The 144179-nt window shown below is 47.8% G+C and overlaps 3 protein-coding genes across 6 annotated transcripts; 2 read left to right on the top strand and 1 right to left on the bottom strand.

Annotated features, from left to right (window-relative positions):
* Positions 1–6487: 6487 nt before the first annotated feature.
* On the top strand, positions 6488–13849 carry KCNK18 (potassium two pore domain channel subfamily K member 18). The gene is made up of 3 exons (XM_069979982.1): positions 6488–6683; positions 12576–12686; positions 12966–13849. The coding sequence occupies exons 1-3, from the start codon at positions 6488–6490 to the stop codon at positions 13847–13849; spliced, it is 1191 nt and encodes a 396-aa protein (XP_069836083.1).
* A 22420-nt stretch (positions 13850–36269) lies between these two features.
* Positions 36270–88080, top strand: SLC18A2 (solute carrier family 18 member A2). 3 transcript variants are annotated; one of them, XM_069978807.1, is made up of 16 exons: positions 36270–36328; positions 51454–51594; positions 72400–72745; positions 73928–73986; positions 74063–74146; positions 75001–75093; positions 77194–77283; positions 77412–77455; positions 77535–77595; positions 81192–81287; positions 81993–82071; positions 83554–83605; positions 83689–83752; positions 84078–84197; positions 84382–84515; positions 87361–88080. In XM_069978807.1, exons 2-16 carry the CDS (start codon positions 51474–51476, stop codon positions 87463–87465), a joined length of 1548 nt encoding a protein of 515 aa, XP_069834908.1. In that variant the 5' UTR covers positions 36270–36328; positions 51454–51473; the 3' UTR covers positions 87466–88080. The 3 variants fall into 3 exon arrangements, with proteins under 3 accessions (XP_069834908.1, XP_069834907.1, XP_069834909.1); XM_069978806.1 differs by lacking the exon at positions 36270–36328 and adding an exon at positions 36703–36782; XM_069978808.1 differs by lacking the exons at positions 36270–36328; positions 84382–84515 and adding an exon at positions 36703–36782.
* Positions 88081–93526: 5446 nt separating this feature from the next.
* PDZD8 (PDZ domain containing 8) lies at positions 93527–117470 on the bottom strand. 2 transcript variants are annotated; one of them, XM_069979680.1, is made up of 5 exons: positions 116563–117470; positions 112600–112725; positions 109691–109793; positions 101353–101485; positions 93527–100982 (listed from the first exon to the last, which is right to left on the bottom strand). In XM_069979680.1, the coding sequence occupies exons 1-5, from the start codon at positions 117303–117305 to the stop codon at positions 98851–98853; spliced, it is 3237 nt and encodes a 1078-aa protein (XP_069835781.1). In that variant the 5' UTR covers positions 117306–117470; the 3' UTR covers positions 93527–98850. The 2 variants fall into 2 exon arrangements, with proteins under 2 accessions (XP_069835781.1, XP_069835780.1); XM_069979679.1 differs by having other exon boundaries at positions 101329–101485; positions 116563–117468.
* Positions 117471–144179: the final 26709 nt, after the last annotated feature.

The following is a 144179-nucleotide window of genomic DNA, read 5'->3' as shown; positions in this document are numbered from 1 at the left end:
TAGTAGATGCCCCCCTCTGTGGAGGCATGGTGGAGACCCAATGGCTCCTTGCTCTGTCAATCAGACCGCCACATTTAACTGTATGAAGCCTGGAAACGCTGATCACATTATGAAGCCTGGTAATGCTGATCACATGATGAAGGCCGGTAATGCTGATCACATGATGAGGCCTGGTAATGCTGATCACATGATGAGGCCTGGTAATACTGATCACATGATGAAGGCCGGTAATGCTGATCACATGATGAAGCCTGGTAATGCTAATGACCGACAGATGATGTCGGTGGTAATAGAGGTCTGGCGTATTAGAAATCATCACCCAGCCCCTTTGTTTCTGTAGAGATAAGCTGCAGCCAAAGCTCTATCACTGTGGATTACCCCTTCCCTCCCATTAACACTTGGGGGGGGGGGGGGGTGCGCGTATACAGCTCTGCAGACGCATTACTGACCACTAGATGACTAGACTACACTTAGGAGGAAAGGGCAACGAGTCAGCTCTATAAGGCAGGTATCTAGGTCAGGGGGGCACATACTTTTTCCATATAATGAAGATGATATTGCCTTTGTGCCATATTGTGCCATTGTGCCATAGGGGTACACCATGTGAGAAATGAGCTATAGTATAATACTCTTATATTGTTCTCATGTGTGGGACTTGTCCGCCCTCTAGTGGTGGATAGTGGCATGACATAGCTGTATCCTACAAGGAATTGTCCAGATATACAGTAATCAACCATTAAAGGAGAAGTGTGTGAGTGGAGGAGCGGCTGCTCAGCTGGCAGAGGACGTGTCTTACCTCCACTATAGCCGGTCAGCAGAACTGGGCAGGGGGTGGGGCGTTTTCTTACCCATCCGACATGTTCTATTCTCCTAGGGGATTCATAAACTGCACCAAACTACATAATGATGTTCACCATATTTTGTCCACCAGGTGGCAGAAGTTTGTGTAGTGGACCTAGTGATCTGTGTGGTATATATCTCCCTGTATACAGCTTCGGGAAATGTTCTCACAGTATACAGAACTGACCGACATCCTGAGATAGGAAGAGAATCTGTATCACCCAGTGTCACAAGAGCGCAAGGAGCGTATCATATTAGCTTCCATATAGCAATGCCCACAGCCCCCAGTGACATCCACAGCCCCCCAATAACAGTGACATCCACAGCCCCCCAATAACAGTGACATCCACAGCCCCCCAATAACAGTGACAAACATTCACCCCCACATAACTGTGTCATCTACAGATCCTCCATAACAGTGTCATCTACACACCCCAACATAACACATCTACACATCCCCCATAACAGTGTCATCTACACATCCCCCATAACAGTGTCATCTACACATTCCCCATAATAGTATCATCTACACATACCCCATAACAGTGTCACCTACACATCCCCCATAACACATCTACACATCCCCCATAACAGTGATCCCCGGGACTGACCCCAACACTATGGTCCATAGCCGCACTGCTCATCTGTACAGAGGACTGACCCTGACACCCACCATGGTGGTCCATAGCCGCACTGCACTGTACGGGTTTTGCTGTCATGCAGAGACTTATTCTCACATTGCTGATATGTTCATTATTACATCAGGCAGCTCAGGATGAGCAGGGCCACGGGTTCCTATCACTGTGAGTTGCAGGTGCAGTGTCCCAGAACAGCCCTTCTCATGGTCACACTTGTATTATAACCAGTTCTGTTCTGGAAAGCTATGGCCCATTGCAAACTGTGTGTATTGTGTCACCCCTGCAGTATTCAGGTCTGCTATTCCATTCATTTATTGCATGTATATTCAAGTATCAGTGTCTAATGGTATTATGTCGCCCCCTAGTGTTCAAGTATTGTACTTCTCATGTATATTTCTCTGTATATGCCTAATGGTGTGATGATGCAATGGCTGGATGTCACGTGACTGTGCCCCTGCTTCCATGGTAACTCCAATGGTCATCGAGCTTTGGCTGGGGTTACCATGTGACTTCCTGTTCTACCTGAGCCTATCTCCTGTCCCAGAGGGGATAGGGTGTGTTGCTCTGCTGTTCCTGTCAGTCTAGTCTTGTCCTCCACCTTCAGGCAAGTTCTGTGTCCGTCCTCTCTCCCTGCTAGGAGAGAGGCCTGCGTGTGCTCTGCTGCTCCAGTCCGCTGGCTGTGTTCCTGTCTCAAGTCTCAAGATCCTCATCTGGGTGTCGATTCTTCAGTCATTCTTCAGTTCCTCTCATCATCATCATCTTCTCTAATCATCAACAGCAAGTATTTCATTCAAGTCTCATTCCACCCAGCATCTCAGCTTCAGTATCACTACTACTCCCATTATTCAGCACGCTAATCTCACAGCCTATTGCAGCATCACCCATTACTCTGCCTTATTCCTGGTTGCATCTGGAGAGACTGTTACTACTAGTTACCACCGTTACAATAAATACACAACTACCGTTGTTTCTGAACCTTGGCATTGGTGTGTTCATTGGTGCCCTGACTAAGGACAACGAAGAATCGCATGCCCAGTATTCCCGCATGGTCAGGAGCCCGGTATCCAGCTGTATCACCCTCGTGCCTACACCGTGACCACTATATCCTACAGCTGCCCCGGTTCCTGCACCCTCACAACATCTGTATACTGCGGAGTGGCCCCTAGGGGCCAGGGCATCGCACAGGGAACTGTGGGAGGAAGTTATAGATGAGAACACTGAAATTATAGCTTAAACCCTGTGATTTGTATCATTTCTCCCTTATTAGATCCGGCGATCCCATCAGTGTAAATTATTCATGTCTGAGCCCTCCCTGGTGATTCCCATACTGCACGGCCATGTTACACTATGTACGGCCGTGCATTAACATCAATGATTCATGTTATATTCTAAGACACTGGATGTAAGACCATGATGAAGCCCAAGAGCCCCTCCTGTGTCACTGCCGCTGCTACATCCCCTGTCACCTCCTATGTCACTGCCCCTGCTACATCCCCCGTCACGTCCTATGTCACTGTCCCTGCTACATCACCCGTCACCTCCTATGTCACTGCCCCTGCTACATCCCTGTCACCTCCTATGTCACTGTCCCTGCTACATCCCCGTCACCTCCTATGTCACTGCCCCTGCTGCATCCCCCGTCACCTCCTATGTCACTGCCCCTGCTACATCCCTGTCACGTCCTATGTCACTGCCCCTGCTACATCCCCCGTCACCTCCTATGTCACTGCCCCTGCTACATCCCTGTCACCTCCTATGTCACTGCCCCTGCTACATCCCCGTCACCTCCTATGTCACTGCCCCTGCTACATCCCTGTCACCTCCTATGTCACTGCCCCTGCTACATCCCCGTCACCTCCTGTGTCACTGCCCCTGCTACATCCCCGTCACCTCCTATGTCACTGTCCCTGCTACATCCCCCGTCACCTCCTATGTCACTGCCCCTGCTACATCCCCGTCACCTCCTATGTCACTACCCCTGCTACATCCCCCGTCACCTCCTATGTCACTGCCCCTGCTACATCCCCCGTCACCTCCTATGTCACTGCCCCTGCTACATCCCTGTCACCTCCTATGTCACTGCCCCTGCTACATCCCCGTCACCTCCTATGTCACTGCCCCTGCTACATCCCCGTCACCTCCTATGTCACTGCCCCTACTACATCCCCGTCACCTCCTATGTCACTGCCCCTGCTACATCCCTGTCACCTCCTATGTCACTGCCCCTGCTACATCCCCGTCACCTCCTATGTCACTGCCCCTGCTACATCCCCGTCACCTCCTATGTCACTGCCCCTGCTACATCCCTGTCACCTCCTATGTCACTACCCCTGCTACATCCCTGTCACCTCCTATGTCACTGCCCCTGCTACATCCCCGTCACCTCCTATGTCACTGCCCCTGCTACATCCCTGTCACCTCCTATGTCACTGCCCCTGCTACATCCCCGTCACCTCCTATGTCACTACCCCTGCTACATCCCTGTCACCTCCTATGTCACTGCCCCTGCTACATCCCCGTCACCTCCTATGTCACTGCCCCTGCTACATCCCCGTCACCTCCTATGTCACTGCCCCTGCTGCATCCCCCGTCACCTCCTATGTCACTGCCCCTGCTGCATCCCCCGTCACCTCCTATGTCACTGCCCCTGCTACATCCCCGTCACCTCCTATGTCACTGCCCCTGCTACATCCCCCGTCACCTCCTATGTCACTGTCCCTGCTACATCCCCCGTCACCTCCTATGTCACTGTCCCTGCTACATCCCCGTCACCTCCTATGTCACTGCCCCTGCTGCATCCCTGTCACCTCCTATGTCACTACCCCTGCTACATCCCCGTCACCTCCTATGTCACTGTCCCTGCTGCATCCCTGTCACCTCCTATGTCACTGCCCCTACTACATCCCCGTCACCTCCTATGTCCCTGTCCCTGCTACATCCCTGTCACCTCCTATGTCTCTGTACCTGTGTAGAGATTATTGCTTTGCTTAGTGTGACACTTGTAGTCCTGAGTCTCAGGTGAGGGCAGTAACACGCTGAGGGTTGTAGTAGTCAGAGGCCGCATCATGTGATGGGTGAGGTGAGGCGGCGAGGCCTGGATCCTGGTAACATCTTGTCTTGCTGTACTGATTTATCATTATCAGATAATGTAATATGGAGGCAGAGAGCACTCCGGAGAGAGATGGGAGCCCTCCGCCCTCCCCGCTGCTACAGTACAGCATTGATTTATTATATTCAGATTTACAGCCATTATTATTAATGAGGAGTGATCAGGCCGCCATCCCCGAGCAATACAGCCCTGGGTACACTCCTGACATCCTCTGTGCTGCTGTGGGCACCTACAGTGTATACCCTCAGACTGCAGTATTACACACAATAAAACAGCAATACTGGGACCGCAGCTTTAAATGTGCAGTATCACACAGGATAGGCTTAGATACAATAGCTCAGCAGACAGTATCACATATAATATACCAAAATACTGCTGCTAGGATTAGATATAGCAGCAGACAGTATCACACAGGCTAGGCTTAGATACAGCAGCAGACAGTATCACATATAATATACCAAAATACTGCTGCTAGGCTTAGATACAATAGCTCAGCAGACAGTATCACACAGGCTAGGCTTAGATACACCAGCTTAGCAAACAGTATCACACGGACCAGGCTCAGATACAGCAGCAGACAGTATCACACAGGCTAGGATTAGATACAGCAGCAGACAGTATTACACTGGCTAGGCTTAGATATAGCAGCAGACAGTATCACACAGACCAGGCTTAGATACAGCAGCAGACAGTATCACATGGGCTAAGATTAGATACAGAAGAAGACAGTATCACATGGGCTAAGATTAGATACAGCAGCAGACAGTATCACACAGACCAGGCTTAGATACAGCAGCAGACAGTATCACACAGACCAGGATTAGATACAGCAGCAGACAGTATCACACAGGCCAGGCTTAGGTATAGCAGCAGACAGTATCACACGGGTTAGGATTAGATACAGCAGCAGACAGTATCACACAGGCCAGGCTTAGATACAGCAGCAGACAGTATCACACAGACCAGGCTTAGATACAGCAGCAGACAGTATCACACGGGTTAGGATTAGATACAGCAGCAGACAGTATCACACAGGCCAGGCTTAGATACAGCAGCAGACAGTATCACACAAGCTAGGCTTAGATATAGCAGCAGACAGTATCACACAGACCAGGCTTAGATACAGCAGCAGACAGTATCACACAGGCCAGACTTAGATACAGCAGCAGGCAGTATAACACAGGACAGGCTTAGATACAGCAGCAGGCAGTATAACACAGACCAGGATTAGATACAGCAGCAGACAGTATCACACAGGCCAGACTTAGATACAGCAGCAGGCAGTATAACACAGAACAGGCTTAGATACAGCAGCAGACAGTATCACACAGACCAGGCTTAGATACAACAGCAGACAGTATCACACAGACCAGGCTTAGATACAGCAGCAGACAGTATGACATGGGCTAGGCTTAGATATAGCAGCAGACAGTATCACACAGACAAGGCTTAGATACAACAGCAGACAGTATCACACAGAACAGGCTTAGATACAGCAGCAGACAGTATCACACAGACCAGGCTTAGATACAGCAGCAGACAGTATCACACGGGCCAGGCTTAGTAATAGCAGCAGACAGTATCACACAGGCCAGGCTTAGATATAGCAGCAGACAGTATCACACAGACCAGGCTTAGATACAGCAGCAGACAGTATCACATGGTCTAGGCTTAGATACAGCAGAGTTGGGATGATACTGCTATCAGCACTTTGTTCCGCAGATCAATAAGCAGTTCCCGTCTGCATTAAGCTGAGTGCTGCTGTTGGCGGCGGATGCGGTGGTGTGGAGTGCTCCCTGAGCTCCTGCCCTGCACATGCTGGGGGTTGTACTCCTCCTCCTCCTCCTCCTCCCCTGTAGCCGGGCTCCAGTCCTCGCTGTCCTCTCCTCCCGGCCGCAGCATGTCCCAGGAGCGGCTGACGCGTTTCTTCTGGCTCCTCTTCCCTCACACCTGCCTGGTCCTCTCCCTGGTCCTGTACAGCGTCCTCGGGGCCATCATGTTTTACGAGCTGGAGAAGTCTGCGCACAATGAGACCGAAGCTCAGAAAAGTGTCCTGGAGGATCTGCGGAACGTGTCTATGGCCAAGCTGACATATGGTGAGTGCACAGCCGGGGTGAGGACCATCACTCCCATCATCCTGATCATCTCTGTGGACGAAATGCACCATAAGCTCCATAATGACCAGCTGAATGCAATGTATTGCAATCTCTCTCACCTTCTATCCTGGGCTCTATGTCCCATCACACCCTCTATGTCCCATCACACCCTCTATGTCCCATCACACCCTCTACCTCCGGCTCTATGTCCCATCACACCCTCTATGTCCCATCACACCCTCTATGTCCCATCACACCCTCTACCTCAGGCTCTATGTCCCATCACACCCTCTATGTCCCATCACACCCTCTACCTCAGGCTCTATGTCCCATCACACTCTCTACCCCAGGCTCTATGTCCCATCACACCCTCTATGTCCCATCGCAGCCTTTACCCTGGGCTCTATGTCCCATCACACCCTCCACCTCAGGCTCTATGTCCCATCACACCCTCCACCTCAGGCTCTATGTCCCATCACACCCTCTACCTCAGGCTCTATGTCCCATCACACCCTCTATCCCAGGCTCTATGTCCCATCACACCCTCTACCCTGGGCTCTATGTCCCATCACACTCTCCACCTCAGGCTCTATGTCCCATCAAACCCTCTATGTCCTATCACACCCTCTACCTCAGGCTCTATGTCCCATCACACTCTGTCTTAGGCTCTATGTCCCATCACACCCTCTACCCCAGGCTCTATGTCCCATCACACCCTCTACCTCAGGCTCTATGTCCCATCACACTCTCTACCTCAGGCTCTATGTCCCATCACACTCTCTACCCCAGGCTCTATGTCCCATCACACCCTCTACCTCAGGCTCTATGTCCCATCACACCCTCTACCTCAGGCTCTATGTCCCATCACACCATCTATGTCCCATCACACCCTCTACCTCAGGCTCTATCTCCCATCACACCCTCTACCTCAGGCTCTATGTCCCATCACACCCTCTACTTTGGGCTCTATGTCCCATCACACCCTCTACCCTGGGCTCTATGCCCTTTTGCACTCTTTACCTCCAGCTTTATGTCCCATCACACCCTCTACCTCAGGCTCTATGTCTCATCACACTCTCTATCTCAGGCTCTATGTCCCATCACACTCTCTATCTCGGGCTCTATGTCCCATCACACCCTTCACCTCAGGCTCTATGTCCCATCAAACCCTCTATGTCCTATCACACCCTCTACCTCAGGCTCTATGTCCCATCACACCCTCTACCTCAGGCTCTATGTCCCATCACACCATCCACCTCAGGCTCTATGTCCCATCAAACCCTCTATGTCCTATCACACCCTCTACCCCAGGCTCTATGTCCCATCACACTCTGTCTTAGGCTCTATGTCCCATCACACCCTCTACCCCAGGCTCTATGTCCCATCACACCCTCTACCTCAGGCTCTATGTCCCATCACACTCTCTACCCCAGGCTCTATGCCCCATCACACCCTCTACCTCAGGCTCTATGTCCCATCACACTCTCTACCCCAGGCTCTATGCCCCATCACACCCTCTACCTCAGGCTCTATGTCCCATCACACTCTCTACCTCAGGCTCTAAGTCCCATCACACCCTCTACCTCAGGCTCTATGTCCCATCGCACCCTCCACCTCAGGCTCTATGTTCCATCACACCCTCTATATCACGCTCTATGTCCCATCACACCCACTATGTCCCATCACACCCTCTACCTCAGGCTCTATGTCCCATCACACTCTCTACCTCAGGCTCTAAGTCCCATTACTATCGCTACCTCAGGCTCTATGTCCCATCACACCCTCTACCCCAGGCTCTATGTCCCATCACACTCTCTATCTCAGGCTCTATGTCCCATCACACCCTCTACCTCAGGCTCTATGTCCTATCACACCCTCTACCTCAGGCTCTATGTCCCATCACACCCTCTACCTCAGGCTCTATGTCCCATCGCACCCTTTACCCTGGGCTCTATGTCCCATTACACTCTCTATCTTAGGCTCTATGTCCTATCACACCCTCTATGTCCCATCACACTCTCTGTCTCAGGCTCTTTGTCCTATCACACCCTCTATGTCCCATCACACCCTCTACTTTGGGCTCTATTTCCCATCACACTCTCTATCTCAGGCTCTATGTTACATCACACCCTCTATGTCCCATCACACCCTCTACTTTGGGCTCTATTTCCCATCACACTCTCTATCTCAGGCTCTATGTTACATCACACCCTCTATGTCCCATCACACCCTCTACTTTGGGCTCTATTTCCCATCACACTCTCTATCTCAGGCTCTATGTTACATCACACCCTCTATGTCCCATCACACCCTCTACTTTGGTCTCTATTTCCCATCACACTCTCTATCTCAGGCTCTATGTTACATCACACCCTCTATGTCCCATCACACTCTCTACCTCAGGCTCTATGTCCCATCACACCCTCTATCTCAGGCTCTATGTCCCATCACTCTCTCTACCTCAGGCTCTATGTCCCATCACACCCTCTATCTCAGGCTCTATGTCCCATCACACCCTCTATGTCCCATCACACCCTCTACCTCAGGCTCTATGTCCCATCGCACCCTCCATCTCAGGCTCTATGTCCCATCACACCCTCTATGTCCCATCGCACACTCCACCTCAGGCTCTATGTCCCATCAAACCCTTTACCCTGGGCTCTATGTCCCATTGCACCCTCTACCTCAGGCTCTATGTCCCATCGCACCCTCTACCCTGGGCTCTATGTCCCATCACACCCTCTATGTCCCATCACACTCTCTGTCTCAGGTTCTATGTCAAATCACACCCTCTATGTCCCATCACACTCTCTACCTCAGGCTCTATGTCCCATCACACCCTCTACCTCAGGCTCTATGTCCCATCACACCCTCTATGTCACATTGCACCCTCTACCTCAGGCTCTATGTCCCATCGCACTCTCTACCTCAGGCTCTATGTCCCATCGCACTCTCTACCTCAGGCTCTATGTCCCATCACACCCTCTATGTCCCATCACACCCTCTACCTCAGTTTCTATGTCCCATCACACCCTCTACCTCAGGCTCTATGTCCCATCGCACCCTCTACTTTGGGCTCTATGTCCCATCACACCCTCTACTTTGGGCTCTATGTCCCATCACACCCTCCACCTCAGGCTCTATGTCCCATCGCACCCTCCACCTCAGGCTCTATGTCCCATCACACCCTCTATATCAGGCTCTATGGCCCATCACACCCTCTATGTCCCATCACACCCTCTACCTCAGGCTCTATGTCCCATCGCACCCTCTACCTCAGGCTCTATGTCCCATCAAACCCTTTACCCTGGGCTCTATGTCCCATCGCACCCTCTACTTTGGGCTCTATGTCCCATCACACCCTCTATGCCCCATCACACCCTCTATGTCCCATCACACCCTCTACCTCAGGCTCTATGTCCCATCGCACCCTCTACTTTGGGCTCTATGTCCCATCACACCCTCTACTTTGGGCTCTATGTCCCATCACACCCTCCATCTCAGGCTCTATGTCCCATCGCACCCTCCACCTCAGGCTCTATGTCCCATCACACCCTCTATATCAGGCTCTATGGCCCATCACACCCTCAATGTCCCATCACACCCTCTACCTCAGGCTCTATGTCCCATGACACCCTCTACCTCAGGCTCTATGTCCCATCGCACCCTCTACCTCAGGCTCTATGTCCCATCAAACCCTTTACCCTGGGCTCTATGTCCCATCGCACCCTCTACTTTGGGCTCTATGTCCCATCACACCCTCTATGCCCCATCACACCCTCTATGTCCCATCATACCCTCTACCTCAGGCTCTATGCCCCATCACACCCTCTATGTCCCATCACACCCTCTACCTCAGGCTCTATGCCCCATCACACCCTCTATGTCCCATCACACCCTCTACCTCAGGCTCTATGTCCCATCACACCCTCTACCTCAGGCTCTATGTCCCATGACACCCTCTACCTCAGGCTCTATGTCCCATCACACCCTCTACCTCAGGCTCTATGTCCCATCACACTCTCTATCTCAGGCTCTATGTCCCATCACACCCTCCACCTCAGGCTCTATGTCCTATCACACCCTCTATCCCAGGCTCTATGTCCCATCACACCCTCTACCCTGGGCTCTATGTCCCATCACACTCTCTATCTCAGGCTCTATGTCCCATCACACCCTCTATGTCCCATTGCACCCTCTACCTCAGGCTCTATGTCCCATCACACCCTCTACCTCAGGATCTATGTCCCATCACACCCTCTACCTCAGGATCTATGTCCCATTACACCCTCCATCTCAGGCTCTATGTCCCATCACACTCTCTACCTCAGGCTCTATGTCCCATCACACCCTCTACCTCAGGCTCTATGTCCCATCACACCCTCCATCTCAGGCTCTATGTCCCATCACACTCTCTACCTCAGGCTCTATGTCCCATCACACCATCTATGTCCCATCACACCCTCTACCTCAGGCTCTATGTCCCATCACACCCTCTATGTCCCATCACACCCTCTACCTCAGGCTCTATGTCCCATCACACCCTCTACCTCAGGCTCTATGTCCCATGACACCCTCTACCTCAGGCTCTATGTCCCATCACACCCTCTACCTCAGGCTCTATGTCCCATCGCACCCTCTACTTTGGGCTCTATGTCCCATCACACCCTCTACCTCAGGCTCTATGTCCCATCACACCCTCTACCTCAGGATCTATGTCCCATCACACCCTCTATGTCCTATCACACCCTCTACCTCAGGCTCTATGTCCCATCACACTCTCTGTCTCAGGCTCTATGTCACATCACACCCTCTATGTCCCATCACACTCTCTATCTCAGGCTCTATGTCCCATCACACCCTCTACCTCAGGCTCTATGTCCCATCACACTCTCTATCTCAGGCTCTATGTCTCATCACACCCTCTATGTCCCATCACACCCTCTACCTCAGGCTCTATGTCCCATCACACCCTCTACCTCAGGCTCTATGTCCCATCACACCCTCTACCTCAGGCTCTATGTCCCATCACACCCTCTACCTCAGGCTCTATGTCCCATCACACCCTCTACCTCAGGCTCTATGTCCCATCACACCCTCTACCTCAGGCTCTATGTCCCATCACACCCTCTACCTCAGGCTCTATGTCCCATCACACCCTCTACCTCAGGCTCTATGTCCCATCACACTCTCTATCTCAGGCTCTATGTCTCATCACACCCTCTATGTCCCATCACACCCTCTACCCCAGGCTCTATGTCCCATCACACCCTCTACCTCAGGCTCTATGTCCCATCACACTTTCTATCTCAGGCTTTATGTCTCATCACACCCTCTATGTCCCATCACACCCTCTACCTCAGGCTCTATGTCCCATCACACCCTCTACCTCAGGCTTTATGTCTCATCACACCCTCTATGTCCCATCACACCCTCTACCTCAGGCTCTATGTCCCATCACACTCTATCTCAGGCTCTATGTCTCATCACACCCTCTATGTCCCATCACACCCTCTACCTCAGGCTCTATGTCCCATCACACCCTCTACCTCAGGCTTTATGTCTCATCACACCCTCTATGTCCCATCACACCCTCTACCTCAGGCTCTATGTCCCATCACACCCTCTACCTCAGGCTCTATGTCCCATCGCACCCTCTACTTTGGGCTCTATGTCCCATCACACCCTCTACCTCAGGCTCTATGTCCCATCGCACCCTCTACTTTGGGCTCTATGTCCCATCACACCCTCTACCTCAGGCTCTATTTCCCATCACACTCTCTATCTCAGGCTTTATGTCCCATCACACTCTCTATCTCATGCCCTTTGTTGCTCTCTACACCTTGCTCCACCACATTACTCTGTGTAATAAAAATGTAATTCTTTTTCTAGAGGAATTTGAGGGTCCAGCTAAGAAGCTGATCTCCAAGTACAATAATGCTACAATTAAATGGACGTTCCTGAGCTCCTTATTCTTCTGTTTCACTGTGTTCAGTACTATCGGTAAGTAATACACTGGGGTGTCATGGGGAAGTGATCCGCGTGTAGCAGCCAGTATTGATTACAAATCATCCCATGACGAGCAACAGAAGACAAATCTCCTTCAGGCTTCAGGTCCGAGGGACACATCACAGGCTTATGGGGTCCGGGCCCCAATGGATCACAACATGAAGGGGGCAAACACAGTATTATACAGGGGGTTCAAACACATTAGTCCGAAAGACACTAGAGATATCAAAAAACTGCAGATTTTTCTATTTTTGCCTACTCTCTCTCTTTCAGGTTATGGTCGAATGGCCCCCATCACTAACGTGGGGAGAATCGCCACTATGATCTATGCGGCCATTGGCATTCCTTTAATGCTTCTCCTGCTGGCTGATCTTGGTGATATCCTGGCCGTCTTCATGTCTCGGTCATATAACTATATTCTTGACGCCTTGCACAGATGTTATGAACAGAAATCCTGCAAGCCCAATAGATCTTCTAGTCAGAAACGTCATTCGGGAAGGTCCAGTGTTGTGTCCACAATGGACAGCCAAGTATCCATTAAGCCGCTGAACCTGACTGACATCCTGAAGAACCAGGCGTCGGTGAAGAACAGCTACCTGCAGCTGAAGAACCTGAGAATTTTCGAGCTTCTGATCATGAAGGACGCTGAAAACATTTTACCCCTAAAAGGTCCCTACGTGCGCTGCTACTCCTGCCCCGAGCTGGAGATTAAGCAGACCCCCCATCCTGCCCTGTTAAACTTCGATAAACTTGGGGAGGAAATCGATCAGTTGGACGTTCCGATCGGCATCATCATATTTGTGGTGATGGCCTTCATCATGCTGGGGGCCTTAATTCTTCCTCTGTGGGAGAAGTGGGACACCTTGGAAGCTTTTTACTTCTGCTTTATAACATTGACCACCATTGGATTCGGTGACGTCTTTCCCGAGCACCCAAATTTCTTCCTGTTACTGTCGGTGTACACAATACTGGGCATGGCCATAATCTGCATGGCCTTCAAACTAATGCAGAACCGCATGGTATGCCTTTATAAAAGGTGCATTACCTGTGTGAGTGGGGGTCAGGTTCACAGGGAGCCAAGTCACAGCCATTCACAACAGGTGTCGGCACACAAATACCACATTAAAGGTGTACGACGGGTTAAGGCATTGCCGTAATGAAAAGGAATGGCTACCTAGTGGGTTTGAAATCGTCTTCCTTATGACTGTATATGAGCTGTGCATGTCGACTGTAGTGTTGACCATAGATAAAGACGTGAAGCCCCCACCCAAGACCCAACCAATACTCTGATGTTATGGCTATGACTTGACACCATCACTGCCGGTGTCCCCATATCTCCCACCATCACTATTAAGGATCAGAGTCCAGGTCATTGACAATCTCTACGGTTATGGAGGAGCCAGAAGTTCTGACTATTCTGATACCTGAAGGCTATGGTGGTCGCATGCTCCACTCCATCTATTTATGAATGTTACGTTATACAAGCAGCTTCGGGGATCTCCCTCTAATATTAGGATATTCTGTGGGCTGGGGGTCACATGACTGCATATTTGAACAACTTCTGGCGTCCTGGTGGTGTTCCTCTATGAGGAATGGTGGAACTCAGGCTCTGAAGCTGCTACAGAAGAAAAGTCCCAACCTCAGTGTTCCATATAGCGCCATGTACAGGGGACACAGCCTGGGCCCCATGTGTGAATAAAGGGGCCTGACTACCCAGAGAGCCAAAGTCCTTGATTTCTTTTCCACCGTCACAATAAAGCACAATACACATGAGATGTCTGGAGATGCTTCTTTTGTGATGTCTTTGTTTTACATGTTGCAAAATAACTGCTTTTCTAACTGGCTTAATAGTAAGCTTAAACCTAACTGCAACCCTAAATCTTAATCCTAAACCTAGTCCTAAAGGAGTATTCTCCTCTCAGAGTGGCTGGTCGGGGTGTGAGGAATGAGCATCAGCTAGCAAATGCTTACTGGCTGCAACAACTATCCTAACCATAACCTTGTCTGTAACCCTTAACCTAACCCTGACTGTAACCCTTACCCTATCTGTAACCCTGACTGTAACCCTTACCCTATCTGTAACCCTGACCCTTACCTTATCTGTAACCCTTACCCTATCTGTAACCCTGACCCTTACCATATCTGTAACCCTTACCTTATCTGTAACCCTGACTGTAACCCTTACCCTATCTGTAAACCTGACTGTAACCCTTACCCTATCTGTAACCCTGACTGTAACCCTTACCCTTACCTTATCTGTAACCCTACCCTATCTGTAACCCTTACCCTATCTGCAACCCGTGCCCTATCTGTAACCCTGACTGTAACCCTTACCCTATCTGTAACCCTCACCCTTACCTTATCTGTAACCCTTACCCTATCTGTAACCCTTACTGTAACCCTTACCCTATCTGTAACCCTGACTGTAACCCTCACCCTTACCTTATCTGTAACCCTTACCCTATCTGTAACCCTTACTGTAACCCTTACCCTATCTGTAACCCTGACTGTAACCCTCACCCTTACCTTATCTGTAACCCTTACCCTATCTGTAACCCTTACCCTATCTGTAACCCTGACCCTTACCATATCTGTAACCCTTACCTTATCTGTAACCCTGACTGTAACCCTTACCCTATCTGTAACCCTGACTGTAACCCTTACCCTATCTGTAACCCTGACTGTAACCCTTACCCTTACCTTATCTGTAACCCTACCCTGACTGTAACCCTTACCCTTACCTTATCTGTAACCCTACCCTATCTGTAACCCTTACCCTATCTGCAACCCGTGCCCTATCTGTAACCCTGACTGTAACCCTTACCCTATCTGTAACCCTCACCCTTACCTTATCTGTAACCCTTACCCTATCTGTAACCCTTACTGTAACCCTTACCCTATCTGTAACCCTGACTGTAACCCTCACCCTTACCTTATCTGTAACCCTTACCCTATCTGTAACCCTTACTGTAACCCTTACCCTATCTGTAACCCTGACTGTAACCCTCACCCTTACCTTATCTGTAACCCTTACCCTATCTGTAACCCTTACCCTATCTGTAACCCTGACCCTTACCATATCTGTAACCCTTACCTTATCTGTAACCCTGACTGTAACCCTTACCCTATCTGTAACCCTGACTGTAACCCTTACCCTATCTGTAACCCTGACTGTAACCCTTACCCTTACCTTATCTGTAACCCTACCCTGACTGTAACCCTTACCCTTACCTTATCTGTAACCCTACCCTATCTGTAACCCTTACCCTATCTGCAACCCGTTCCCTATCTGCAACCCTGACTGTAACCCTTACCCTATCTGTAACCCTCACCCTTACCTTATCTGTAACCCTTACCCTATCTGTAACCCTTACTGTAACCCTTACCCTATCTGTAACCCTGACTGTAACCCTCACCCTTACCTTATCTGTAACCCTTACCCTATCTGTAACCCTTACTGTAACCCTTACCCTATCTGTAACCCTGACTGTAACCCTCACCCTTACCTTATCTGTAACCCTTACCCTATCTGTAACCCTCACCCTTACCTTATCTGTAACCCTTACCTTATCTGTAACCCTTACCTTATCTGTAACCCTTACTGTAACTCTTACCTTATCTGTAACCCTTACCCTATCTGTAACCCTGACCCTTACCTTATCTGTAACCCTTACCTTATCTGTAACCCTGACTGTAACCCTTACCCTATCTGTAACCCTGACTGTAACCCTTACCCTTACCTTATCTGTAACCCTTACCCTATCTGTAACCCTGACCCTTACCTTATCTGTAACCCTTACCCTATCTGTAACCCTGACCCTTACCTTATCTGTAACCCTTACCTTATCTGTAACCCTGACTGTAACCCTTACCCTATCTGTAACCCTGACTGTAACACTTACCCTATCTTTAACCCTTACCCTAACCAGGAAGTGTTAGCAAACCGGGTGCAGCATGAGAGGTAAAACGATGAACATGTCGGCTGATCGTTGTAGTTGTTTGTCTTTCAACATTATTGGAGAGAGGGGTCAGCAGTCATCTCATTATCATTAGAGGGCGGGGTCAGAAGCTTCATTATTATAGTGGGCTGACTTTTATTGTTGCAATGCGCAGGGCTGAATAATCTTACATTATATATTACTGTTTTATTAATTATATATTAGTGTATTTTGCATCTCAGATTTTGTGTGTTTTAAAGCTTCAAATAATTGTGTTAAATGTTGAGTTAAAAGATCACTGGTGCTGCAGTAAATATGTGTGACCACCAGATGGCGCTGTCCTCACAGTAATGATGTGTGACCACCAGATGGCGCTGTCCTCACAGTAATGATGTGTGACCACCAGATGGCGCTGTCCTCACAGTAATGATGTGTGACCACCAGATGGCGCTGTCCTCACAGTATTGATGTGTGACCGCTGTATCCAGTGTAGACAATGCTCTGTGAGCTCCAGACTGATACATTGTACATAGCTAGTCCTGCTCTCGGCTGTATCCAGTGTAGACAATGCTCTGTGAGCTCCAGACTGATACATTGTACATAGCTAGTCCTGCTCTCTGCTGTATCCAGTGTAGACAATGCTCTGTGAGCTCCAGACTGATACATTGTACATAGCTAGTCCTGCTCTCTGCTGTATCCAGTGTAGACAATGCTCTGTGAGCTGTACAGACTTATACATTGTACATAGCTAGCCCTGCTCTCGGCTGTATCCAGTGTAGACAATGCTCTGTGAGCTCCAGGCTGATACATTGTACATAGCTAGTCCTGCTCTCTGCTGTATCCAGTGTAGACAATGCTCTGTGAGCTCAGACTGATACATTGTACATAGCTAGTCCTGCTCTCGGCTGTATCCAGTGTAGACAATGCTCTGTGAGCTCTACAGCCAGGACTTCAGACTGATCCATTAAAGCCCGCAGCAGAGAGATTCATATCATGGGGGGCTATGTTGGAGGCATTGGGGGGGGGGCTGGTGCAGTGTGACCCCCCCTTCCCTTCCCCCCATATATACATATAAACTTCACAGACGCATCCTCCGGGGAGCATTATATATGATGAGGATGATGATGATGATGATGATGGGGTTGGAGTGCCCCTTCATCCTCCACAGTCTCCGCCATTGGCCGCTCTCGGCTCCTTTCATTTTCCACAATAAACAAAATCTCAATGAGAAGATTAAAGATTCAGATACAATTGTGACTTCAAAGTCTGAAGCGGCAAGGGGGGGGGGGAGCGGCAAGGGGGGGGGGGCACTTACTTCTGCTATTATCCTCATGTGTTACCAGGAGGAAAGAGTTACACAAGCTACTTAACCCTTACATCACTGAGCAGAAATGCAGACCCGATCATATCATGTTATATGGCAGGTGTGGTCCTAATAATGCACAGTAATATGTCCAGCGGGAGTCCTGGGCCTGCACATAGTCCTCATAATGCACTCTATCCTCTCCAGACTCCTCTGCCCCCTCCCCGGACTCCTCTATCCTCTCCAGACTCCTCTATCCTCTCCAGACTCCTCTGCCCCCTCCCCGGACTCCTCTATCCTCTCCAGACTCCTCTGCCCCCTCCCCGGACTCCTCTATCCTCTCCAGACTCCTCTGCCCCCTCCCCGGACTCCTCTATCCTCTCCAGACTCCTCTGCCCCCTCCCCGGACTCCTCTATCCTCTCCAGACTCCTCTGCCCCCTCCCCGGACTCCTCTATCCTCTCCAGACTCCTCTGCCCCCCCCCCCTCCCCGGACTCCTCTATCCTCTCCAGACTCCTCTGCCCCCTCCCCGGACTCCTCTATCCTCTCCAGACTCCTCTGCCCCCCCCCTCCCCGGACTCCTCTATCCTCTCCAGACTCTTCTGCCCCCTCCCCGGACTCCTCTATCCTCTCCAGACTCCTCTGCCCCCTCCCCGGACTCCTCTATCCTCTCCAGACTCCTCTGCCCCCTCCCCAGACTCCTCTATCCTCTCCAGACTCCTCTGCCCCCTCCCCGGACTCCTCTATCCTCTCCAGACTCCTCTGCCCCCCCCCTCCCCGGACTCCTCTATCCTCTCCAGACTCCTCTGCCCCCTCCCCGGACTCCTCTATCCTCTCCAGACTCCTCTGCCCCCTCCCCGGACTCCTCTATCCTCTCCAGACTCCTCTGCCCCCTCACCGGACTCCTCTATCCTCTCCAGACTCCTCTGCCCCCTCCCCGGACTCCTCTATCTTCTCCAGACTCCTCTGCCCCCCCTCCCCGGACTCCTCTATCCTCTCCAGACTCCTCTGCCCCCTCCCCGGACTCCTCTATCCTCTCCAGACTCCTCTGCCCCCTCCCCGGACTCCTCTATCCTCTCCAGACTCCTCTGCCCCTTCACCGGACTCCTCTATCCTCTCCAGACTCCTCTGCCCCCTCCCCGGACTCCTCTATCCTCTCCAGACTCCTCTGCCCCCCCCCTCCCCGGACTTCTCTATCCTCTCCAGACTCCTCTGCCCCCTCCCCGGACTCCTCTATCCTCTCCAGACTCCTCTGCCCCCCCCCCCCGGACTCCTCTATCCTCTCCAGACTCCTCTGCCCCCCCCCCCCCCGGACTCCTCTATCCTCTCCAGACTCCTCTGCCCCCTCCCCGGACTCCTCTATCCTCTCCAGACTCCTCTGCCCCCCCCCCCAGACTCCTCTGCCCCCCCCCAGACTCCTCTGTCCTCTCCAGGCTCTCTGGTTGGGTAAGCACTATATACAAGGCAATCACAGCAGAGTTCCTCTTAAAGGGACCCCGTTAGTATAAAGATGCAGCGTCCTCCTCATACATAACAGTTACCCGTCTGCTACTTGTCTATTCATCCAATGAGCAGAAAATGTAACAATCCCCTGCAGGCTATATGGGGGGGGACTGTACGTGCGGTCATCGGTGCGGGACCGGGGCTACGTGCAGGGACAGGGGCTACGTGCAGGGACCGGGGCTACGTGCAGGGACAGGGGCTACGTGCAGGGACCGCGGCTACGTGCAGGGACAGGGGCTACGTGCAGGGACCGCGGCTACGTGCAGGGACCGGGGCTACGTGCAGGGACAGGGGCTACGTGCAGGGACCGGGGCTACGTGCAGGGACCGGGGCTACGTGCAGGGACCGGGGCTACGTGCAGGGACAGGGGCTACGTGCAGGGACCGGGGCTACGTGCAGGGACGGGGGCTACGTGCAGGGACAGGGACTACGTGCAGGGACCGGGGCTACGTGCAGGGACCGGGACTACGTGCAGGGACCGGGGCTACGTGCAGGGACCGGGGCTACGTGCAGGGACAGGGGCTACGTGCAGGGACCGGGGCTACGTGCAGGGACCGGGGCTACGTGCAGGGACCGGGGCTACGTGCAGGGACGGGGGCTACGTGCAGGGACGGGGGCTACGTGCAGGGACCGGGGCTACGTGCAGGGACCGGGGCTACGTGCAGGGACAGGGGCTACGTGCAGGGACCGGGGCTACATGCACCTATTAACACAACAAAACCGGAGATGTTCCAGCGCTGAGAAGCCTCATTGTCCCTTCAGGAGAATCAGCTGTGAAAAGAACATGTGACCCGCTGCTGAAATCCTCTGTGCTGCTGGGGACCCTGCTCCGTCCATCATCTAACAGTCTGTGACCCTTCTATAGGATCAGCACTCTCCACTCCTTAAATACTCTGTGCTGCAGTCTGTTCCAGTCAGGGCTGTAATAATTAACCCCTTCCAGTCTGCAGTGATGATGGGGGGCAGTGGCCGGCACAGTCGGGGTTAATGCCAGCAGCTGTGTTTCTGGAACATTTCCTAATGACGTGGAAGAGGTAATTACTGGTGAGGACGGATGAGCGGCTGAGAATAGATGTCACCGATCCCACCGCAAGCGGCACCCGCACTAGGATGGGAGGGTCCTGGGAGGGACATGATGAAGGTGCCCCCAGGTTAGGATTGCCCCAAAGGTGCCCCACTAAGGTGGTGCCTCCCAAGGAATGATGAAGGTATGCCAGGGATGAGAGTGCCCCCCACAGGAGTTAGGAAAATGCCCCTCAGGATGAGAGTGCCCCCCACAGGAGTTAGGAAAATACCCCTCAGGATGAGAGTGCCCCCCACAGGAGTTAGGAAAATACCCCTCAGGATGAGAGTGCCCCCCACAGGAGTTAGGAAAATACCCCTCAGGATGAGAGTGCCCCCCACAGGAGTTAGGAAAATACCCCTCAGGATGAGAGTGCCCCCCACAGGAGTTAGGAAAATACCCCTCAGGATGAGAGTGCCCCCCACAGGAGTTAGGAAAATGCCCCTCAGGATGAGAGTGCCCCCCACAGGAGTTAGGAAAATGCCCCTCAGGATGAGAGTGCCCCCCACAGGAGTTAGGAAAATACCCCTCAGGATGAGAGTGCCCCCCACAGGAGTTAGGAAAGTGACCCTCAGGATGAGAGTGCCCCCCACAGGAGTTAGGAAAGTGACCCTCAGGATGAGAGTGCCCCCCACAGGAGTTAGGAAAGTGCTCCTAGGAGAGTGCCCCCCACAGGAGTTAGGAAAGTGCTCCTAGGAGAGTGCCCCCCACAGGAGTTAGGAAAGTGACCCTCAGGATGAGAGTGCCCCCCACAGGAGTTAGGAAAATACCCCTCAGGATGAGAGTGCCCCCCACAGGAGTTAGGAAAATACCCCTCAGGATGAGAGTGCCCCCCACAGGAGTTAGGAAAATACCCCTCAGGATGAGAGTGCCCCCCACAGGAGTTAGGAAAATGCCCCTCAAGATGAGAGTGCCCCCCACAGGAGTTAGGAAAGTGACCCTCAGGATGAGAGTGCCCCCAACAGGAGTTAGGAAAGTGCTCCTAGGAGAGTGCCCCCCACAGGAGTTAGGAAAGTGACCCTCAGGATGAGAGTGCCCCCCACAGGAGTTAGGAAAGTGACCCTCAGGATGAGAGTGCCCCCCACAGGAGTTAGGAAAGTGACCCTCAGGATGAGAGTGCCCCCCACAGGAGTTAGGAAAGTGACCCTCAGGATGAGAGTGCCCCCCACAGGAGTTAGGAAAGTGACCCTCAGGATGAGAGTGCCCCCCACAGGAGTTAGGAAGATACCCAGGAGTGATAAAAAGTCCACAGGAGCTAATGAGAGTCCCCCAGGAATAATAAAGAATCCCAGGAGTAAGAGAGAGTCCCCCAGGAGCTATAGAGAGTCCCCCAGGAGTAATAAAGAATCCCAGGAGTAATAGAGAGTCCCCCAGGAGTAATAGAGAGTCCCCCAGGAGTAATAGAGAATCCCCCAGGAGTAATAGAGAGTCCCCCAGGAGTAATAGAGAGTCCCCCAGCAGTAATAGAGAATCCCCCAGGAGTAATAGAGAGTCCCCCAGGAGTAATAGAGAATCCCCAAGGAGTAATAGAGAGTCCCCCAGGAGTTATAGAGAGTCTCCCAGGAGTTATAGAGAGTCCCCCAGGAGTAATAGAGAATCCCCCAGGAGTTATAGAGAGTCCCCCAGGAGTAATAGAGAATCCCCCAGGAGTTATAGAGAGTCTCCCAGGAGTTATAGAGAGTCCCCCAGGAGTAATAGAGAATCCCCCAGGGGTTATAGAGAGTCCCCCAGGAGTAACAGAGAGTCTCCTACGAGAAATTAAAAGTCCCTAGGAGTGATGCAGAGCCCACAGGAAAGATGTAGATTCCCTAGGAGTGATGAAGAGTCCCCATGAAGGATTGTCATCCCCCAGGAGAGAGTTCCCCGTGATTGATGGAGATCCCTGGATGGATAGAGAGAGTCCCCAAAGAGAGAGGAAGAGCCCCCAGAAATTATAAAGATCCACAGAGTCCGCAGAAAAAATAGAGAGCCCCTGGGAACAATAGAGAGCCTCCAAAAGCGATAGAGATCCACCAGGAGTTATGGAAAGCCCCCAGGAATTATGGAGATCCCGCCCAGGAGAAATATAGAGCCTCCAGGAACGATGGAGAGTCCCCAGGAGTGATAGAGAGCCCCCCAGGAGCAATTAGGAACACCCAGGAGTGATGAAGACCACCCAGGAGTTATGGAGAGCCCCCAGAGTGATAAAGGGTCCTGAGAGAAATTGAGAGACCCCAGAGGTAATGGAGCATCCCCAGGGATAATGGAATGTTCCCAGGAGTAATGGAGACCCCCAGGAGTTATGGAGGCCCCCAGAGTAATAGAGAGTCATGGGATAGATGGAGATGCCCCAAGAGTGATGGAAAGTCCCCAGAGGAGAGGGATATCCACAAGGAGTGATGAACAGCCCCCATGAGTGATCAAGGCTTTCCCCAGGAGTGATGAAACAACCCCAGGAGAGATGGAGAGCCCCCCAGGTGTGATGGAAAGCCCCCCAGGAGTGATGGAGAGTCCCCCCAGGAGTGATGAAACAACCCCAGAAGAGATGGAGAGTTCCCCCCAGGAGTGAGGGAGAGCCCCCCAGGAGTGATGAAACAACCCCAAGAGTGATGGAGAGCCCCCCAGGAGTGATGAAACAACCCCAAGAGTGATGGAGAGCCCCCCAGGAGTGATGGAGAGTCCCCCCAGGAGTGATGAAACAACCCCAGGAGAGATAGAGAGTGCCCCCAGGAGTGATGGAGAGCAACGCAGGAGTGATGAAAAAAACCCAGGAGTAATGGAGAGCCCCCCAGGAGTGATGGAGAGCCCCCCAGGAGTGATGAAACAACCCCAGGAGTGATGGAGAGCCCCCCAGGAGTGATGGAGAGCCCCCCAGGAGTGATGAAACAACCCCAGGAGTGATGGAGAGCCCCCCAGGAGTGATGAAACAACCCCAGGAGTGATGGAGAGCCCCCCCAGGAGTGAGGGAGAGTCCCCCAGGAGTGATGGAGATTCCCCCCCTTAGGAGAGATGGAGAGTCCCCCCCCAGGAGAGATGGAGAGTCCCCCCCAGGAGAGATGGAGAGTCCTCCCCAGGAGAGATGGAGAGTCCCCCCCAGGAGTGATGGAGAGTCCCCCCCAGGAGTAATGGAGAGTCCCCCAGGAGTGATGGAGAGTCCCCCCAGGAGTGATGCAACAACCCCAGGAGAGATGGAGAGTCCCCCCCAGGAGTGATGGAGAGCCCCCCAGGAGTGATGGAGAGTCCCCCAGGAGTGATGGAGAGTCCCCCCAGGAGTGATTAAGAGCCCCCCAGGAGTGATGGAGAGCCCCCCAGGAGTCATGAAACAACCCCAGGAGTGATGGAGAGCCCCCCAGGAGTGATAAAGAGCCCCCCAGGAGTGATGGAGAGACCCCAGGAGTGATGGAGAGCCCCCCAGGAGTGATGGAGAGTCCCCCCAGGAGTGATGAAACAACCCCAGGAGAGATGGAGAGTCCCCCCCAGGAGTGATGGAGAGCCCCCCAGAAGTGATGGAGAGCCCCCCAGGAGTGATGAAACAACACCAGGAGTGATGGAGAGCCCCCCAGGAGTGATGGAGAGCCCCCCAGGAGTGATGGAGAGTCCCCCCAGGAGTGATGAAACAACCCCAGGAAAGATGGAGAGTCCCCCCAGGAGTGATGGAGAGCCCCCCAGGAGTGATGAAACAACCCCAGGAGTGATGAAACAACCCCAGGAGTGATGGAGAGCCCCCCAGGAGTGATGAAGAGTCCCCCAGGAGTGATGGAGATTCCCCCCTTAGGAGAGATGGAGAGTCTCCCCCAGGAGAGATGGAGAGTCCACCCCAGGAGTGATAGAGTCCCCCCAAGGAGTGATGGAGAGTCCCCCCCAGGAGTGATGGAGAGTCCCCCCCAGTAGTGATGGAGAGTCCCCCCAGGAGTGATGGAGAGCCCCCAGGAGTGATGGAGAGTCCCCCCAGGAGTGATGAAACAACCCCAGGAGAGATGGAGAGTCCCCCCCAGGAGTGATGGAGAGTCCCCCCAAGGAGAGATGGAGAGTCCCCCCCAGGAGAGATGGAGAGTCCCCCCCAGGAGTGATGGAGAGTGCCCCCAGGAGTGATGAAACAACCCCAAGAGTGATGGAGAGCCCCCCCAGGAGTGATGGAGAGTCCCCCAGGAGTGATGGAGATTCCCCCCTTAGGAGAGATGGAGAGTCCCCCCCCAGGAGAGATGGAGAGCCCCCCCCCAGGAGAGATGGAGAGTCCCCCCCCAGGAGAGATGGAGAGTCCCCCCCAGGAGTAATGAAGAGTGCCCCCAGGAGTGATGGAGAGTCCCCCCCAGGAGAGATGGAGAGTGCCCCCAGAAGTGATGGAGAGTCCCCCTAGGAGTGATGGAGAGTCCCCCAGGAGTGATGGAGAGCCCCCCAGGAGTGATGAAACAACCCCAGGAGAGATGGAGAGTCCCCCCCAGGAGTGATGGAAAGCCCCCCAGGAGTGATGAAGAGTCCCCGCAGGAGTGATGGAGAGCCCCCCAGAAGTGATGGAGAGTCCCCCCAGGAGTGATGAAACAACCCTAGGAGAGATGGAGAGTCCCCCCCAGGAGTGATGGAGAGCCCCCCAGGAGTGATGAAACAACCCCAGGAGTGATGGAGAGCCCCCCAGGAGTGATGGAGAGCCCCCCAGGAGTAATGAAACAACCCCAGGAGTGATGAAGAGGCCCCCCAGGAGTGATGAAACAACCCCAGGAGTGATGGAGAGCCCCCCAGGAGTGATGAAACAACCCCAGGAGTGATGGAGAGCCCCCCCAGGAGTGAGGGAGAGTCCCCCAGGAGTGATGGAGATTCCCCCCTTAGGAGAGATGGAGAGTCCCCCCCCAGGAGAGATGGAGAGTCCCCCCCAGGAGAGATGGAGAGTCCCCCCAGGAGTGATGAAGAGTCCCCCAGGAGTGATGGAGAGCCCCCAGGAGTGATGGAGAGTCCCCCCAGGAGTGATGAAACAACCCCAGGAGAGATGGAGAGTCCCCCCCAGGAGTGATGGGGATCCCCCCAGGAGTGATGGAGAGTCCCCCCAGGAGTGATGGAGAGTCCCCCAGGAGTGATGGAGAGTCCCCCCAGGAGTGATGGAGAGCCCCCCAGGAGTGATGGAGAGCCCCCCAGGAGTGATGAAACAACCCCAGGAGTGATGGAGAGCCCCCCAGGAGTGATGGAGAGTCCCCCCAGGAGTGATGGAGAGCCCCCCAGGAGTGATGGAGAGCCCCCCAGGAGTGATGAAACAACCCCAGGAGTGAGGAAACAACCCCCGGAGTGATGGAGAGCCCCCCAGGAGTGATGAAGAGTCCCCCAGGAGTGATGGAGATTCCCCCCTTAGGAGAGATGGAGAGTCCCCCCCAGGAGTAATGGAGAGTCCCCCAAAGGAGAGATGGAGAGTCCACCCCAGGAGTGATAGAGTCCCCCCAAGGAGTGATGGAGAGTCCCCCCCAGGAGTAATGGAGAGTCCCCCAAAGGAGAGATGGAGAGTCCACCCCAGGAGTGATGGAGAGCCCCCAGGAGTGATGGAGAGTCCCCCCAGGAGTGATGCAACAACCCCAGGAGAGATGGAGAGTCCCCCCCAGGAGTGATGGAGAGTCCCCCCAAGGAGAGATGGAGAGTCCCCCCCCAGGAGAGATGGAGAGTCCCCCTCAGGAGTGATGGAGAGTGCCCCCAGGAGTGATGAAACAACCCCAGGAGTGATGGAGAGTCCCCCAGGAGTGATGGAGATTCCCCCCTTAGGAGAGATGGAGAGTCCCCCCCCCAGGAGAGATGGAGAGTCGCCCCCCAGGAGAGATGAAGAGTCCCCCCCAGGAGAGATGGAGAGTCCCCCCAGGAGTAATGAAGAGTGCCCCCAGGAGTGATGGAGAGTCCCCCCCAGGAGAGATGGAGAGTGCCCCCAGGAGTGATGGAGAGTCCCCCTAGGAGTGATGGAGAGTCCCCCAGGAGTGATGGAGAGCCTCCCAGGAGTGATGAAACAACCCCAGGAGTGATGGAGAGTCCCCCCAGGAGTGATGAAACAACCCCAGGAGAGATGGAGAGTCCCCCCCCAGGAGTGATGGAGAGCCCCCCAGGAGTGATGAAACAACCCCAGGAGTGATGGAGAGCCCCCCAGGAGTGATGGAGAGCCCCCCAGGAGTGATGAAACAACCCCAGGAGTGATGGAGAGCCCCCCAGGAGTGATGGAGAGTCCCCCCAGGAGTGATGAAACAACCCCAGGAGAGATGGAGAGTCCCCCCCAGGAGTGATGGAGAGCCCCCCAGGAGTGATAGAGAGCCCCCCAGGAGTGATTCAACAACCCCAGGAGTGATGGAGAGCCCCCCAGGAGTGATGGGGCGTCCCCCAGGAGTGATGGAGATCCCCCCAGGAGTGATGAAACAACCCCAGGAGTGATGGCGAGCCCCCCAGGAGTGATGGCGAGCCCCCCAGGAGTGATGGAGAGCCCCCCAGGAGTGATGGAGAGTCCCCCCAGGAGTGATGAAACAACCCCAGGAAAGATGAAGAGTCCCCCCAGGAGTGATGGAGTCCCCCCCAGGAGTGATGGAGAGTCCCCCCCAGGAGTGATGGAGAGTCCCCCCCAGGAGTGATGGAGAGTCCCCCAGGAGTGATGGCGAGTCCCCCCCAGGAGTGATGGAGAGTCCCCCCCAGGAGTGATGGAGAGTCCCCCCAGGAGTGATGGAGAGTCCCCCCCCCAAGGAGTGATGGAGATTTCCCACCAGGAGTGATGGAGGGTCCCCCCAGGAGTGATAAAGAGTCCCCCCCCAGAAGTGATGGAACGTCCCCCCCAGGAGTGATGGAGAGTCCCCCCCCAGGAGTGATGGCAAGTCCCTCCAGGAGTGATGGAGAGTCCCCCAGGAATGATGAAACAACACCAGGAGTGATGGAGAGTCCCCTCAGGAGTGATGAAACAACCCAAGGAGTGATAAAACAACACAAGGAGTGATAAAGAGCCCCCCAGGAGTGATGGAGAGTCCCCCAGGAGTAATGAAACAACCCCAGGAGTGATGGAGAGTCCCCCCAGGAGTGATGGAGAGTCTCCCCCAGGAGTGATCGAGAGTCCCCCCAGGAGTGATGGAGAGTCCCCCCCAGGAGAGATAGAGAGTCCCCCCAGGAGTGATGGAGAGTCCCCCCCCAGGAGTGATAGAGAGTCCCCCCTCAGGAGTGATGGAGAGTCCCCCCAGGAGTGATGGAGAGTCCCCCCCAGGAGTGATGGAGAGTTCCCACCAGGAGTGATGAAGAGCCCCCCAGGAGTGATGGAGATTCCTTCCTTAGGAGAGATGGAGAGTCTCCCCCCAGGAGTGATGAAGAGTCCCCCCCAGGAGAGATGGAGAGTCCCCCCCAGGAGAAATGGAGAGTCCCCCCCAGGAGTGATAGAGTTCCCCCCAGGAGTGATGGAGAGTCCCCCCAGGAGTGATGGAGAGTCCCCCAGGAGTGATGGAGAGCCCCCCAGGAGTGATGAAACAACCCCAGGAGAGATGGAGAGTCCCCCCCAGGAGTGATGGAAAGCCCCCCAGGAGTGATGAAGAGTCCCCGCAGGAGTGATGGAGAGCCCCCCAGAAGTGATGGAGAGTCCCCCCAGGAGTGATGAAACAACCCTAGGAGAGATGGAGAGTCCCCCCCAGGAGTGATGGAGAGCCCCCCAGGAGTGATGAAACAACCCCAGGAGTGATGGAGAGCCCCCCAGGAGTGATGGAGAGCCCCCCAGGAGTAATGAAACAACCCCAGGAGTGATGGAGAGGCCCCCCAGGAGTGATGAAACAACCCCAGGAGTAATGGAGAGCCCCCCAGGAGTGATGAAACAACCCCAGGAGTGATGGAGAGCCCCCCCAGGAGTGAGGGAGAGTCCCCCAGGAGTGATGGAGATTCCCCCCTTAGGAGAGATGGAGAGTCCCCCCCCAGGAGAGATGGAGAGTCCCCCCCAGGAGAGATGGAGAGTCCCCCCAGGAGTGATGAAGAGTCCCCCAGGAGTGATGGAGAGCCCCCAGGAGTGATGGAGAGTCCCCCCAGGAGTGATGAAACAACCCCAGGAGAGATGGAGAGTCCCCCCCAGGAGTGATGGGGATCCCCCCAGGAGTGATGGAGAGTCCCCCCAGGAGTGATGGAGAGTCCCCCAGGAGTGATGGAGAGTCCCCCCAGGAGTGATGGAGAGCCCCCCAGGAGTGATGGAGAGCCCCCCAGGAGTGATGAAACAACCCCAGGAGTGATGGAGAGCCCCCCAGGAGTGATGGAGAGTCCCCCCAGGAGTGATGGAGAGCCCCCCAGGAGTGATGGAGAGCCCCCCAGGAGTGATGAAACAACCCCAGGAGTGATGAAACAACCCCAGGAGTGATGGAGAGCCCCCCAGGAGTGATGAAGAGTCCCCCAGGAGTGATGGAGATTCCCCCCTTAGGAGAGATGGAGAGTCCCCCCCAGGAGTAATGGAGAGTCCCCCAAAGGAGAGATGGAGAGTCCACCCCAGGAGTGATAGAGTCCCCCCAAGGAGTGATGGAGAGTCCCCCCCGGGAGTAATGGAGAGTCCCCCAAAGGAGAGATGGAGAGTCCACCCCAGGAGTGATGGAGAGCCCCCAGGAGTGATGGAGAGTCCCCCCAGGAGTGATGCAACAACCCCAGGAGAGATGGAGAGTCCCCCCCAGGAGTGATGGAGAGTCCCCCCAAGGAGAGATGGAGAGTCCCCCCCCAGGAGAGATGGAGAGTCCCCCTCAGGAGTGATGGAGAGTCTCCCCCAGGAGTGATCGAGAGTCCCCCCAGGAGTGATGGAGAGTCCCCCCCAGGAGAGATAGAGAGTCCCCCCAGGAGTGATGGAGAGTCCCCCCCCAGGAGTGATAGAGAGTCCCCCCCCAGGAGTGATGGAGAGTCCCCCCAGGAGTGATGGAGAGTCCCCCCCAGGAGTGATGGAGAGTTCCCACCAGGAGTGATGAAGAGCCCCCCAGGAGTGATGGAGATTCCTTCCTTAGGAGAGATGGAGAGTCTCCCCCCAGGAGTGATGAAGAGTCCCCCCCAGGAGAGATGGAGAGTCCCCCCCAGGAGAAATGGAGAGTCCCCCCCAGGAGTGATAGAGTTCCCCCCAGGAGTGATGGAGAGTCCCCCCAGGAGTGATGGAGAGTCCCCCCAAGAGTGATGGAGAGTCCCCCCAGGAGTGATGGAGGGCCCCCCCAAGGAGTGATGAAACAACCCCAGGAGAGATGGAGAGTACCCTGAAAGAGTGATGGAGAGCCCCCCAGGAGTGATGAAACACCCCCAGGAGTGATGGAGAGCCCCCCAGGAGTGATGCAGAGCCCCCCCAGGAGTGATGGAGAGTCCCCCCAAGATAGATGGAGAGTCCCCCCAGGAGTGATGGAGGGCCCCCCCAAGGAGTGATGAAACAACCCCAGGAGAGATGGAGAGTACCCTGAAAGAGTGATGGAGAGCCCCCCAGGAGTGATAAAACACCCCCAGGAGTGATGGAGAGCCCCCCAGGAGTGATGCAGAGCCCCCCAGGAGTGATGGAGAGCCCCCCAGGAGTGATGAAACAACCCCAGGAGTGATGAAGAGCCCCCCAGGAGTGACGGAGAGTCCCCCAGGAGTGATGGAGAGTCCCCCCCAGGAGTGATGGAGAGTCCCCCCCAGGAGTGATGGAGAGTCCCCCCAAGGAGTGATGGAGAGTCCCCCCCCAGGAGTGATGGAGAGCCCCCCCAGGAGTGAGGGAGAGTCCCCCCAGGATTGATGAAACAACCCCAGGAGAGATGGAGAGTCCCCCCCAGAAGAGATGGAGAGTCCCCCCCCAGGAGTGATGGAGAGTCCCCCCCAGGAGAGATGGAGAGTCCCCCCAGGAGAGATGGAGATTCCCCCCCAGGAGTGATAGAGAGTGCCCCCCAGGAGTGATGGAGAGTCCCCCCCAGGAGTGATGGAGAGTCTCCCCAGGAGTGATGGAGGGCCCCAGGAGTGATGGAGAGTCCCCACAGGAGTGATGAAACAACCCCAGGAGAGATGGAGAGTCCCCCCCAGGAGTGATGGAGAGTCCCCCCAGGAGTGATGAAAAAACCCCAGGAGAGATGGAGAGTCCCCCCCAGGAGTGATGGAGAGCCCCCCAGGCGTGATGAAACAACCCCAGTAGTGATGAAGGGCCCCCCAGGAGTGATGTAGAGCCCCCCAGGAGTGATGAAAGAACCCCAGGAGTGATGGAGAATCCCCCAGGAGTGATGGAGAGTCCCCCCAGGAGTGATGAAACAACCCCAGGAGAGATGGAGAGTCCCCCCCAGGAGTGATGGAGAGCCCCCCAGGAGTGATGGAGAGCCCCCTAGGAGTGATGGAGAGTCCCCCAGGAGTGATGGAGATCCCCCCAGGAGTGATGAAACAACCCCAGGAGTGATGGAGAGCCCCCCAGGAGTGATGTAGAGCCCCCCAAGACTGATAAAACAACCCCAGGAGTGATGGAGTACCCCCCAGGAATGATGGAGGGTCCCCACAGGAGTGATGAAACAACCTAAGGAGAGATGGAGAGTCCCCCCCCAGGAGGGATGGAGAGTCCCCCCCAGGAGAGATGGAGAGTCCCCCCCATGAGTGATAGAGTCCCCCCCAGGAGTGGTAGAGTCCACCCAGGAGTGATGGAGAGTCCCCCCAGGAGTGATGGAGAGTCCCCCAGGAGTGATGGAGAGTCCCCACCAGGAGTGATGGAGAGTCCCCCCAGGAGTGATGGAGAGTCCCGCAGGAGTGATGGAGAGTCCCCCCAGGAGAGATGGAAAGTCCCCTTCAGGAGTGATGGAAAGTCCCTCCAGGAGTGATGGAGAGTCCCCCAAGAGTGATGAAACAACCCCAGGAGTGATGGAGAGTCCCCCCAGGAGTGATGAAAACCCCCCAGGAGCGATGAAACAACCCCAGGAGTGATGTAGAGCCCCCCAGGAGTGATGGAGAGTCCCCCCAGGAGTGATGAAACAACCCCAGGAGTGATGGAGAGTCCCCCCCAGGAGTGATGGACAGTCCCCCCAGGAGTGATGGAGAGTCCCCCCCAGGAGTGATGGAGAGTCCCACCCAGGAGTGATGGAGAGTCCCCCCCAGGAGTGATGGAGAGTCCCCCCCAGGAGTGATGGAGAGTCCCCCCAAGAGTGATGGAGAGTCCCCCCAGGAGTGTTGGAGGGTCCCCCCAAGGAGTGATGAAACAACCCCAGGAGAAATGGAGAGTACCCCCAAGGAGTGATGGAGAGCCCCCCAGGAGTGATTAAACACCCCCAGCAGTGAAGGAGAGCCCCCCAGGAGTGATGGAGAGCCCCCCAGGAGTGATGAAACAACCCCAGGAGTGATGGACAGCCACCCAGGAGTGGAGAGCCCCCCAGGAGTGATGGAGAGCCCCCCAGGAGTGATGCAGAGACCCCCAGGAGTGATGGAGAGCCCCCAGGAGTGATGAAACAACCCCAGGAGTGATGACGAGCCCCCCAGGAGTGAGGGAGAGTCCCACAGGATTGATGGAGATTCCCCCCTTAGGAGAGATGGAGAGTCCCCCCCAGGAGAGATGGAGAGTCCCCCCCAGGAGAGATGGAAAGTCCCCCCAAGGAGTGATGGAGAGTCCCCCCCCCCCAGGAGTGATGGAGAGTCCCCCCAGGAGTGATGGAGAGCCCCCAGGAGTGATGAAACAACCCCAGGAGAGATGGAGAGTCCTCCCCAGGAGAGATGGAGAGTCCCCCCCAGGAGTGATGGAGAGTCCCCCCCAGGAGTGATGGAGTCCCCCCAGGAGAGATGGAGAGTCCCCCCAGGAGTGATGGAGATTCCTCCCAAGAGTGATGGAGAGTCTCCCCAGGAGTGATGGAGGGTCCCCACAAAGAGTGATGAAACAACCCCAGGAGAGATGGAGAGTCCCCCCCCAGGAGTGATGGAGAGCCCCCCAGGAGTGATGAAACAACCCAAGGAGTGATAAAGAGCCCCCCAGGAGTGATGGAGAGCCCCCCAGGAGTGATGGAGAGACCCCCAGGAGTGAGGGAGAGTTCCCCAGGAGTGATGGAGATTCCCCCCGTAGGAGAGATGGAGAGTCGTCCCCCCAGGAGAGATGGAAAGTCCCCCCCAGGAGAGATGGAGAGTCCCCCCCAGGAGTGATGGAGAGTCCCCCGCAGGAGTGATGGAAAGTCCCCCCAGGAGTGATGGAGAGCCCCCAGGAGTGATGGAGAGTCCCCCCAGGAGTGTTGAAACAACCCCAGGAGAGATGGAGCGTCCCCCCCAGGAGTGATGGAGAGTCCACCCCAGGAGAGATGGAGAGTCCCCCCCAGGAGAGATGGAGAGTCCCCCAAGAGTGATGGAGAGCCCCCAGGAGTGATGAAACAACCCCAGGAGTGATGGAAAATCCCCCCAGGAGTGCTAAAACAACCCTAGGAGAGATGGAGAGTCCCCCCAGGAGTGATGGAGAGCCCCCCAGGAGTGATGAAACAACCCCAGTAGTGATGGAGAGCCCCCCAGGAGTGATGGAGAGTCCACCCCAGGAGAGATGGAGAGTCCCCCCCCAGGAGAGATGGAGAGTCCCCCCACAGGAGTGATGGAGTGCCCCCAGGAGTGATGAAACAACCCCAGGAGTGATGGAGAGCCCCCCAGTAGTGATGGAGATTCCCCCCTTAGGAGAGATGGAGAGTCCCCCCCAGGAGAGATGGAGAGTCCCCCCCAGGAGAGATGGTTAGTCCCCCCCAGGAGTGATGGAGAGTGCCCCCAGGAGTGATGGAGAGTGCCCCTCAGGAGTGATGGAGAGTGCCCCCAGCAGTGATGGAGAGTCCCCCCAGTAGTGATGGAGAGTCCCCCAAGAGTGATGGAGAGCCCCCAGGAGTGATGAAACAACCCCAAGAGTGATGGAAAATCCCCCCAGGAGTGATAAAACAACCCTAGGAGAGATGGAGAGTCCCCCCAGGAGTGATGGAGAGCCCCCCAGGAGTGATGAAACAACCCCAGTAGTGATGGAGAGCCCCCCAGGAGTGATGTAGAGCCCCCAGGAGTGATGAAACAACCCCAGTAGTGATGGAGAGCCCCCCAGGAGTGATGTAGAGCCCCCAGGAGTGATGAAACAACCCCAGGAGTGATGGAGTGCCCCTCAAGAGTGATGGAGAGTCCCCCCAGGAGTGATGAAACAACCCCAGGAGAGATGGAGACTCCCTCCCAGGAGTGATGGAGGGCCCCCCAAGAGTGATGGTGAGCCCCCCAGGAGTGATGAAACAACCCCAGGAGTGATGGAGAGCCCCCCAGGAGTGATGGAGAGTCCCCCCTTAGGAGAGATGGAGAGTCCCCCCCAGGAGTGATGGAGAGTCCCCCCCAGGAGTGATAGAGTCCCCCCCAGGAGTGATAAAGAGTCCCCCCCAGGAGTGATGAAGCAACCCCAGGAGAGATGGAGACTCCCTCCCAGAAGTGATGGAGGGCCCCCCAGGAGTGATGGTGAGCCCCCAGGAGTGATGAAACAACCCCTGGAGTGATGGATAGCCCCCCAGGAGTGATGGAGAGTCCTCCAGGAGTGATGGAGATTCCCCCCTTAGGAGAGATGGAGAGTCCCCCCCAGGAGTGATGGAGAGTCCCCCCAGGAGAGATAGAGAGTCCCCCCCAGGAGTGATAGAGTCCCCCCCAGGAGTGATAAAGAGTCCCCCCCAGGAGTGATGGAGAGTCCCCCAGGAATGATGGAGAGTCCCCCCCAGGAGTGATGGAGAGTCCCCCCCAGGAGTGATGGAGAGTGCCCCCAGGAGTGATGGAGAGTCCCCCTCAGGAGTGATGGAGAGTGCCCCCAGCAGTGATGGAGAGTCCCCCCCAGTAGTGATGGAGAGTCCCCCAAGAGTGATGGAGAGCCCCCCAGGAGTGATGGAAAATCCCCCCAGGAGTGATGAAACAACCCTAGGAGAGATGGAGAGTCCCCCTCAGGAGTGATGGATAGCCCCCCAGGAGTGATGAAACAACCCCAGTAGTGATGGAGAGCCCCCCAGGAGTGATGTAGAGCCCCCAGGAGTGATGAAACAACCCCAGGAGTGATGGAGAGCCCCCCAGGAGTGATGGAGAGTCCCCCTCAGGAGTGATGGAGAGTGCCCCCAGCAGTGATGGAGAGTCCCCCCCAGTAGTGATGGAGAGTCCCCCAAGAGTGATGGAGAGCCCCCCAGGAGTGATAAAACAACCCCAGGAGTGATGGAAAATCCCCCCAGGAGTGATGAAACAACCCTAGGAGAGATGGAGAGTCCCCCCCAGGAGTGATGGATAGCCCCCCAGGAGTGATGAAACAACCCCAGTAGTGATGGAGAGCCCCCCAGGAGTGATGTAGAGCCCCCAGGAGTGATGAAACAACCCCAGGAGTGATGGAGAGCCCCCCAGGAGTGATGGAGAGTCCCCCCAGGAGTGATGAAACAATCCCAGGAGAGATGGAGAGTCCCCCCCAGGAGTGATGGAGAGCCCCCCAGGAGTGATGGAGAGCCCCCCAGGAGTGATGGAGAGTCCCCCTAGGAGTGATGGAGAGTCCCCCCAGGAGTGATGGAGAGTCCCCCCCAGGAATGATGGAGAGTCTCCCCAGGAGTGATGGAGAGTCCCCCCCAGGAGTGATGGAGAGTCCCCCCAGAAGTGATGGAGAGTCCTCCAGGAGTGATGGAGATTCCCCCCTTAGGAGAGATGGAGAATCCCCCCCAGGAGTGATGGAGAGTCCCCCAGGAGAGATGGAGAGTCCCCCCCAGGAGAGATGGAGAGTCCCCCCCAGGAGTGATAGAGTCCCCCCCAGGAGTGATAAAGAGTCCCCCCCAAGAGTGATGGAGAGTCCCCCCCAGGAGTGATGGAGAGTCCCCCAGGAGTGATGGAGAGTCCCCCCCAAGAGTGATGGAGAGTCCCCCCCAGGAGTGATGGAGAGTCCCCCCCCAGGAGTGATGGAGAGTCCCCCCAGGAGTGATGGAGAGTCCCCCAGGAGTGATGGAGAGTCCCCCCAGGAGAGATGGAGAGTCCCCCCCCCACAGGAGTGATGGAAAGTCCCTCCAGGAGTGATAGAGAGTCCCCTCAGGACTGATGAAACAACCCCAGGAGTGATGAAACAACCCCAGGAGTGATGGAGAGCCCCCCACGAGTGATGGAGAGTCCCCCAGGAGTGATGAAACAACCCCAGGAGTGATGGAGAGTCCCCCCAGGAGTGATGGAGAGTCCCCCCAGGAGTGATGGAGAGTCCCCCCCAGGAGTGATGGAGAGTCCCCCCAGGAGTGATAGAGAGTCCCCCCAGGAGTGATGGAGAGTCCCCCCCAGGAGTGATGGAGAGTCCCCCCCATGAGTGATGGAGAGTCCCCCCAGGAGTGATGGAGGGGCCCCCCAGAAGTGATGGAGAGTCCCCCCCAGAAGTGATGGAGAGTCCCCCCAGGAGTGATGGAGAGTCCCCCCCAGGAGTGATGGAGAGCCCCCCAGGAGTGATGGAGATTCCCCCCTTAGGAGAGATGGAGAGTCCCCCCCCCCCCCAGGAGTGATAGAAAGTCCCTCCAGGAGTGATGGAGAGTCCCCCCAGGAGTGATGAAACAACCCCAGGAGTGATGGAGAGTCCCCCCCAGGAGTGATGTAGAGTCCCCCCAGGAGTGATAGAGTCCCCCCAGAAGTGATGGAGAGTCCCCCCAGGAGTGATGGAGAGTCCCCCCAGGAGTGATAGAGTCCCCCCAGAAGTGATGGAGAGTCCCCCCAGGAGTGATGGAGAGTCCCCCCCAGGAGTGATGGAGAGTGCCCGCCCCCCCCCCCCCCCCCACACACACACACACACACCGCACCGAACACTCCCCGAGCCTAGATCCTGCGGTGTAATAACGGACCGTGATACACGGGGAGTGTATCACACAGAGGGGTCTAAGATACAGTATCACACCCGATATAACTAGATACACGGCTCCGGGGAGTGTATCACACAGAGGGGAATAAGGTATCCCACCCGATATGACTAGATACACGGCTTTGCATTTAGGATTAGATACAAAGTATTTCTCACACAGAGAGATTAGATACAAAGACTCGGCAGGCAGTATAACGCGTACGGGGCTTAGATACACAACTTTAGCAGTTAGTATAAGACTGATGGGTTTGGATACTGCAGGTCATCTCCCAGGATCAGACGTATAGAGATCAGCAGCACACGGTACCGCACAGTCCGGGATTAGATACACGCGGTGCCGTCCCTCTCTTCTCCGATGCTGCAGGTGCCGGTTTCTTCCCCGCACTCCGGGGGTGGAGGGGTTAAGTGCCTGAAGTGGCTGCTGACGTCACGAGGGTCTCAGTGCGGCCCCCCTCTCCGGGTCTGGCAGCTCTCAGCCTCAGAGCGGCACTCACCTCTCATCCGCAGCCACAGCCGGACAGGAGGCGACTTCCCAGGAGGCCAGGTGAGCGCCCCCAACCGGAGAGACCGGGAGCCGCTGCCCCACATCCGAGCGGAGCCCCCCAGCATCTCCGGCGCCTCCCTGCACTGTCCTATATACACTAACCTGATTCCTGCGCCCCCCAGGGAGGATGGCAGGGGGGCACCATGTACAGGGGAGGGGGGCACGGGGATACCGGGCACATACCGGGGATCATATACCGGGCACATACAGGGGGATAATATACCGGGCACATACAGGGGGATAATATACCGGGCACATACAGGATTATATACCGGGCACATACAGGAGGATTATATACCGGGCACATACAGGAGGATTATATACCAGGCACATACAGGGGGATTATATACCGGGCACATACAGGAGGATTATATACCGGGCACATACAGGGGGATTATATACAGGGCACATACAGGAGGATTATATACCGGGCACATACAGGGGGATCATATACCGGGCACATACAGGGGGATTATATACAGGGCACATACAGGAGGATTATATACCGGGCACATACAGGATTATATACCAGGCACATACAGGAGGATTATATACCGGGCACATACAGGGGGATAATATACCGGGCACATACAGGAGGATTATATACCGGGCACATACCGGGGATCATATACCGGGCACATACAGGAGGATCATATACCGGGCACATACAGGGGGATAATATACCGGGCACATACAGGAGGATTATATACCGGGCACATACAGGAGGATTATATACCGGGCACATACCGGGGATAATATACCGGGCACATACAGGGGGATTATATACCGGGCACATACAGGAGGATTATATACCGGGCACATACCGGGGATAATATACCGGGCACATACAGGAGGATTATATACCGGGCACATACAGGAGGATTATATACCGGGCACATACAGGAGGATTATATACCGGGCACATACAGGAGGATCATATACCGGGCACATACAGGAGGATTATATACCGGGCACATACCGGGGATAATATACCGGGCACATACTGGGGGATAATATACCGGGCACATAAAGGAGGATTATATACCGGGCACATACCGGGGATCATATACCGGGCACATACAGGAGGATTATATACCGGGCACATACTGGGGGATAATATACCGGGCACATACAGGAGGATTATATACCGGGCACATAAAGGAGGATTATATACCGGGCACATACCGGGGATCATATACCGGGCACATACAGGAGGATTATATACCGGGCACATACAGGAGGATTATATACCGGGCACATACAGGAGGATTATATACCGGGCACATACCGGGGATAATATACCGGGCACATACAGGGGGATTATATACCGGGCACATACAGGAGGATTATATACCGGGCACATACCGGGGATAATATACCGGGCACATACAGGAGGATTATATACCGGGCACATACAGGAGGATTATATACCGGGCACATACAGGAGGATTATATACCGGGCACATACCGGGGATAATATACAGGGCACATACAGGAGGATTATATACCGGGCACATAAAGGAGGATTATATACCGGGCACATACAGGGGGATTATATACCGGCCACATACAGGAGGATAATATACCGGGCACATACAGGAGGATTATATACCGGGCACAAACAGGAGGATCATATACCGGGCACATACAGGAGGATTATATACCGGCCACATACAGGAGGATTATATACCGGGCACATACAGGAGGATTATATACCGGGCACATACAGGAGGATTATATACCGGGCACATACAGGAGGATTATATACCGGCCACATACAGGAGGATTATATACCGGGCACATACAGGAGGATTATATACCGGGCACATACAGGAGGATTATATACCGGGCACATACAGGAGGATTATATACCGGCCACATACAGGAGGATCATATACAGGGCACATACAGGAGGATTATATACCGGGCACATACAGGAGGATTATATACCGGGCACATACAGGAGGATTATATACCGGGCACATACAGGAGGATTATATACCGGGCACATACAGGAGGATTATATACCGGGCACATACAGGAGGATTATATACCGGGCACATACAGGAGGATTATATACCGGGCACATACCGGGGGATAATATACCGGGCACATACAGGAGGATTATATACCGGCCACATACAGGAGGATTATATACCGGGCACATACAGGAGGATCATATACCGGGCACATAGAGGAGGATTATATACCGGGCACATACAGGAGGATCATATACCGGGCACATACAGGAGGATTATATACCGGGCACATACAGGAGGATTATATACCGGGCACATACAGGAGGATTATATACCGGGCACATACAGGAGGATTATATACCGGGCACATACAGGAGGATTATATACCGGGCACATACAGGAGGATTTTATACCGGGCACATACCGGGGATAATATACCGGGCACATACAAGAGGATTATATACCGGGCACATACAGGAGGATAATATACAAGGCACATACAGGAGGATTATATACCGGGCACATACAGGGGGATTATATACCGGGCACATACAGGGGGATTATATACCGGGCACATACAGGAGGATTATATACCGGCCACATACAGGGGGATTATATACCGGGCACATACAGGGGGATTATATACCGGGCACATACAGGAGGATTATATACCGGGCACATTTAGGAGGATTATATACAGGGCACATACAGGGGGATTATATACCGGGCACATACAGGAGGATTATATACCGGGTACATACAGGAGGATTATATACCGGGCACATACAGGAGGATTATATACCGGGCACATACAGGATGATTATATACCGGGCACATACAGGATGATTATATACCGGGCACATCCGGGGGATAATATACAGGGCACATACAGGAGGATTATATACCGGGCACATACAGGAGGATTATATACCGGGCACATACAGGATTATATACCGGGCACATACAGGAGGATTATATACCGGGCACATACAGGAGGATTATATACCGGGCACATACAGGAGGATTATATACCGGGCACATACAGGAGGATTATATACCGGGCACATACAGGGGGATTATATACCGTGCACATACAGGAATATATACCGGGCACATACCGGGAATCATATACCGGGCACATACAGGGGGATAATATACCGGGCACATACTGGGGGATAATATACCGGGCACATACAAGAGGATAATATACCGGGCACATACAGGGGGATTATATACCGGGCACATAGCGGGGGATAATATACAGGGCACATACAGGAGGATTATATACCGGGCACATACAGGAGGATTATATACCGGGCACATACAGGAGGATTATATACCGGGCACATACAGGAGGATTATATACTGGGCACATACAGGAGGATTATATACCAGGCACATACCGGGGGATAATATACAGGGCACATACAGGAGGATTATATACCGGGCACATACAGGAGGATTATATACCGGGCACATACAGGAGGATTATATACCGGGCACATACAGGAGGATTATATACCGGGCACATACAGGGGGATTATATACCGGGCACATACAGGAGAATTATATACCGGGCACATACAGGAGGATTATATACCGGGCACATACAGGAGGATTATATACCGGGCACATACAGGAGGATTATATACCGGGCACATACAGGAGGATTATATACCGGGCACATACAGGGGGATTATATACCGGGCACATACAGGAGAATTATATACCGGGCACATACCGGGGAATAATATACAGGGCACATACAGGAGGATTATATACCGGGCACATACAGGGGAATTATATACCGGGCACATACAGGAGGATTATATACCGGGTACATACAGGAGGATTATATACCGGGCACATACAGGAGGATTATATACCGGGCACATACAGGACGATTATATACCGGGCACATACAGGATGATTATATACCGGGCACATACAGGATGATTATATACCGGGCACATCCGGGGGATAATATACAGGGCACATACAGGGGGATTATATACCGGGCACATACAGGAGGATTATATACCGGGCACATACAGGATTATATAGCGGGCACATACAGGAGGATTATATACCGGGCACATACAGGAGGATTATATACCGGGCACATACAGGATTATATACCGGGCACATACCGGGGATAATATACCGGGCACATACCGGGGATCATATACCGGGCACATACAGGGGGATAATATACCGGGCACATACTGGGGGATAATATACCGGGCACATACAAGAGGATAATATACCGGGCACATGCAGGGGGATTATATACCGGGAACATACAGGATTATATACCGGGCACATACAGGGGGATTATATACCGGGCACATACCGGGGATAATATACCGGGCACATATCGGGGATAATATACCGGGCACATACAGGAGGATTATATACTGGGCACATACAGGAGGATTATATACCGGGCACATACAGGATTATATACCGGGCACATACAGGAGGATTATATACCGGGCACATACAGGAGGATTATATACCGGGCACATACAGGAGGATTATATACTGGGCACATACAGGAGGATTATATACCGGGCACATACAGGATTATATACCGGGCACATACAGGAGGATTATATACCGGGCACATACAGGGGGATTATATACCGGGAACATACAGGAGGATTATATACCGGGTACATACAGGAGGATTATATACCGGGAACATACAGGAGGATTATATACCGGGCACATACAGGATGATTATATACCGGGCACATACAGGACGATTATATACCGGGCACATACAGGATGATTATATACCGGGCACATAGAGGAGGATTATATACCGGGCACATACAGGAGGATTATATACCGGGCACATCCGGGGGATAATATACAGGGCACATACAGGGGGATTATATACCGGGCACATACAGGAGGATTATATACCGGGCACATACAGGGGGATTATATACCGGGCACATACAGGAGGATTATATACCAGGCACATACAGGAGGATTATATACCGGGCACATACAGGAGGATTATATACCGGGCACATACAGGGGGATTATATACCGGGCACATACAGGAGGATTATATACCGGGCACATACAGGGGGATTATATACCGGGCACATACAGGAGGATTATATACCGGGCACATACAGGAGGATTATATACCGGGCACATACAGGAGGATTATATACCGGGCACATACAGGGGGATTATATACCGGGCACATACAGGAGGATTATATACCGGGCACATACAGGAGGATTATATACCGGGCACATACAGGATTATATACCAGGCACATACAGGAGGATTATATACCGGGCACATACAGGATTATATACCGGGCACATACAGGGGGATTATATACCGGGCACATACAGGAGGATTATATACCGGGCACATACAGGGGGATCATATACCGGGCACATACAGGGGGATAATATACCGGCACATACAGGAGGATTATATACCGGCCACATACAGGGGGATTATATACCGGGAACATACAGGATTATATACCGGGCACATACAGGAGGATTATATACCGGGAACATACAGGATTATATACCGGGCACATACCGGGGATAATATACCGGGCACATACAGGATTATATACCGGGCACATACAGGGGGATTATATACCGGGAACATACAGGATTATATACCGGGCACATACCGGGGATCATATACCGGGCACATACAGGATTATATACCGGGCACATACCGGGGATCATATACCGGGCACATACAGGAGGATTATATACCGGGCACACACAGGAGGATTATATACCGGGCACATACAGGAGGATTATATACCGGGCACATACAGGGGGATTATATACCGGGCACACACAGGAGGATTATAAACCGGGCACATACAGGAGGATTATATACCGGGCACATACAGGATGATTATATACCGGGCACATACAGGGGGATAATATACCGGGCACATACAGGAGGATTATATACCGGGCACATACAGGAGGATTATATACCGGGCACATACAGGGGGATTATATACCGGGCACACACAGGAGGATTATATACCGGGCACATACTGAGGGATTATATACCGGGCACATACAGGAGGATTATATACCGGGCACATACAGGGGGATAAAATACAGGGCACATACAGGAGGATTATATACCGGGCACATACAGGAGGATTATATACCGGGCACATACAGGAGGATTATATACCGGGCACATACTGGGGGATAATATACCGGGCACATACTGGGGGATAATATACCGGGCACATACAAGAGGATAATATACCTGGCACATACAGGGGGATTATATACCGGGCACATACAGGAGGATTATATACCGGGCACATACAGGAGGATTATATACCGGGCACATACAGGAGGATTATATACCGGGCACATACAGGGGGATAATATACCGGGCACATACTGAGGGATTATATACCGGGCACATAAAGGATGATTATATACCGGCCACATACAGGAGGATTATATACCGGGCACATACAGGAGGATTATATACCGGCACATACAGGAGGATTATATACCGGGCACATACAAGAGGATAATATACCGGGCACATACAGGGGGATTATATACCGGGCACATACAAGAGGATAATATACCGGGCACATACAGGGGGATTATATACCGGGAACATACAGGATTATATACCAGGCACATACTGGGGATCATATACCGGGCACATACAGGAGGATTATATACCGGGCACATACAGGAGGATTATATACCGGGCACATACAGGGGGATTATATACCGGGCACATACAGGAGGATTATATACCGGGCACATACAGGAGGATTATATACCGGGCACATACAGGGGGATCATATACCGGGCACATACAGGGGGATAATATACCGGGCACATACAGGAGGATTATATACCGGGCACATACAGGAGGATTATATACCGGGCACATACAGGGGGATTATATACCGGGCACATACAGGAGGATTATATACCGGGCACATACAGGGGGATCATATACCGGGCACATACAGGAGGATTATATACCGGGCACATACAGGAGGATTATATACCGGGCACATACAGGAGGATTATATACCGGGCACATACAGGAGGATTATATACCGGGCACATACAGGGGGATAAAATACAGGGCACATACAGGAGGATTATATACCGGGCACATACAGGAGGATTATATACCGGGCACATACAGGAGGATTATATACCGGGCACATACAGGAGGATTATATACCGGGCACATACTGGGGGATAATATACCGGGCACATACAGGAGGATTATATACCGGGCACATACAGGGGGATTATATACCGGGCACACACAGGAGGATTATAAACCGGGCACATACAGGAGGATTATATACCGGGCACATACAGGATGATTATATACCGGGCACATACAGGGGGATAATATACCGGGCACATACAGGAGGATTATATACCGGGCACATACAGGAGGATTATATACCGGGCACATACAGGGGGATTATATACCGGGCACACACAGGAGGATTATATACCGGGCACATACTGAGGGATTATATACCGGGCACATACAGGAGGATTATATACCGGGCACATACAGGGGGATAAAATACAGGGCACATACAGGAGGATTATATACCGGGCACATACAGGAGGATTATATACCGGGCACATACAGGAGGATTATATACCGGGCACATACTGGGGGATAATATACCGGGCACATACTGGGGGATAATATACCGGGCACATACAAGAGGATAATATACCTGGCACATACAGGGGGATTATATACCGGGCACATACAGGAGGATTATATACCGGGCACATAGAGGAGGATTATATACCGGGCACATACAGGAGGATTATATACCGGGCACATACAGGGGGATAATATACCGGGCACATACTGAGGGATTATATACCGGGCACATAAAGGATGATTATATACCGGCCACATACAGGAGGATTATATACCGGGCACATACAGGAGGATTATATACCGGCACATACAGGAGGATTATATACCGGGCACATACAAGAGGATAATATACCGGGCACATACAGGGGGATTATATACCGGGCACATACAAGAGGATAATATACCGGGCACATACAGGGGGATTATATACCGGGAACATACAGGATTATATACCGGGCACATACTGGGGATCATATACCGGGCACATACAGGAGGATTATATACCGGGCACATACAGGAGGATTATATACCGGGCACATACAGGGGGATTATATACCGGGCACATACAGGAGGATTATATACCGGGCACATACAGGAGGATTATATACCGGGCACATACAGGGGGATCATATACCGGGCACATACAGGGGGATAATATACCGGGCACATACAGGAGGATTATATACCGGGCACATACAGGAGGATTATATACCGGGCACATACAGGGGGATTATATACCGGGCACATACAGGAGGATTATATACCGGGCACATACAGGGGGATCATATACCGGGCACATACAGGAGGATTATATACCGGGCACATACAGGAGGATTATATACCGGGCACATACAGGAGGATTATATACCGGGCACATACAGGAGGATTATATACCGGGCACATACAGGGGGATAAAATACAGGGCACATACAGGAGGATTATATACCGGGCACATACAGGAGGATTATATACCGGGCACATACAGGAGGATTATATACCGGGCACATACAGGAGGATTATATACCGGGCACATACTGGGGGATAATATACCGGGCACATACAGGAGGATTATATACCTGGCACATACAGGAGGATTATATACCGGGCACATACAGGAGGATTATATACCGGGCACATACAGGAGGATTATATACCGGGCACATACAGGAGGATTATATACCGGGCACATACTGGGGGATAATATACCGGGCACATACAGGAGGATTATATACCGGGCACATACAGGAGGATTATATACCGGGCACATACTGGGGGATAATATACCGGGCACATACAAGAGGATAATATACCTGGCACATACAGGGGGATTATATACCGGGCACATACAGGAGGATTATATACCGGGCACATACAGGAGGATTATATACCGGGCACACACAGGAGGATTATATACCGGGCACATACAGGGGGATAATATACCGGGCACATACTGAGGGATTATATACCGGGCACATAAAGGATGATTATATACCGGCCACATACAGGAGGATTATATACCGGGCACATACAGGAGGATTATATACCGGCACATACAGGGGGATTATATACCGGGCACATACAAGAGGATAATATACCGGGCACATACAGGGGGATTATATACCGGGAACATACAGGATTATATACCAGGCACATACTGGGGATCATATACCGGGCACATACAGGAGGATTATATACCGGGCACATACAGGAGGATTATATACCGGGCACATACAGGGGGATTATATACCGGGCACATACAGGGGGATTATATACCGGGCACATACAGGAGGATTATATACCGGGCACATACAGGGGGATTATATACCGGGCACATACAGGAGGATTATATACCGGGCACATACAGGAGGATTATATACCGGGCACATACAGGAGGATTATATACCGGGCACATACAGGAGGATTATATACCGGGCACATACAGGAGGATTATATACCGGGCACATACAGGAGGATTATATACCGGGCACATACAGGAGGATTATATACCGGGCACATACTGAGGGATTATATACCGGGCACATACAGGAGGATTATATACCGGGCACATACAGGGGGATAATATACAGGGCACATACAGGAGGATTATATACCGGGCACATACAGGAGGATTATATACCGGGCACATACAGGAGGATTATATACCGGGCACACACAGGAGGATTATATACCGGGCACATACTGAGGGATTATATACCGGGCACATACAGGAGGATTATATACCGGGCACATACAGGGGGATAATATACCGGGCACATACAGGATTATATACCGGGCACATACCGGGGATAATATACCGGGCACATACAGGGGGATTATATCCCCGGCACATATTATTATTTATTATTATTTATTTATAAAGCGCCCTTAGTTCCAGAGCGCTATACAATAGATAGGCAACAGGCAGGAACAATACAAGATCAGAAAACATTACATGAAGGCAAAAGACAGACTGGTACATGGGGGAAGAGGACCCTGCCCGCGAGGGCTCACAATCTATGGGGTATAGGGAGAGAAACAGGAGGTAACGTGCAGCCATTCAAGTGTGATGCAGAGTTATTGTAGGTTGTAGCCTTGTTTGAAGAGATGGGTTTTCAGGTTACTTTTGAAGGACTTGATGGTGGATGAGAGACGGATGTGTCGGGGTAGCGAGTTCCAGAGTATGGGGGAGGCTCGGGCAAAGTCTTGGAGGTGGTTGTGTGAGGTACGAACAAGGGGGGAGCGCAGACGGAGGTCACTGGAGGATCGAAGGTTGCGTGAGGGACGGTAGCGGGATATCAGGTCAGAGATGTATGGAGGGGACAGGTTGTGGATTGCCTTGTACGTCATGGTCAACAATTTAAAGTCAATACGTTGGGCAATGGGGAGCCAGTGGAGGGATTGGCAGAGGGGAGAGGCAGAGGCAAAGCGAGGGGAAAGGTGGATTAGTCGGGCAGCAGAGTTAAGGATAGACTGGAGGGGATCAAGGGAGTTAGCTGGAAGGCCAGAGAGGAGGATGTTACAGTTGTCCAAGCGGGAGATAATGAGAGCATGGACCAGCAGTTTGGTGGAGTCAGGGGTGAGGAAAGAGCGGATTCTGGAAATGTTTTTGAGGTGAAGGCGGCAGGAGGTGGTCAGGGCCTGAATATGTCGTTTAAAGGACAGGGCAGAGTCAAAGGTGACGCCAAGGCAGCGGACTTGGGGGACAGGGGACAGAGTACAGCCATTGATAGTGATTGACAGATTAGAAGGCGGGGTGGAGCGAGATGGGGGAAAGATGATTAGTTCTGTTTTGTCCATGTTGAGTTTTAGAAAGTGGGAAGAGAAGAAGGAGGATATGGCCGATAGACACTCTGGAATCCTGGATAGCAAAGAGGTGACATCCGGACCAGAGAGGTAGATCTCAGTGTCATCGGCATAAAGATGGTACCTGAAGCCATGGGATTCTATGATATGTCCCAGGCCAGAGGTGTAGATGGAGAAGAGAAGAGGCCCGAGTACAGAGCCTTGGGGAACACCAACAGTAAGGGGACGAGGAGAGGAGATGGTGTGGGAGTGGGAGACACTAAAAGTGCGGTTGGAGAGGTAAGAGGAGATCCAGGAGAGAGCTAGGCTAGTGACACCAAGGGATGAGAGGATTTGTAAGAGGGGAAAAAGGTCAACTGTGTCGAAGGCAGAAGATAGGTCAAGGAGAAGGAGCACAGAGTAGTGGCGCGAGGTTTTGGCAGTCAGCAGGTCATTAGCCACTTTGGTGAGGGCAGTTTCTGTGGAGTGGTGGGAGCGGGGGGATTATATACCGGGCACATACAGGAGAACCATATACTGGGCACATACAGGAGGATTATATACCGGGCACATACTGGGGATAATATACCGGGCACATACAGGAAGGAACATATATCGGGCACATACAGGAGAACCATGTACTGGGCACAGGTGGCATCTTTAGTAGCTTTTTTCATCTCTCTTCATGTAGACATTACCCTGTCTCCTTCCCTTATCTCTTGCGGCTCATGTTGCACTTACAGCGTGAGATGTGGGGATGGGCACCGGTGCCAGCAGACCTTATGGCGTTCACATACGCGTGATGCCCAGGATCCTTCTTTGTTGGAGACGCTAAGCCTGAGATTTTTTTAAACCATTGCATTTCTGCTGTGCCAACCGCTGAGGCCCCTAAGATCAGTATACAAAGGGTTATTCAGATGTGTCAAGGGTTCTATAGGTTCTCAGCAGTGGTGCAGGGTCCTGACTTCCCAGGGGGTCTTGCTGGTTGTCAGCGGTGGCGCATGTCTCTAATGGACCCTGACCATAAGTGCAGAGCAATGTGCCCAGGCAGCAGACCTTTGGTACGTTCTATACCCTCCTATACACAGAACATTCATGCTGCAAAAATGTCCAGTTAGAAACAAACAAGTTTACAAGTTTTTCAGATGTTTTTAAAAGTGATTCAAAAATCTTGGTACCTGGAGATCTCAAAGAAAGCACGAAAGCTTAATGGTTACATTCACACTGGGTGGTGTTTCCTCATTATAGACTTGTTCACTTTACTCTCAGGCTCCTCTTTTCTCTTTTCCTCTCACTCTCCTGCACTCTCTCCTCTCACTCCCCCGCACTCTCTCCTCACTCTCCTGCACTCTCTCCTCTCACTCCCCTGCACTCTCTCCTCTCACTCCCCCGCACTCTCTCCTCTCTCTCCCCTGCACTCTCTTCTCCTCACTCCCCTGCACTCTCTCCTCTCACTCCCCCGCACTCTCTCCTCTCACTCCCCTGCACTCTCTCCTCTCACTCCCCCGCACTCTCTCCTCACTCTCCTGCACTCTCTCCTCTCACTCCCCTGCACTCTCTTCTTCTCACTCCCCTGCACTCTCTTCTCCTCACTCCCCTGCACTCTCTTCTCCTCACTCCCCTGCACTCTCTTCTCCTCACTCCCCTGCACTCTCTTCTCCTCACTCTCCTGCACTCTCTTCTCCTCACTCTCCTGCACTCTCTCCTCTCACTCCCCTGCACTCTCTCCACTCACTCCCCTGCACTCTCTCCTCTCACTCCCCTGCACTCTCTCCTCTTTCTCCCCTGCACTCTCTCCTCTCACTCCCCTGCACTCTCTCCTCTCACTCCCCTGCACTCTCTCCTCTCTCTCCTCTCACTCCCCTGCACTCTCTCCTCTCTCTCCTCTCACTCCCCTGCACTCTCTCCTCTCACTCCCCTGCACTCTCTCCTCTCACTCCCCTGCACTCTCTTCTTCTCACTCCCCTGCACTCTCTCCTCTCACTCCCCTGCACTCTCTCCTCTCACTCCCCCGCACTCTCTCCTCTCACTCCCCTGCACTCTCTCCTCTTACTCCCCTGCACTCTCTCTTCTCACTCCCCTGCACTCTCTCCTCTCACTCCCCTGCACTCTCTTCTTCTCACTCCCCTGCACTCTCTCCTCTCACTCTCCTGCACTCTCTTCTTCTCACTCCCCTGCACTCTCTCCTCTCACTCTCCTGCACTCTCTTCTTCTCACTCTCCTGCACTCTCTTCTTCTCACTCCCCTGCACTCTCTCCTCTCACTCCCCTGCACTCTCTCCTCTCACTCCCCTGCACTCTCTCCTCTCTCTCCTCTGCACTCTCTCCTCTCACTCCCCTGCACTCTCTCCTCTCACTCCCCTGCACTCTTTTCTTCTCACTCCCCTGCACTCTCTCCTCTCACTCCCCTGCACTCTCTCCTCTCACTCCCCCGCACTCTCTCCTCTCACTCCCCTGCACTCTCTTCTTCTCACTCCCCTGCACTCTCTCCTCTCACTCCCCTGCACTCTCTCCTCTCACTCCCCTGCACTCTCTCCTCTCACTCTCCTGCACTCTCTTCTTCTCACTCCCCTGCACTCTCTCCTCTCACTCCCCTGCACTCTCTCCTCTCACTCCCCTGCACTCTCTCCTCTCACTCTCCTGCACTCTCTTCTTCTCACTCTCCTGCACTCTCTTCTTCTCACTCCCCTGCACTCTCTCCTCTCACTCCCCTGCACTCTCTCCTCTCACTCCCCTGCACTCTCTCCTCTCTCTCCTCTGCACTCTCTCCTCTCACTCCCCTGCACTCTCTCCTCTCACTCCCCTGCACTCTCTCTTCTCACTCCCCTGCACTCTCTCCTCTCACTCCCCTGCACTCTCTCCTCTCTCTCCTCTGCACTCTCTCCTCTCACTCCCCTGCACTCTCTCTTCTCACTCCCCTGCACTCTCTCCTCTCACTCCCCTGCACTCTCTCCTCTCACTCCCCTGCACTCTCTCCTCTCTCTCTTCTCACTCCCCTGCACTCTCTCCTCTCTCTCCCCTGCACTCTCTCCTCTCTCTCCCCTGCACTCTCTCCTCTCTCTCCCCTGCACTCTCTCCTCTCTCTCCCCTGCACTCTCTCCTCTCTCTCCCCTGCACTCTCTCCTCTCTCTCCCCTGCACTCTCTCCTCTCACTCCCCTGCACTCTCTCCTCTCTCTCTTCTCACTCCCCTGCACTCTCTCCTCTCACTCCCCTGCACTCTCTCCTCTCACTCCCCTGCACTCTCTCCTCTCACTCCCCTGCACTCTCTCCTCTCTCTCTTCTCACTCCCCTGCACTCTCTCCTCTCACTCCCCTGCACTCTCTCCTCTCACTCCCCTGCACTCTCTCCTCTCTCTCTTCTCACTCCCCTGCACTCTCTCCTCTCACTCCCCTGCACTCTCTCCTCTCACTCCCCTGCACTCTCTCCTCTCACTCCCCTGCACTCTCTCCTCTCTCTCTTCTCACTCCCCTGCACTCTCTCCTCTCACTCCCCTGCACTCTCTCCTCTCACTCCCCTGCACTCTCTCCTCTCTCTCTTCTCACTCCCCTGCACTCTCTCCTCTCTCTCCCCTGCACTCTCTCCTCTCTCTCCCCTGCACTCTCTCCTCTCACTCCCCTGCACTCTCTCCTCTCTCTCCCCTGCACTCTCTCCTCTCTCTCCCCTGCACTCTCTCCTCTCTCTCCTCTCACTCCCCTGCACTCTCTTTTCTCTCGCAGAGTGAAGCCGGGTCCTCGCCATGTCCCTCACAGATCTCGGCCTCCTGCGGTGGCTCCGGGAGGGCAGACAGTCCCGAAAGTTGATTCTGCTGATTGTGTTCATCGCCCTCCTCCTGGATAACATGCTGCTCACTGTGGTCGGTAAGTGACGGAGACCCCGATGTACTCAGGCCTTTATGTTACTATTTATCAACATTTTATTAGTGTTTTACCTTCTTATTTCCTTCATTTTATTTATTTTTTATTACCTTTGACTTTGACACTGTATTATTATCATTACTATTATTATTATTACTATTATTATTACTATTATTATTAGTATTATTATTACTATTATTATTACTATTATTATTACTATTATTATTACTATTATTATTATTATTATTATTACTATTATTATTATCATTACTATTATTATTATTACTATTATTATTACTATTATTATTACTATTATTATTACTATTATTATTATTATTATTATTACTATTATTATTATTACTACTATTGGTCTCTGTTATTTATTATTTTATGTTTTATTTTACATTTTATTATAATTAGTGGATTTTGCTCTCTTGTATCATTGTTGATGGTTTTTGTGATTACTGACGTTGTGATCCTTCATGGTTGTTGTGATTATTGACGTTGTGCTCGTTGATGGCTGCTGCGATGGTTGTTGTGATGGTTGTTGTGATGGCTGCTGTAATGGTTGTTGTGATGGCTGCTGTAATGGTTGCTGTGATGGTTGCTGCAATGGTTGTTGCGATGGCTGCTGTGATGGTTGTTGTGATGGTTGTTGTGATGGTTGTTGTGATGGCTGCTGTAATGGTTGCTGTGATGGTTGCTGTGATGGTTGCTGCGATGGTTGTTGTGATGGCTGCTGTGATGGTTGTTGTGATGGTTGTTGTGATGGTTGTTGTGATGGCTGCTGTAATGGTTGCTGTGATGGTTGTTGTGATGGCTGCTGTGATGGTTGCTGTGATGGTTGCTGCGATGGTTGTTGTGATGGTTGTTGTGATGGTTGTTGTGATGGCTGCTGTAATGGTTGCTGTAATGGTTGCTGTGATGGTTGCTGTAATGGTTGCTGTGATGGTTGTCGTGATGGTTGTTGTGAAGGTTGTTGTGATGGCTGACAGTTGTGATCGTTGATGGTTGTTGTGATCGCTGTGACACTCCGGTGATGATCTGCGCTGTCACTATGACATCCACTATAGGGAAGTAATGTCAATGTTCACCCATAGTGACAGCTTGACCCCGCCCGTTATTCTGATGACCGACATTTATTACTACTAGTCAGATACAGCAGGAAAATACTTAATAATAGAGAAGGGGCTAGGGGGCTATTATATCAAGATTGTCAGATACAGGATCACTCCCATCATCCCTGTCCGGAGGATCTCACAATGCTATCTCCCAATCTCATAAATTATATAGAGACATTACATCCTATGTGACTGATATCAGCCTCTCCTCTTATAATGCTCCAGCACTGATATAACCTCCTATTACATTATATGTGACTGATATCAGCCGCTCCTCTTATAACGCTCCAGCACTGATATAACCTCCTATTACATCATATGTGACTGATATCAGCCGCTCCTCTTATAACGCTCCAGTACTGATATAACCTCCTATTACATCATATGTGACTGATATCAGCCGCTCCTCTTATAATGCTCCAGCACTGATATAACCTCCTATTACATCCTATGTGACTGATATCAGCCGCTCCTCTTATAATGCTCCAGCACTGATATAACCTCCTATTACATCATATGTGACTGATATCAGCCGCTTCTCTTATAATGCTCCAGCACTGATATAACCTCCTATTACATCCTATGTGACTGATATCAGCCGCTCCTCTTATAACGCTCCAGTACTGATATAACCTCCAGACATTACATCATATGTGACTGATATCAGCCGCTCCTCTTATAATGCTCCAGCACTGATATAACCTCCTATTACATCCTATGTGACTGATATCAGCCTCTCCTCTTATAATGCTCCAGCACTGATATAACCTCCTATTACATCATATGTGACTGACATCAGCCGCTTCTCTTATAATGCTCCAGCACTGATATAACCTCCTATTACATCATATGTGACTGATATCAGCCACTCCTCTTATAACGCTCCAGTACTGATATAACCTCCAGACATTACATCATATGTGACTGATATCAGCCGCTCCTCTTATAACGCTCCAGTACTGATATAACCACCAGACATTGCATCATATGTGACTGATATCAGCCGCTCCTCTTATAACGCTCCAGCACTGATATAACCTCCTATTACATCATATGTGACTGATATCAGCCGCTCCTCTTATAACGCTCCAGCACTGATATAACCTCCTATTACATCATATGTGACTGATATCAGCCGCTCCTCTTATAACGCTCCAGCACTGATATAACCTCCTATTACATCATATGTGACTGATATCAGCCGCTTCTCTTATAACGCTCCAGCACTGATATAACCTCCTATTACATCATATGTGACTGATATCAGCCGCTTCTCTTATAACGCTCCAGTACTGATATAACCTCCTATTACATCATATGTGACTGATATCAGCCGCTCCTCTTATAACGCTCCAGCACTGATATATCCTCCTATTACATCATATGTGACTGATATCAGCCGCTCCTCTTATAAAGCTCCAGCACTGATATAACGCTCCTGTGCTGATGTAATTTCTGAAGTTTCTTCTTCAATCAATATGTTAATTTCTAGAATATTTAACATTATAATAATACCCCCCTCCTCGGCCAGGGTGAGCCTGGTAACCATGGGGGTGGGGGGGCTGTGTGCGCTCTTAAAGGTCTCCGATTCCTGCAGCGTCTCACAGAGCAGCTCATCGTGTCTGTCAGCAGCAGGGACAGGGTTAATGCTCCAGTGTTTGTTCACTAGAAATCCCTTGAAGTTTTCCTTTTATCTCTCATCATCTCCATATTAAACCCGGCACCAATATCCTGTGTGTGACATTGAGGAGACGCCGGTGTCACCAATGCGTATAGTGAGATACAGACGACCCTCCAGTACACAGCAGTGTAATACACAGAGGGGGCGGGGCTAATATCCCACAATAAAATAGAGAAATAGCTGATCACATTATATTAGTGATGTCATCCAAGGGGCGGGGCTGTGACAACCTCTCACTACAGATCAATAAACAACATTACACATCACTACAGATTACTACACATAGTTTCAGATCACTGCACAACAATTACTATAGATCACTCACTATACATCAATACAGGTTACTATAGATCACCAAACATCACTTTATCATTACAGATCACTACACATAACTATGTATCACTACAGATCACTACGCATCATTACAGATCACTGAACATAACTAAACATTACTATAGATCACTGCACATCACTACAAATCAGTACAGATCACTACACATTATTACAGATAAGCACAGATCACTACACATGACTATAGAACACTACACATCACTACCATCAGGGGGTGCATCAGAGGTCCCAGGGCTGAGGCGGTCTGCTAGGAGGTGCAGCGATGCTTCTCCAGCCCCCCCTGAACCAGAGGTAACAAAGGGTTGCCGCAAGGCTACAGCCGGCTGTGGAACTACAAGTGTCAGAAGTTCTGGAAGTTCTACAGCGACTGTGGAAACCAGCCATGACAGTGTGTGCAGTGACACTCCTGCTGGAGCAAGGCAGTCTGCCCATGGAGGTGTGGAGGAAGATTGGGGGGTGCCGCGGTCCCAAGAGACGGGGCAGAGCTATGGCCTCCGGATCGCTGAGAGCCTCTGTGGGTATTAGGAAGCCAGGAACCAGCTGTACAAGCTCCAGGAGGAGGTATGTGCTGTAAAAGCATTGATGGACACTGCTGCTAAGCAGCAAAAGGCTGAGCTATCAGCGAAGATGAAACATCTGAAAGCCGACATCAGGAAGATAGTGAAAAAAGGAACTTTTATTTTGGAGAACAGCGGGCCGTTTAGAGAAACTACAGAATGACAATCGTTTTGCTGAAATGGAGAGAGAAAAGCGGAGAGGGCTGAGAGGGCTCCAGCCAGAGAGCCGGGTGGAGGAGGAAGGAGACGCTGCGGAGGTATGTGATGTTGAGCCGAATTCACCCGGGGGTCCCCAACAACAGACCCCATACAGTGGGCTCCCTGCAGGGCAAGCAGCATTGTCATCTAGCCGTGGTTCGGGGGATGAAAGCAACACCAGTTACCAGGGAGGGGCGCTGATGGCCCAGATCCAGCTCCTGGAGTCACCAGGGAGCCTCCAGGACTTCGTATTCGGAGAGGAGTTACCAGAGGAGGCGCCTGGGAGAAAGACTAAGATAAAGACCACCAAGCTTCAGGAGCAGGTAAATTTTGTATATTCCCCCCTCCCTGTGCCCCCCGGACTGGCCTCAGGGTCAGCTCACTGTGTGAACCCCATATCTCAGTTCTGTTGTGCAGGAGAATGGGGAGAGTATGGAGTCTAGTATGGCGGTAAGCTCCATCTCTGTTTGCAGTAGCAGAGGTGGAGCAGGTGAGGAACCGGCCGTAAGGTTGGACAGTGATATTGGCCAAGTGGCGGGCAGTGACAGGAAAGATGGCCCAGCGGTGGGCAGTAATGTTAAAGGCATCGGTGCATTAAATCACTCCCTGACGGGAGGGGGGAGCGGCTGTGTGCCGGTGTCAGCTGCGGGAGCTCCGGTGGCTCTTGGCGCTGGCGCTGCTGTTCCTTTGGAGCAGCGGTACCGTCGTCTAGATGCTGCCAAGGCTAAGATGTCTTTGTCTCCTCCCAAAAAAGACTGGACTTAAGCCTTTGTTTTGTATTGGTGTTGCTGGACCAGATCGTGCGGAGGACTCTAGTACTGATGAGGCAGAGGGTACCAGCAGAAATAGGGCAGGGGCTGCCTCTAAACAGTCTAGGTAGGCTGTTCGGTCCCTCATAAGGGATCGGTGGCCTGTCCTGTGGAGGTGGCTCCTGTCCTGGTACCCAATGACGCTGATGGTACAAAATCTCTTTCTGTCCCAGAACACACTGGTCCACCCAGTGTGAATGGGGGAATTAATGTTAGGGGGAAGGCAGGAGTAAATGTGGGGAGGAATCTGGGGCTTTGAAGGGTGGTCGGGGCAGTGTGACATGTGGTATTGGTGTGGGTATGGACTATGTGGAGGAGGGTGGTGAAGGGGCACAGATTAGTGGTGAGAACATAGGGCCTGGTCCAGTTGCCTTCCTCGTCCTCGGGCCCTGGGGATGGTGACTTGCATCGACGTGTCCTGCAGGCCTTAAAGAGAGGGGAGAGAACAATCAATGTAGAGGGTAGGGAGGTTGATCTGTCTTTCTTGATAGAAAGGCATGGCCTTACAGCCTTCCGAGAGGAAAGGGATAGGGAAACTGTGTGGTCTCTCCCAACAGCCGGGCCGGGTGGTGTCTGAAGGAATGTGGTCCATCTGAGGTGGAGAGGCAGTGATACATGTCCCCCAAGATCTAAAGTTGTTGAGCTCCTGCTGAGGATGAGCTTCAAGGCAGCCGACATCTTTGCCTTGATACATCCCTTTGGTACCCCTGAATTCGATATCAGCTTTGTTCGGCCGGAGGGGCTTGAGCTTTTTTGGTCGAACTATGAGCTGGTAAGGGATGAGCCCGGCTGGCGAGACTTTGCCATTCAGGCGGTGTCTCGCCAAAACAACGTCAAGAGAGTGACCGTTTTAACCCGTAACAAATCACTTTCTTGTATTGACATCATGACGTGGCTAGGCCGGTATGGAGAGGTGGTGGAAGTCCCAAAAGAGAACAGGGACAAGTATGGCATCTGGTCAGGGGCTTGGACCTTTATGGTCAAACTTAGATATTCAGGAAACACCATTACCCACATACCATCTGCCACCTTCCTAGAAAGGGATCGAATCCAGGTCTTCTACCGGGGCCAGCCGAAGCTCTGTCACAGGTGACCCCACACATTTCAGTGGTAGTTGCCCGGTGAAGAAGTGCTCATTGTGTGGGGAAATAGGCCATCTCGCTGCATCCTGTGCGGAGATTAGGTGTCACCTGTGTGGTGACTTGGGTCACCCATTCAGTCGTTGCCCTCGTTCCTTTGCCAACACAGTTGTTACCCCGGTGGAAAAAGGTCATGAGGAGGAATATACTGGGGGGGGGGGCAACTGACGGGGGTGAAGGCGTAAAAGGGAAGAAAAGTAAGCATAAGACACCAGCCCAACTGAGGTGTCGGGATAAGCGCCAAAGTGAGAGGGAGATGGGGGAGTCTCAGGAGCCTCAGGCAACTGTGGTGACCTCTGACCTCATTCCTGAGGCCAATCTTACTGCTGAGGCTCTGAGGGACAGTGATCTGGAAGAGGAGATTTGGAGGATTCGGAAAGAAGAAGGTGCCATCTCTCCACTGTCCTCCCATGGTGAGAGCGCGGATGAGGATAGTGGGAGATGGGTGGAGAACAAGCGGGGTACTAAAAAGAATAAGAAAAGGAGAGATGTAAGATCTTCTCCCACCCCCCAGATGCCAAAGAAAGGTACAACCATCCTCCCTCTGATTGGTCTCTCAAACCGGTTCCAAACCCTCCAGGATATTTAATCTTCGGAGGTGCAGGAGGCACAGGGTGAGGTTCTGGTTGTTGCGGTGACGAAAGGGCCTGCAGGGGATGTCAAATCCTCTCTCCCTGGGGAACCTATGTCGTTTGGGGGGAGGATTTGCCCAGAGTCAGGGGACGAGGAAAATGTAAAGGGGACATGGATACATCCGTTTCACTAAAGAGAGGTAAACCATCGTCAGATGAGGAAGGTGGTGGGCAGGATGGAAAGGATAGTGGGAAAAAGAAAGCCGTCTAACTCAATCACCCATGATGGCGGCACCCTCTCCGTTGACACTGGCTTCCATTAATGTAGCCAGCATTAAGTCAGATACGGCTAGATTTGGGGCCTATGATTATTTTGCCCACATTGATGCTGACATTTTCTTTTTGCAGGAGACCAGGCTAACAGACATGTCATCTATATTAAAAGCCATAAGAGAATGGAGGAATGGGCCCTCCTACTGGTCTCTTGCGGCCGAGCCGTATAGCGGGGTGGCGGTCCTTTTTGCGGCACCGGTAGAATGCCGACGCGTTATTGACTTAGAAATGGGGTGGTGTCTGATTCTAGATGTCCTCATAAAGGGACAAGAACTTCGCCTTATTAACATCTATGGTCCACAGTCCAAGTGGGATTGGAAGTGTCTCTTTATGAGGATCAAGCCCTATCTTTTTACAAGTCGGCAGGTGGTCTTTGGAGGGGACTTCAATGCTGTCACGAGGCCCCAGGATAGGGGAGGTTCCAGAGACAAGCTGACTTATGATGGCGTCGCCCTGAATAGTATAGCTAGTGAGGTTTGCCTGGTGGATGTTCACATCCAGCATACACCAGGCCACGCGGGATTCACCTATCATAGGGGTAGTTGTAGGTCCAGGATAGACAGGTTTTATTTAAAGGAGGAAGCCGTCTCTTCAGCAGTTTCCGTTGTTGAGGTGGAGTTCTTCGACCATTGTTTAATTTTGTTTTCTCTGAATGTTACAGAGACCCCCCGGATGGGTAGAGGCTACTGGAAGCTCAATTCGTCTCTCTTGGAAGAAGCGGAAATAAGACAGTCCTTTGAGGATTTTCTTCAGAGCCAGGTACCATTGCTGGGCCTTTGTAGCAGTAAGTCAGAGTGGTGGGAGATGTTCAAAAAAAGGGTTGCGAAATTCTTCCGCCAGCTCTCGAGCCTCAGGAGTCTGGACAAGTATCGCCTGTACCAGGGCCTGAGGAAGAAACTTGAACGTCTTGTCTGGGCTGGAGGTAGTCGTGATGATATCTCCAGAGTGAAAGCCTTGCTAATGAAGTGCCAGTATGATAGACACGCATCTTTGGTTTTTGAGAGGGATTACGGGAAGTACCGCTCACCCGACCCTTACAGAAACTGCAAGATGTCAGTGAATAGTAAAATCGTCTCAGGACTGATTGATAGTACAGGATCCCTGAAAAGGTCCAGATCAGGGATCCTGGAGGTCGTCAGATCCTTTTACTCGCACCTCTTGGGAAGGAAGGATCTAGATCGGGATAAGGCCTCAGCTTTCTTGAATGAAACCGTCCCTGAACCAGGGGTAGACCCCTCTCTTGACGTTTTGACAGAGATGATCGAAGAAGAGGAAGTCAGGGTGGCTATTGATGGTCTTGCCCTCAAGAAGTCACCCGGTCCAGATGGCTTAACATCTGAGTTCTATAAGACCTTTAAGGACACTTTGGTACCCCTCTTGCCGAGGTCAATGAGGAGGTCAGCCTTGATCATCTTGTCAAAAGGTAAAGACCCGTCCCGCATTGAGAATTGGCATCCCATAGCCCTTCTCAATGTGGACAGAAAGATTCTAGCAAAAGTGCTGTTTAATCGGCTGGTGAAGTTTGCACCCCAGCTCCTTTCGAGGGCCCAGCATTGCTCTGTTCCAGGCCGCAGTACCATTAGTGCTGTGCTTGGTGTCCGGGAGGCTGTGGAGCAGGGTAGGGCAGGTCACTGGAAGGGGTACTTGCTGTCCTTGGATCAGGCAAAAGCGTTTGATCGGGTTAACCATGAGTACCTCTGGTCTGTCCTTCTGAGATATGGCTTGCCAGGGGTTTTTGTTGCTTGGCTTAAGACCTTGTATGCAGGGGCAGAGAGTTTCCCGCTTGTGAATGGTTGGATTGGCCGCTCTTTTGAGGTTGGGTCTGGTGTCCGTCAGGGTTGCCCTTTGAGCCTACTTTTGTATGTGTTTGCAATTGATCCATTCCTTAGAAGGATTGATTGTGGACCGTTGGCAGGGGTGAGAATGGACCCTGCGGTGCCGGATTCCACTCTGAGGGTGGTAGGGTACAGTGATGATGTCACCATATTTGTCTCCTCGCAAGAGGAGGTGCAGTGTGTGATGTCAGAGGTGGAGCGCTACTCAGAGGCATCTGGGTCCGAGATCAACCAGGATAAGTGTGAGAGTCTCTGGCTGGGAGGTGGAGATCCTGGATTTGATCTCCCGGACACCCTTCCAGAGCCCCAGGAGTCTGCAAAAGTTCTCAGCATCGAATTCGGCCAAGGGGATTACCCCAAACAAAACTGGGACAGCAGGCTTAAGATCGCCGCTCAGAAGGTGGATCAGTGGAAGGGTTGGTCTTTGACCCTCAGGGAAAGGGTTAACCTGATCAAAACTTTCCTGCTCCCTTTTCTGATATATCTGGGCAGTGTTTGCATTTTGCCAGAACCGCTCTGGACTCGGGTCTACAGTGTGTTCTTCCAGCTGTTATGGGGGAATAGACTGAACCTACTCAAGAGGGAGGTTACTTACTTACTTACCGTACGAGGAGACAAGGGGGGTTGTGTATGGTCATTACTTACCGTATGAGGAGACAAGAGGGGGTTGTGTATGGTCATTACTTACCGTACGAGGAGACAAGGGGGGTTGTGTATGGTCATTACTTACCGTACGAGGAGACAAGGGGGGTTGTGTATGGTCATTACTTACCGTATGAGGAGATAAGAGGGGGTTGTGTATGGTCATTACTTACCGTACGAGGAGACAAGGGGGGTTGTGTATGGTCATTACTTACCGTATGAGGAGACAAGGGGGGTTGTGGATGGTCATTACTTACCGTACGAGGAGACAAGGGGGGTTGTGGATGGTCATTACTTACCTACAAGGAGACAAGGGGGGTTGTGTATGGTCATTACTTACCTAGGAGGAGACAAGGGGGGTTGTGTATGGTCATTACTTACCGTACGAGGAGACAAGGGGGGTTGTGTATGGTCAACCCTGTGGTGTTTCTAGTGAATACCTTTCTTAAGACCAACACTGCAAACCTCTGGAAAGAGAGGGCTCCTCCGTGGGTATTCTCCTGTAGGGGATGGTTTCGGCCTTTCTTCCAGGAATGGGACACAGGAGGGCAAGTGAAGGATCTCCGCACATCACACGGGCATCTTCCGGCTTATGCTACCCTGCTTCTGAAGGTCATTCGTCGGTGGGGTTTGGGGATGTGGGAGATTAGGACTCTGTCGAGGAAATTCCTTGACAATAGGGTCCGGTCATCCCATTTCCAAAAACCGCTGGCGCTCAAGGTTTGCCCAAGCCGGGATCTGAAGGTTGGTTTGGGCATATTGAATTCCATCAGGATCCCCTTGAAGTTTTGGGACTTGGCTTGGCGCTGCTTCCATGGGAAACTGTATGTGAGGGACAATCTGAAGTGCAGGAGCTCTGAGGATCGGGGATGTCCCCGGGAGGAGTGTGCAGGAGCTCTGAGGATCGGGGACATCCCTGGGAGGAGTGTGGAGGCATGCTGGAAAGCATGGAACATTTTCTGCTTCATTGTCCCTTTAATACAGGGGTTTACAACAGGGTGGGCGCTTCCATCGGGTGGCCCAGGTTGGCCCGCCTCTCCTATGCGGAATGGGCCTATGGAGCATTCAGAAACCTTGGTGGCTAGGACCGGAGCACTTTATTCCTAGTCAGCATAGTGGTCAGGTACCACACATGGAGTGCACGGTGTTTAGTGTCGACGCAGCGTAAAATCCTCCCTGTGGATGAGGTGGTTAGGGGCACAGCGCCCCCTGTGGATGAGGTGATTAGGGGTACAGCGCCCCCTGTGGATGAGGTGGTTAGGGGCACAGCGCCCCCTGTGGATGAGGTGGTTAGAGGCACAGCACCCCCTGTGGATGAGGTGATTAGGGGCACAGCGCCCCCTGTGGATGAGGTGATTAGGGGTACAGCGCCCCCTGTGGATGAGGTGGTTAGGGGCACAGCGCCCCCTGTGGATGAGGTGGTTAGAGGCACAGCACCCCCTGTGGATGAGGTGGTTAGGGGCACAGCGCCCCCTGTGGATGAGGTGGTTAGGGGCACAGCGCCCCCTGTGGATGAGGTGGTTAGGAGCACAGCACCCCCTGTAGATGAGGTGGTTAGGGGCACAGCGCCCCCTGTGGATGAGGTGGTTAGGAGCACACTCGGTGACCTGGTGAAGGTGCGCTCTCGGGAGTACGAGAGGCTGGGGGCTGGTAGGGCCTCTTGTCTTTGGAGGGGCTTTGCCTATAAGGTTCCTTAGCCTGCGTCTCCTCTCCTGGTGGCGGCTGATGCTAACACCTTAGTCTTTTGTTTTGTGCTGTAGAGATACTGGAGTATAGGGCTTGCAGGCGCTGATCTTGGGCTTTAGGGTTGTGTGTGGGGCTGAGAAGTCTCATTATTGTTGGGTTTAGTATTTTATATATTTTTTCATAAGTTTGCGTATTGTGATTGGGACTTTGTTGGGACTTTTATATATAAAAGTAAAATCCTGGTCTGGCTCATGGACGTCCGTGATCATATACTGGGGGCATGGGATGCGGGACCAGCTCAGGGCCCCCAAAAAATTTAAAAATATTATATGTATTGTTTAGTTATAGGTTATTATTTTTGTATCATATCTTGTTTAGTTGTAGTTTATTTGTGTATGATGTCTTGTTTAGTTGGTGTTGGTTTGTATAGAATTGTTTCTGTGGTATTAGGTTGTGCACAATGCAACTGGGCCAGGGAGTTCACATTTAGTTATTTATATAGGTGTATAGTATATAGTGGTGTATTTAGGTTTGTATATAGTAGTGTATATAGTTTATTAATATGTTTAGCTAAAATTGTTTATATTGTGTGTGTATATATTGTATATAGGTATATGGGTTGTCTGTGTAGAAGAATGAGTGTGGGGATGGACCAGTGGCTTATGTTCTGGTTTCATTTTGTTTTAGTTAGATATGGTATGTTATTTCTGTATTTATTTATTGTTCTGTTTAAAGTTTTAATAAAAGAAATACAGATGACTACACATCACTACAGATAACTTCAGAGCACTACACATCCCTACACACCATTAGGTTGCGTTCACACTACGTATATTTCAGTCAGTATATTTCAGTCAGTGCAATACAGGAGAGAAAAGAGCGCTGCACCTCACACCTATGGCTGACACTAGTGCCTCTCGGTTGCATAAAAAACATCAGAATTTTGTGTATGAATTGATCAAGCCACACTGCCCAATGTACCACGTGCAGGTATCTGATACACATGAGTCCACACTGTGCCGGTCAGTGACCACCACCCCCGCAGGCGTGCACAGTCAGGGAAGGGAGGCCATAGAACGGCCCTGCGACCCTCATATCACAGGACCAGACCCAAAAATGCCACACCAGAACCCGGCCAGTACCGCACGGTGGTACACGGGGCAATATGGCTTGATCAATTCATATACAGACACTCTGGTGTTGATTTTTAATATAGGCCTAGCGGCATTAGTATCAGCCATAGATGGGATGTGCAGCCGTTCCATTCTGTCCAGTTCATATTTCAGTCAGTATTGTGGTCCTCATATTGCAACCAAAACCAGCAGTGGATTAAAAACACAGAAAGGATCTGTTCACACAATGTTGAAATTGAGTGGATGGCCGCCATTTAACCCCTAGACGACCCTGGACGTAGGGTTACGTCATGGAAGTCTGTCCCCAGACGACCCATGACGTAACCTTACGTCCTGGGTGTTTTTCCCGCTATGAAGCGCGCTCCGGAGCGGAGCGCGCTTCATAGCAGGTGGGGGCCGGCTGCAATCAGCAGCCGGGACCTCACCGGTAATGACACGCTGCAGCGATCGCGCTGCCGCGTGTCATTAACCCCTTAAACGGCGCGACCGCGGCGTTTAAGTGTAAGTGACAGGGGGAGTCCCCTGTCACTTACCGATCGGGACCCCCGCAGTGTGACTGCGGGGGTCCCGATCGTTGAAACGGACTGCCGGAGGTCTCTTACCTGCCTCCGTGCGGTCCTGCACAGGCAGGCTCAATGAGCAGATCGCCGATAACACTGAGCAATGCTATGCCTATGGCATAGCATTCATCAGTGTAGAAATCACACAAGTGTATGTACAAGTCCCCCAAAGGGACTTCAAAAGTGTAAAAAAAAAAAAAAGTTCAAAACACTATTACACTACCCCAAAGCCCCTCCCCCAATAAAAGTCTAAATCACCCCCCTTTCCCATTATATAAATAAAACATATAAAAATGAATAAATAGATAAACATATAATATACCGTAGCGTGCGGAATTGTCCGATCTATTAAAATATAACAAGCGTCATTGCGACCGGTAAACGGCGTACACGAAAAGAGGGGAAAAAATGCGCAGATTACCGATTTTATGTTACATTATATATTAAAAAAAATCAATAAAAAGTGATCAAAACGTCCGATCTTCACAAATATGGTATTAATAAAAACTAGAGATCATGGCGGAAAAAATGACACCCCATACAGCCCCGTAGGTGAAAAAATAAAACCGTTATAAGCGTCACAATAGGCCCATTTTATTAATATTTAATTGCCAAAAAAAAGGATTTCATAAAAAAATACATATATAACATTAGAGAATCTGTGTAACCTGCATATGGTTGTGTTCGGACTGACCTATAGAATAATTGTATCATGTCGCTGTTACCATATAGTGTATTACGTAGACACAGGAACCCCCCAAACGTTACCATATTGCATTCTTTCTTACTATTTCACCTATTTATATCTTCATAAATAATATATTTGGGATTCCATCATACATGTTATGGTAAAATGAATGACGCCATTACACAGTACAACTATTCCTGTAACAAACAAGCACTTACATGGCTTGTAGATAGAAAACTGACAGTGCTGGAGCTCTTAGAAGGGGAGGAGGGAAAAACGAAAGCACTAAGATCAAAATTTGCGCGGTACACTGGGTCATTTTGGGCCTGGTCCTCAAAGGGTTAATGGCAAATATTTGCTGTTATTTTAGAACAACGGCTGTTATATTGAAATAATGGCCGTTATTTACTGTTATATGGCGGCCATCCACTCAATTTCAACATTGTGTGAACAGATCCTTTCTGTGTTTTTAATCCACTCCTGGTTTTGGTTGCAATACTGACTGAAATATACTGACTGAAATATACGTAGTGTGAACGCAGCCTACAGATCACTACAGATCACTACAGATCACTACAGATCACAGCTTTAAAAATATGTTTTGCTGCTAAGCTTATAAACTGTCCAATAACCATAATAACAGGATATGTAACTGATAGTAGATTATTATACTGTATGGTATGAGTGACAGCTGATGTGGAGAATGCCTCCTCCCTGACAGTTATACATCACCGCCACATTGCGCTTATTTACAGCCATAGTCCTAGAGGTGGGGATTGTGTCACAGACCCCGAGACATTAATTACATGAGGAGAGCGTGCACCATGATGACTTTGTATGGATTGTAATGATAATCCACAGTTATATATATATATATATATATATATATATATATATATATATATATATATATATATATAATCCACAGTCATATATATGTGTAACCCATCCAACCTATCTAAATACTGTCCCCTATATGTCACAGTCTATATACTATCCCCTATATGTCACAGTCTATATACTATCTCCTATATGTCACATTCTATATACTATCCCCTATATGTCACTTTCTATATACTATTCTCTATATGTCACAGTGTGTATACTATTATTTATATGTCACAGTCTATATACTCTTTCCCATAGTCACAGTCTGTATACTGTCCTCTATAGTTGTAGTCTATATACTATCCTCTATATGTCCAATTCTATGTATAATCCCCTATATGTCACTTTCTATATACTATCCCCTATATGTCACTTTCTATATACTATCCCCTATATGTCACAGTCTATATATTATCCCCTATATGTCATTTTCTATATACTATCTCTATATGTCACAGTCTATATACTATCCCCTATATGTCACAGTCTATATACTATCCCCTATATGTCACAGTCTATGTACTATCCCCTATATGTCACACTCTATATATTATCCCCTATATGTCATTTTCTATATACTATCCTCTATATGTCACAGTCTATATACTATCCCCTATATGTCACAGTCTATATACTATCTCTATATGTCACAGTCTATATACTATCCCCTATATGTCACAGTCTATATACTATCCCCTATATGTCACAGTCTATATACTATCCCCTATATGTCACAGTCTATATACTATCCCCTATATGTCACAGTCTATGTACTATCCCCTATATGTCACACTCTATATATTATCCCCTATATGTCATTTTCTATATACTATCCTCTATATGTCACAGACTATATACTATCCTCCACAGTCACAGTCTAGATACTGTCCTCTATATGTCACTTTATATGTACCGTAGGGAACAGTCTCTACACTTTCCCTAGTAGGGCATAGTCTTTATACTTTCCCTAGTAGGGCACAGTCTTTATACTTTCCCTAGTAGGGCATAGTCTTTATACTTTCTCTAGTAGGGCATAGTCTTTATACTTTCTCTAGTAGGGCACAGTCTTTATACTTTCCCTAGTAGGGCATAGTCTTTATACTTTCTCTAGTAGGGCATAGTCTTTATACTTTCTCTAGTAGGGCACAGTCTTTATACTTTCCCTAGTAGGGCACAGTCTTTATATTTTCTCTAGTAGGGCATAGTCTTTATACTTTCCCTAGTAGGGCATAGTCTTTATACTTTCCCTAGTAGGGCATAGTCTTTATACTTTCCCTAGTAGGGCATAGTCTTTATACTTTCTCTAGTAGGGCACAGTCTTTATATTTTCTCTAGTAGGGCATAGTCTTTATACTTTCCCTAGTAGGGCATAGTCTTTATACGTTCCCTAGTAGGGCACAGTCTTTATACTTTCCCTAGTAGGGCATAGTCTTTATACTTTCTCTAGTAGGGCATAGTCTTTATACTTTCCCTAGTAGGGCATAGTCTTTATACTTTGTCTAGTAGGGCATAGCCTTTATGCTTTCCCTAGTAGGGCATAGTTTTTATACTTTGTCTAGTAGGGCATAGTCTTTATACTTTGTCTAGTAGGGCATAGTCTTTATACTTTCTCTAGTAGGGCATAGTCTTTATACTTTCTCTAGTAGGGCATAGTCTTTATACTTTCTCTAGTAGGGCATAGTCTTTATACTTTCTCTAGTTAGGCATAGTCTTTATACTTTCCCTAGTAGGGCACAGTCTTTATACTTTCCCTAGTAGGGCACAGTCTTTATACTTTCCCTAGTAGGGCACAGTCTTTATATTTTCTCTAGTAGGGCACAGTCTTTATACTTTCCCTAGTAGGGCATAGTCTTTATACTTTCTCTAGTAGGGCATAGTCTTTATACTTACCCTAGTAGGGCACAGTCTTTATACTTTCTCTAGTAGGGCATAGTCTTTATACTTACCCTAGTAGGGCACAGTCTTTATACTTTCTCTAGTAGGGCATAGTCTTTATACTTTCTCTAGTAGGGCATAGTCTTTATACTTTCTCTAGTAGGGCATAGTCTTTATACTTTCCCTAGTAGGGCATAGTCTTTATACTTTGTCTAGTAGGGCATAGTCTTTATACTTTCCCTAGTAGGGCACAGTCTTTTTACTTTCTCTAGTAGGGCATAGTCTTTATACTTTCCCTAGTAGGGCATAGTCTTTATACTTTCCCTAGTTAGGCATAGTCTTTATACGTTCCCTAGTAGGGCATAGTCTTTATACTTTCTCTAGTAGGGCATAGTCTTTATACTTTCTCTAGTAGGGCACAGTCTTTATACTTTCCCTAGTAGGGCACAGTCTTTATACTTTCCCTAGTAGGGCACAGTCTTTATACTTTCCCTAGTAGGGCATAGTCTTTATACTTTCCCTAGTAGGGCACAGTCTTTATACTTTCTCTAGTAGGGCATAGTCTTTATACTTTCCCTAGTAGGGCATAGTCTTTATACTTTCTCTAGTAGGGCATAGTCTTTATACTTTCTCTAGTAGGGCATAGTCTTTATACTTTCTCTAGTAGGGCATAGTCTTTATACTTTCTCTAGTAGGGCATAGTCTTTATACTTTCTCTAGTAGGGCACAGTCTTTATACTTTCTCTAGTAGGGCATAGTCTTTATACGTTCCCTAGTAGGGCACAGTCTTTATACTTTCTCTAGTAGGGCACAGTCTTTATACTTTCTCTAGTAGGGCACAGTCTTTATACTTTCCCTAGTAGGGCATAGTCTTTATACTTTCTCTAGTAGGGCACAGTCTTTATACTTTCTCTAGTAGGGCATAGTCTTTATACTTTTTCTAGTAGGGCATAGTCTTTATACTTTCTCTAGTAGGGCATAGTCTTTATACTTTCCCTAGTAGGGCATAGTCTTTATACGTTCCCTAGTAGGGCATAGTCTTTATACGTTCCCTAGTAGGGCATAGTCTTTATACTTTTTCTAGCAGGGCACAGTCTCCATAATTTTGGTTATAGGGTTTCATCTTTATTCTTTCCTTTCAGGGCACGCTCTGTATATTTTCAGTTGAGAGGCACAGTCTCTATACGTTTCCTTTTAGGAGAAGGTGGGAGATTTATTAAAATGGTGTAAAGTAGAATAGTTTTAGTTGCCCCTAGCAACCAATCAGATTCCACTTTTCATTCCTCACAGAGTCTTTGACAAATGAAAGGTGGAATCTGATTGGTTGCTAGGGGCAACTAAGACAATTATACTTTACACCAGTTTGATAAATCTCCCCCAAGGTCTCTATACTTTTTCTGGTACGGCTGGCTCTATATACTTTTATTTGTGGAACAAAGTCTCTATATTTTCCCTTGTTTGCACAATCTCTATACATACCCTTCTATAGTTGTCCTTGTAGAGCACAGTCTCTATAGTTTTTCCCTGTAGATCACAGTCTCTATAGTTGTCCTTGTGGAGCACAGTCTCTATAGTTTTCCCTGTAGAGCACAGTCTCTATAGTTTTCCTTGTGGAGCACAGTCTCTATAGTTTTCCCTGTAGAGCACAGTCTCTGTAGTTTTCCTTGTAGAGCACAGTCTCTATAGTTGTCCTTGTAGAGCACAGTCTCTGTAGTTTTCCTTGTAGAGCACAGTCTCTATAGTTTTCCCTGTAGAGCACAGTCTCTATAGTTTTCCTTGTAAAGTCTCTATAGTTTTCCCTGTAGATCACAGTCTCTAGTTGTCCTTGTGGAGCACAGTCTCTATAGTTGTCCTTGTAGAGCTCAGTCTCTATATTTTTCCCTGTACAGCACAGTCTCTATAGTTGTCCTTGTAGAGCACAGTCTCTGTAGTTTTCCTTGTAGAGCACAGTCTCTATAGTTGTCCTTGTAGAGCACAGTCTCTATAGTTTTCCTTTTTGTGCACAGTCTCTATTGTTTTCCCTGTAGAGCACAGTCTCTATAGTTGTCCTTGTAGAGCACAGTCTCTATAGTTTTCCCTGTAGAGCACAGTCTCTATAGTTGTCCTTGTAGAGCACAGTCTCTATAGTTGTCCTTGAAGAGCACAGTCTCTATAGTTGTCCTTGTAGAGCACAGTCTCTATAGTTGTCCTTGAAGAGCACAGTCTCTATAGCTGTCCTTGTAGGGCAGTCTCTATAGTTTTCCCTGTACAGCACAGTCTCTATAGTTGTCCTTGTAGAGCACAGTCTCTATAGTTGTCCTTGTGGAGCACAGTCTCTATAGTTGTCCTTGTAGAGCACAGTCTCTGTAGTTTTCCTTGTAGAGCACAGTCTCTATAGTTGTCCTTGTATAGCCCAGTCTCTATAGTTTTCATTTTTGTGCACAGTCTCTATTGTTTTCCCTGTAGAGCACAGTCTCTATAGTTGTCCTTGTAGAGCACAGTCTCTATAGTTGTCCTTGTAGAGCAAAGTCTCTATAGTTGTCCTTGTAGAGCACAGTCTCTGTAGTTTTCCTTGTAGAGCACAGTCTCTATAGTTGTCCTTGTAGAGCAGTCTCTATAGTTGTCCTTGAAGAGCACAGTCTCTATAGTTGTCCTTGTAGAGCACAGTCTCTATAGTTGTCCTTGTAGAGCACAGTCTCTATAGTTGTCCTTGAAGAGCACAGTCTCTATAGTTGTCCTTGTAGAGCACAGTCTCTATAGTTGTCCTTGAAGAGCACAGTCTCTATAGTTGTCCTTGTAGAGCACAGTCTCTATAGTTGTCCTTGTAGAGCACAGTCTCTATAGTGGTCCTTGTAGAGCACAGTCTCTATAGTTGTCCCTGTAGAGCACAGTCTCTGTAGTTTTCCTTGTAGAGCCCAGTCTCTATAGTTGTCCTTGTAGAGCACAGTCTCTATAGTTGTCCTTGTAGAGCCCAGTCTCTATAGTTGTCCTTGTAGAGCACAGTCTCTATAGTTGTCCTTGTAGAGCACAGTCTCTATAGTTGTCCTTGTAGAGCACAGTCTCTATAGTTGTCCCTGTAGAGCACAGTCTCTGTAGTTTTCCTTGTAGAGCCCAGTCTCTAGTTGTCCTTGTAGAGCACAGTCTCTATAGTTGTCCTTGTAGAGCACAGTCTCTATAGTGGTCCTTGTAGAGCACAGTCTCTATAGTTGTCCCTGTAGAGCACAGTCTCTGTAGTTTTCCTTGTAGAGCACAGTCTCTATAGTTGTCCTTGTAGAGCACAGTCTCTATAGTTGTCCCTGTAGAGCACAGTCTCTGTAGTTTTCCTTGTAGAGCCCAGTCTCTATAGTTGTCCTTGTAGAGCCCAGTCTCTATAGTTGTCCTTGTAGAGCACAGTCTCTATAGTTGTCCTTGTAGAGCACAGTCTCTATAGTGGTCCTTGTAGAGCCCAGTCTCTATAGTTGTCCTTGTAGAGCACAGTCTCTATAGTTGTCCTTGTAGAGCACAGTCTCTGTAGTTTTCCTTGTAGAGCACAGTCTCTATAGTTGTCCTTTTAGAGCACAGTCTCTATAGTTGTCCTTGTAGAGCACAGTCTCTATAGTTGTCCCTGTAGAGCACAGTCTCTGTAGTTTTCCTTGTAGAGCACAGTCTCTATAGTTGTCCTTGTAGAGCACAGTCTCTATAGTTGTCCCTGTAGAGCACAGTCTCTGTAGTTTTCCTTGTAGAGCCCAGTCTCTATAGTTGTCCTTGTAGAGCCCAGTCTCTATAGTTGTCCTTGTAGAGCACAGTCTCTATAGTTGTCCTTGAAGAGCACAGTCTCTATAGTTGTCCTTGTAGAGCACAGTCTCTATAGTTGTCCTTGTAGAGCACAGTCTCTATAGTTGTCCTTGTAGAGCACAGTCTCTATAGTTGTCCTTGTAGAGCACAGTCTCTATAGTTGTCCTTGTAGAGCCCAGTCTCTATAGTTGTCCTTGTAGAGCACAGTCTCTATAGTTGTCCTTGTAGAGCACAGTCTCTATAGTTGTCCTTGTAGAGCACAGTCTCTATAGTGGTCCTTGTAGAGCACAGTCTCTGTAGTTTTCCTTGTAGAGCACAGTCTCTATAGTTGTCCTTTTAGAGCACAGTCTCTATAGTTTTCCAGGTAGGTGGTTGTTTTCTCCTTTAGTACGGAGCTGGCGGCATTTTCCAGTGAACACACCGGCCGGGCGGCTGTGAGCGGCAGCTGCTGAATTCTCAGAAACGTATTGTGTCGTCTTGTGAACAGAACCTGAGTAAATACAGAAATCTCTGTTTCTGTGATGGAAAGAGGCAACTGATATAACAAACCTTAATCGGGGGGGGGGGGGGGACCATCTGTATGAACTGCACACAGTATATATATATATATATTTAGAGAGAGAGAGGGCATTCAGGCTATCACAGCTGCGGGCACGTTATCACATACAATGTCCGCTCAGAGAACCATGTAATATAAATATCAGACACCCCTCCCCCTTCCCCACATGTATACACTGGAGATTATAAGTCATCTAATAGATAGGGACCCTATAAGAGCGGAGCCAATCACAGAGCTTCCTATAGACGTCACGTATCTTATATGGGGTCTTGTATGTCCATACTGTACAGCAGGTAGAGGGCATTGAGGCACAGCCCTGGCATCACCGTGTGGTGGCCCCAGCACTATTCAGTATAACACTGGCTGAGGCATAGTAACCTGGTGTATTATATCACAGGCATCCACTAATCCTTTACCTTCTCTCTTAGTTCCCATCATCCCGAGTTACCTCTACACCATGACCCATGAATCTAATAGCAGTGACTCTTCGGGGGGTACGAGTGGGCCCCCAACATCTGGCGGCTTCCAGACAATCTTCTCCTACTACGACAACACAACCGTGGTCACAGCAAATGTCACAGAGAGGCCGCGACCAGAAGGGGCAGTCATGGAACAGAGCCAGACACCTGCCCCGCTAAGCACATCTCCATCCCCTGACTGCCCCAAGGCCGACTCCACCCTGCTGAATGAAAACGTCAAAGTCGGATTACTGTTCGCATCAAAAGCAACTGTCCAGCTGCTGACCAATCCATTCATAGGGCCCCTGACTAACAGGTACGAAGCAGGTATCATATGGATATGTGATCACATCTCCCAGCTCTGCCACCTGATACTTATCATATCTCCCAGCTCTGCCACCTGATACTTATCATATCTCCAAGCTCTATTACCTGATACATATATCTCCCAGCTCTATTACCTGATACATATATCTCCCAGCTCTGTCACCTGATATTTATCATATCTCCCAGCTCTATTACCTGATACATATATCTCCTAGCTCTGCCATCTGATACTTATCATATCTCCCAGCTTTATCACCTGATACATATATCTCCCAGCTCTGTCACCTGCTACATATATCTCCCAGCTCTGTCACCTGATAATTATCATATCCCCCAGCTCTATTACCTGATACATATATCTCCCAGCTCTGTCACCTGATACATATATCTCCCAGTTCTGTCACCTGATACATATTATATCTCCTAGCTCTGTCGCCTGATACTTATCATATCTTCCAGCTCTAACACCTGATATATATCTCCCAGCTCTGTCGCCTAATACATATATCTCCCAGCTCTGTCACCTGATACATATATCTCCCAGCTCTAACACCTGATACATATTGTATCAGGTGACAGAGCTGGGAGATATATGTATTAGGCGACAGAGCTGGGAGATATATGTATCAGGTGACAGAGCTGGGAGATATATGTATCAGGTGATAGAGCTGGGAGATATATGTATCAGGTAATAGAGCTGGGAGATATATGTATCAGGTGACAGAGCTGGGAGATATATGTATCAGGTGACAGAGCTGGGAGATATATGTATCAGGCGACAGAGCTGGGAGATATATGTATCAGGTGATAGAGCTGGGAGATATATGTATCAGGTGACAGAGCTGGGAGATATATGTATCAGGTGATAGAGCTGGGAGATATATGTATCAGGTAATAGAGCTGGGAGATATATGTATTAGATGATAGAGCTGGGAGATATATGTATCAGGTAATAGAGCTGGGAGATATATGTATTAGATGATAGAGCTGGGAGATATATGTATCTCCCAGCTCTGTCGCCAGATACATATCATATCTCCCAGCTCTATCACTTAATACATATTTTCCCAGCTCTGTCGCCTGATACATATCATATCCCCCAGCTCTGTCGCCTGATACACATCATATCCCTCAGGCCTCAGAGTGTTAACACTATCTTTATTCTCTATAGGATTGGTTACCAGATCCCAATGTTCGCTGGATTCTGCATCATGTTTCTCTCCACAGTCAGTAAGTAGGTGCTGGGTGGATTCTGCTTTACTATTATAGTTGTATTTGTATTATAGTTCTTGTCCTTTCTCCGCAGTGTTCGCCTTCTCTGGGACTTACAGTTTGCTGTTCATTGCTAGATCACTGCAGGGGATCGGATCATCCTGCTCCTCTGTGGCAGGTAGGTGATCTTCCTGGTTCCTGACTTGTGAATCTAAAATCCAGAGCTAATTGGATCAATTACAAATTTCACAAAAAATAGGATTTGTTTTTTTTTCAGGCAAATCCAGTTGCAGAGTGGCCAGGCATGTGTTGTAAAAATATTCACCCACTCCCTGCTCCTGTCTGTGGCCACTAGGGTGCAGCAGAGGAAAACTCCCATGTGGGCTTGGCCACAGAAAGGGGAGCAGTGAGTACGGTCCAGCAAGAGGAGCAGGGACAAGCGTCTCTGCTCTAATACAAAAAGCGGCTAAACATCTGTTCTCAAACAGCTCAGCCCAGTGAGGATTCACCAACGGCAATGTTGGTGAACTCTGACGCCAATGTGCATCTTATTGCGGTAAACAATAAATATCCCCCACCTCTTGTCCCCTCTGTCCGTGTCAGGAACTGTCCAGAGCAGCAGCAAATCCCCATAGAAAACCTCTCCTGCTCTGGACAGTTCCTGACATGGACAGAGGTGGCAGCAAAGAGCACTGTGTCAGACTGTAGAGAATACACCACTTCCTGCAGGACATACAGCAGCTGATAAGTATGGGGCTTGAGATTTTTAAACAGAAGTAAATTACAAAAACTTTCTGGCACCAGATGGGGAAGGGGGAGTTCACTGGAGTACCCCTTTAAGTTCAGTGAAATCTGTTTCTCCTTTCTGCATCTTCCTTGATGATAACCTCTTCGTTTCTTCTGGAATTTTAATTTCCTTACTTTCCTCATAAAGGTCACAGAGTATCTCCAGCCTCGGGGAAGGGGATTAGGGCTTTGTGAGACGGCCGGACGGAGAGAGCGAGGCCGATAATCCCTATGTTTACTCTGCAGGTATGGGGATGCTCGCCAGTGTGTACACAGATGACGAGGAGCGCGGCAACGCCATGGGGATTGCGCTGGGAGGACTCGCTATGGGAGTACTGGGTCAGTCCTATAACCCTGTTACAGTTTCAAATATTATTAAAACAAAACTATCTAACTTTTCCTAAAACTAGAAATTCTAGAAATGTATTTTATTACATGTATTATTGACTTTGTCGATACATTTTCTTCTTTTTTTCCTCCTGTTTCGTGACTCATTTCTCTGCCATGACCCGGGTTATTAGACAGACTTTAATTTGCTCTATAAAGAGGAGGAGGAAAAGGTGAAGGAACCAGGAGCGGTTGTCAGAGAGTCTCAGATGCAGGGAGCAGCAGGTCACACCATAGCCAGAGGGATCTCCAAGAAGGTCTCCATTCCCTCATACTAGACATATGACGTCCTTACTACATCTACTAAAATACTTAACATTTTCCTACAAAAAAACATTTTATTGTTATTGAGCAGAAGCTTTGAGGCAGAATGAGTCTAGTTAATCTAGTTCCCATATAATAATTGCCTATTGGTTCCCATACACACATGGAGAAGAGTAAGGTCACCTTGAGCATGCGGTTGGTTCCCTGAACATGAAAAGCATCTGTATGGCTTGGCGGTAGGATGGTGGAGTTATAGAAAATTCTATCATAAGAGTGTGCTAGGGTCCTTCATAAAGTGTTGGTAGGTGCTACCAAGACAGCATGAAAGATTCCATCATTGATTGGTTATTTCATTAGAGAGAGGAAGGTTTGACGATCTGAGGATTTCATCCATTAGACAGTTCCAGATTCCTCAATGTGTTGGCTGTAGGTTTCCCCATGAGAGCATGGAGGATTTCGTCATGAGAAAGTTCTAGGTTCCTCCTTATGCTATTAAGAGGTTTTCTCATAAGACTATGGAGGCATTTCATTATGACACAGTTCTAGGTTCCTCCATGTGTTGGTGATAAGTTCCATCATAAGATTAGCGAAGATATAATGTGTAACATTTTATTGTAATTGAAAAGGATTTCAGAATGGCACAATGCTGCGTTCCACCATATTTTGGCGTCAGTTTCCATTACAATATGGAAAGCTTGTTGTGGGAAAGTTCTATGCTCCTTCATATGTTGGTAACAGGTTCCTTTATTGGGAATATTCAGAATGTCATCCTGATACTTGTTGGTAATAGACTCCCCTGAGAGAATATGGAAGATTTTACCATGTTTTCCTCTCTATTTCAATCATGAGGCACTTCTAGGTTGCTCAATGCTGGGGGGGGGGGGTGAGGGGGGGGGAATCATTAGTTAGTTCTAGGTTCCTTATTGCTGGGAGGGTTTATCATGAGACAGTTCTAGGTTCCTCATTGAGGGGGTGGACATCATGAGACAGCTCTAGAACTGCGGCTTTATAATAAGGCAGTTCTATGTTACTCATTGCTGGGTGGTTTTATAAGAGGACATTTCTAGGTTCCTCATTGCTGGGCAGTTTTATAATAAGACAGTTCTAGGTTCCTCATTGCTGGGCGGTTTTATAATAAGGCAGTTCTAGGTTCCTCATTGCTGGGGGGGCACATCATGTTACAGTTCTAGGTTCCTCATCGCTGGGCAGTTTTATAATAAGACGGTTCTAGGTTCCTCATTGCTGGGCGGTTTTATAATAAGGCAGTTCTAGGTTCCTCATTGCTGGGGGGGACATCATGTTACAGTTCTAGGTTCCTCTTGCTGGGGGAGGGGCACATCATGTTACAGTTCTAGGTTCCTCATTGCTGGGCAGTTTTATACTAAGAGTTCTAGGTTCCTCATTGCTGGGTGGTTTTATAAGGCAGTTCTAGGTTCCTCATTGCTGGGGGGGGGCACATCATGTTACAGTTCTAGGTTCCTCATTGCTGGGCAGTTTTATAATAAGGCAGTTCTAGGTTCCTCATTGCTGGGGGGGGCACATCATGTTACAGTTCTAGGTTCCTCATTGCTGGGGGGCACATCATGTTACAGTTCTAGGTTCCTCATTGCTGGGCAGTTTTATAATAAGGCAGTTCTAGGTTCCTCATTGCTGGGGGGGGGGTGTACATCATGGTACAGTTCTAGGTTCCTTTCTATGTTGGTGTAGTCACTGTACAGCGTCACACACTAGAGATATGTTATGCTCTTGTTATTCTCTGGTTAATTATCTACTCTTCTCACCCCATAGTGGGCCCTCCATTTGGTAGCATCTTGTACGAGTTTGTAGGGAAGACAGCGCCATTTCTCGTCCTTGCAGTTCTGGTTCTCTTTGACGGAGGTTGGTTTACTATTACATTATATTCTATTAGATTACCATGTCTTCTTATCAGGCAAACAATATTGTGTAATATAAAACATGGTGTATAATGTCCCCTGTGTATTTTAAAGTCTCCTTTCTGTCTTCAGCTCTCCAGCTCTTCATCCTTCAGCCTTCTAGAGTTCAACCAGAGGTGAGTCCCAGGGCCGGACGCCTGGAGATACAGGAGCCACGCTCTCAACTAAAGCCACAATTCTTTCCTCTTGTTCTAGAGTCAGACGGGGACATCGCTATTTACTCTTCTAAGAGACCCGTATATCATCATTGCTGCAGGTACGTCATCTATATTCACTGTATATATACCACTGGCGTCATTAACAGTGTGGTCTGTGTATAGTGTATATTCCACCAGACATCAGAGTCTGTGTATAAGGTATATACCACTGGACAGTGAGGTCTGTGTATAGTATATATACCACTGGACAGTGAGGTCTGTGTATAGAATATATACCACTGGACAGCAGCAAGGTCTGTGTATAGTATATATACCACCTGACAACGGGGTTTGTGTATAGTATATATATACCACTGGACAGCAAGGTCTGTGTATAGTATATATACCACCGGACAGTGGGGTCTGTGTATAGTGTATATACCACCAGACAGCAGGGTCTGTGTACAGTATATATACCACTGGACAGCGAGATCTGTGTATAGTATATACACAACTGGACAGCAGCAAGGTCTGTGTATAGTATATATACACCACCTGACAACGGGGTCTGTGTATAGTATATATACCAATGGACAGCGGGTCTGTGTATAGTATATATACCACTGGACAGCGGGTCTGTGTATAGTATATATACCACTGGACAGCGGGTCTGTGTATAGTATATATAGCAATGGACAGTGGGGTCTGTGTATAGTGTTGAGCGGACTTGTCGGCAATGTTTTCTGAACCTGAATGTCGTCCGGTATTTGACTCCCGTCATCTGGAGAAGTTGGATGCTGCCCTGGGGCTACCAGGAAAGCATGGATACAGTTATGTCACACCGTGTGTGGTGTTAGTGGTGACAACTGTCTCACCTGCTGATTTCTCATTGATTTTTACTACATAGAAAATTCATTTAATGTTGACCAGGGTAGAAAGCAGAAGACCCAGGATTTAATTTCCTGTTGTCACTTTCCCAACCTGAAGTCCGTCCAATCCTCCTACTAACACAATGAGTCTAATGAAAAGCTCAGGATCAATAGATGAAACAATTCTTATATCCCTGGCTCCGTCTTATCTCTTAGATTTGTTTCCTCTGTATCCTCCTCCTGTATGTTCTGCAAGGTGCGCCGAGGTCACTATACCGGGGTCTCTACATGACTAGTAGGGGTATATTCCTATAACGACCACCTGACCCGCCCCAGGTCACCAACAACAACTTCCTGAACAAAGGAGGAAACTACTGTACTAAAACAAAGCAAGTCTCTTTATTGATAACAATTCCAAATAAAATCACACAAAGTGGAGTACAATTATGCAGACAGGAGGTACTGCCGTAATAGAAAATCACCAATATGTAAAACAATGACAAGCTTTGACAAGTTCTTTACATTGATTATAGCACTTTGTTGGCCGTCTAGTCCGGGATTTGTGCACTAGCATTTATACACACATATGGCTGATAATAGTGATAGAGCACTGGAGCCAATGGAGTTTTGCATCTAGTTTGGTATTCCTATGGAGGCAGGCTGGGTATTGCATTAATACATAGTTACATTGTTTTACATATTGGTGATTTTCTATTACGGCAGTACCTCTTGTGTGCATTATTCTATTCCACTTTGTGTCATTTTATTTGTAATTGTTATCAATTATTATTGTTTAAGTACAGTAGTTTCCTCCTTTGTTTAGGAAATGGCTATTATGGGGGTTTGTATATGGCTGTGCTGGGGTCTTTACTACCGGGGTCCCAATACAACTATATCGGTGTCTCTATACGGCTATACTGGGGTCTCTATACGGCTATACTGGCTGTCCATATACATAGAAATCAGATGGAGGGGGCGTCACAACGGGTCATGGCAAAGAAGAGAGTGGCATTTTGAGGGGTTTGGTTTCTTTTAAGGTTTTCACAACAGAACATAACAGTGATCTCACCTCCAGGATTATGGTGTGAGGTGACACAATGTATGGGCTCTTTATATACTGAGGAGGAGGTCATGTGATCTGTATATACTGAGGAGGGGGTCATGTGCTCTGTATATACTGAGGAGGGGGTCATGTGCTCTGTATATACTGAGGAGGTGGTCATGTGATCTGTATATACTAAGGAGGGGGTCATGTGATCTGTATATACTGAGGAGGGGGTCATGTGCTCTGTAAATACTGAGGAGGGGGTCATGTGATCTGTATATACTGAGGAGGGGGACATGTGCTCTGTATATACTGAGGAGGGGGTCATGTGCTCTGTATATACTGAGGAGGGGGTCATGTGCTCTGTATATACTGAGGAGGAGGTCATGTGCTCTGTATATACTGAGGAGGGGGTCATGTGATCTGTATATACTGAGGACGGGGTCATGTGATCTGTATATACTGAGGAGGGGGTCATATGATCTGTATATACTGAGCAGGGGATCATGTGATCTGTATATACTGAGGAGGGGGTCATGTGATCTGTATATACTGAGGAGGGGGTCATGTGATCTGTATAAACTGAGGAGGGGGTCATGTGATCTGTATATACTGAGGAGGGGGTCATGTGATCTGTATATGCTCAGCATGTAGTGCAGGAGGTCATATGTTCTGCATATATTGAGCAGGGTCATATGCTTTTAATGTACAGTTGTGCTCAAAAGTTTACTTACCCCAGCTGAAATTTTGCTTTCTTGTCCTTTTTTCACAGAATATGAATGATAACACAAAAACATTTCCCACTCAGGGTTAGTGGTCGGGTGAAGCCACTTATTATTTTCTACTTTTAAATCATGATGACAACTAAAAACATCCAAATAACTCTGATCAAAAGTTCACATCCCCCAGTTCTTAATCCCATGTATTGCCCCCTCTAACATCAATGGCAGCTTGAAGTCTTTTGTGGTAGTTGTGGCTGAGGCTCTTTATGTTCTCAGATGGTAAAGCCGCCCATTCTTCTTGGCAAAAAGCCTCCAGTTCCTGTAAATTCCTGGTCTTTCCGGCATGAACTGTGTGCTGGAGATCTCCCCATAGTGGCTCAATGATACTGAGGTCAGGAGACTGAGATGGCCGCTCCAGAACCTTCACTTTGTTCTGATATCCAAGGAATTGATAATGCCAGCCAGTGTTCGAATTGTGATCAACAAATGGAAAATCAGGGACTCAGTACAAACCAAACCACAGGTAGACCAACAAAAATTTCAGCCACAACTGCCAGGAAAATCATTCGGGCTGCAAAAAAACCCCTGAAAATAACATTAGCTGAAATTTTTTTTAAAATTACTCTGAAAACTAGCGGTGTGGCTGTATCAAGATGCACAATAAGTAGTTACAGTTACAGGAACTGGAGGCTTCTTGCCAAGAAGGAAAATAAAGACTTTCATCCACAGCTGCCACAAAAGAGCTATCATTAATGTTAGAGGGGGCGATAAACGCCATTAAGAACTGGGGTGTGTAAACTTTTCATTAGGGTCATTATGAATTAAAAAGAGAAAACACAGTAGTTTAAAAACAAATTGCTTCACCCGGCCACTAACCAAGAGTGGGGAAAAGTTTTTGGGGTATCATTCATATTCTCTGAAAAAAAGAAAGCAAAAATTCTGCGGGGTATGTAAACTTTTGAGCACAACTGTATAGACAAGAAATCCACACAACAACTGTACATTGTACATGTTGTGATTTTTTCATGGAACTTCTTGGCTCTTGTAACATCAGACATTAGGCTTTCTTTCTGTTGTAGGATCCATTTGTTTTGCCAATATGGCAATCGCCATGATGGAACCAGCTCTGCCAATCTGGATGATGGAAACCATGTGCTCTAGAAAATGGCAGCTCGGTAAGACGCCTTTAACTCTTAAACAATAAGTGTGTGATAAGCCGGCTATCAGGATCTCTGTTGGGCAAAGCTGAGGAACCTATGAGAGGGTGATAAATATGTCTCATAGTGTTCGGTTTCATAGAATAAGGGAGACCCCCGAAGCAAAAAAAACAATTAGTATGGCCCCTTTTGCCATCAACCCCATCTTCCTGGCATAGGACTGCACTTGTTCTGTATCCTTACCCATGATAGTCAATGAGGGAACTCTGTCAATATGCCTCATGTCCTTACTGCAAGGGGAGGGGTCTCATTTGGGATGGGCCCAGTTACCGCTGCCTCTATGGCCCATACACTCCATAGTTGATAATAATATAATGAGTTTCATGAATGATAATACAAGACGTATAAAACATTCAGATTTGTGTCCCTGTGGTTCCTGCGCTTTCCTTGTCCTGGGACCTCCATGGTTCCCGCGAGTCATCTGGGACTCTGCAGACACCAATAAACCTCTGTAAATAATAATTACTGCAGAGATTCGCACCCGAAGCTGAAAGTGATTGACTCGTCGGTGACTAGATAAAGCTGAGCTGTGAGGCAGGCAAGATGGATGGGCTTAGTCCTGAAATACGGCACTAATGATCGCCCCATGATAACGTCCTCCGGATATTAAACCTTCTCATGAATGTTTCATCCCGGCTGATAAGCGGCATTGTGTCTTCGCAGGTGTGGCCTTCCTCCCCGCCAGCATCTCTTATCTCATAGGAACCAATATCTTCGGGCCCCTGGCTCACAGGATGGGGAGGTACGTCTGATCTGTCACTTATTGCTTTCTGCTCCAGATCTAATCAGTTGTGGGCTGAGAGCGGCAAATTGTGAGGTCACAGAGTTCTGTATAACATCCTTATGGCCTTTTATGTAACACCCCATTTCTGAATCTATTACATGCAACATAATAACTGCAGGGCCTCAAATGGTTAATGCAGTGTAAGGAATAACAGTGTCCACCTCATGTCGTGTAATCACCGTCATATTGATCTAACTCACAAAATAAACAATCAGACATTGGACAGATAAAGTGTCTACATACGTGAGGTGTCGTGAATCAATCGCCATAAAGATGAACATCAGTAGAAAACTAAACTCCTACAGCATAATATACTATAATACTGCTCCTATGTACAAGGATATAACTACTATAATACTGCTCCTATGTACAAGGATATAACTACTATAATACTGCTCCTATGTACAAGGATATAACTACTATAATACTGCTCCTATTTACAGGAATATAACTACTATAATACTGCTCCTATATACAAGAATGTAACTACTATGATACTGCTTCTATATACAGGAATATAACTACTATAATACTGCCCCCTGTATACAAGAGTATAACTACTATAATCTCAACAAAGAGAAAAAGAAAGCCAGAACTCACCACACTTGCTGCTTAAAGTAGCTCGGTTATTCCTTGAACTCCCATGGGGAGGGGAAGTGATCACAGGTGCATCCTGATAACAGCCTGTTTCATACCGATAGGTACTTCTTCTGGCCAAGGCCATGGTTTTACAATTGTTATTTAACTACTATAGTACTGCTTCTATATACAAGAATATAACTACTATAATACTGCTTCTATATACAGGAATATAATAATTATAATACTGCTCCTATATACAAGAATATAACTACTATAATACTGCTCCTATATACAGGATTATAACTACTATAATACTGCCCCCTATATACAGGAATATAACTACTATAATACTGCTCCTATATACAGGAATATAACTACTATAATACTGCTCCTATATACAGGAATATAACTACTATAATACTGCCCCCTATATACAAGAATATAAGTACTATAATACTGCTCCTATATACAGGAATATAACTACTATAATACTGCTCCTATATACAGGAATATACTACTATAATACTGCCCCCTATATACAAGAATATAAGTACTATAATACTGCTCCTATATACAGGAATATAACTACTATAATACTGCTCCTATATACAGGAATATACTACTATAATACTGCCCCCTATATACAAGAATATAAGTACTATAATACTGCGCCTATATACAAGGATATAACTACTATAATAGTGCTCCTATATACAGGAATATAACTACTATAATACTGCTCCTATAGACAGGAATATAACTACTATAATACTGCTCCTACATACAGGAATATAACTACTATAGTACTGCCCCTTATGTTGCTGGGGGCATACTTTTCAATCTCCACTCTTGCTGCAGGTGGCTGTGTGCGTTTATCGGGATGATGCTGGTTGGGTTAAGCGTCATATGTGTGAGTAAATCACTACAGGGATAAGGAGGGTACTGGGACACCTATGACACTTATATTTATCTCTCACTATGTTTTATTCTAAGGTGCCGTTTGCTAAGGATATCTATGGGTTAATAGCACCAAATTTTGGCGTTGGATTTGCTATCGGTAAGTTCTGTGGAAGCGTAAATGATTTATTATATGTAATGTTAAGTTGTCCTGAGAAGGTATCTCTCATCACTGTCAGCTCTGCTCTCAGCACACTCACCCATTACACCTATGTCAGTGCGTATTTTATGTCACAGCTTCATCTTAGAACAGAATCCAGCACTGCAGTGAGGACTGACAGACAGTGGAGTAGATGATTAGGAACAAGGTGGACTGTAACCCTATATAGCATAGCGAAATATATATGTTGTATGTTACGGTTTTCCATATGTTTGCACTTAGCAAAGAGGAAACAGTTGAATAATACATGTCATGTTTCCGGCAGGGATGGTGGATTCATCGATGATGCCCATTATGGGTTACTTGGTAGATCTGCGTCACGTCTCGGTCTACGGCAGCGTTTACGCCATTGCAGATGTGGCCTTCTGTATGGGGTTTGCATTAGGTGAGTTTCATTGTTGCCGCAGAGCCAGTGATGTCATCTCCTCATTGTTTCTTATGAAGCGGCCTGTTTACTCACTGATCTAATACAGAATACACAGCCCGAGCCTCTGTCTTCACCTGCAACAGCTAAGTATTCCCACAGTAGAAGCTGTCAGCTATACCATCATCACCCTCATATTTTCCAGGGCCGTCAGCCGGAGGTGCTATCGCTAAATCTATTGGGTTTCCCTGGTTGATGACGATTATCGGAATAGTCGACATTGTCTTCGCTCCACTTTGCTTATTCCTCAGAAGTCCTCCAGCCAAAGAAGAGAAGATGGTAAGAAAGGAGCACGAGTATCTAATGTTTACGTAGCGATCATCACTCAGCTGTGAACCAGCGGCAGAACAAGAATTTCATTAAATGCCACTTAGTCAATTGATCCGGCAGAAAACATCCTGAATGATCTACAGAAAAAACAATCATTGCCTTTCTGTGGAGAACAACCAGAACAAAGGTGACGGTAGAGGCAAAGACCCTGGGGAAAAACACCCTAATATAGGTGGCCATGGACCTTAGCTAGCTACCAGATGAATAGCCCTCCAATGCATGCCTGTCTGTAATAAGCAACTACTGGACACCTTTGTTCTCATCCGGACTCCTTTGGCAATGGCGCATCTCTATAAAAATGGAAATTTAATTAGCTAAACCCTTCATTCCCCCATTATCTGGTGTCAGAGAGCATATTAGATGGTTGGCCCGTCCTCAATTTTGGCTAAAGGCCTCTTTACATGGGCCGATGCTGTGCTACAAGGGAGAGCAGATCAGTAGGTCTGTACAAGGCTCTATCAATTGTGCTGCCTATTAACTTCATCAGTCGCCTGCACATTCCTGTGTGACTGACCATGATTTAACTGCCCGCGCAAAAGATGCGATCAACCAATGAGCCAAAGACTTTGAGCTGATATACCGACCCATTATCAGTAATGAGCGGTATTGAGCGAGCACTAGAATTTTTGAGTTTTTCAATGCTCGAGTGCTTGACTTGAGTATCAAACCCCATTGAGATTGGCTTGAACATTTAACCAGGTGGCCCCTGCTTGGCAGAGTGAAGTGTGCCTGGTTCACCTTCAAGGGATGTGTAAATTAAATGTATAAAAATAAGAAGGAAAAAATTAAATAGGTTACTGCCAATTGACGATACGCCCCTGGAGTTATGATGGGTCTTGCCGTAACAAATTGCATTTTTCCTTCTAATTTTTGTATATTTCATTTACACACCCCTTCAAGGGACTAAATATACAAAAATTAAAACGAAATAATGCAATAGGTTACTTCAAGAGACATTAGAACTCCGTCAGTATTTTGTCAATAGACGGCATACTGCCAGAGTGCCAACACGTCTTGCAGTAATCCAAACAACACTAAGGGCCACATGTATCATCCGGCGAACTGATGATTTTTGGCGGAAAGTGACGATTTGCGTATTTTTTTATACGCAAATGGCCGATCTGCGAATAAAATATTCGCAAATCGACACTTTCCGCCGAGTACGCAGGGCGGAAAGGGGGCGTGTAGTGGGCGGAACGGAGGGTGCGGACTCAGAGTCCGCGCGATTTACCATCCGTTCCGCCCAAATGTACGCCGAAAACCTACTCCAGTCCTCAGCTGGGGTAGGTTTTCGGCGGTGCGCACCGGATTTATGTAGAGGCAGTCCGCCTCTACATAAATCCCCGTAGGGGTATATGCACACTGAGCAATTCTCGAGGAATTGTAGCTGAAAGACTTCTGCTTGAAATTCCTCGCCTATTCTGCTCTGGCAGAATTTGAGCGGAATTCGGGCGGAATTTGAGCGGAATCCGCGCGGAAATCAAGCGGAATTACCAGCAGAATTCAAACCCCATTGACTTCTATAGGATTCCTCTAGCGGAATCCGCCCAAAGAATTGACATGTACATTCTTTGGGCGGAATGCGGATTCTGCGCGGAATTCCAGGCGGAAATTTACTCTGTGTGCACGGGCCGTCGGAAATCCCATTGTTCTCTATGGAAAGAGCAATGTTGCATTTACACGGGGAATTCCACGCGGATTCCGCCCGCTTTTTATGGCGGAATTTGGGCAAAATTCCGCTAGAATTGCTCAGTGTGCACATACCCTAGCGCCGGAGCTGCGGGGGCATTTATAAGTCCGGCGTAAAAAACGCCGGACTTAATAAATGCCCCCCTAAGTGTTTGATTGAGCACTCGAATGAGCATGCTCGCTCAACTTTAGTAATGAGCGTTCCTACTCGCTGATAATGGGCCTGTGTACAAGGACCCTACCGTTCTCTCCCTGAACATTTGCCATCAGAGAGTTGGTCAATCTTGATCGCGCTAAAATCAGGTTTGGCAAGATTTTATCAACTTTCATTAATATAACCAGCTTTAGTTGCTCACAGGGCAGTAAGATATTGAGAATGACAGGAATGGCTTCACGAGAACTTTTTACCGGTTGTATCTTTTGCTTTTGTCCATTGCTGCTCATGCATTTTTGCCAATGAGCGATTATATTTTTGGGTTTAATAAGTAATAATGGAAAATGACTTTGCACTCCTCCACCTGATAATCATTAATGATTGTCTTCGCTCAGCTCCAGAAGGTGGTCTTGGGACAGGTATTTGCCATTCAAGGTACCCATCTGTTGGCAGGTCTGTTTCGTTCTGTTAGACCTCATGAGTGCAGAGCTGGAGACTGGTTTGATTTGTCAGGGGCTATATGCGTTTCACCAGTTTCTTTAGACAAAGCAGATAAGAAGCGGGGAGAAATCAGGTGATCTTTTGGGAGAAATAACTAAAAATATCTCTTAAGTTCTTGAACACTTTTAAGTGTAAAATGCCTTAAAGAATTCTCTATAAAACAGTTAAAATTTAAACTGATAGAAATGAGCCCATGTGTCCATTAGATTCACCAGATGAAGAGTCAGATGTAGACCCTTAGAACATACTTACATTTTGTTGTCTTTAAATATAGCACTATCCACACATTGGGATGTTGTAAGACTATATAGGAGGCAATGACCTGTCACAGTACCAGGCTGAGACCAGAACTTCTCATGTTCACTTTTCTCAGTGTATTCACCAAAATCTTTGCATGACCTGAGTACAGACCCCACTAGTTCTCTAATATATTCTGCTCATATCCCACAGGCCATCCTTATGGAGCACAACTGCCCAGTGAAGAAGCGTATGTACACGCAAAACAGCGCACAGCCGTATTACGCCGCAGATGAGGAGTCAGAGAGCGATGAATGAGCCGGGACTCTGCTTCACACAGCTAGTTGTTCTTACATTTCATTGTTGTATCATTGGTCTAACAGTGACATAGTAACAAGCCAAAGGTCTCTTATTCTGTCCGAGGGGAGTGGTGGTTCGTGTCACGGAGCGTTTCACCTCCTCAACTGGGGTAAGCCAACCATGTTATAAGCATGTATGCGTCACCCTGCAGGTGCATGTAAAAGTCTTACTACTACATTCTGAGAATTGCACAAGCATCCCAATTTCCGCCATCGTGTACATGTGAGTGGCCTGGCTGTTTCTGCCCTGTTGTCCTATTTATCCAGTTTGGGGCAGAAAAGTCAAGATAATGATCAGTGAGGTTCAGAGATCCGTACGCTCCTCTCTACAGCTCTCTCTCCGTGCCGATTCCGCTCACATCTGAATATCAATCACTCGCTTATTACTGCCCCAGGATATGACGTATTAAATCTACACATATTACCAACCGCCTTAACGGGTAACAAACACGCAAGCTTTTATAGACCCGTTTCTATAAATATATTGTTGAGAAACTTTATTTTATGTATTTCATTTTATTACATATTATGCAATATATTTTTAACTACTGTAACTGTAATGTAAATGTGTATAAAAGGCATAAAACCCAAGACTGAGCCGCGTCTCATTGGAATAGCTGGAAGCTGTTTGTAATAGTGTTGACTAGGGTGGACAATTTTAGGGATGCTTCTGGAAAATCATCAAGTGCCTAAGGCTGGCCATACATTTCAGACAGCTGGCAGCCAAGAACAGTTTCTCCCGATCCAAACACATACATGCATGCTTGGTTCAGTATGTAATCTGACTGGGAAGAACAGTGTCTGTTGGGAGGCCCCATACACATTGGATGGTTGGTTGATCTCATCAGGTTCAGCGGACTTGGTATATGATGTGTAAGTCTTCTCAGTTTGTTTATAGAAAAAACGGATTGCATAGATGTTTGTGACGACTTTGTCCCAGTTATGACTAAGACACATTAGATGTTGAAAAACTAAGTATATTAAAAGAAAAACTTGTTTTTCACATCTGAATGCAGATACAAGCTGTGTACCCATCTGGGTCAATGTCGTGTTTTGTAAATGGGCCACACATCTGAATACACAACTCTACTCCACTTTTTATAGAAGGCTAAAACTATCGTGGGATAATGAGCCTGCTCTTCATACATGCTGCAATTATCATGGCCCATTAACTCAGTTTAGCCCTAATTGTATGCAAATCACAGAGCGGGGCCTGTTCAGACGGAGGCTCATTATGACCAGTTGTCGGATCTTAAGTGCACAATACGTATAGTTGCAAGCTCCTATTTAGAGTTACTGATCTGCAGGACCGTAAGGGCCCTATTACACCAAAAGATGTCTGACAAATTTTTTTCAGCCAAAGTCTGGAATGAACTATAAACAGAAAACAGGTCGTAAAGATAAATTTCCAATCCAACTCAATTCCTGGCTTTGGCTGAAAAAATCTATCGATAAGATAATCTGTCGGACATCTTTTGGTGTTATAGGGCCTTAAGGTCATCAGTCCCTGGTGTAGATACTAATGAAGCAGAGATGTAACTGACAAAATGTTAAGTGGTCCAATTTGTCTTATTTAGCATCATAAATGTGCAGTAGATATGGTAAGCTTGATTCTGGTACCATATCTATATAAAATCTTCTGGCATTATAATACCATGAGCTTGGTTTTTGGCACTATATCTATACTGTAAGCTCAATTATGTATCTATTTGTTGAACCTGGTACTAGTACCATATGGATGGAGTAAGCCAAGTTCTGGAAAAATATATATATATATATATATATTTTTTTTTTTTAAACTTGATTCTGGTACTAAAAGCACGTAGAAGCTTGATTTTGTTATCACATTTATGTAAATTAAAAGTTTAGTAGCCAGGAGCCATGGTAGCAAGGAGAGGGTTCTGACCTCTCTGCATGATAGTGTCATATAGACATTAGTACTTTTAACTGTGTTTACATGTGAGCTGTCTCTTTCCATTAGCCTTTGAATTATTATTGTTTATAACCGCAAGAGTTGCAAAACCTTTAACCCTTTGAGGACCAGGCCCAAAATGACCCAGTGGACCGCGCAAATTTTGATCTTAGTGTTTTCGTTTTTACCTCCTCCCCTTGTAAGAGCTCTAGCACTTTCAGTTTTCTATCTACAGGACCATGTAAGGGGATGTTTTTTACAGGAATAGTTGTACCGTGTAATGGCGTCATTCATTTTACTATAACATGTATGATGGAATTCCAAATATATTATTTATGAAGATATAAATTGGTGAAATCGTAAAAAAGAATGCAATATGGTAACATTTGGGGGGTTCCTGTGTCTACGTAATGCACTATATGGTAACAGCGACATGATACTATTATTCTATAGGTCATTCCGATCACAACCATATGCAGGTTTACGCAGATTCTGTTATTTTTTTTAAATGAAATCCTTTTTTTGGCAATAAATTATTAATAAAATAGCCCTATTGTGACGCCTATAACGGTTTTAGTTTTTCACCTACAAGGCTGTATGGGGTGTCATTTTTTCCGCCATGATCTCTAGTTTTTACTAATACCATATTTTTGAATATATATGGTGTACGCCGTTTACCATTCGCAAAGACGCTTATTATATTTTAATAGATTGGACAATTACGCATGCTACGGTATATAATATGTTTGTTTATTTATTTTTATATGTTTTATTAATACAATGGGAAATAGGGGTGATTTCAACTTTTATTGGGGGAGGGGTTTTGGGGTAGTGTGTTAGTGTTTTTAACATTTTTTTTTTTACACATTTGAAGTCCCTTTGGGGGACTTTTACATACAGTACTTTGATTTTTACACTGATCATTGCTATGCCATATGAATAGCATTGATCAGTGTTATCGGCGATCTGCTCATTGAGCATGCCTGTGCAGGCTCAGTGCAGCAGATTGCTGATCAGACCACACGGAGGAAGGTGAGAGACCTCCGGCGGTCCGTTTTAACGATCGGGACTCCCCCAGTCACTTACTCTTAAACGCCGCAGTCGCGTGTCATTACCGGTGAGGTGTCGGCTGCTTATTGCAGCCAGCCCCCACCTGCTATGAAGCCGGAGAAACACCCAGGACGTATAGTTACGCTCTAGGTCGTCTGGGGACAGACTTCCATGGCGTAACTATACGCCCTGAGTCGTCTAAGGGTTAAACCTGTAAATGGTAAAATAGAAGAGAAGTAGTCTTCTGATTTGTGGTGAAACAGTTAAGTATATCAGTGTAGGTTGCTCCCCTAGGCACTGCTGCATAGTCCTTTGGACCAGGGCAACTTGTCCAACAGGGTAAAATAATAATAATGTCCTGTCCACAAATTATGAAACTTTATAACTCTGCTAGGATTACCACTTAGCATAGACCATGGTACAATATAATCGCTCATACGAAGAACTTCTCTCCATATCACCTTTTCCTCCATGGTGTAGATGGGTCCCTTTTATTCCACTGATGTTTTTATTTTAATAATGAACACCTTCCCACACAACTTGGTCCAGAAGCCTTCCGTTTCTCCACTCTCCCCAACCGCACCATTACTTCTTTTCAGCTTCCAAACCACTGAACATCTGATCGAAGAAGACTCGGATATGTTGATGTTCATGTGAATCTTGAGCTTTTCATCCGTAACCTCAAGTGTGGATATGAAACCTCTACAGCAGACAGTTCCATAGCTATTGCATTTTTTTTTTTTTTTCTGCTCTAAGGAATTTTTTTTTATAGGCCTTCATATTCACCCCGGTTGGATGGTCTTCAGTTGCTTAAGGAGCTTTATCTTTTCCAGCCCTGACATACAGCGTCATGACAGCTGTTTCTGTAAGAAGCAGCCTTCTATTGATTCAGGATCATTGGATGTAACTGATGAACAGGAGCTGTGTCAGCCTCAAGATGAACTATAATCTACGACTTTCTAGGACAGTTTTGGAGGAGGTGATTTAAAGGGCCACTGACCGTAGTCTACAGCAGACAACTATTTACATATGCTCAATGGCCACTTTATTAGAGCCTGCTGCCCTTTCACAATGGTAACTCTTCGGTATGAAAGTTAGACCCATGAATCAAGCATAAAGTCCAAGGATGAAATTTCTGTTGTGGATTTTTCACTGTAAATCCACATTAGATGGAAAAACCCTCGACTTGGATTGAGGCCTCGTCTTAGATGCTTACTTAGCTGTGGCAAGTTGAACTGCCGCCCCATTACACATTTTCTTGCAATGGAGTGAAGAGTACATGAATAATGGTGAGATTAAGAAAAACATCCAAGCAAAAGGCAATCCTAAAGATGTAAACGCATCAACAAAAGGAGACGGGAAAGGATGTGAAAAATCATTCCGATGAACAGGCAGAGCCCAGTCAAGAAAAACTGCTGCCCTATAAAATAATGGAATCCAGCTATATTTCCAAAGCAAAATGTGCCACTCTTTAGCATGGATGGGTTATAAGAGGAAAAGCTTCAGGGCATTTGTATCTACAGAAAATAAAAGGTGAGTCTCTAGTGAAAATAAATTGAATAACAGAACAGTGGCTTAAGGCCCTATTCCACTGGACGATTATCGTTCAGATTATCGTTAAATCGTTCGAATCTAAACGATAATTGTTGGGCTGAAATGCAGTTAACGATTAACGACTGAACGAGAAATAGTTGATCGCTTTATAAGACCTGGACCTATTTTTATCATTGCTCATTCGCAAATCGTTCGCATTGAATAAGATGTAGTTCGGTCGTTCGCAGTAGATACGAACGCAATAGCGAAGAAAAAACGATCGCAAATACGATAAGTAAAGATTATCGATTATCAATTTTCCGGTGGAATAGGGCCCTAAGTCAGATGGATTCAGATCTCTGTGGAGAAACACAGCTCCTCTGGATCTGTAATACCTTGTTTAAAAAAGGTGAGAAGCAGTAGAGGTCAAAGTCCTGTCTGTCAGGTGCAAACCACTCAGGTTGATGTAGGTGATGTAATGGAGTGGAGAAGGTTTTCTAGGCCCACCATTGGACCTCCGAAAACTATAAATGGACCATTTGTACAGTAGGACAGTTTGTCCTATTAGACAAATCAATTTTTAACAATCACAAACAAAATCATCCTTTATCGTTAACCTTAACTCGTTCATCATATTACACTGAACGATAGTCGTTAATTAGATCATTACTATAATTGTTAACTCCATCTGATCCCAGCAAATATAGTAACAATGTGGAATTACACTGAAGGATTAGTAAAGTGAAATTACAGCAAGTGATTAGCCAACGATATCATTTAAATTCGATAATATTTTACACAATAATCGTCCCGTGTAATAAGGCCCTTGCCATACACCTTCATCCGTCAGTTATTTCTCCCGCTCTCCCTATACACAGGCATGTTCAGCGCGGTCCTGTCTACATGGACCAATATTCCATTCAGAATGTCATGTGCTATGACTAATTTCTGTAGTTCAAATGGCCAGAAGAAGATCCAAAGCACTACTCCTACTACAAAAAAAAGTGAGCATTAGGTTGATTTGTGGTTTGATGCAGCGGATACCTAAGTAAACAACAAAGATTATAGAGTGCAAGTCTGGTGTTGCTTTAATGGAAGAGGAATTGATGCTTAATAATCTACACAAGCAGAGAACAATCGTCATTCACAATTCACATTTACGGTTTGGGTTCCAAAAATATTTCAATATAATGTTGAACCTCTTAAACTATACTGTCCTATCCAGCATGGTTTCCGATACACAATAAACAGCATTCTCTAGCTGGGGCGCAGTCTTGATTCGTTTCCAGCATATAAAATCTTTACGTTTTAATCATTTGTTCGTCGGCCTGGGTGCTATGCATACATATAGCAATAGAACATTGACAGGAAATTTTATCTGCCTCTTCGCCCTACCTAGCACACAGACTCATTCCGGTAACCAACTAGGAGAAGTAAATGCAAAGCATCTCGTTGCTTGTTGTAGTCCTTAACCAAGAATAAAAGGCTAGACAGGAGAGTGTTAATAAAACCACAGGGCACGATACATCCTGCAATGCTTTTATTATGGAAGCTACAGTATGTACATTACAGCATTGTTGCAAAGTTTCCATTATAGATGCTTCCAGTTCACCCCAGGAACCTCAGCCAGACACACGTGAACCTTCCCTTACATCTCCAATATCCTTCCCTCCGTGTATAGAAAAATATTGCACTACATATATTCTGCACTTTACAAAAGAGAAATGGAATTAGCAGCATTGAAATCAATCAAAGGTTCCTCCCCAGCCGCTCATGACACTATTACAGGATTAACCACACAACAATAGGACGCATGATGGGCGACGGTGGAATGTGAACAAGTACATGGTGATGGTCAGTATAGGCTGGAAGACACAAATACACAAAGGTCCAAAGCTACTCCCCCCCCCAGTCATCTGCCTGTATAGTGTGTGCATGAGAAAAAGTACAGAGCTACACGTTATAGAGAATATGAAACAGAGCCTCCGCTATGACAGCACATTAATCGGAGAGCTTTACCAAACTGCGTATACATGGATTCATAACCTGTGAGCATAAACCAATGTTCCATCACAGCAGACTGATCAAGGCTGAAAATCTAAGGTAAAAAGCAGCAGAATCGGTCCTGAGCAAGACATTAATGGTACGTTTACACAGACCGCTTTATCTGACAGATTTTTTTTAAGCCAAAGCCAGGAATGGATTAGAAAAGGAGGAGAAATCTCAGTGTTTCCTTTATTGAACTGCTCCCTGTTTATAGTCTGTTCCTGGTTTTGGTTTAAAAAAATCTGTCAGATATATCTGTCTGTGTAAACAGACCTTAAAGGGAACCAATCCGCATAATTGTGCTAATATGGTTACCAGCTGCACAGATTGATTGGGCGGGGAGCAGTCTGTGACTAGTCACGGCTCTCTGCCTGTCAGTGCGCAGTGCAGAATGACTGACAGGTAGAGAAGCCACTAACAGGCCGTGACTAGTCTCAGGCGGCTCCTCACCCAGAAGAATAAAACTACTTTTCCTCCAATGTAGAACAGACACGACTGGTAGCCTTGGGGAGCTGCACAGTATATCTATAACGTGCAGCTGACAATCATAGCAGCACAATGCTCAACATCTTGGGTTGGTGGAAAAGGGGACTGAGGAGAGGAGCTGGCGTGAGAGCTGTCCATGTGATGTACACAATATAATAATTGTGGTCATGTGACATAAAAGGTGCAGAGGTGATGAGACAGGTGAGGTGCAAAGGTGGGCACACTAAGCGGAAGAGAAAGGTTTCTTTCACATATACGTCTCAGGTTGTCAACAATCTGTAAGATTTAAGATACCAAGATGGAAACCTGATAAACCCCATCACAATCAACAGGGTCCATAGGACGCCATGTATTTCTGTCACTTGATACACTAAAATAACGCAAAATGAAAAGGATTAACGCAGATGGGAGAGAGCCCTGACGTAAGCAGTCAGTGCAGTGTAGTCACAAGCAGCAGAGTTGGGATGTGGAATAGCTGTGCCAGTGTTTTAGAAGTTTGATGGCTGAAGTGTTTCTGCAAGATGATAATGAAAGAGAAGGATGAATGTAATGCAGCAATGGTATACACAAGGATCCAGTTGCACTTCGTAGGTGGAAGGAGTGAAACTATAATTAGTAGTTGCACTGAGGACTGGAAGAGAAGACAGTAGAACAGTGGTGGAATGAATCAGTGGCAATGAAAGTAGCTGAGGGGTGAATGAGGTATAGCGGGAAAGTCAGATGCTGAAATAGGTAAAAAAGACAGCTAAAAAGTTCTGCATGATGGAACAGAGGAAGTCCACAGCTACTGTACATTGGATAAGGAATACAATGGCGTTGTAGACTGAAGCAGTTTATAAGTATTAATCCTCTACAACAATTTAATGCCCCTCATCTCTCCAGTCAGGAAGATCATTCATGGTAATGCCACCAGGTCAGGATAAGAGGAACAAGCACACACAATGCAATCGATGAAGCTACAAAGCTGCTCGTACTGTTCAGCCTGAGGCAAAAGTGGTAAAGTCATGGGGTTAGCGGTAAAAGGACAACTGCAAAAAAAGAGAGCCACCATGATATTCTCAGACCCGACCTTAGTGGTCGCTCACACTCCTTACAGTGACCTGCTTGTCACTGAGCCTTACAACATGGGGGGGCCACAGCTCAGATGGAAGGTCACTGCACGAGAGCCGGAGCTGCTCAGCACTGAACGCAGCCGCACCATGATGCTCTGAGCTGTAAAAACTTAAACTGATGCATGAACAAATAAAAGTCTTTAACCCACAAAGAACAAGGAAATCCTAAGTGCATGGTCACATCTCCACTGCCCTGCATGGCCATGCTCACCCCAGTCACTGAGGCCCGCTGCTGCGGAGCCTGGGGCCATTGTTCTTAAAGTGACAAGTTGAAGTTATTGTGCATAGGTTTTAATTTTCAGTATAAAACTAATTTCTACTGCAGAGTTGGTGCGACCACGTGGAGCCACAACATTATATCTGATCATTCATCCGGTTCTACTTGTAGTAGGAACACGAAGAGCTAGATAACAAAAACTATTTGGATACAACTCTGGCGCTTTGTACCCCAATAAACGTTAATGATGATGACAGCCAGACAACTGTTCACGTTCTCCTTTTTTCTGACTACTGCACTACTTATTGTATCACTGTACATGAGTCACATCTGGTAGTGACCACACAACTGAATTTGTAGTCTAATCGCACCTGTACTTTAGCAGCCAGTACATCCAAAATCACCTGGTGTATGGACATAGAGCAGATCTGAGCACCATCTAAGGCACCGAGATCAAGTAGTCTGCCTGGGTCAAGAATATAATAGGACTAAAAATTTGCATATAGCCATCTGACAACAACTACAGTGGATGTTCCCTTTCTATGCTCCAAACACCACAATACATACTGGCCAACACCAACCTACCACCCCTCATATATAGGGTTGAGAGAGGGATATCCCACCACCCACAGGAGTCTATTACAAAAGGCATTATTGGGAGAAGTGAGGAAACAATGGCAGTCTACACAACAAGCTTTGAGAGTAATCACATTTACAGAAACTAGGTGAAGGTCTGGATAAAAAAAAAAAGGTACCTACTTAAAATAAAAAAAAATGTTGGGTCCCTTTAATGTAAAAGCAAGTGGCTTGGGAAAGTGAAATTAATGTAAAAGTCATAAGTCATGACATTAAAGTGCAGATACTGAGACAATGAAGATCAAGTCCACTTCCCTCTGAAAATCTAAAAACTGAATGCTATTCTTTGAACCCCTCTAAAAGTAGCCAGCACAGTAGAAATAGGTTATTGAATGAACAATCATCTGATGATCGATCATTTAACAAGACGCAGTTGTACAGAGTTTAGTCCGTATTAGCCGTATATGATAAATGACACCGGGCAAAGAACAATCTTTCAGGGATTACGAGAACCTTCCTCCCCAAAACAACTTTTGCTCAACTACTGGCCGAAGGTTGTCAACACAGCAGACTTCTTTCTAGACTATGACAGCCTACCATCGGTTGCCTACAGCAATCTTTTATTTTCAATGATTGAAGATACTGTAGTTTTGGTCAAAATCGTTCATTTTCATCAACTTTTCTCTTGCTCCAAAGAGGTTAAAGGTAGCCACCCATTTTTAGTAAGAGACTATTATCTTTTCCATCCTCCCATACACATGAAAGCTCAGCCCTGCTGATCGTTCAGGTATTGTCTAAAGGGAGGTGAGGGGTAAACTCCAGGCAGATAGTTCTAGTGATAGCTTATTCCTTTTAGAACAATAGAGTTTGGTGTAAAGAACCCAAAACATCTGACCATCATTTGTCAGTGGACAGTCAGGAGGCCGCCGTACACCTCTGACTTTAGTATAACACGCTCCAACTTACAGGAAATTTAACTAAAACCCCATTAGCTGAAGGAAGCCAGGTGGTCTCAGGGAACTCATGTAGACTGTCCAGTTGTAAGTCGTAACCAGTGGTCCACCTACAGTAAAAAAAAAAAAAAAGGGCCAACTTGACTGACTGTACACCTACAAATAAGCCAAATTGTTATGTTGCATTCACTAATGGCTATGGAACTTTTAAAGTTTTGACCACCCACTGTACCAGAATGAGTGGTGCCAAGTCTACAGTAATGTGTCTACCTCTGATCACCAATACCTGCACATATCATCTCATCCCTCGACTAGAGAGTCAACTGTCCTATCATCACAGCCAGCATATAGAACGGACCGCCATATCAGTAGCATTGCCTGTACCACCATCTACCCGGTAAACGTAACATATGTGAACAGGTCCAGTGAACACACTGTATTAGTTACTGGCCACATGGAACATCAGCAGGCCATGTATGAAGTCATAATCCACGATTCTTATGGCAGATGTAGAAAGATATATAATCTCACACAAAAACATTTGGCAGCCTGAGATGTCCAGATACAGAAAACACACTCAAAATCTACACACCTTGGTCCCTTGTGTGCAAAACTTTACAAAATCTCCAGAGTAAGGGCTGACATTGTGGACCGGGAGTTGCTCTAGAGGCAATCGGCAGGCCTACACCACATCGGGCAACGTTCACAATCCAGGAGATAATGTGGCCAAAAACATAATATACTCCCCCACGTGGTCATTAATCACGGCCTCTATATTCTCTAATATAATTTGGCCTGCGTATCTGTCATAGAGGTGCATGTTCAGTGGAAACCACCACACTGAATACATGCTATATTAATATATTTAATGTCATATGTGCTTTCTAAATAATGAAGGCTTCCCAAATTTTTTTTTTCTGTAAAAGAAAGGGATGCGGCTAATCAGTCGCATATTAAAAATAAATTTCTGCGATAGATCCGCACAGGTTTCTACACAATTGATTCATCTTTGGTTTTGGCGCATCGTGTATAGGGAAGCACATTCTACAACATATCCCTAGATCCTACAGATCAAAGCCTTCATGATTATATTCTCCTCTGCCAGCAAAGGGATTATATATTATTCAAAGTGTTTTATAAACCCCTCCCCCCACCAAAAGAAATATGTTTTCACAAGCAATTGTACATACAAAATGGCCACTACAACATAGGGAAAATAAATTGTCCAGTGTGGTTTAACATACATTCGGCCTGTGGTACGCCTTCTCCTTGTGACTACGGAGGGAAATGTGCCCTCTCTGGGACCACCAGCCTCATACAGGAATTACTCCACAGTACAACTGGCAACCGTCAATTCCAGTTAGTGCAGTCGAATGAATGGTGGCTCCAGACTTATGCATGAGATACAAGTTAAGTGCAAATCAATTATGGTCACCAGATACACTTTGTCATAAGTCCTTCACTCCATCTCAGGTGAGTCAGCAGGGTTCTCCTCTGAAGGATCATTCAAGGCTTCTTTCTCCTCTAGGGTCACCTCGTCGTCTTCATTTTCGGCAGTTTCAGATACAGCAATCGATTCTTCGTCATATCTCGGCATCTTTCTAGGATGAGCTAGAGAAGAATTCTCCAGTGACTCTATATCCTCGATACCTGCTCGGTAGTGGATCATGAGCAGCGTTAGAGCCTGCAGCCTCTCTCCAGACTTGGCCAGCGCTGCCGTTATCAGGATCTTTCTTCTGCTGTCTGTTGTTTCTCGTTCTTCTTTCACCAATGAATTATTATGTTCTAGTTCCTGGTCTATTTCATTCTGGAGCTTATCCAACATGAACTCCAGCTTCTGGATCCTCTCATCAGTCGGTAAACCTCTGTACAGGTCACGACCAATTTCTTTGACTGCAATGAATACGCTGTCATCCAAACCCCCCTCTTTGCGGACCAGTTTACTAGAGCTGCTTCCGACCCGTTTAGAGGGGCTGCCAGCCCCACCAGTCTCTGTATCGCTGCTCTCATTGTCTGAAGTGTTTGGCGTTTGCTTTGGTGAGGGTTCAACCAGATCAAGGACACCTTGCTCGGATGGCCTCGCTTTGGGGGCTTGTCGTAAGCTCAAAAGACGAGAACTGGTGTTGATGATATGCCGTGTGAGGCCTGTAGTTCTATTCCCGAGAGATTTGGACTCGAGATCAACTCTTTTCTCCAGGGAGACACAGTATGGATTCTCAGCTAGACATTTCTCTTGACATTTTTTATGGCAGACATAACCACAGATCATGCACTGAGAAGCGGCCTTAGTCCAGACCTTTCTCTTACAGTGGTCGCATAATGTGGAATTTTGGAACTGAGTGTCTTGAAAATTATGCTTCGATTCACAGAAAGTCACAGGAGCCACAGGAGTCTCCTCTTTCTGAAGCATTCCCAACTCTTCTGTAACACTACCCTCTTTCTCCTTCTCTTGTAGGATACTCGAGCTCTCAGACTCTCCTTCCATCAGATATTTGAAGCTTAAGGTAATGTCCCCATAACAAAACTTCTCATTAAAACCCTTATGCATACTCAAGCTCCTCAATGCCGTTCGGCTTACAGATGCTTTAGGTTCGGGAGCGTTAAGCCTGTAGCTGCTAAGATACTCCAGAGAGGACATGGAAAGGCATTCTAATGAAATATCTTCTAGTTTGATGCTGACATGTCCAACACAGCACAGACTACCAGTCTTAAAAGAGTCCCTGCACCAGAGAGCTACATTCAAGTATTTGTGGTGACTCTCTATATCAAATATACAAGAAGCCCTTGTCCAGCGACCCTGGCGACCCCTGTAGTGTGTGTCTGCAGACTCCCACACATGTTGATCCTCTGAGACCTCTTTCGTACTGACGGAGCCTTCAGATATCTTATCTTTTGTAGGGTCTGGCTTTACTGTATTGGGTTTCTGAGACATTAGTTCTTCCACTAGATCTGCAGCTTTTGGAGGCTTCTCAGAGATCTTCTCACCATTCATAGATGGTGGAGCAGTCTTGTCAAGCTTTTCTACAGGTGCTTCACCCAAGTCTACAGTATTAAGAGTTTCACAGGTAGTTAAGGTAAGTTTAACTTGAGGTCTTGGGGGCACAGGGGGCTTGTTTCCAGATCCTGATGATGTTCTACTAAGCTGAGGAGGATCTTGGTTCTCAGGGGCATTTGTCTTCCCAGCTTTGGCCTGAACCTTAGATGCTACTTGGGGACCTGACGGATTTGGCTTTCGACTTAGGATTGGAGAAATGGATCCCAAGGATTTGGTGGAAAGATTTCCCACAATACGCTTAGGGCTTTGATTTACAGGCAAAAAAATATCATCTTTACTCTCCACGGGGGGCTTCACTTCACAGGCCAAGTCTTCAAACTCTGAGTCCAACTCCCTGTTCTCTGGATCCACAATCAGACTTGCTGAATCCTCATCAAATGTCTGTGTAAAAGCAGGATCATCCAGTGACCCCACATTCTCAGGAGGCCCCCCAGCACCCTGACTCTGACCCGCTGGCCTCTCATAGAAAAGCAGCACTCTGTCACCTGCCTGTTTGATCAGCTTTGAGGCTTGAACTGATGACGTCACCTTAATACCTGTGAAGTGACAAGGAGAAAGAAAAATTAGGGAACAGCTGAACAAATAGTAATAGAGACAGTGGTATCAAGAGAAAGTGAGAGAACAAATCCCTAGACTAAAACTGGTCTTATATTTCACATGGTTATCCGCTCAGTGTGTGTTTGGCTGAAAATTAGGTCTTAATTTCCCCCCATTGCGTGCTTGGCTAAGTGTGCATGGATATGTATGAATATGTGTCGCGCTGTCATCTAGCGCTGGGCTGCTAGATGATTGTTCCCCTTTAAAGTGACCGCTCCCTTTCCCCCCTACACACACACACACACACACACACACACACACACACCTTCAATCCTCTTTACGCACCTCCAATAGCTATTAACCGGTCACCTTTCCTCAAATCTGCTCCGGCGGCTGGAGAATTTGGCGTCACGGTCTCAACACAGACGTGTCCGGTGTCTCCATCCCTCGCCTGCACCATCACCAGACCAATGTTCTGCGACGTCCCTTTTATTAATTCCACCTGCCAGACAAACAGGCAATAATCATAATGAGTCTTAACCATCGTAAAAACAATAAAAATGCATCTATGATTTAAGCATAAGAATCGCGGGACAGAGGCTGGAGACTAGAGATCAGCCATGTCCTCCGTCTGCTCATGAGCGTGAATAGTGTTATGTGGGACGTTTACTACATATACCAGATATGACACTGCATCTAGGGGGAGCACAAAGTCTGAAAAGCCTCTAGAAGGTTACAGACATTTTCCAAGAAGTCTCCCCCCAGCTGTTCGCCTATTGCCTTCCGCTTCCCCCACAGTTTTCGGCACGTTCCCTTCAGACGGGTGATGTGCAGCGAAAGTAAAATGTTTACCAATTATAGAGACATTTTAAATAAAAGCCAATTACAGGAGATGAATGGAGGGAAGCGGCAGCCGGCATTTACCACGTTCAATAATCCCCGGATACAGACCCCCTCCCCCTCCTGAGTGTTACGTGCTGCGCTCCCAAAGAGAGCAATTTAGTCAGCGGCGCTGCTCCTTCTCGAGAGAAGACTCTTATTACGGAGAGAGAGACGCGGCGCTGCCTCCTTCCAGCCAAGCACAATGCTCCGTATTGATTCCAGCTCTGCAGCGTCTGTGTTTACACCAATAATCAGGCGGACGATGTTCTGTAGAATGTGTGACAATTCACGTGAATCGTGAGAATCGGAAGGCACAGTGTGCCAGAGGCTGGCGCAAAAAAAACAAGTGGTGTATGAGAATCAATGTAAATAAGGGGGTGACTGTCACTGTCCCACAGAGCTTACAATCCACATCCCAGGTGAGAGGAGGGGGAGGTGTCAGCCGCAGGACTGACAATACCGCGCTGGCAGCTGATCGGTAAAGGGCGCCCGTCGCTGGCAGCTGAGAGGGCGGCAGGGCTCAGTCACATCCAATTAGCCCAGACTGCCAGCAGAGAGGCCCCGGGGCCACAGATCACCGTAATCCCATCAGTCACCTGATTGAAATGTGGAACCTCTAAACCAATTAGTTCAATTTCAGGAAATTCACGTTGAGCGCAGGAGAAGGGAAAGCCACAGCCAGCCGCCCCCGGAGCGCCACGCAGCACTATATACACCAGGCAAAGGGTTAACGCAAGAACATTCACCCAGATAGATGCAGGAGGTAAAATAATCCGATAAAGGAGAGAAGACCCCAAACTAAACCCCGCCCCGTATCACCTACAGCCTTTACTCCGTATACTGGGATTTCTTCTGATTCATCGCTCCCTACCCCCTGAAATCTCTGGTCTGACCCCCTCACCCCTTCGACAGATCTCCTCTTCCCCTCCTCTCGGCCGAAGCGGACATCTCTCCTTTTCTGTGTGTGATCAAGTGGCCGGAGTGCCCATTCCCTGCGTCGGCTCCCATTGGCGGTGGACTCGACGCTTTGTGGCTGCGGGATAATTGTATTACTTTATTGATTTCCAATAGCACCTCTGTCCCAGCATAACAAGCAGCCATTACCATGCAGCAGCGGGGGCAGCGTCCGCCTCGGCACCCCCATAATCACCCTCTCATCCTGCCTTATACAAGGGGAAGGTTTAGGTCACTAATGGTAAACGCTGCCGTTAACTCTTTCCCTTCCAGAAAGCTGGGGCCACCCACTGTTAGGGTGAGAGGGCCAGCAACCCTCTCAATTCAGCTTTTACACTCGGCTGATAAGTGAGCAATAGCCTTCAAATAACACTGATTATTGGCAGCCTTGTGCCCTGGATGTTATAAGCCGCACCGGAGCAGGAGATGTCCATAAATCTCCTGTCCGCGTCTGACAACGGCCAGCAATAAATACACAGGATGGATAAAGCGACAGCGTTATCTGCAGGCAGCACTGTGTACACAACCCCACCACCACCAGACTATCTGTAATCCATCCCCGCACCAAGCGTCTGAGGACCATAATGTCCCAGCAGTACAGAGTATTACAGGAGGAGGGTTCTCATCAAGTGGGAGGGAAGAGAGTTAGAAGGAACAGATGGCTCCCAGCAGCACAGAGCATTTCAGGAGATGAATACTGATCCATAGGGAGGTCACAGACTTGCTCCTTCCACTGTGGAAATTTGTGAACTTCCTATGGATCAGTATTCATTCCCTGAAATACTCTGCTCTGCTGGGAGGACCCTGCTCCTTGCACGGTGTATTTCAGAAGAGGAGTAGGGTAATCTATGCAAAGAAAGGTCAGTTACACAGCGGAAAGAGGCTGTTTACAGCAGCACAGAGCATTTGAGGAGAGTGTGCTGGCTTAGTGGGAAGTCATGGAGTTATCCAGGATGCAGTAGGGTCATCCCAGCAGCACAGTGTGTTTCAGAGAAGAAATCGCTGGTCTGGTGGAGGGTCACAGTTACATAGTAAAAGAAGCCTGACCCTCCCAGCAGCACAGAGTACATCAGGAAAGAAATGTGACAGAGGTCACAGAATTGGATAGCAAAAGCAATCGAGTTCCCCAGCCGCACAGAGTATTTCAGGAGCGGTTATGTGGAGAAACAGACACGCTGTATGGTGGGGGTCCGGTGGTGCTGCGAGGGTCACCCGGCAGATATATCATGTATAGACAGAGTTGGAGCTGTATTTCCGGCAGGGCGATGTGCAGTTAATGACACAGCGCAGTATAGGCGGTATGGGGGCGTCCGGTGATGCTGCGAGGGTCTCCCAGCAGATGAGGTGGACAGATATATCATGTATATACAGAGCTGTATACCCGGTAGGATGATGAGCAGACGTCTCTCTGTACAATCTGCAGTGACCCCGGAGATGGAGGCATGTCAGCGGCGGCCGCTCTGGGCCCCGGCCCTAGGATGATCAGTCAGAGTCAGAAATCATCTCGTCAGTGCCGAGTCAGGAGGTGGAAACCCCACTTCTCTCCAGACCTGGCTGTTAAAGGAGAAGTACAGTGAAAAAATTTTTTTTAAGTATTGTATTGCCCCAAAAGTTATACAAATCACCAATATACACTATATCACCAGCTCTGGGAGTCGGGTTGTGACATCACCATGTCAACCAAGAAGTGACATCACCACGTCATCCCGGAAGTGACATCACCATGTCATCCCAGAAGTGACGCCTTGATGCAGTAGTAAGTGCAGGGGGAAAAAAAAGCACTTTATAAGCATTTCCAATAAGTATATATTTGGGATTTGTATAACTTTTGGGGGGCAATAAAAAATGTCTGACTTCTCCTGTAAAGGGACAGCGTCCCAGAGCCGGGGGACCTCAGGATGCCAGGGCTCCTCTGGACTCCACTACCAGTGACGCATATATTTATAGGGGGGCAGTCAAACGAGGCATATATATAGGGGAGCTGTGACAACAAGGTACATTATATAGGGGGCTCTGACAACAAGGCCTACATATAGGGGGTCTCCAACAATAAGGCACATATATAGGGTGGCAGTGACACATATTAGGAAGCTCCGACAACTAGACAAATTCATAGGGGGTGTAATGCGTGCTCTCCGGCTCATTACCATACAGCGACATTTCCAGATAAATCCGCAGTTTAATTTCAGAAGAAAAGAGTTTATGATCAAACACATAAATGTCAGAAAGTCCAACAGAAGCGGCGAGACTAATCCATTGGACAAACCGAGAAACGCTGCGTGCACCCTCCCCCCTCCCCAGGATAGACTGGATAAAGGATACGGAGAGCACCATCGCATCAGCCTAGATACAATCCCCAATGCTCATACAGGTTCCATGGACATCATCCCAGACAAGAAGGGATAGGACACAGAGTACCCGGAAAGAAGACCTCCTACTCCATGCTATGGGCTGAGCGTACAATAAGAGCTGCTGAGGAGGATCATATATGGTGCTAAGGCACCATCTAGTGTTCATCAGCAATAACTGCAGCTCTCAAAATCACAGGAGGCCAAATGTCTGACAATTCATTCAGATTTCCTATATTTCTTGAGGTACAAAAGTTATCAACAAAGGAAGCTGCAACACCCAGGGGGAAGGTGTCCTGTGCTGCCCGGCTGCTGGCTGTGCTGCCCACGGTGCTGAACACAGAGCGCAGGCCAAGGGTCCAATCCTCATGAACCTACAGGAGATACTGTCACTGTGATAACAGCAATCCATCCCTGTGATACTCATTGCCACATTCCTATTGGAAATATAAGCCTTTAATACAAGATGGCAGCCATTTTCTGAACAGGGTCCTCAGCTTTTACCCTCAGGTGTCCCGAGACTTAGGCCTGATTCACACGTCCGTTGTTCTGTCCGCAATCGCGGACAGAACATAAGACCTATGTTATTCAATGGCCCTGTTCACACGTCAGTACATGTATATGGGGCCGCGAACTGTGCCGCAAAAAACCTGGGCATGTTGTAATGCAGACCGTTCTTTGCAGCACGGATCGCAAAGGGTAATGAAGTGGGAGAGTAGTGCTGCATGAAGCACAGAGCACTACGGATGCACATTCGTAGTGGGGGCCGCGGGTGTGTGGTCGCGGACTGCACTACGGGTGTGTGGATGAGGCCTTATGTTTCACCTTGTATATGTCTGCAAACAGAAGGCGGCCTTACTTTATGAATCCACACACCCCGGTCCACAGCACAAGGGTATCACTGCGCACACACATTACTGATCCCGATTTACATCTAGTATTATAATCCAGAGCTGCGCTCACTATTCTGCTGGTGTCAGAAGCACAGTGATGATATGGACACAGTTTCTACACATTAGCTCCGGGTATGACTGGCACAGCTGAGATACATAGAGAGATAGGAGATGGATAGACAGGAGATAGATAGATGAGACAACAAAAGGCCAAGACAACAACATCCCAATAGCTGGTTGGACAAGGACTGTAACATTATGGAAAAGGCCCTAAGAACCACCTAAAATAAAAAAACATGGAGACCCAACAACCCTGAGCTGAGGGAGGCCTACTATACCATCCAACAACAATACAAAGCCATCCCCAGAAGGAAAAAGCAAGGCCACATCTCCACCAAACTCCTTGAACGCCAAGACGCCATTAAAGACAACTCGTTCTGGGAATTATGGAACCACACGGGCCCACAATCTAAAAACAACAACCTCCACATCCAAAATGGAGGCATCTGGCTCCAATACTTCAGTGACCTGTAAAAAAACATCCCAAAGGAAGACCGAAGCCCAGAACAAAAGGAGATCGAGAAAACGCTAAAAGACATGGAGAAAACAATCAAAGATTTCCAAAACCCACTAGATACAGCAATCACAGTGCAGGAGATTACAGAGAGGAGCCACTAGATACAGCGATCACAGTGCAGGAGATTACAGAGAGGAGCCACTAGATACAGCGATCACAGTGCAGGAGATTACAGAGAGGAGCCACTAGATACAGCGATCACAGTGCAGGAGATTACAGAGAGGAGCCACTAGATACAGCGATCACAGTGCAGGAGATTACAGAGAGGAGCCACTAGATACAGCGATCACAGTGCAGGAGATTACAGAGAGGAGCCACTAGATACAGCGATCACAGTGCAGGAGATTACAGAGAGGAACCACTAGATACAGCGATCACAGTGCAGGAGATTACAGAGAGGAGCCACTAGATACAGCGATCACAGTGCAGGAGATTACAGAGAGGAGCCACTAGATACAGCGATCACAGTGCAGGAGATTACAGAGAGGATCTCATCAATAAAGGATAAAATACAGCCCGCCAGTAATCCTGACAGCCATAGCAAAGCTGTTTAACATTGTGCCGAGTGCCGGCTCCTTCTGCCAGGGCTGAAACAGCAGCCTAATAACCCCAATACACTAGAGTGGCGACAGGTTTGAGCCGACCAATTAAAGAGGGATATGCCTCAGCAGCAACCTGGGGAAACTTTTTAATGGTATCCTAAATTAGAGTATCCGCAGCTTCTCCACCGAGCACAACGTTCTCAGCAAGAGCCAAGCAAGGTGAAATTCCTCTTAAATGGTAGAAGCTCCTTCTTATGAAGGTCGTCTGCATACGAGACCACCACTGACCGTATGGCTAAAAATATCTGACATCATCATAGCCCCAATTCTTCTATATGGCAGTGAAGTCTGGGGCCCCGATATATACCCAGACTGGGCAAAGTAGGACTCTAGACCCACAGAAGTCTTCCACCTGGAATTCTGTAAATCCCTTCTCCAGGTGCTTTGTAATACATCAAACAGCGCCTGTTGAGCAGAGCTGGGCAGGTTCCCACTACACTTTGTTGTCCACAAGAAGGCGCTATCATTCAGGGCCCACCTACAAAGCAGCAGTCCCAGCTCCTACCATCACAAAGCCTTGCTGCACTAAGAAGCCCCAGGAAAACTAAGCTTCCAGGAACAAGTCACCCAAACCCAACCCAACCAAGCCACCAACCAGCACATCATTACAAAGTGCCAGATCCAGAAGACAATAGACAAGGGCAAAGAGAATTACATCAGTGTGTGGAGGAACGACATCAGAGAATCCCAGAAACTGATCATATACCAGAGCCTACAGAGGGATTACAGACTGACCATGAACCAGAGGCTACAGAGGGAGTACAGACTGACCATGAACCAGAGGCTACAGAGGGAGTACAGACTGACCATATACCAGAGCCTACAGAGTACAGACTGACCATATACCAGAGACTACAGAGGGAGTACAGACTGACCATATACCAGAGACTACAGAGGGATTACAGACTGACCATATACCAGAGACTACAGAGGGATTACAGACTGACCATATACCAGAGACTACAGAGGGAGTACAGACTGACCATATACCAGAGCCTACAGAGTACAGACTGACCATATACCAGAGACTACAGAGGGAGTACAGACTGACAATATACCAGAGCCTACAGAGTACAGACTGACAATATACCAGAGCCTACAGAGTACAGACTGCCCATATACCAGAGCCTACAGAGTACAGACTGCCCATAAACCAGAGCCTACAGAGTACAGACTGCCCATATACCAGAGCCTACAGAGTACAGACTGCCCATATACCAGAGCCTACAGAGTACAGACTGCCCATATACCAGAGCCTACAGAGTACAGACTGCCCATATACCAGAGCCTACAGAGTACAGACTGCCCATATACCAGAGCCTACAGAGTACAGACTGCCCATATACCAAAGCCTACAGAGTACAGACTGCCCATATCTGGAGAAACAGTCCAACCCCAGAGACCAGAAAACCCTGAGCCACTACAAGCTGATCGCCCACAACCTGGCCATTGAAACTGAGCGTCACCGACAGACGTACAGGCCCAGGGAGAGCAGACTATCAGCAGTGCGACCAGAAGGCTGTGGAGGATGAGGTCCACTTCCTGCTACACTCCTCCAAATAGTGAGGGGACCCTCACTATAGGAGACTCTCCAATCTCCTCCCAGGCATCTCCATCATGAAGGAGGAAGAGAGACTGCCCATCTGTCTGGGAGAGAAAGACATCACAGAGACTATAGCGGCACAATATATCAGCGCCTGCCATAGACAAAGTGATAGGAAAGTGATACATCATGGACTCCAATACCCCCACATCTCCACATCCCACAACCTATGATGGCCCACACACTTCTGTCCCTGGCCCACAGACCTCTGTCCCTGGCCCACAGACCTACAAATCCCCAATAATTTCCTGTTTGCTTTGGAAATACTTATATGTTATTTAGACCTGCCAATAAACCTGATTTTATTAGATAGAAGATAGATACTGCATTTACTGTGTAAGGGTATGTTCACACTGAGTAAATGTGGCGGATCTCTCCGCTGCAGAATCCCGAATGCCTCGGTGTCCCATAGTTTGTCTATAGAAGGGCTCCTGCCCCTCCACTCCCGCAGCTCTCCGCGCAAGGAATCGTCATGTTACAGTGTGCTGACAGGCTGGAGATCAGAGCAGAGACAGGCAGCACTCAAACTATACAGTGAGGTGTGTTATCCACCACAGCGATTGACGGGCTGCAGGTAGCTCAATGCCAAGGCAGCAGCCAAATCCAGAACACACAGATACATAATATATAGATGTAAGGAGTCCCGGCGGCAGGCAATACTAAAAATGTCTACTATACATCACAGCACCAGGGGGCGCCAGAGCACATAGATACATAGAATATAGATGTGAGGAGTCAGGACAGCAGCCAGGGGGCGCCAGAGCACACCTTGATTGAATAGGTAACAATGCTTAGACACCCCAGTGTGGAGACCATCAGCAGGCAGCTGCGGCTGCACAGTCTCTTACCGTCTTGATAGAAGTCCTGGTCTTCTCCTTCCAGGGAGCGCTGCTGATCTCAAGCGTGCAGTGGATGAAGGTTTCCTGGTCGTAGGAGCCAAAGATGAGGAGCCTAGGGGAGAAGAGAGGAAGGTCAGAGGTCAAGGAGGGGCACAACCCCCCAATAATGATGATAACATAATTACAGGACAGGCATTCTATTTCACTATATTATGTCCAAGCACCAACGAGGGAACTACAAGTCCAAGCCTGGAACATTTTCATACTGACGGAGGTCCTGAAAAAGGGGCCATGTATGAACCAGGAGGTATACAGCATGGGGAGGGGGGGAACTCCAGAGGGGGATGGAGGCAGGGCTGTGGAGTCAGAGTCTGAGCTAGTTTTGGCTGGAGTCAGAAAAAATGTACAGACTCCAGCTGTAAAAAAAAAAAAAAATCTTAGAACAATTTAAAATTGAGTTTTGATATTAATTTTATAAGTTTTGCTCATCAATATATATTGTAAGCAACATTCTAATAGAACACTGGCCCTATTACATAAGGGTGGTCGGGGAATATATCAGTAATAGGACACTGGCCCTTTTAAATAAGGGTGGTCAGGGAATATATCAGTAATAGGACACTGGCCCTATTACATAAGGGTGGTCGGGGAATATATCAGTAATAGGACACTGGCCCTATTACATAAGGGTGGTCGGGGGAATATATCAGTAATAGGACACTGGCCCTATTACATAAGGGTGGTCGGGGAATATATCAGTAATAGGACACTGGCCCTATTAGATAAGGGTGGTCAGGGAATATATCAGTAATAGGACACTGGCCCTATTACATAAGGGTGGTCGGGGAATATATCAGTAAGAGGACACTGGCCCTATTACATAAGGGTGGTCGGGGAATATATCAGTAATAGGACACTGGCCCTATTACATAAGGGTGGTCGGGGGAATATATCAGTAATAGGACACTGGCCCTATTACATAAGGGTGGTCGGAGAATATATCAGTAATAGGACACTGGCCCTATTAGATAAGGGTGGTCAGGGAATATATCAGTAATAGGACACTGGCCCTATTACATAAGGGTGGTCGGGGAATATATCAGTAAGAGGACACTGGCCCTATTACATAAGGGTGGTCGGGGAATATATCAGTAATAGGACACTGGCCCTATTACATAAGGGTGGTCGGGGAAAAGTTGTCGGTCATTATTTGGCAGTTTGTTTCTGAGCTGGAAGAGTCCATTGTGTGGGGGGAGATCTGTGCTGTTCTCTTCCTGGATGCTGGATGACTGTATATGAGCAGCTGTGTAATATGGAGATATCCTGTGTAATATAGAGGAGAAGGAGGAGACATAAGTAGTGTAGCAGTAACCTCTGTCCTCAGTGCGGGGTTTTTCTTCAGTGTTCTATGGCTGCAGCAGGGTGTGTGTGTGCGCGCATGCGCTATGGCGTGCCCCCACACCCACAGTCACCCCTGTATATCACTATGGCTGACCTCTATATCACAGGGATCTGGCATTGTTAGCAGTATTTCTGTGTGTCTGGTGAATATTTAGTTAGAAACATAGAAGATGTCAGCAGGAAAAGACCCCCTGCTCCATCTAGTCTAGTTCTGAGTTGTTCAGGACATGGAGGCTGGAGACTGGCTGCATCCACTGCACACACAGGAGAAGCTGCTGTATATACAGTATTCCTTTATTCCCTCAGATGTCGCCCCAGGATCACGTATGACATTAGGGAGAAGCTGCTGAGCCGGTGTGATAAATAACTCCCCTGGTATATGACCGGCCATTTATGAAGGAGCAGGAGTCGGCCTGATGAAATTCAGGAGTTGGAGTTAGAGCTGCGGCTTACTGACTCCACAGCCCTGGAGGGAGGTATACAGTATGAGGGGAACAACTACAGATGGTGGAGGGAGCTATACAGTATGGCAGGGGAACCACTACAGAGGGGAGGGAGGTATACAGTATGATGGAACAACTACTGAAGGGGGAGGTATACAGTATAGGGGGAACAGCTACGGGGTGGGGGGGGGGGGGGGGGAGGAGGTATACAGTATGGGGTGGGAACAACTACAGAGGGGGAGGTATACAGTATGGGGTGGGAACAACTACAGAGGGGGAGGTATACAGTATGCTGTGGGAACAACTAAAGAGGGGGAGGTACACAGTATGGGGGGCAACTACAGGGTGGAGGGAGCTATACAGTATGGGAGGGGAAACAACTACAGGGGGGAGGGAGGTATACAGTATGGGAGGGGGACTACAGAGGGGGAGGTATACAATGGGAGGGGGAACAACTACAGAGGGAGAGGTATACAGTAGGGGGGGGGGGGGGAACAACTACAGAGGGGGGAGGGAGGTATATAGTAAGGGGGGAAACAACAGAGGGGGGAGGTATATAGTATGGGGGGGGGGAACAACTAGAAAGGGGGGAGGGAGGTATACAGTATGTGGGGGGGAACACATTGAGTATATAGTATGGCGGCTACCGTATAGAGTGCCACTACAGTGTACGGGTATCAGTGTTTCTGTGAGTTTCTGTAATAGCAGTGGCCCTTTAGTCAGTATCTTGTAAGGCACACAGTAGTGTCTGTTCCACAGGCTGCATAGCGACATGCGAGATCGGCAGAACAGAGAGTGCTGCTCTGGAGCATAGTAACTGCCCCCCCCCTCCGGCCGTCACATTCTGAATATCAGCCATGAATTATTAATGGCAGACACCAGACTCTGCCCGGGGGACAATGCAGGAGCAGCTGGTGCCCGCCGCGGTGGCAGGTAACCGATCCTCCCCCTGCACAATGGCCGCAGGCGGGAGAGGCGCACACAGGAGCCCTGATGAGATTACCCAACACTGAGGCGGCCGACGCGCTTCACCGATCAATATAAACCCAATCCCCTCCACCCCCGGCCCCTCACCTGCTGCAGTCAATAACAGACACCTTCAGACGTCCCTCGGTCAGGCCCAGGTCCTGCAGGGACAGCGGACGATCCTCCACGTCCTCCGCCGGTGGCACCACCTGCATCGGGAAGAAGGGCTTATACCTGCCGGAAGAGGAGAGACAAGCGTGACCGCTCGGGCAGGAGAGATGGCGGCTGCACCACACACAACCACTCAGCACAGCCCAGTATATGGCGGCACCTGCCTCACACACCATACAGCAGAACTCAAATACAGCCGAAGGTCAAAAGTCAACAGAGTGTGACACAGTGACCTCCACACTAACACAATGTATATATATGGCCGCCAGGGAGTATGGGATACTGGGAGTTGCAGTACCTGATCTTGTAGTTGGGCAGGGTGTGCTGGGGGTTGTAGTACCTGATCTTGTGGTTGTGCAGGCTGTGCTGGGCGTTGTAGTACCTGATCATGTAGTTGGGCAGGGTGTAGGGGGTGCGGGGAGTTGTAGTACCTGATCTTGGTGCCTGGGCAGCATGCAGGGGATGATGGGGGTTTGTAGTACCTGATCTTGTAATTAGGCAGGAGGGCTGTGGGGTCGGAGTCGTGGAGTCAGAAAAAATGTACAGACTCCAGCTTTAAAAAAAAAATCTTAGAACAATTTAGAATTGAGTTTTGATATGAATTTTTGCTCATCAACATATTATGAGCAACATTCTAAGAACACTGGCCCTATTACATAAGGGTGGTCGGGGAATATATCAGTAATAGGACACTGGCCCTATTACATAAGGGTGGTCGGGGAATATATCAGTAATAGGACACTGGCCCTATTACATAAGGATGGTCGGGAATATATCAGTAATAGGACACTGGCCCTATTACATAAGGGTGGTCGGGAATATATCAGTAATAGGACACTGGCCCTATTACATAAGGGTGGTCGGGAATATATCAGTAATAGGACACTGGCCCTATTAGATAAGGGTGGTCGGGGGATATATCAGTAATAGGACACTGGCTCTATTACATAAGGGTGGTCGGGGAATATATCATTAATAGGACACTGGCCCTATTACATAAGGGTGGTCGGGGAATATATCAGTAATAGGACACTGGCCCTATTACATAAGGGGGGTCGGGGGAATATATCAGTAATAGGACACTGGCCCTATTACATAAGGGTGGTCGGGGAATATATCAGTAATAGGACACTGGCCCTATTACATAAGGGGGGTCGGGGGAATATATCAGTAATAGGACACTGGCCCTATTACATAAGGGTGGTCGGGGAATATATCAGTAATAGGACACTGGCCCTATTACATAAGGGTGGTCAGGGAATATATCAGTAATAGGACACTGGCCCTATTACATAAGGGTGGTCAGGGAATATATCAGTAATAGGACACTGGCCCTATTACATAAGGGTGGTCGGGGAATATATCAGTAATAGGACACTGGCCCTATTACATAAGGGTGGTCGGGGAATATATCAGTAAGAGGACATTGGCCCTATTACATAAGGGTGGTCGGGGAAAAGTTGTCGGTCACTATTTGGCAGTTTGTTTCTGAGCTGGAAGAGTCCATTGTGTGTGTGGGGGGAGATCTGTGCTGTTCTCTTCCTGGATGCTGGATGACTGTATATGAGCAGCAGTGTAATATGGAGATATCCTGTGTAATATAGAGGAGAAGGAGGAGACATAAGTAGTGTAGCAGTAACCTCTGTCCTCAATGTGGTGTTTTTCTTCAGTGTGCTATGGCTGCAGCAGGCTGCGCGTGTGTGTGTGTCCACAGCGACCCCTCTAGATCACTATATGTGACTTCTCTATATCACTATTTGTTAACCCCTCTATATCACTATGGCTGACCTCTATATTACAGGCATCTGGCATTGTTAGCAGTGTTTCTGTGTAGCTGGTGAATATTTAGTTAGAAACATAGAAGACTATCAGCAGGAAAAGATCACCTGTTCCATCTAGTCTGAGTAGTTCAGGACATGGAGGCTGGAGACTGGCTGCATCCACTGCACACACAGGAGGAGCTGTTTTATATACAGTATTCCTTATTCCCTCAGAAGTCTCCCCAGGATCATGTAGTTGGGCAGGGTGTATAGGCATGCTGGGGGTTGTAGTACTTGATCTTGTAGTTGGGCAGGGTGTACTGGGGGTTGTAGTTCCTGATCTTGTAGTTGGGCAGGGCATGCTGGGGGTTGTAGTACCTGATCTTGTAGTTGGGCACAGTGTATGGGCATGCTGGGGGTAGTAGTACCTGATCTTGAAATTGGGCAGGGCATGCTGGGGGTTGTAGTTCCTGATCTTGTAGTTGGGCAGGGCATGCTGGGGGTTGTAGTACCTGATCTTGTAGTTGGGCACAGTGTATGGGCATGCTGGGGGTTGTAGTACCTGATCTTGTAGTTGGGCAGGGCATGCTGGGGGTAGTAGTACCTGATCTTGTAGTTGGGCACAGTGTATGGGCATGCTGGGGGTTGTAGTACCTGATCTTGTAGTTGGGCAGGGCATGCTGGGGGTAGTAGTACCTGATCTTGTAGTTGGGCAGGGTGTATGGGCATGCTGGGGGTAGTAGTACCTGATCTTGTAGTTGGGCAGGGCATGCTGGGGGTTGTAGTACCTGATCTTGTAGTTGGGCAGGGTGTATGGGCATGCTGGGGGTTGTAGTACCTGATCTTGTAGTTGGGCAGGGTGTATGGGCATGCTGGGGGTTGTAGTACCTGATCTTGTAGTTGGGCAGGGCATGCTGGGGGTAGTAGTACCTGATCTTGTAGTTGGGCAGGGTGTATGGGCATGCTGGGGGTAGTAGTACCTGATCTTGTAGTTGGGCAGGGCATGCTGGGGGTTGTAGTACCTGATCTTGTAGTTGGGCAGGGTGTATGGGCATGCTGGGGGTTGTAGTACCTGATCTTGTAGTTGGGCAGGGTGTATGGGCATGCTGGGGGTTGTAGTACCTGATCTTGTAGTTGGGCAGGGTGTATAGGCATGCTGGGGGTAGTAGTACCTGATCTTGTAGTTGGGCATGGTGTATGGGCATGCTGGGGGTAGTAGTACCTGATCTTGTAGTTGGGCAGGGTGTATGGGCATGCTGAGGGTTGTAGTACCTGATCTTGTAGTTGGGCAGGGCATGCTGGGGGTTGTAGTACCTGATCTTGTAGTTGGGCAGGGCATGCTGGGGGTAGTAGTACCTGATCTTGTAGTTGGGCAGGGTGTATGGGCATGCTGGGGGTTGTAGTACCTGATCTTGTAGTTGGGCAGGGCATGCTGGGGGTTGTAGTACCTGATCTTGTAGTTGGGCAGGGTATATGGGCATGCTGGGGGTTGTAGTACCTGATCTTGTAGTTGGGCAGGGCATGCTGGGGGTAGTAGTACCTGATCTTGTAGTTGGGCACGGTGTATGGGCATGCTGGGTGTAGTAGTACCTGATCTTGTAGTTGGGCAGGGCATGCTGGGGGTAGTAGTACCTGATCTTGTAGTTGGGCACGGTGTATGGGCATGCTGGGTGTAGTAGTACCTGATCTTGTAGTTGGGCAGGGTGTATGGGCATGCTGGGGGTTGTAGTACCTGATCTTGTAGTTGGGCAGGGTGTATGGGCATGCTGGGGGTTGTAGTACCTGATCTTGTAGTTGGGCAGGGTGTATGGGCATGCTGGGGGTTGTAGTACCTGATCTTGTAGTTGGGCAGGGCATGCTGGGGGTAGTAGTACCTGATCTTGTAGTTGGGCAGGGTGTATGGGCATGCTGGGGGTAGTAGTACCTGATCTTGTAGTTGGGCAGGGTGTATGGGCATGCTGGGGGTAGTAGTACCTGATCTTGTAGTTGGGCAGGGCATGCTGGGGGTTGTAGTACCGTTGGGCAGGGCATGCTGGGGGTTGTAGTACCTGATCTTGTAGTTGGGCAGGGTGTATGGGCATGCTGGGGGTTGTAGTACCTGATCTTGTAGTTGGGCAGGGCATGCTGGGGGTTGTAGTACCTGATCTTGTAGTTGGGCACCGTGTGCTTCCTCTTGATCACCCTCTTCAGCTGGGTGACGATGATGGAGGTGAGCTGGGGCATGGGGCGGCCCTCGAACTGGCTGTGCACCTGGAAGTCAATGAGCGGCTCGTCCAGGAAGCAGAAGGCCCAGTGTGTGAAGGGCAGGCGGCAGAACATGAGGCGGAGGCGGCCCTGCACCCGGCCCAGCCGCACCGACAGCGACGCCGACTTCCCGAACAGCAGCTCCACGTCCACGGCCATCCGCAGGCCGCCCTCATACTCCGCCTCCAGCTCAAAGCTCAGCTCCGGGGGCAGCGGCTCGTCCTCGCGGGGCTCCCCGGGCGGCACCAGGCGGATCCCCCGCAGCACCGGCACCGCCTCGCCCAGGTCCAGCTCCCGCAGGCTCAGCCCCTCCAGCAGCCGCCCGGCCGTCCGCGACAGCAGCAGCTCCTCCAGCTCCACCCGGATCTTCCGCAGCAGCCAGCGCCGCACCACCGCCGTGTCCCGGAGCTCCCGGAACAGGAAGAGGAAGATGGCGTTCAGGAAGTGGCAGCTCTCCGGGCCCCCCGCCGCCCCCAGCAGGTAGTCCCGGAGCGAGGCGTCCGCCTGCACCGTGCGGCCGGGGGTGGAGGGCGGGGGCGGCGGAGGGGGAGCGGGCGGCCGGCGGTACAGGAGCACCAGCTGCAGCACGAGCGTCGCCACACAGCCGGCCAGGGCGGCCAGCAGCAGCGCGTACACCATGACCGGCCCTGCGCCTCACAGCCTCGGCCTCAGCGCCCCGCCGCCGCTCATTGGCCTCTCTCACCGGGAAGGGGTGTGACCGCACTCAGCAACCTGCAGGGGGATTGGCTAGCAGCGCGACAAGGGCGGAGCTCACCTGTCAGCTGTCCCCGGCCACACGCCACCGATTGGCTAGCACCTAGGACCGGGCGGGCCTAACGTACGCTGCGTCACTCCGTTATCCGTTATCGCGTCGGCTCTTTCATTGGGCTGCTCATTACTAGACAGGAACGGAGAAAGGGCGGCGAGAGATGACGTTTACGTGCGTGTTGCGTCATTACGTGCCGTCGTCATGGTGATGGGTTGTTGGGGCTGGACGATTTAGGCGCTGAACGTGTGAGACGTTGACGCGGGAAAGTGATGTGGGAGTGTTGTGTCCGTGAACTGAGGCAGATAGAGTGGACAGGGGCCGTGGGTGAGGGGAACCTGTCCTAAATATGCAGCAACTCTATAAATCCTAAACTGTTGATATTAAAGAGTCACTTAGCCGATTCCCTCACCGCCGTCCTGGGGTCCCCTGCAGAATGAACCCGCTGCCACCTCTGAGGCAGACTCGGCAGTGACCCCTATTATTTCAGACTAATTGCACCCAGTACTACCAGCCCCTGTGACGTGCTCAGATTATGGATACAGGAGGGATGTGGTACTTGGAGAGTAGTTATGTGAGGGGATGTGGTACTTGGAGAGTAGATACGTGAGGGGATGTGGTACTTGGAGAGTAGATACATGAGGGGATGTGGTACTTGGAGAGTAGATACGTGAGGGGATGTGGTACTTGGAGAGTAGATATGTGAGGGGATGTGGTACTTGGAGAGTAGATATGTGAGGGGATGTGGTACTTGGAGAGTAGATACATGAGGGGATGTGGTACTTGGAGAGTAGATACATGAGGGGATGTGGTACTTGGAGAGTAGATATGTGAGGGGATGTTGTACTTGGAGAGTAGATACATGAGGGGATGTGGTACTTGGAAAGTAGTTATGTGAGGGGATGTGGTACTTGGAGAGTAGATACGTGAGGGGATGTGGTACTCCTAGAGTAGATATGTGAGGGAATGTGGTATTTGGAGAGTAGATATGTGAGGGGATGTGGTACTTGGAGAGTAGATTTGTGAAGTAATTTGGTGCTTGGAGAGTAGATACGTGAGGGGATGTGGTACTTGGAGAGTAGATACGTGAGGGGATGTGGTACTTGGAGAGTAGATTTGTGAAGTAATTTGGTGCTTGGAGAGTAGATACGTGAGGGGATGTGGTACTTGGAGAGTAGATACGTGAGGGGATGTGGTACTTGGAGAGTAGATACGTGAGGGGATGTGGTACTTGGAGAGTAGATATGTGAGGGGATGTTGTACTTGGAGAGTAGATATGTGAGGGGATGTGGTACTTGGAGAGTAGATATGTGAGGGGATGTTGTACTTGGAGAGTAGATATGTGAGGGGATGTTGTACTTGGAGAGTAGATATGTGAGGGGATGTTGTACTTGGAGAGTAGATATGTGAGGTGATTTGGTACTTGGAGAGTAGATATGTGAGGGGATGTGGTACTTGGAGAATGGATACGTGAGGGGATGTGGTACTGGTAGAGTAGATATGTGAGGTGATTTGGTACTTGGAGAGTAGATACGTGAGGGGATGTGGTACTGGTAGACTAAATACGTGAGGGGATGTGGTGCTCATAGAGTATATACGTGAGGAAATGGGATGCTCAGAGAGTAGATATGTGAGGAGATGTGGCACTTGGAGAGTAGATATGTGAGGGGATGTGGCACTTGGAGAGTAGATATGTGAGGGGATGTTGTGTTTGCTCATAGAGTATATACGTGAGGGGATGGGGTGCTCAGAGAGTAGATACGTAAGGGGATGTGGTGCCCATAGAGTGCATACATGAGGGGATTCAGGGTTTGCTAAGGGAGTTGTTTTTTGTTTTTGTTTTTTTAGACAATATGGTGTTTGAATCTCCAACAGCTACTCTACCTTTCCTCCCTCTCACCATTGGTGGCAGCTATAGCCCAGTCTGTATCTCTGGACTCCTGTATACCAGTTATATTAATGATCAGTACTGGGGACAGCTGGGGGATGTGTGGAGGCCAAGAAGGTATATCACCAAGCCTCTTATGTCCACTTGTGCGTAATAGGGGGGAAAATGCATTAGTTACTGTGAACCCTGTCCCTAAAACAGGAGCAGTTGTGAGGTTCCGATGCCACAGATGATAGATGAGATTGAGATGTGGGGAATATGGAGGACAAGTCACCATCTTGATCTCTTTGTCATGTTCCTCATCCCTGAACAATGTCTGCAGTGTGACTCCTGGGCATTATCTTGCTGAACGCTGCCATGAAGGAAGAGCGGGGGACTTGGTGTGTACAATGGGTAGGTAGGTGATATGTGTCACAGTAACGTCCACATGATGCCAAAACACCAGGTCTCCAGCAGAACATTGCCCCCGCCATCTTGTCTTCTTCCCATAATGCATCTAGGTGCCATCTCTTCCCCTGGTAAGTGACGCAAAGGCACCCAGCCATCCACATGATGGAGAATGTGATCCACCAGTTGCCTTTGCACCAAAAAAGGTAAAATTAATTCATTTGCTTATGTTTCTTAAATGGAGAGATTGATATTCATGACGTCTAGATGACTGAGTGTTGTCTGGCTTAAGCTACAAAACTGTGTAGACCGTACAAAGCTGTTTATGCTGGGTGGCCGTTTCCTGTCAGAATGGCACATTACTGTTTTCTGAAGGATGATAGTGGCGTAGAACAGCGGGCTGTCCAAGACAGGTAAACAGGTAAGTAAACCACACTGCTCTGTCCCGCACAGCAACAGTTTTGTAGTTTAGTACAGACATCCCTTTTAAGTTTTCCCTTAATGTTTTCTGTCCAATGTGCATTGGGGGGAGTTTATCATTCCCTTCACCAGTGCAAAGTGGCAAAATTGCACTAAAACTTTGCTCAAGCTATTTTTTGCACAAAAAGGTCAGGCAAGCACAATTTTGCCACTTTGCGCCGGTGCAGGAATGATAAATTCCCCCATTATGTTTCTGTAAGTAGTCAAGTTTCTCATAGTTTTCCCATATATAGCAGTGCACTGTCTGTTAAAGGAGAAGTCCGGCCAAAATTAATTTTTGATATGTTGTTAATTATGAAAAGTTATACAAATTTCTAATGTACATTAATTATGGGAAATGCACATATAGAGCTATTTCCCTTAATTTAGTAGATCAGGAAGTGTTAGAAATATCTCTGAAGAAGTGACGTCACGACCCAGGGTGTAATTCCTATGGAGTGTCCAGCAGGGGGCGCTCTCTATATAGAAGTCTATGGGACTTTATTGTTTCTATGGGTTTCTATGTAATGTAATGTAATGTAGTGTACAGTGCTTTATTGAATGAATACATCTATGGAATACTTTGGGGAGCAAGTGTCCTTGCTCCCCAAAGTATTGCATAAATGTATTCATTCAATACACAGTAAGCCCGCCGATCCGCCGAATTTCCGCCGCATTCCCGCCGATCCGCCACACGCTGATCCGCCGCATTCCCGCCGATCCGGACCATATACATTGAACTACAGCTCCCATCATCTGCTTCTAGTATGAACAGGTGATGGGAGCTGTAGTTGGGTAAGGGATATCACATGCCGCCGGGCGCAGGGGGGAGCCGCTCAGTACACAGGAGCGCTCCCCCCTCCTCCTCCTCCTTCCGTGATAACTTCCGCCTATACCAATGCTGACTCCCTGCCTGGCCGCCGCTCTCCGCTCACATATACCGGCTCCCGGCATCAGCGCGGACACCAGGATGCATCGGGAGCCGGTATGTATGGGGGGGGAGAGCGGAGAGCGGCGGCCAGGCAGGGAGTCAGCATTGGTATAGGCGGAAGTTATCACGGAAGGAGGAGGAGGAGGGGGGAGCGCTCCTGTGTACTGAGCGGCTCCCCCCTGCGCCCGGCGGCATGTGATATCCCTTACCCAACTACAGCTCCCATCACCTGTTCATACTAGAAGCAGATGATGGGAGCTGTAGTTCAATGTATATGGTCCGGATCGGCGGGAATGCGGCGGATCAGCGTGTGGCGGATCGGCGGGAATGCGGCGGAAATTCGGCGGATCGGCGGGCTTACTGTGTATTGAATGAATACATTTATGCAATACTTTGGGGAGCAAGGACACTTGCTCCCCAAAGTATTCCATAGATGTATTCATTCAATAAAGCACTGTACACTACACTACATTACATTACATTACATAGAAACCCATAGAAACAATAAAGTCCCATAGACTTCTATATAGAGAGCGCCCCCTGCTGGACACTCCATAGGAATTACACCCTGGGTCGTGACGTCACTTCTTCAGAGATATTTCTAACACTTCCTGATCTACTAAATTAAGGGAAATAGCAGTATATGTGCATTTCCCATAATTAATGTACATTAGAAATTTGTATAACTTTTCATAAGTAACAACATATCAAAAATTAATTTTGGCCGGACTTCTCCTTTAAAGTCTTTATAAACTGTTGTAACCGGTTGCTTTTGATGATAGTCGCAGAAGGCTATAACCACACAGATTTATAGAAAAATAAGAGATTTATTACAGAAAACAATACTTAGCTGCAGTAACAGATGGTACAGGTGCATAGTTGTTTCATCCACAATGAAATGGGGAGCCCCATTGTATATTATGCACTAATGTACCCCACCCCCCTCGATGACCACCAGGGTGCTGGGCACCTTCCATCCATGGTCCCAGCTGAGGCTAACTAGAAGCTCATACCAGTGGTGTCAACTGCGGTACACCTACCAAGATATAATGTCAATAGATCCTTGCATAAACTATGGAAGTAAGAAACGAAGGAATAGCTTATAAAATACAGGTTTATTGGATATGCATTAAAAGTACAACCAGTACCAATGATAGAACTTAAACAATAATAGAAAAATTCTGCAGATAAAGTGAAAGAGCGTGAAGTCAGTCTGTATAGTCGTGTCTAGGAATAATCTGCCCAATTCATACAGATATTAATTCCACAAATCCAAACGCCTACAGAACAATTCTAACAGCTCTCAACTATCAGCATGTGATGCTACACAGTGATAAATCAGTCTCCTGTCAGCCCAGTACCATAATCATCAGTCCAGACTAGGAGATTATTAGACCATCTTGCCCATTGAAACCATCTTTCCCAACGCGTTTCTGTAACATTCTACGTCACATCATCAGGGGTCGTGGGTTAGAGGTAGGTCAGAGGTTAGAGGTAGGTTTGCTTTCGTCAAAGAATCCACCTTTTGCAGCAATTACAGCATTGCACACCTTTGGCATTCTAGCTATTAATCTGTTGGGGTAAGCTGGAGAAATTGCACCCCACGCTTCTAGAAGCAGCTCCCACAAGTTGGATTGGTTGGATGGGCACTTCTGGCGTACCATACGGTCCAGCGGCTCCCACAACAGCTCAATGGGGTTCAGATCTGTTAACTGGCCACTCCATTACCGATAGAATACCAGCTGCTGCTTCTGCTGTAAATAGTTCTTGCACAATTTGGAGGTGTGTTTAGGGTCATTGTCCTGTTGTAGGATTCAATTGGCTCCAATCAAGCACTGTCCACTGGGTATGGCATTTACCACAGGCGCCTGTGGTAAATGTGACATCAGACGCTCCGGGCCGCGCGGTGGCTACAAGAACTAGCTGCCGGCGGCACTCCCGACACTCTGCCAATGCGGAAGTCAGGAACACATCTCCAGGTTGCACACATACTGTGAAAACGGCCAATGCATTCACCTGTGCCTTGTTAGACCCCCTAGGGGATATATGTCCACACACACAAACCTGTGAAGTGAGACATTTTTCCAAGGGTCGCTCTCGTTGGGGCACAGTGAGTACAGTATGCGGCAACACTTGTTACTCTGTCACACTATTTTGTTGGCGTACTAAACATGCCTGTATAGACTGTGTTGTGACATGAACGTCGTTCCTTTACATATATTGACCTACCTCTAACCCACGACCCCTGATGATGTGACGTAGAATGTTACAGAAACGCGTTGGTAAAGATGGTTTCAATGGGCAAGATGGTCTAATAATCTCCTAGTCTGGACTGATGATTATGGTACTGGACTGACAGGAGACTGATTTATCACTGTGTATGATCACACGCTGATAGTTTAGAGCTGTCAGAATTGTTCTGTAGGTGTTTGGATTTGTGGAATTAATATCTGTATGAATTGGGCAGATTATTCCTAGACACGACTATACAGACTGACTTCACGCTCTTTCACTTTATCTGGAGAATTTTTCTATTATTGCTAACTAGAAGCTACATACCCCCAACCTTTTATAGTAAGTTTGGGTGGGGGTGATGTGCTTGTATGTGCCTGTATGCCTTGTACATATTTACCAAGCACAATGGGTACCGTTTTACAACTACAGCTACAAGGTTCTTTCAGCCATACAACAATAGCAACAAACAACTGTATCCTCCAATGTTTACACTATTGTGAAGGTATATGGCTGGACAGTTGACATAGGTGTGACAGTATACATATACACACACAATGACTTTTTACACACATAGCCATACAAATATATATACATATACACAAGACATTAAAATAATAAAAAAATACATTCCTTCTCATTACATCAATAAGACACTTTAATATTCTGAAATGAACCCATCCGGTTACAACTGTATAACATATGGCATAAGTTGAAATTTGAGAATTTTATATAGTCCTTATGTTTATGCTTTAGCCATGTTTAATATTTATGTTAAGAAAACCCTTATTCTATGAAATATATAATATGTTACATGTTCGATTAAAGGAATTTACAGAAGTTTTTTTGTTTAGAAATTGTATTTCAGTAAATATATTTTATGTTCCATAGAAATGTCTGTTACCATTAGATATAGTTAATTTGTTATCGCTGATTATTATAGTTGGATTTGGCCCGGCCAGATAGGATTTCTGTCTGCTCACAATTCTACCTAATACCCAAAACATTTTGAGGAATACGCGCACTGTTATTGAACATAGAATAATGACATTTTTAGAATTATTTACCCTCTTTACCTTGAGGTACTTGAGCTCACTTGAGTTCTACAGCTTGTAGTTAGGAGCTTCAACAGCCTCCAAAGGTGAACTTCAAACTTTCTTGAAATGCCAAGCTTACAGAGATACAATGTTTGTTCCCCATACTTGACAAAGACTCCAGTGAGGGACAAAACGTTGTATCTCTGTAAGCTGTGCTTTTCAATAAAGATTGGAGTTCACCCTTGGATGCTGTTGGACGTCCTTACTACAAGCTACTCAAGCCCTCCGGGGGATTCTGGGCTGTCCAGTGGGCGTCCCTCCACATCTACCTACTAGGGTCTATAGGTACCGCCGACTCCATCCACTACCTGTAAACCCTACATTCTACAGTCTATAAATGATGCAAGGCCAACATTTTCCATAATCCAGAAAGCAGATGCGAAAGTTCTATGTTCCAGTCATAGTCCTTATAGGCATTACCTGCTTGCATGGAGACGTTCCTTCAAATAATTTTTTTTGTGCTCTTCGGATATCTGCCCCCCCCCAAAAAAAAAAACACAGGGAATATAGAAAAAAATTAGGCACACCACTGGAAAGACATGAAGTTTCTGCACATAGTCAGCCATACTTCTCTTCTCCGACATTAACTATGTTGAATTTGAGCATCAACATAGATCGAAACTCTTTCCAAACAGTCATACCTTCAACAAGGAACCCATCACTTCTCTAAAGACCTTGACCCTTCTCCAGGCTGACCAGATGCACTGCAGCCAATAGCGAGCTTCTGAAACTTCCCAGCAGCAAAATGCTTATTGGTTGCATTGGCTTCATGCCATAGCACACAAAGTTTATAACCACAAAGAACAAACAGGTAAAGGAAATAGACCTGTATAAAGCCGAGTAAATTGCCTCGTCTGTTATAAAAGTAAGGCTGTAATGTAACAAAGTGTCAAAACCCTCTAAACATCTTCTATATATACATGATGTGTATTTCCAGCTTGTTGTCCCATTCACAGTCAGGATTTCATCGTCACACTAAGTAATAAAATATATAGTAGGATGGCATTTACATTGTCAGTCTCTCAGCTCTGGGAACTATTGTAAACATTTATTTAGTTTAGCAAAAGGTTCTTTATAAAAGCCACCTCTAAAATTGTTAAAAGGAGAAGGAACCGGCCGGTGCAAATAAGTGGAGCAAACCATTGGCTGTGGATGCCAAAAGGGGGGCACCAATTTTCACAGGATGCCTTCTCCAATTTCATTGCTGCAAAATCTGCTGTTATTTGAAATAAACTCTTTTCAATGTTGTAATTGTCAAATGAAATAAATGACTCTATGAAGACTTTATAAAGATCAACTTTCAGTATTAGAAGACAGCTACCCTAAACAAATACCCCATCACAGTAAAGCAAAGGCAGTGGAAACAGGTCTCCTCTGAGCAAAGTCACTCAAGCCTATATACTATATACTTAGAGGACTAATAGTGGACACAAGCTCTTTTATCATACTCCCTATATTTGCAAAGTCAGTACAGAGAGTGGACACAGTCCTCTAAACCTACAAGTGAGCAGATCAGGATTGGGTACACTCCTCATCGGGATTTGCACAGACCTCCACATCTACAAGCAAGAGGATCAAAAGCAGCTACAGCCCCTATCTGGGCACAGGTTCCTCAGAGTTCTCCAAGCCTACAAGAGATGACCAGGAGTGGGCAGGGTCCACCATGAGATCTCATAGTGCCCTCGCTAATCTAAGATACTGTATATAGAGTCCTGCATAGGCAATGTACATTGAACAATGTTCTGTATCTTCGATGGATGTGCACAAAGCATTTATTATAATGGACGGGGGCTGTTAATGCTTTTTCTATCACTCATCCCATACAAAAAAAACAACAGTAACCCCTCTCCCCAGACAGAAGTGACTGATAATAGAGAACTGCATATGAAGAGGAGACAGTGTAGAGCCCATTCATGCCTCATCTGTCATCATTTATGCCGTCATTAAGAGGCAATGATATCGTTAAAGTTGGCAATGAAAGGTCTTGTAGGAGGAGGTGAGGGTGTGACAGGTTGTGGCAGTGCTGGGGCTGTACGTTCTGGGGGCATGTTGTGGAGGAACACCAGCTGCTGTATCTGGTGGAGTCATGTCTATATAAAAGGTGGTTCAGATCGAGACGTTCCTGTCCACGCTGCTGTGAGCTGCTCCCAGGATTACGTGCTCTCTTCTTATGTGACTTTATTTGCTCATGTGTTAAAGCTGCTGAGCCTGTTACAGTAATCGCTCATAAAACCTAAACCTTCCCCTCACACCCTCCCTTCCGGCTCCTCTTTCTATGCTTTGTCCGCATGTGTTAAAAGCACAAAGCAGTCAGGGTTGTCATACAGAGAACCAATGGAGGTTGAGCTGAGCCTAGTGACTGATGACAGCAACTACCCTCATAACTGCTCTTTTGTATTAAGGATATCAGTTCTGAGTGAAAGTCATGATCCAGAGTTCTGTCTGCATACACTATGATCCAGAGTTCTTTCTATAGGCATCAAAGTCCAGAGTTCTCCCTGTAGGAATGATTATCCGGATTTCGGCTTATAGGAGTCATGATATAGGTATTTTAGGCATAGACAGTACTGATCCAGAGCTCTGACATGGGGCCCTTAGGCCTTATTCACACGCCCTGCAAAGTTGTCCATGATTGCAGATCTTCAATCACAGATCTACTTATTGCCCATTGATTTCAATTGTGCTAGTCAAACATTTTACTTTTTCACAGATCCGTAATCTGTTCCGTAAAAAATAAGGACATCGTAGTGCGGATTGGGATGGTTACTGGTTGCGGTTATATCGAGATTTATTCTTGTCTCTGGTGTTGAACTAGCTGTTTCAGCTGTTAATGTTTTCCGGTCACATTTATAGAGAATTTAAGTTAGTTCATTTTTCTCTGTCCTTTGGAGTCAGTAGTTGGAGTTATACGAAGCTTTGTTCTGAGTTAAACGGCCCCTGTAAGTGTTGCGGAGGTGGATGAATATTCTGGCACAGTAGGAGTTAATGAGACAGGCATGATCTTTCGCTGTAAAGAGTGACGGCCCATTAACTAGGCGCAGGAATCTATTGGCATCTCTTAAACAAATGACAGCAATCATGGTAATATGAGTGTTCCAGTCCAGCGCCGCTCACTCCATGTGTAATAATTCACAAATTGCTCCCAGCTGCGGCAAGCTGTCAGGAGCCCTCACCGGGGCCCAAGTGTCAGAACAACGTCTATTGAAAGCAACGGGATCCAAACAAGAAACAATTGTTGCAGAACAGCGCTGACAAATAGCTGAGTGTTATCCTGGCACCGCTCTGCTCTGGCACTGGGGGTTTATGGGACTTCCCCCTGCAGTGATGGGGATTACAGGGTCACTTATGAATCCAGGGTTCTCTTTCAGGGTCAGGCTGTCATATGACAATAAATCATTTCTATCTAATGCTAATTAGTTCATTAACACACACACAAACCCTCAGGGCTGCCACCGTGTGAAAATAGTGACATCACTACGACGCTAACAGTAATCAGAGATCTTATAAATGGACAGGATAGCAATGAAAAGTGAAATCACGAGGACTCTAACTGCAATCTGAGATCTAATGGTGGAGGATAACAATAAAAAGTGACATCACTACGATGCTAACAGCAATCAGAGATCTTACAAATGCTGGAGGATAGCAATAAAATGTGATATCACTACGATGCTAATGGCAATCAGAGATCTTATAAATGGTGGAGGATAGCAATAAAAAGTGACATCACAATGACACTAATGGCAGTCAGAGATCTTACAATTGGTGGTGGATAGAAATGAAAAAGTGATATCACTAAGACGCTAACAGCAATTAGAGGTCTTCTAAATGGCGGAGGATAACATTGAAAAGTGACATCACTACGACGCTAATGGCAGTCAGAGATCTCATAAATGGTGAATAGCAATAAAATGTAACATCACTATAATGCTAACGGCAGTCAGAGATCTTATAAATGGTTTAGGATAGCAATGAAAAGTGACCGCTACGAAGCTAACAATAATCAGAGATCTTACAAATGTAGCATAGCGGGGAAAAAAAGACATCACCAATAGCAATCGGAGATATTGGTGGATGAAAATCCAATTACAAGTGCAGAATTCTCTACCTCTCGGCAGAACACAAGCTTCAATCCAAAATTCAGTCCAAAGTATTCCTCTATTCAACTATTATTTTCATAATATATACAAGGGCTTTTTATCTAATCTTCTTTGTGCTTTTGTTATATTACATCAGTAGACCTGACGTTAACATAAATATTTCTTTATATTTTAACACCTTTCCCTCTCTACATATTTCTTTTTACTTCTATACATTCACATTTACACATGCACACTTGGCTCGAACAAGGGTTGAAAACGTCTGCCAGACATTTCTGGCAGCTTGTATAAATAGCTGGGATTATCCTATATATCGTATGTAGGACTTTCTGTTTACTTAGCCCCTCTTTAAAGATCCCTGGCTTTTGTAGTGTGGTGTGTATTATAGTATATTTTCTGATAGTATATTTCCATATTTCTCTAATACCTTGCAAACTTGTTTTGTTTTTGGTCGGCCTAGTTCTTGGATCATTCTTGTGTAGTCCTTGTATTTCTATTTTGTAGTTGCTGTTGCTTTTTTATCCTGTTGCATATGCATCCTAGTTCGGTACTAAGCTGCCTAAAATAAAAGTTTTAGAAAACCTAAATTTATCCAGAATCAAATGCAATAATAGCTTAAATTTCTGAATTTAATCAAAGGCCTTTTTTTATCTGGGAAGACATAAAAGATCGCTGCTCTGCAGAACAGAAAGAAAACTGTGGTTTGAAATTGGATGCAAATTATTCCTACAGGTGCCTCAATGTTTGGGGATTACTTTGGACAAGCCCAATGGTTCTATATAACCTATTTTGGAACAGACTGCATTACAACACTCTCTAAGGGCCCTTGTACACTGAGTAGAGGAGGCAGAACTTACGAGCAGAGTCCGCGCGTCATTCTGCCTCTCCTATTGCTTCAATGGGATTTCTCGTATGCCTCTGCTCTCCGGTCAATGAATAAACCTGTTTGGGAACTGTCAGCATGGATATGCATATATCTGTGCTGCCAGTTTCCCAGTGCCAGGAGCAGTGCATACCTACCGTCCGTGCTGCTCTGTCCAGTGTCTTCATGGATAGATCCTTATACCGGATTAACAATGTCACAGTGGTGTGTCTGTGACACTGTCTGCTGACCCCACATGAAGATGCCGGATCACAGAGCAGCGCAGATGGTATGTATGCACTTCTCCTGTGATCGGAAATGGAAAACTGGCAGCACTGATACATGAATATTCGTGCCGTCAGTTTTCCTTTAATAAGGCTTGTGAACTGAACCTTCTGATGTGTGGGACGTTTCCACAACAACCCGAACTTCCGCCATTAGCTGCATCTGCGCGAACAAGCTGAGGCAGGAACATTTTATTGTGTATGGCCAGCCTATGTTGGTCATCTGTCAGAATATCATTAAAAAACAGAGCAGATTTATGTTTGTTGGGTGTCATACAAAGCGAATTGGATTTTTTGTCTCATTAAGTAAAGTTACATTGCTAGCCACTTTATAAATGAGGTGTGTTCAACCTCCTGGACCTTCCTAGATACTAAGAATGAAGGTGCGGCAGACACTTTTTCCTGTTAGAGCCTGCCACCACCTGGCTGGACAGGGAAGTGTAGTTAGCCCTATTCCCTTGGGTAGAGCAATACTAGTTACCCTGGAGAGTCAGATTTAACAAAAAAAAATGCCAGGGGGTAAGGATTGGCAGAGATAAGTTAAAGAAAAATGTATAATCCAGTACCGCTGCTGCACCAGTGTCCCCTGGCTTAAGAATCCAGGTGATGTCACCGTACACTGTATATAAGATACTGAGGCCAGAGTCCATTGCCGACTGTACAGGGAAGGATGTCCTTGTGCTTGATTGTTAAGGGGTAATTGAAAGGTTTTTTTTGTTTGTTTGTTTTGCCTCCCATTACTTGCAACTCCCCCTGGCAACTTTTTGTCAAACCCATAAGGCTCAATACAAAATCTGCTGTAAAAAAAATGTTATCAAAGTGGTACTTGTATACATACTAAAACTAGCTTTCCAGAAACTTTGAGGGTAGCTTTACACGTACCTTATAGCAATGGATTTTCTGCTGCGGATCCGCAGCAGATTTGACTAAAAGAATGGTCACAGCATCAAATCTGCACTGTAAAATCTGCTGCAATACGGTACGTGTGAAGCTACCCTGAAAGTAGAAGCCCTCTGGGAAATTTTTGGTTATAGAGCAGCATATGTTATTACTACAGATTTGTGAGCTATACTGATTTAAGATCGCTGAAATAATTTCAAAATGCTGCCTACATTTCCCATGAGTCATTTGGCTTTGCAGAGCAAGGGGCGGAGTCTCATAAGTGGGTTGGTGTAAGTTGTGATGTGTTTTCTTTTTCAGAGTAAGTTATAAGAGAAATGGCCATGAGGAGGACGTTAGGAGCTGTGACGTGTAATTACAATCGAGGTGTTTTATGAAGGCTTAAAGTCTTCAGGCTGTGTACACATATTGTGTTTCCACCACCATTTTTACTGCAATTTTGATGCGATTTTGCTGTGACTTTCCAAAATTGCTGTAAAAAGTATTCATTTTACAGTGATGAGAAAGTAATGGTCACATGACCCATTTACAGTAATGTACTGGAATGAAACAGATGGCGCTGTAGGACTAGTAATGGTGAATGTGCATGATAGAACCTTTGTCACGCTATTTGAGTTAAATATTTGTGTGACTTCACCTAGTAACGTTGTCAAGTTCGCTTTGGGCGAGTGCCATTAAGAGGCCGTCTTCCTTATATTTGACATTTTTTATAACCTGCGGCTGGCAGTATAAGTGAGATTTCCCTCAATATTACATTATTAGTAGCCGCGAGTTCTTTCTTCTGCTGTGTATTTGCGAAACCTGAGCTCTCTTCTCTGTATGCAGCCTGATGTCCGTATGTGTAAAAATATAGTGTACATATCACTGGTGTAGGGTTATAAGACTGAGGCATGTAACTCCATCAAGCATTTTTGTATTAAAGGAAATCAGTGGCTGATTACAGAGAGATCTATAGACGGGCATGATAAACAGGTATAGCTAAAGGCTCATGGGCCCTGGTGAAAAATCTCAGCTTATGAGCCGCCATCCCCCCCTTATCTGATCGGCGCTGGTCATTTTCACTTTTATCTTCATTGGGACCAGGCTGCCATGTGACTACTTCTGGTCACATCATATCTGTGCAGAGTTTACTGCCTAGATGTCTTTATATCCTAAGGACCCCTTTTACACCAACAGATTATCTGACAGATTTTTTTTAAGCCAAAGCCAGGAATGGACTATAAACAGAGAACTGGTCATAAAGGAAAGACTGAGATTTCTCTGCTTTTCAAATCCATTTCCGGATTTGGCTTAAAAAAATCAGTTAAATAATCTGTTGGTGTAATAGGGCCCTTATGCTGGGTTTACACAGGCAGATTTATCTGACAGATTTTTGAAGCCAATGCCAGGAACAGACCATAAACAGGGAACGGGTCATAAAGGAAAGACTGAGATTTCTCCTTTTTTCAAATCCATTCCTGGTTTTGGCTTCCAAAATCTGTCAGATAAATCTGCCTGTGTAAACGCACCATCACTCTCTATACTAGCTCCTACTATTGTCACACAATGCAGCACATGTGATCCCTGATCTGAACAATGATGCCACCATGCCACCTTTGTTCACCTCCCCGCACAGATGATGTGCCCGTATACCCTTTAGTCAATCACTGGCCTTAGCAGTAGATGGCACAAGACCCCTGTAGCCCTGATAATATATGCAGAGAAGTAAATAAAGGTGGCACGGAGGACCACAGCAGGAGCACTGCACATATCAGATATAAAACAGGTCAATATAGTGTACTGAAGAAACTAACAGTGCCACTGTGCACCCTCACATCACTTCATTGTGCCACTGTGCCTCTTAAATAATTAAATGATGCCACTGCCCCTTACTAAGCCACCATGTCCCAATGAACAGTGTCACTGTCTCCTAATGTACTGTGCTACTATTCCCAAATTATCTATACTGCTGTCCTCAAATGTACTGTGCCACTGTCCTCTAATTTACAGGACCACTGCCCCCTAAAATGTAATATACCATTGTCCTTTAATGTACTGTACCACTGCCCCTTCTAATTTGCCACTGACCGTTCTGATACACTGGACCACTGTCCTCTCTAATGTACTGTGCCACTGTCAACACTAATGTACGGTATCTCTGCCCTTCTAATGCACTGTGCCACTGTCCTCACTAAAATACTGTACCACTGACTCTTCTAATATACTGTTCCACTGACCCTTCTAATATACTGGACCACTGTCGTCTCTAATGTACTGTACCACTGTCCGCTAATGTACTTTACCACTGCCCCTCTTATGCGACGTGCCACTGTCCTCACTAAAATACTGTACATAGTAACATAGTTAATAAGGTTGAAAGAAGACAAGAGTCCATGAGGTTCAACCTAAGAAAACCCTACTGTGTTAATCCAGGGGAAGGCAAAAAAACCCTATGAGGTAGATGACAATTGCCCCATCAGAGAGAAAATTCCTTTCCAACTCCAATGGCAATAAGAATAATCCCTGAATCAATGTATCACCGGAAATCTAATGCCCATAACTTGTAATATTATATTGTTCAAGAAAAGCATCCAGGCCTCCCTATTTAATGAATCGGCCATGACAATATCATGTGGCAGAGAGTTCCACAGTCTTACCGCTCGTACAGTAAAGAACCTGCGTTGATGCTGATGATGAAATCTTCTTTCCTCTAGACGTAGAGGATGTTCCCTTGTCATATTTACGGGCCTAGGAGTAAGGAGATCACTACAATGACCTCTGTACTGTCCATTCGCATATTTGTATATTGTAATCAGATTTCCCCTAGACGTCTTTTTTTCTAGAGTAAATAACCCCAAGCTTGATAACCTGTCCTGGTCCTGTAACCCACCCATTCCCTTAATGACCTTTGTCGCCCTCCTCTGCACCCGCTCCAGTTCAGCTGTGTCCTTCTTATATACCAGTGCCCGGTGCTGTATATAGTATGTACCATGTGTGGTCTGACCAGTGATTTATAAAGAGGCAAAACTGTGTTCTCATCTTTAGCATCTATACCTCTTTTGATGCATCCCATTATTTTATTAGCCTTGGCAGCTGCTGCCTGGCACTGATCACTAAAGTTGGGTTTACTGTCCACCAATACCCCCAGACGTAATGTACTTTACCACTGTCCTATATAATGTACTGTACCACTGTCCTATCTAATGTACTGTACCACTGTCCTCTCTAATGTACTGTGCCACTGTCCTCTCTAATGTACTGTACCATTGTCCTCTAATGTACTGTACCATTGTCTCTTCTAATGTACTGTACCACTGTCTCTTCTAATGTACTGTACCACTGTCTCTTCTAATGTACTGTACCACTGTCTCTTCTAATGTACTGTACCACTGTCCTCTCTAATATACTGTACCACTGTCCTCTCTAATATACTGTACCACTGTCCTCTCTAGGGTACTGTACCACTGTCCTTTAATGTACTGTACCACTGTCTGCTGTAATGTACTGTATCACTGTTCTCTCTAGTGTAGTGTACCACTGTCCTCTAGTGTACTGTATCACTGTCCTCTAATGTACTGTACCATTGTCCTCTAATGTACTGTACCACTGTCTCTTCTAGGGTACTGTACCACTGTCCTCTAATGTACTGTGCCACTGTCCTCTCTAATGTACTGTGCCACTGTTATCTAATGTACTGTGCCACTGTCCTCTCTAATGTACTGTACCACTGTCTGCTCTAATGTACTGTACCACTGTCTGCTCTAATGTACTGTACAACTGCCCCATCTAATGTGCTGTACCACTGTCCTCTATGATGTACTGTACCACTATCCTCTCTAGGGTACTGTAATACTGTCTGCTCTAATGTACTGTACCACTTTCCTCTAATGTACTGTACCAATGTCCTCTCTAGGGTACTGTACCACTGTCTGCTCTAATGAACTGCACCACTGTCCTCTCTAATGTACTGTACCACTGTCCTCTAATGTACTGTACCACTGTCCTCTCTAATGCACTGTACCACTGTCCCATATAATGTACTGTACCACTGTCCCCTCTAATGTACTGTACCACTGTCCTCTCTAATGCACTGTACCACTGTCCCATCTAATGTACTGTACCACTGTCCTCTAATGTACTGTACCACTGTCCCCTCTAATATAATGTACCACTGTCCTCTCTAATGTACTGTACCACTGTCCTCTAATGTACTGCACCACTGTCCTCTCTAATGCACTGTACTACTGTCCCATCTAATGTACTGTACCACTGTCCCATCTAAAGTACTGTACCACTGTCCTCTAATGTACTGTACCACTGTCCCCTCTAATGTACTGTACCACTGTCCCATCTAATGTACTGTACCACTGTCCCATCTATGTACTGTACCACTGTCCCATCTAATGTACTGTACCACTGTCCTCTAATGTACTGTACCACTGTCCTCTCTAATGTACTGTACCACTGTCCTCTCTAATGTACTGTACCACTGTCCTCTCTAATGTACTGTACTACTGTCCCCTCTAATGTACTGTACCACTGTCTTCTAATGTACTGTACCACGGTCCTCTCTAATGTAGTGTACCACTGTCCCATCTAAAGTACTGTACCACTGTCCCATCTAATGTACTGTACCACTGTCCTCTAATGTACTGTACCACTGTCCCATCTAATGTACTGTACCACTGTCCCCTCTAATGTACTGTACCACTGTCCCATCTAATGTACTGTACCACTGTCCTCTCTAATGTACTGTACTACTGTCCCCTCTAATGTACTGTACCACTGTCCTCTCTAATGTACTGTACCACTGTCCCCTCTAATGTACTGTACCACTGTCCCCTCTAATGTACTGTACCACTGTCCTCTCTAATGCACTGTACTACTGTCCCATCTAATGTACTGTACCACTGTCCCATCTAAAGTACTGTACCACTGTCCTCTAATGTACTGTACCACTGTCCCCTCTAATGTACTGTACCACTGTCCTCTCTAATGTACTGTACCACTGCACTCTCTAATGTACTGTACCACTGCACTCTCTAATGTACTGTACCACTGTCCCCTCTAATGTACTGTACCACTGTCCCCTCTAATGTACTGTACCACTGTCCCCTCTAATGTACTGTACCACTGTCCCCTCTAATGTACTGTTCCAGTGTCCTCTAATGTACTGTACCACTGTCCTCTAATGTACTGTACCACTGTCCCCTCTAATGTACTGTACCACTGTCCCCTCTAATGTACTGTACCACTGTCCCCTCTAATGTACTGTACCACTGTCCTCTAATGTACTGTACCAGTGTCCTCTAATGTACTGTACCAGTGTCCTCTAATGTACTGTACCACTGTCCTCTAATGTACTGTACCACTGTCCTCTAATGTACTGTACCACTGTCCCCTCTAATGTACTGTACCACTGTCCCCTCTAATGTACTGTACCACTGTCCCCTCTAATGTACTGTACCACTGTCCTCTCTAATGTACTGTACAGCTGTCCTCTAATGTACTGTACCACTGTCCCCTCTAATGTACTGTACCGCTGTCCTCTCTAATGTACTGTACCGCTGTCCTCTCTAATGTACTGTACCGCTGTCCTCTCTAATGTACTGTACCGCTGTCCCCTCTAATGTACTGTACCACTGTCCTCTCTAATGTACTGTACCACTGTCCTCTAATGTACTGTACCACTGTCCTCTAATGTACTGTACCACTGTCCTCTAATGTACTGTACCACTGTCCTCTAATGTACTGTACCGCTGTCCTCTAATGTACTGTACCACTGTCCTCTAATGTACTGTACCACTGTCCCCTCTAATGTACGGTACCACTGTCCTCTCTAATGTACTGTACCACTGTCCTCTAATGTACTGTACCACTGTCCTCTAATGTACTGTACCACTGTCCTCTAATGTACTGTACCACTGTCCTCTCTAATGTACTGTACCACTGTCCTCTAATGTACTGTACCGCTGTCCTCTCTAATGTACTGTACCACTGTCCCCTCTAATGTACTGTAACACTGTCCTCTCTAATGTACTGTACCACTGTCCTCTCTAATGTACTGTGCCACTGTCCTCTCTAATGTACTGTACCACTAATCACTGTTTCCCAATATGTGGCCCTCCAGCTGTTACTAAAATACAGCTCCCATTTTGAACTGCCTTTCATTGCAGAATAGGCAGGAGAGCAGTGCTGGAGTTACAGTCAGTACGCCCTGAAAATGGTGCAGATTCTTACTTTATAGTGGTGTACTCCAGCCACAAGCTCAATGTGCCCAGTGTGCCTAACTTATTACGTTTCCAGGTGTAGACCGTGTCAGAAATCTACAAATGTGTCAGAACAGGTGGAGATTTTTGTGCAAGCCCTGCAACAGACGCAGCTCCCGCCAGGTTTACTAAGAGATGGGTGGGGGTAATTGGGGATGTAATAAGTGTCCCCCAAATCTGTAAGCATAGCACTCCCCCTAGTGGTGGCTGCATGCAGCTAAAAAAAAAGTTTGAAGCTGTTTTGCTTTAAAGTTCTTTGTTTTGTAGTTTTGTCCTATGTGAATGGTTTGGAAAGAAAGAGTTGCAGTTTGTGCAGAAGCCAGACACAGAGATAATTACTACCGTTAGAGAGGGAGATGACTAATACTAACTACTACTAACGTGCTGAGAATCACTGCTAACATACCCAGCGTGAGAAGTTATACTGTGCATTATTCCTCTATACAAAGCGATAACAAGCAGTACCCCAGCATACAGGACAGGAGACGTGGTACTGTGCACTGTGTATGTATATATATATATACTGAGGATTACACCCAGCATACAGGACAGGAGAAGTGGTACTGTGCACTATATATATATATATATATACTGAGGATTACACCCAGCATACAGGACAGGAGAAGTGGTACTGTGCACTATATATATATATATATATATATATATATATATATATATACTGAGGATTACATCCAGCATACAGGACAGGAGAAGTGGTACTGTGCACTGTATATATATATATATATATATATATATATATATATATATATATATATATACTGAGGATTACACCCAGCATACAGGACAGGAGAAGTGGTACTGTGCACTGTATATATATACTGAGGAGTACACCCAGCATACAGGACAGGAGAAGTGGTACTGTGCACTGTATATATATACTGAGGATTACACCCAGCATACAGGACAGGAGAAGTGGTACTGTGCACTGTATATATATACTGAGGATTACACCCAGCATACAGGACAGGAGAAGTGGTACTGTGCACTGTATATATATATACTGAGGATTACACCCAGCATACAGGACAGGAGAAGTGGTACTGTGCACTGTATATATACTGAGGATTACACCCAGCATACAGGACAGGAGAAGTGGTACTGTGCACTGTATATATATACTGAGGATTACATCCAGCATACAGGACAGGAGAAGTGGTACTGTGCACTGTATATATATACTGAGGATTACACCCAGCATACAGGACAGGAGAAGTGGTACTGTGCACTGTATATATATACTGAGGATTACACCCAGCATACAGGACAGGAGAAGTGGTACTGTGCACTGTATATATATACTGAGGATTACACCCAGCATACAGGACAGGAGAAGTGGTACTGTGCACTGTATATATATACTGAGGATTACATCCAGCATACAGGACAGGAGAAGTGGTACTGTGCACTGTATATATATACTGAGGATTACATCCAGCATACAGGACAGGAGAAGTGGTACTGTGCACTGTATATATATACTGAGGATTACATCCAGCATACAGGACAGGAGAAGTGGTACTGTGCACTGTCAATATATACAGATTAAGTCCAGATGCTGTGCATTCCTGCAGAACAAGTTGTCAGGCTCAGGGCTGGGGTCACACGTTGGACATGTCATGAGGTTGGGACCTGGAGTGCAGTGTCTGGTTCGTCCAGCAGGTGTCAGTGGCGCTCCATGCAGTCCCCTCCTCCTCCCCTCCCCCTTGGTGCTCTCATTTTTTGGATGTCAGGAGAAGTTTGTTATTATGTGATTATTTTTATTGGAGATTTTCTGCTTTTATTACTTTCAGGAAATCACCTTGCTCACGTATGATCCGAGTCGTCTGCTGCCGCCGGCTGCCGTGTAATCAGCCATTTGTTTTCTGTGTAATGGATTCGCAGCGCAGGGCGTATGATCTGACACAACTGTAATTGCAACACGATGTCCAAGCCTGGGGGTCAGGGGCTATGAGGTGGCTGGGGTCATGGGTACCCCAACACTCAGCACCTGTGGGCCACACTTGTGCGCAGGGACCCAGAACTCATCCCAGCTCTCGTTTGTTTATGGTGGAGAATTTGCCCTGATTAGTCTGGATATCGTCCCCTCAATCATGTGTGAACACCCCGGGGCGAGGAAGCTGAGGGGCAGGTGGTCACCACAGGAAACAATATGGCCGCCCTCTAATCACTATCATCTGAGCCGCATGGCAGGTTCTCTATGTACAGGAAAAACGGAGGCGAAAATCCTGGGAAAACGTACACAAAAAAAAAATGTCAAGAACAGGAAACGCACAAGATAATCATTAATGTCGGATGAGCAATTCAGGATCTCTGCTTCCTGTCAGGGAATTATTCATATGGACATTTATATTGTTTAATATTTCACACAGCTGAGAGGTTGTTACAATGTATCGAGTCTGTGTAATAAACAGCCCAGACTCCAAACTGATACATGTTATGCTGCGTTTACACGGAACGATAATTCGCCCAATCATACGATTAATGATGTCGGAGTAACGATTTTTTTTTTTCATAACGATCAGCGTTTAGACGGTACGATATATTGTAGGGAAAATTCATTTTGCGATCGCTTAAGCCTATCTCACACTTTGAAAAATCGGTGAACGACTGTTTACACGGAATCATATGCTAATTTTTTGCGAACGACGATATTAGAACATGTAAGATCAAAATTAACGATTTCTCGTTCGTCGTTTGATCGTTTGCAGCGTTTACACGTACGATTATTGTTCAAATTCGATCGTTACCGTGCAAATTCGCACGATAATTGTTCCGTATAAACGCAGCATTACCTGCACTGATACACTGTAACAAACCATCAGGATGGGAGGGAGATTTGTGCTACTGAGGTGTATACACACAGAGGATTGTCTGCAGTGATACACTGTGAGGGTAGGTTCACACTGCGGAATCAGCGCGGATAAGTTCCGGTGGATTCCGTGGCTCGGACCCGTTCACGGCAGCACGCATATCCGCCCGTGCCATAGACACCATTCTATGGCCGGGCTGATTCCGCGTTCCGCCGAAAGAATTTATATTTTTTACTATTTTTTTGTCGGACAGCTGAATCGGACCGGCCATAGAATGGTGTCTATGGAGCCGGTGGGTAAGCACCGTGAAGGGGTACAAGCCACGGAATCCGCCTGAACTTATCTGCGCGGCTTCCGTAGTGTGAACCTACCCTAAGGGTGGGTTCACACTAAGGAATCTGCGTAGAAAAGTTCAGTGGATTCTGTCGTGCCTGTGCTTTTCCGCCGGTCCCATAGACACCATTCTATAGTTGGACAAATTCCACCATCCACCAAAAGAATAGACATGTTAATTCATTTGGCTGAAACCACCTGTGCGTAGAGTGGAGTCTATGGCACAGGGGGAGATGCGATGGGGGGCGAGCGACAGAATCCACAGGAACTTCTCCATGCGGATTCCTCAGTGTGAACCCACCCTAACAAACCATCAGGATGGGAAAGATTTGTGCTGATGAGGTGTATACACACAGAAGATTGTCTGCACTGATACACTGTAACAAACCATCAGGATAGGAAAGATTTGTGCTGAGGTGTATAAACATAGAGGATTGTCTGCACTGATACACTGTAACAAACCATCAGGATGGAAGATATTTATGCTGAGGTATATACACACAGAGGATTGCCTGCACTGACACACTGTAACAAACCATCAGGATGGAAGAGATTTATGCTGAGGTATATACACACACAGAGGATTGCCTGCACTGACACACTGTAACAAACCATCAGGATGGGAGAGATTTGTGCTGAGGTGTATACACACAGAGGATTGTCTGCGCTGATACACTGTAACAAACCATCAGGGCAGGAGGAATGTTAGCTCCCGGGTTCCGTTTGCTGGGAGCGCTGATGCTGCTGTGACTCTTCGGGGAGGCTCCACCTTCCTGGCAGGCGGTGCACATGATGCAGTTATTGGCAGTGCCGGGTTATGAGTCTTTAAATCTTTATTGGGAGGTAAAATGATGGCGGCTCGTCCTCTTCGCCATTGTTTATCCTAATGACTGTAATCATAATGACTGGGAGTCGGCGTCCCTCTGCCAGCTAAACAGTCTCCCTCACCTCTGGGTGTTGCCTGTGGGCTCAGAGGTGGTAGGACGGGAATCGGGCGCCAGCAGAGGTGGTAACCACCTCCCGCCCTGTCTGCGCTGCCACCGAGCCAACCAAGCTGAACTCCTGACCCCGGACCATCACCCCGCCACCACATATGTCACTTTTATTATAAGCTTTCTGCTGGATGGCCGCTTGCTGTCAGTGAATGGAAACGGTCTTCTCCAGTCATTCCAGATTGACACATTGACATGTTTTTGTCTCTTCCAGACTATTGTATTTTTTAATCTATCTTTAAAATCTTCAGTCTTTCAGCACTTATCAGCTGCTGTATGTTCTGCAGGAAGTGGTGTATTCTTCCCAGTCTGACACAGTGCTCTCTGCGTCCACCTCTGTCCATGTCAGGAACTGTCCAGAGATGCAGCAAATCCCCATAGAAAACCTCTCCTTAACGTTACTGTTGGCACTAAAGTCAGTGTTTATAGATTTTCTCTTTTGTAATATGTTCTTAAAAAACCTAATTAAAACATTGAACCACAAAACCTCTCCTTCTCTGGACATGATTTAAAAACATTTGTTTTTCCGGAGTACCCCATTAAAGAGAAGTGACAACAGTTCTTCTCGGCCCCCTATAAGTGTTAAAAGGTTCCCTTTAGTCTGTTTGCTGTCTCACTACATCCTAGATCTCTGCTTGTTGTAAGTGGATGGAAACGTTCTTTACACCAGGACTCTGTCAGAGACGTCGTGTTATTTCTGTTTTCCCCTTTTCGTTTCTCTTCTAGTGACCGCACATCGTCCCGTGAAATCACAACGTGGGAAAAAGTCTGAAGAGTGCAAAAGTTTATTGTCCAATTTATTTACATTAGAGATAAGACGTTTATAGAGAAAATTAGTCAGTAATAGGAAAAGACAGTCACGATGGGGGGCAGTAAATAGTGATAATGGGGAATGGTATCCCAGGGGCAGTAATAGTGATAATGGAGATAGTATCCCAGGGGCAGTAATAGTGATAATGGGGGATGGTATCCCAGGGGCAGTAATAGTGATAATGGGGGATGATATCCCAGGGACAGTAATAGTGATAATGGGGGATGGTATCCCAGGGGCAGTAATAGTGATAATGGAGATAGTATCCCAGGGGCAGTAATAGTGATAATAGGGATGGTATCCCAGGGGCAGTAATAGTGATAATGGTGATGGTATCCCAGGGGCAGTACTAGTGATAATGGTGATGGTATCCCAGGGGCAGTAATAGTGATAATGGAGATGGTATCCCAGGGGCAGTAATAGTGATAATAGGGGATGGTATCCCAGGGGCAGTAATAGTGATAATGGAGATGGTATCCCAGGGGCAGCAATAGTGATAATGGAGATGGTATCGCAGGGGCAGTAATAGTGATAATGGGGGATGGTATCCCAGGGGCAGTACTAGTGATAATGGGGGATGGTATCCCAGGGGCAGTAATAGTGATAATGGGGGATGGTATCCCAGGGGCAGTAATAGTGATAATGGAGATGGTATCCCAGGGGCAGTAATAGTGATAATTGGTGATGGTATCCCAGTGGCAGTGATAGTGATAATGGGGGATGGTATCCCAGGGGCAATAATAGTGATAATGGGGGATGGTATCCCAGGGGCAGTTATAGTGATAATGGAGATGGTATCCCAGGGGCAGTAATAGTGATAATGGGGGATTGTATCCCAGGGGCAGTAATCTTGATAACTGGAAAATGTACCCGGCGCTGCCCGGGTATAAAGTTTCAGTGTGTTCATTATATTTATTCTAAGTTGCCCAGGAGGCCAATCTATGTCCTTGTTTTTTTTTTGTTTAAGGGGAAATCGCCAGTAGCCCTATATGCCCCTATGTACCCGACAATTCTGCACTGTTTATGTAAATTGTAGCTTATGCACATTATAAATAAACTAAAAACTTCAAACATTCATACTGTATACCTGTAATGTATAGTTGGGGGTGGGGGGCTGTATATCTGTATTGTATAGTTGAGGGGGTCCTGTATACCTGTAGTGTGTAATTGGGGGGGGGGTTGTATACCTGTAGTGTATAGTTTGGGAAGTACTGTATACCTGCAGTGTATAGCTGGTAGAGGTCCTGTATACTTGTTCTGTATAGTTGGGGGTCCTGTATACCTGTAATATATAGTTGGTGAAGGTGCTGTATACCTGTAATGTATAGTTGGTGGAGGTCTTCTATACCTGTAGTTTATAGTTTGAGGGTTCTGGATACCTGTAGTGTATAGTTGGTGGAGGTCTTGTATACCTGTAGTATATAGTTCAGGGGTCCTGCATACCTGTAGTTTATAGTTTGGGGGTCCTGTGTACCTGTAGTTTATGGTTGGTAGAGGTCTTGTATACTTGTAGTGTAAAGTTTGGGGGTCCTGTATACCTGTAGTGTATAGTTTGGGGGTCCTGTATACCTGTAGTATATAGTTGATGGAGGTCCTGTATACCTGTAGTGTATAGTGTAGGATCCTTTAAACCTGTAGTATAGAGTTGGTGGGGGTCCTGTATACCTGTAGTATAGAGTTGGTGGAGGTGCTGTATACCTGTAGTATAGAGTTGGTGGAGATCTTATATACCTGAAGTATATAGTTGGGGGGTCCTGTATACCTGTTGTGTATATTTTGAGGGTCCTGTATACCTGTAGTATATAGTTGGTGGAGTTCCTGTATACCTGTAGTGTATAGTTTTGGGGTCCTATATACCTCTAGTATAGAGTTGGTGGGGGTGCTATATACCTGTAGTGTATAGTTTTGGGTTCCTGTATACCTGTAGCGTATAGTTTGGGGTCCTGTATACCTGTAGCGTATAGTTTGGGGTCCTGTATACCTGTAGTGTTCTGTAGTATATAGTTCGGGGGTTCTGTATACCTGTACTGTATAGTTTGAGGGTCCTGTATACCTGTAGTATAGAGTTGGTGGAGGTGCTGTATAACTAGTGTATAGTTTGGGGTCCTGTATACCTGTCGTATATAGTTGGTGAAGTTCCTGTATACCTGTAGTGTATAGTTTGGGGTCCTGTATACCTGTCGTATATAGTTGGTGAAGTTCCTGTATAAGTGGTGTATAATTTTGGGTTCTGTATACCTGTAGTATAGAGTTGGTGGGGGTGCTGTATACCTGTAGTATATAGTTGGTGGATGTTCTGTATACCTGTAGTGTATAGTTTGGGGTCCTGTATACCTGTAGTATAACATCAATGGAGGTCCTGTATACCTCTAGTGTAGAGGTCCTGTATACC

The sequence above is a fragment of the Dendropsophus ebraccatus genome, chromosome 8 (assembly GCF_027789765.1).
Source record: "Dendropsophus ebraccatus isolate aDenEbr1 chromosome 8, aDenEbr1.pat, whole genome shotgun sequence".
NCBI lineage: Eukaryota > Metazoa > Chordata > Amphibia > Anura > Hylidae > Dendropsophus > Dendropsophus ebraccatus.
This window is presented reverse-complemented; position numbering and strand designations above follow the sequence as displayed.

Coding starts and splice junctions, on each gene's coding strand:
- KCNK18 (XM_069979982.1), top strand. CDS start 6,488: ATGTCCCAGGAGCGGCTGACGCGTTTCTTCTGGCTCCTCTTCCCTCAC. Junction 6,684..12,575: donor TATGGCCAAGCTGACATATG/GTGAGTGCACAG, acceptor TTCTTTTTCTAG/AGGAATTTGAGGGTCCAGCT. Junction 12,687..12,965: donor CACTGTGTTCAGTACTATCG/GTAAGTAATACA, acceptor TCTCTCTTTCAG/GTTATGGTCGAATGGCCCCC.
- SLC18A2 (XM_069978807.1), top strand. CDS start 51,474: ATGTCCCTCACAGATCTCGGCCTCCTGCGGTGGCTCCGGGAGGGCAGA. Junction 74,147..75,000: donor ATCCTGCTCCTCTGTGGCAG/GTAGGTGATCTT, acceptor TTTACTCTGCAG/GTATGGGGATGCTCGCCAGT. Junction 81,288..81,992: donor CTCTAGAAAATGGCAGCTCG/GTAAGACGCCTT, acceptor GTGTCTTCGCAG/GTGTGGCCTTCCTCCCCGCC.
- PDZD8 (XM_069979679.1), bottom strand. CDS start 117,305: ATGGTGTACGCGCTGCTGCTGGCCGCCCTGGCCGGCTGTGTGGCGACG. Junction 112,726..116,562: donor GTGCCCAACTACAAGATCAG/GTACTACAACCC, acceptor CTCTTCCGGCAG/GTATAAGCCCTTCTTCCCGA. Junction 109,794..112,599: donor TCTGTTATTGACTGCAGCAG/GTGAGGGGCCGG, acceptor CTTCTCCCCTAG/GCTCCTCATCTTTGGCTCCT.